Genomic DNA, 131,772 nt, shown 5'->3' with positions numbered 1-131,772 from the left:
TATAACTGTAAGAGGTTAGACAGATAAAAGAGGGATTAGTAAAACATAAGTGCTAAAATCATAAAAAAAAAAGTGCCTTCAAACAAGTGCTAGTAAAAATCATAATCTATATACACAAGTGCTAAAGATAAAAGTTAAGGGAAAATCACACACACACACACACACACACACACACACACACACGCAAATATATATATATATACAGGGTTAAAATAAAATCATGCATGGTGCCATGTTCTCTGTCTAAAACCTTACATTTGTAAAAATCCAATTTTAAAGAAAAAGGCTTGTTCTTGCTAAAATTGTTAATAATAATCCAATAATAATAATAGGGGTTAGGTTTGGGTAAGGGCTATGAAGGGGTGAGGGTCGGGGGTGAAGGATGAAGGAATGAGGGTCAAGGAATGAGGAAAGGAGGGGTGAGGTAAAAGGGGGAGAGAGCGGAAGAACGGATGGTAGACACTTAGATGGGTGAATTGGAATAACTGATCGGCATGGCTGGAGGTTCAGCGACAAGAGGAGACTAGTGAAGGAAGAGACTCAGGGTGTGGCAGCTGTCTCTTCGGATGTTCTCGGGTTACACTGGTTGAGCCCCAAAGGAACTGCCGAATGATGCTTGGGTGTTTCTGATGTCTCTCAGGTTGTTGCGGATATAAGTGAGGTATGTAGGTGAAGACTAGCAACCGAGAATTTTAATGATGTGATCGGGAATGCCCTGGCGGGAAGCGGTTGTAGCACTGATGCGGAACGAGTGGTCTTAGTACAGTTCGGGGCTCGATACCGGATGTAAATAAGATTTGGCAGAGGTGATGGTGGAACCAGAAGCATGTGGCTACGTGGCCTGTTTCTGAGATAAACAATGGATCTCGGGGTGAGGCTCAATTGGTTAGTCTTAAGCTAATGTAATCACGGATGAGTTCGTAAGGCCTTAGGATTGGATTTAGTCGGAAGAGGTGGATGGGCTGAGGCAGGCCAGACTGATTGGTTTTGCTGTGTTTTAGATGGAAGACGAGAGTCGGATGAAAAGATGGAAATCTCGGAGATGGCTACGTGCTGGGATGGTTGTTCATCTATAGTGGTGGCCGTGAATTCAGAACAACGGAGGAAGCCAAAGAAAGCTAGCAGGAACATGGATTCCAGTACTTTGTCTATGAAAGGAGACAGATAACCCGAGCAAAGGGCAGTTATGCATCGGGACAGAAGGTCTGAAGTGAGAGGCAAACGTTTAGGGTCAGAGCGTGGTTCGATCTTGCGGAGACCTTTGATGGACATACGGATGTGAGAGTGGGATAAAGCAGGGCAAGGCACTCCCGTTACTAACTTGAGGATGAAATTTATACCGCTGACATAGGCTTGTATGGTGGAAGATTTGATCTTTAGGATTGAGTGAGCAAATGTGATGAAGTTGGTGAAAGTGAGGATGTCGAGAGATGGGAAAGGAAGGCCAAAAGAGGCATGGAAAGCCTTAAAGCAATTCCATCTGGTCAGATAGGAGGAGATCGTCCGGGGGGAGACGCTATTGAGGATGGCGTCTTGTGAAGCAATCCGTAATCTTTCTAGCTTTGGTCTTAGTTGAAGGTGGTGGCTGAAAACGGGGGGACTGGAGTCGGAAAACGGTTGGAAGTAGGAGCCAATTGCCTGAATTTCTGGAAGGAGAAACGAGAAAGTGAGTCAGCGATTAAGTTTTTGTGGCCTGGGATGTGGGATGCTCGGATAATGAAGTGATATTCTTCTTCTGGTTCACAACGAAGGCGGATGTTTTTTCTCTCGCTCCCTCCCTGCCCTTATCTGCCCTGCTGCTGCTCTTTGTCTTGTGCTGTCTGTGTCTGATCTATTGGAGCCTCTCTCTGCATTCTGTCCGAAAACCTAAAATCATGGATTTGATTAGCTGGTCTCTCAATGCAATCGACCAAATTTTCTCGACAAAGAAACTGGGTCAAGGTGAGCCCTCCTGCCCTGACAGAACGTTTGCAGCCGGATACACGATGGACTCTTGGGACAGGTGGAGGATCATGTGCCTGTCGATCCTTTCCGTTGAGGATGTTGAAGATGTCTACACATTTGGATTTATGATAACAGGCTTTCTGCTGTCTGGAATTAGCTTCCTGATTTATTGCAAAGTTCGGAAGTTGATGGCAGGACACTTGGCTACCAAGAGGCTGCCCATCATGGTTGAAGGAATGTGCAGGGCTGTCAACACTCAGACTCAAGCAACAAGCGAGATCGGTCGCAAACTGGATGCCATTCTTGATCAAAATCGCAGACTGGATGCGAATTCTGAACTCCTTCACAGGGTGGATTCCAACTTGGAGAAGTTGTCAGCTTGGCTCGGATCAAATTGACCACCGAATTTGGATATATTTGAATTACAGCCACCGGGAGACTCAGAAAGACTCAAGGCAGACGAAAATTGTAGTGTTGGCCTAATCCAAACAAATTGTTATCTATTATCATTGGCTCCCCGAGATAACCGGCCTTCCCAAGGTCGGTATCTCTCCACTCTCCTGGATGTTATGCAGACAGGACGCTCTGGCCCTATCTCCTCCCCCAAACACCGTCTATTCCCGTGAACTTTGTTTCTGGATCAGAAACTCTCTGAGGTTGTCTCCATGGCTACGGCTGTGTCTTCGTCATCAGTCATTAGACGGAAGAGACAATGGGTTGGGACTGAGCGGAGATGATGTACATGGTACATCTTACAATGTCTTACTATGTTGCTTCCCCCCCACGGGAGTCTAGTTTGGGATTTGCTTTTTTTGCCTCTTCCTCCCTCTTGTTCTCCTTTTTTCTCATCTAAGTAAACGGGGCGCTGATTGCTTGATTGTGCAGACCCACAGTTCTCCTGTTCCTGTACTCCCCATGTTATGTGTCATCTTTTCATGTTTCTTGGACGGGATGTGACTGAAATGAAATTTCCCCTCCGGGGGACTAAAAAAGGCTTTCTGATTCTGATTCTGTTGAGCTGAGACTAAGGTGAGCCTTTGAACGAATTGCATGATGTCTAGAACACATGATCTTCCTTTGTTAATGATGTTGATGACGGCACTGTTGTCGGAGTGGATAACAATTATCTTTTTTGACCATTCTTGTCCCCAAAGAATGGCTGCTATCACGATGGGATACAATTCGCATATGGTGGAGGAAGGAGACAGTGACATGAATTCGCCAGGCCACATGGCTGAAAACCACTTTCCGTTGTAGTAGCCGCCAAAAGCAATGGAAGGGGCAGCGACTGTGAACAGGTGCATGTCTTCCTGTGCAGTGACGTGGTTTTTGTAAAAGAGGGAGATGCCTTTCCAGGACGAAAGGAACTGATGCCACAGTTTAAGCTCCTTCTTGTATGTTTTGTTGAGTGTGACGTAGTTATGGAGGGATGGGACGGAGGAGGCAATGGAGAGGAGGTGTGACACGAATGATCGGCCTTGGGGGATGATGCGAGTGGCGTAATGGAGGTGTCCTAGGAGTGACAAGAGTTGGTGTTTGGTGCTCCTGTGGGCCAGGAGGAAATTTGAAATGAGCGATGCGATTCTATGGGTTTTCTCGGAGGGCAGTGATGCTTGGCGTGAGACGGTGTTGAGGGTGATACCGAGAAAGTCTAGGGATGTGATGGGACCTTCTGTTTTGTCTGGGGAGATGGGGACTCCCAGCTCATGGAATGTAGTGATGAGAGTGGTGAGAGCCTTAGCTGTGGGCGAAGATGGTGATGAGATGGTAAGAAAGTCATCCAAGAGGTGGATGACTTATGGGACTTCGTGGTTGTTTGTAAGGATCCAGAAGAGTGATTCTGCAAGGGAATTGAATATTTTGGGGCTGCTTTTGCATCCGAAGGTGAGGCACATTGCGAAATAGTATGCACCCTTCCAGTGAACACCGAAAAGGTGCCAGAAGTAGAGGTGGATAGGAAGGACTTTGAAAGCGCTGGTGATGTCTGCTTTGGACAACCAGGCTCTTTGGCCTGTGAGACGGATGAGGGAGATGGCGTGTTCGATTGTAGAATATTGCATGGAGAAGTCTGGACTAGGGATTAGGCTGTTGATACTTGGGACGGATGAGCCATGGGGGGAGGATAGGTTGATAGTGAGTCTCTTTTTTTCCTGAATACGTCCTGGTAGTTATGCTGATCGGACTGATTCTGAATGTGGGGAAGGGTGGACTGGAAAAAGGGCCTATCATGAAGGTTTCTTTCACTTCTGAAACGAGGAGTTTATCTACTATGTCTGGCTCTGATCTGGCTGACTGCAAGTTGTTGCACATGTATGAAGAATCTGGCATGGGTGCACTGTGACTGGGCTGGGTGTCTTGAGGAGTAGACTTTGGGGCTTCCAAGGTTATTAACAAGAGATCAGCTTTTTTTCTTTTCTCCTCATGAATGTTGTTGAAAAGACGTTTGATGGTTTCAAGATCTTCTTGTCTGGCTCTGATCTGGCTGACTGCAAGTTGTTGCACATGTATGAAGAATCTGGCATGGGTGCACTGTGACTGGGCTGGGTGTCTTGAGGAGTAGACTTTGGGGCTTCCAAGGTTATTAACAAGAGATCCGCTTTTTTTCTTTTCTCCTCATGAATGTTGTTGAAAAGACGTTTGATGGTTTCAAGATCTTCTTGTCTGGCTCTGATCTGGCTGACTGCAAGTTGTTGCACATGTATGAAGAATCTGGCATGGGTGCACTGTGACTGGGCTGGGTGTCTTGAGGAGTAGACTTTGGGGCTTCCAAGGTTATTAACAAGAGATCCGCTTTTTTTCTTTTCTCCTCATGAATGTTGTTGAAAAGACGTTTGATGGTTTCAAGATCTTCTTAGCTAAGAACAAAATTTTTCAACTTACCTCCGGTGTCATTGGTCCACTGCTGAGAGTTTCACCAGTTGCTGCCTTCTTTTGTGTCCTCCTCAGGAGGTGGCATTTGGGGATTCCCGTCTCGTGAATGTTGCAGACAATTAACAATGCCCTCCCTTGTCATCATGTCTCTTTGGATTTTCCCACTGTGGACTTGGTTCAGTGTGAATCTGCAGAGGAATGGTTTGACTTGTATTTTGAGTGAACTTGAACTTTGCCAGACCAAGGGGATCTCAAGGAACCAAAGGCAAAGTCAGCTTGCTAGGGCAGGGACTGTTCCTCAGCAATTTGGTAAGTTTTGGAGGGATGTGTGCATTTACCATGAGAGGGGTAAAGAGGGTGAGACAGGTCTGCCCCGGTTGCATGGGTTCCTCCTCCACCCTGACTGCAGGAGCAGAACTCAGACTGAACGGTGGTGGGGAATTCCCGGTTGGCAGAGGATGGCCGCCCCTCTCCCGGCGATGTTCCTGCAGGCAGTGATCAAGCCTGATTGACAATGAAGTCAACGTATCCAATTCAGAAGGGTCATCTCTAGAAACCAACTCATCTTTAACTGCCTCATTCAAACCCTTAAGAAAAAAACCCTAAGGTCCTCCTCGTTCCATCTAGATTCTGCTGCTAGTGTACGAAACTCAACGGAATACTCAGCTACGGATTTAGACCAAACTTAAAAGCCCAGCTGAAGCATTCCTGAAATTATCCGGGTGATCAAACATGGACCTCAGTCTAGCAGTGAATGAATCAAAAGACATACTCTCTAACGCCTGATTGGAGCAAACGGCCTCTGCCACACGAGCGTCTTCCCCCTAAGTAGCCCCAGTAAAAGAAAAATCTTGAGGTCATTGAGAAAAAAATAAGCCACACTGCAACAAAAAAAACACGGCATTTTGGTAGCCAGAAAAAGGCTCGGGGATGGTGAACAAAGATTCATGGGGGAAAGGAGCGTCCACTTGGGCAGGGCTGACGCTACCAGTGGAGACACAGGAGAGGACACTGGAACAGAAAGAGGGGCTGGTGTAGAAAAACCTTCGAAACTAACGTAATTAGTTGTGACAACTGCCGGAGGATCTGCTGGTTGTCATCAAACAAAGACTTCAACAGCTGGTCATGTTGACCCAACAGAACACCCTGTCTCTGTAAGATGGCAAGAATGACAGAATCTGATTCTCCTGGCACAAAACTAAGGAGGCGGGCAGGCAGGAATATTAACATACAACAGTCAATAAGCAGCAGCTGCATGGCAGCGCAAACCTCACCAGGAACAATGACACAGAGATCATGAGCAGAATTCAGGATACCAAGATGATCTGACAACCAGAATCAAGAAACGTGCTTAAACAAGCTTAAAAACCCGTGGAGGAAAATTGCAGGATGCCGATCAGCAGCCCTACCTGCCGTTAAACACACCTGCCCACCCCATCTCCAAACCTGGACAAAATAAAAAGACAATGAGACACCCAAAACACAAAAGAAGAAAAAAACAACAACCTGAACCTCCATATGAACAGATACAGCACTGTTTATAATTTGTAACTCTAGCCGTGTTTTTTTTTTTTTTTGGATGTCTGGAAAGCTGACGGATGTCCATGGTTGTGTGCCTGTGCTGCAGTACTTTGATTTCCTTAGCCTGCAAGCACAGAAGCTAAGGAGAGGGCAAAAAGGGGAGAGGAGGGAGGGTGTGTGGCAGGCAGCACTTTAGAGGAGGGGGCATGGTGAGGTTGTGTCATATAATGCTAGTAAAGAACACAGTTGAATTTGACTCAAAGTTTTCAAAATGACAACTGAATAAACCATCAAAATTACTTACAGCTTTCTTCTTAATGCTGCCGTCAGTTCTTAGTACACTGTGCATAGCTGAAGATGCAACAATAAATTTTTTGGGGACCTGGGGGCAGCAGAACATTCTATGAGGAATTATTGTCAGCTACAGGTGTGGTTTGGGTGCGGCAGTGTCACTGTCTGTTCAAAAACAACAGCTCCTAAAGAGGTTAGCGTAAATGTTGCATCAGTTATATCAGAACTGGACAGTATTTTTTCATTGAAAGAAGAGTAAAGAATTGAACTAAAACCTTATCTTGATGGGAAGATGATTTTGCTCTTCTCCTGACTGACTTTGGCTCTCCTACCATGCCGTATAAGGCCAGTAAGTGTAAGACCAGTTTTGCCAGTGAAATGGAAAAAACACACCCACCGTAATAGAGTACTCAACTGCATGGATGATTTCTCAAAAACAAGAAAGTCAACTAATTCAAGATCTTCTATACTGGCTTGCTTTGCTGAAGAAGTGCTATATTTAACGCTGTTCAAGGATTTTTAAGGTGTCTGAGTCCATGATAGATAGATAGATAGATAGATAGATAGATAGATAGATAGATAGATAGATAGATAGATAGATAGATAGATAGATAGATAGATAGATAGATAGATAGATAGATAAAAATGTCCACATGTCCAGTGCAAATAGGATTAAAAGTTACGATGTCCAGTGCAAACAGAATGAAAAGTAAAGATGTCCAGTGCAAGCAGAATTAATAGTAAAAATGTCCAATGCAACAGAATGCAACTTTAAATGTCAAGTGTTTAAAAGAGTCTACATGAGATGTCCAGAGTTTAAATGTCCAGTGCAAACAGAATGCAAGTTAAGGTGCATGTTGAACAGAGTGTTGTACACATTCCATTCAGGACATTGAAGAATGTTGACATTAATGTTTAACGTTTCCTGCCCGAGTGTAGTTAAAGAGCCGCATGACATGGGGGAGGAACGACTTCCTCAGTCTGCCTGGAGATGACGCTGTGCAGCAAATGCAGTGGATTGTCCATGATTGACAGGAGCCTGCTCAGCGCCCGTCGCTCTGCCACAGATGTCAGGCTGTCCAGCTCTGTGCCCACAACAGAGCCCACCTTCCTCACCAGTTTGGCCAGACGTGTAACGTCCCTCTTTTTGATGCTGCCTCCCCAGCATACTGCTGCGTAGAAGAAGGCACTTGCTACCACAGTCTGGTAGAACATCTGCAGCATCTTTTTGCAGATGTTGAAGGACACCAGCCTTCTGAGGAAGTACAGTCAACTTTGTCCTCTCCTGCACAGAGCATCTGTGTTGGCAGTCCAGTCCATTTTGTCATCCAGCTGCACTCCCAGGTATTTGTAGGTCCGTACAAATTCTCCGGATGAGGCCGGGGCCTCCTAAAGTCCACCACTATCTGCCTGGTCTTGGTGGTGTTGAGGTGCAGGTGGTTGGTGTCGCACCATGTGACAAAGTCCTGGATCAGTGTCCTGTACTCCTCCTCCTGTCCGGTCCTGATACTGCCCACGATAGCAGTGTCATCTGCGAACTTTTGCACGTGGCAGGACTCTAAGTTGTATTGGAAGTCCGATATGTACAGGGTGAACAGGACTGGAAAGAGCACGGTCCCCTGCGGTGCTCCTGTGCTGCAAACCATGGTGTCAGACCTGCAGTCCCCCAGTCTCACATACTGAGGTCTGCCTGTCAGATAGTCTGTAATCCAGACCGCCAGGTGTGAGCCTACTCCCATCTCTGTCAGTTTATCTCTGAGGAGCAGAAGCTGGATTGTGCTGAAGGCGCTAGAGAAGTCCAAAAATGTAATCCTTACCGCACCGCTGCCCCTGTCCAGGTGGGAGAGGGATCGGTGTAGCAAGTAGACAATGGCATCCTCCACTCCCACCTCCTGGTAAGCAAACTGCAGAGGGTCAAGGGTGTGGCACACCTGTGGCCTCAGGTGGTGTAGCAGCAGAAGCTCCATGGTCTTCATGATGTGTAATGTCAGGGCGACTGGCCTGAAGTTATTCAGCTGCTCAGGTTTTGGTCTCTTTGAGACTGGGATGATGCAAGATATTTTCCACAGCTGAGGGACCCTCCCTTGCTCCAGATTCAGGTTGAAGATGCACTGTAGGGGGTCTCCCAGCTCCCACGTGCAGGCCTTCAGCAGTCGGGGGGATACTCCATCTGGACCTGCTACCTTGCTGGGTTAAAGCCTCCTCAGGTCTCTGCACACCTTGGCTGCTGTGATCTTGGGTGGGGGGATGGTCTCCTCTGTGCTGGTGTCTAGAGGGAGAGAGAGAACAGAGGGTGGGGAGGGGTGTGCAGTACTACTGTGAGGTGCGAATGAGTTGAGACGGTCAAACCTGCTGAGGGAGTTGTTCAGCTGGTTCCCTCTCCCCACATCTCCTTTGATGGTGGCACCCCGCTTCAAACTGCAGCTGGTGATGATTTTCATCCCATCCCACACCTCCCTCATGCTGTTGTTCTGCCCCTTCTGCTCCAGTTTCCTACCGTACTGTTCCTTCACCTCCCTGAGCTGGAATCTGAGTTCCCTGAGCTCCTGCTGATCACCGTCCTTGAAAGCCCTCTTCTTCTGGTTTAGAAGGCCCTTGATGTCACCGATGATCCAGGGCTTGTTGTTAGCATAGCAGCGTACAGTCCTTAAGGCAACAAAAACATCCATACAGAAGTTGATGTAGTCAGTCGTGCAGTTCACAGCTCCCTCAATGTCCTGCCCCTGCAGTACATCCCTGTCTGTAGTTGCAAAGCAATCTCTCAGAGCCTGCTCTGCCTCAGGAGACCACTTCCTGAATGAGCATGTGGTCGTGGCTAGCCTCCTCACTCTTGGTTTGTAGTGAAGCTGAAGCAGAATCAGGCTGTGGTCTGCTTTCCCCAGTGCAGGCAGCGGGGTGGCGCTGTATGCATCCTTTATGTTTGCATACAGTAGGTCAATAGTCCCATTTCCCCTGGTGTTACAGTCCACATACTGGAAGAAGGCAGGTAACATTGTGTCCAGAGTCACATTAAAGATTAATTAAAGATTAAAGTCCCCAGTGATCAACACAATGGCTTCAGGATGCTGTGTTTGTAGTTTGGCAACAGTGGAGTGGATGACGTCACACGCTACCTCCGCGTCAGCCCGTGGAGGAATGTAAACAATAACGATAATGACGTGTCCAAACTCTCTGGGCAAATAATAAGGACACAAACTTACAGCCATAAGTTCGATGTCCCGGCAGCAGATGGAGATTTTGGTGCTTACATGCCCAGGATTACATGTTGATGTATATGGCGAGTCCCCCTCCTTTTCTCTTCCCGCAGTCTTTTATGTCTCTGTCTGCCCTGACTCTGCTGAAGCCAGGTAGCTCCATGTTAGCATCCAGGATGTTTGCCGTGAGCCACGTTACAGAAAAGTACAACAAACTGCACTCCCTGTAGGTCTTGACATTTTTCACCAGCGCAGCCATGTTCATCAATTTTGTTCGATAGTGAGTTCACATTTCCCATGACAACTGAAGGTAAGGAAGACTTGTATCTCCACTTCTTGCTAGCTGCTTAGCCTTTAGCTTAGCGGCGGTTCTCCAACTGGCAATACGGCCTCCTCACCTGGTCAGGAAAATGGGGAACCACACCGGCAAAGAACTTTGTTTGCAGAGCAAGCAGTTTGTTCCTCAAATAAATGAGTTTAGGCTCGTTAAAATCCATATCCATAGGATAGAGGTTAATCATTGACAAAAAAGAGCACTGAAAGCTCTAAAAGTACAAAAAAGTACAAAATAGCACACGGAGCTGCTGGAAGGGCTGCCACTCACGATGGCGCCGGAAACGGAAAAAACCTGATGATGATGACAGATAGATTGTTCATCCATCCATCCATCCATCCAGCCATCCATCCATCCATCCATCCATCCATCCATCCATCCATCCATCCATCCATTTTCTGTACTGCCTATCCCTTTCGGGGTTGCGGGGGGGCTGGAGCCTGTCCCAGCTGTCAACAGGCGAGAGGCGGGGTACACCCTGGACCGGTTGCCAGTCGCAGGGCAACAGATTGTTCATCTGCCAGATATTTTTTTTAAGTGCCTGTCCTTTTACAAACAGTTTCAGAAACAGAGTCAGGTTAAGTGAATCAATTTCCTTTCAGTCAGTCCTAGATAGTGGTGAAAATAAAAACATTACTTGAAGTGAAGCCTCCACCAAGGCCTGTATCAAGGTGAGAGACAGCCATCTTTAATCTTATCTGGGTTTTTAAAAAGATTCATTTTAAGCTGGAGTAGACCACCATGGTAACCAGGTAATTAATTATGTCTATCTTTGCTGCTCAGCTATCCTGCTCCAGAGGACATGTTGGAAAGGTTTAGACTAGATATGTAATATCTCTGTGATTTGTGTTGATTAGAAAAAAAAAAGAACTTGCCATCTGTTTTTTTTTTTGTTTTTTTGTTTTTTTTTTATTGCATTTACACAAAGATACTATGGTTGGACACTAAACATTTTATATGGAGAAAGACAGAGCAAAGAATCCAAAAATACATCCTTCTTTGTGTTGACAAAAATGAGCAGGACAAAGATTTTATTTTCTGTGCATAATATTTTATGTACATAAAAAAAACTTGACTGACTCCAATACAAAATTTGGACACTTTTGTCACAAGCTGTCTGAATATGACACCCCAACTAAATCTGTTGAAAACAAGAAAGCAATGTGTTTTGTTTTTTTTGTTTGTTTTTTTTTGTCAAATTTTGCATGTGCACATTGTTTAATCATGTAATTAAATGTAGATGGTTGACAAATTAAAGGAAAAACCTAAATAAATGAGTGGAGAAATATATAACTAATGCAGTTACTTCCACACAGATGCACTGCACAGTACAATGAAGCAATTAAACATCCAATGATGCTCTGTGCCATGTATAAAAACTCTGAGCAGGCCCAGTTGATTCTGATTTTGTATTGAGATGGCAAGAGGAAGAGATCTAAGTGACTGAAAGAGATTTCATTGTTGGGGCATGGGTGGCAGGAGCTTCAAAGACTGCTTAACTGGCTAGTGTTTCAATAGTCATTGACAAAAGTGACATCTGCATTTAGATCTACGGGAAAGACAAAGCAAATAAGGTCGGAAATTGTGGTCGACAACAAATTTGACCATGATGCTCGAGCATTAGTGCAATATGCAAGAAAAAAAGGAGAGCAACTCCTCCTCAGTTGACTACGAATGTGAATGTAGGACATGATCAGACAGGAACAGTCAATGGACAATTACACCAAGAGGGATGTTATAGTACAGTTGCAGTGCATAAGTCCCTCATGACAAAGATGAATGCACAAGTGAGAGTTCAATGGTGCAGGAAACATAGGTACCGGCCATCAAAATTTTTATATATTATATTATCCATCCGTCCATTTTCTATACTAAACTATACCTATCCCTTTCGGGGTTTGCGGGAGGGCTGGAGCCTATCCCAGTTGACAATGGGCGAGTACACAGGTGGTGGGGTACACCCTGGACCGGTCGCCAGTCAATCACAGGGCAACACACAAGACAAACAACCATTCACACTCACACTCACACCTAGGGACAATTTTAGAGTCACCAGTTAACCTAACGAGCATGTTTTTGGTCTGTGGGAGGAAGCCGGAGTACCCGGTGAGAACCCATGCATGCACGGGAAGAACATGCGAACTCACACAAGAGGCCCCGCCCAGGGATCGAACCGGCGGCCTTCTTGCTGCGAGCACACCTGCTGCCCCACCGTGCTGCCCTTATATATTATATTATATTATATTATATTATATTATATTATATTATATTATATTATATTATATTATATTATATTATATTATCCTTTGAGGGCCATAGTCAGTCAGTTTTGAAAACTACGTCTCACAGTTGTCAGTTTTCACAAATATAGATGCAAAGTTCGGTGCACGTCTCTTCAGAATGCGAAAATCCACAGGACATACATACACCTTAACACTTGAGCAGAGGTTGTTGTATCTAGCTTTGAGCTTGCTGTTGTTTTGATTTGTTGTAGGTTGTTGGCTGGTTCCACATTAAACAATGTCGCAAATACGTTCAGTTCCTTTTGTTAACTTTTCATGTCCAGTCCTCTCATTAAATGTCTGAATAGTTTTGCACAATCACTAGCATATTCAAATGTCGTTGTAGTTTCACTTGCTCCAGCTTTAATTTTGTTTCAAATGATTTCACATTTGATAGCATGCAGGCAAAAGACACAGGCACTTGCTATCACTGAGTTCCACGACAAGTTTTCCCTGTATTTATTTTATTTTATTCCCCTGAATTCTTTACACTGACAGCAGCTTTGCAGCAATAATAAGGCAATCCTTCACAAACTCTCCTTCTGAATGAGCTTCTTAGTTATTGGCTATTATTAGCTATTAGTTATTAGCTCTATTAGCACATGATAACCACTGTGTGTCTGTCGCATTCAGAGACCCTGGGAAGTATGTATTAGTCAACCATCTTATGTTATTTTCTTTCATTTAAAAAAAAAGTGTTAAGGAGAAAAGGGACTGGTCTCTTTCACGATGACCATTCCTCCATCCATGGGGCATGAATGGTCAATGGTTTCATGAGCATGAAAATGATATGCCATATGCTATGGCCTTCACAGTCACTAGATCTCAACCCAACTCAACACCAATGAGACATTTTGGACTGACCAGTTCAACAGTGCTCTCCACCATGATCACTAAAACACCAAAGAAGGAAATATGTTTTGGAAGAATGGTGTTCCATCCCTCCAGTAGAGATCCAGAGATTTGTAGAATCAATGCCAAGGTGCATTGAAGCTGTTCTGGCAGCACCTCGTAGCCCAACTCTTTTCTTCGACACTTAATGTTTTTCCTTTAATTTGCCGCCTGTTATGTATGCATGTATGTTCAACAAAATATATTGAAAAAAAAGTCCAGCATGTACTGTATGTTCAACAAAATATATTGAGAAAAAAGTCTACAGAAGAGACAACTAGTAAAATTTTGTCATCATTCCCACAGGATCTAAACAGGGACAAAAGCACCTATATTTGTACAATTACCTGACGGGTATAGTTGAGAGAAGGGGGAAAACAGAATATTGGCTCAGAGATGTGATTTTGAATGAAAAAAAGTCCGATGTAGCCTTGTTATTGGAAAAAAAGACTGAGTAATTTCTCAGTGGAACACTTCAATCAGATAGATCTTATTACACATCGCTTTTTCTTCTGTTCTTCTAGTCCTTACACAGATTTTCTCTGCTTTGGCAGTAGGAGCAGTTTAACTAATTGGAAAGGAATTTTTCCTTTTTTATTAGTTTGTTCATCCTGTGACACTAGAATACAGATCATGTTACCATTACAAGCCATTTTAATCATGGCAATATAGTAGTCCAAACAATTTATATTGGCCTCATTTTAATATTTAAATTATATTTCTTTCTATAGATTCTTATTCAGTTTCAGTTGTCTGATTTTTTTCCTATATTTTTTACCTCGCTGAATAGTATTTTCTACCACAGCAACAGAACCAGAACTCATAATCAGCTTCATGATATAAGAGTTATCCAGAATTTCCAATGTTAGGCTCAGCAAAAGAAGGCAAACCACAGATTGCCAGTGTAAGTTGGAAATCACTTTGCAATAAAGATGGCAGTTTCACTGTTGATGTCTGGAACTGGACAGGACATTAATCAGTATTGATCAGTATGAAAAATGATGGAATATTAAGACTTTTTGAAAATAACCAGAAGTTTGTTTGAAATCCTTGCTCTGTGATAATTAACATGTTACCATACCTTAAAACAGCTAGTTAAAAATTCAGCTGTTGCTGTCCCACACTCGCTGCACTGCCTTCAGATGCTTAATAGCCTGCACAGATTAAATTAAAATATTAACAATGACATTAACAAGTTATAAAACATAATATGGTTCCCACATGCTCAAACTGGAAGGTCCCATGATTTCCCCCTTGTATTTTACTTATCCTGCAAAAACAATGAGCACTGTCTTAGATGTTAACTCTTGAACAGCAATGGTGGTGGAAGGTTTCTGATATGAAAGTAGTTCTGACAAATACTGACCCAGATATGTACAGTACAGGACAGATCAGTTGTGTGCAGCTCAGTATATATCTGAGTCCAGTTAAAATAGTCTTTGAGTATAGGGAATTTGAATGGCAATCCACCCACTAGCCCACTCACCACTTATATTTTGGCATCGGAGTACGTCCCTTGAAAAGTCTTAGTACTATTGATTTAATAAACCAGATTGTGAGCTTTGCCAGGTATGTCAACCTTGTTCAATAAAAGTAAATAGGTCCTGTAGAAAGTAAATTGTTCCACAGGAGAAGAGTATTTCTGTGAGACACAAATGTCTTCAGATAAATGTGACAGGCTTTGCCATAAACTGCTGAACTCGATGTGCTGTAGTTGATCCACTGCTGAGGGGCCCCCCCTTCAGCAGTGGATCTCATAGGCAATCTGAGAGTCCATGAACAGGCCTGTGTGATTAAGAAACATCCCTTCAGCTTCTGATGTGATCACCGGCTCAGCCTCCCCTCCCTCCCCAGCCATTCTCCTCATGGTCCGTATGTCGCCCTCTTGCTGTTGTTGCTGCTGTTTGTTGGGGGCTAGAGTAGGACTCATCTGGGTGGGCCCTGAGGACAGGGTGTGGCTGGAGGAGTCTGATGGAGCAGAGCAACCCAAGTTAGTGGTAGAGACAGCTGTGGGTGGAGCAGGAGGCAGCACAGGCTTGGCCCTGTTCAGGACATACATCTCATGGCCACGCTCATCACGGTACTCCTCCAGCTGGGCAAAGGTGGTGGGGCCATCAGAGTAGTCATTCACATACAAGATACTTTCCTCCTGCAGGTTAAAATTCACGGTCATCACTATTGGGGTCCACGAACATACAAAACAATTGAAAAATTTGAGGTTTTAATAACTGTAATGAATGGCTTTTTGTGGGTCCAAGTCCAATTCCAAAAAAGTTTGGATGCTGTGCAAAACATAAATAAAAACAGAATGCAATCATTTGCAAATGAACTGTTTACTGACAATGGTTTTATGAAGTGGTCCTGAGCCCAGGTAGTAATATCCTTGATACGATAATGTGTTTCACAAAGTGGTGAGCCTCGCCCCATCCTTGCTTGTAAATGACTGAGCCTTTCAAAAACACCCCTTTTATAACCAAACAAGATACTATGACCTGTTACCAATTAACGTCTTTACCTGTTTATCAAACTTTCCAAGTGTTTTGCTGCCCTTGTCCCCTTTTTTGAAACGTGTTGCGGGCATCAAATTCAGAATAAACTTATATATTATTATATCGTTACAAAAATCAATGAAATTGATGAGGTAAAACATTAAATATATTATATTACTGTTTACATTTTAGTGAATGTCAGTAAGTATTACCAAATTATCACTTTCTATTTTATTTATGTTTTACATATTGTCTCAACTTGTTCGGAATTGCAGTTGTACTGTGTGTTCAAAAAGTAACTTATTTCACTATGCATCCATCCATACACAATGTCAACATTCTTGTACACTACACAGTGTAGCAGAACTGGCCTCTAACTGACCTTCTCTTACCCTCTCTGACTTCCCATGAGAAATGCAGTTGTAAACCAGTCTAACTGATTGAATTATAGACCAACTGGTTTGCTTATAAGGAGATGTGATTTCGGAGAGAGACAGGATGTCCGGTTCAGTGGACTCCCCTCCACACTCGTTGAAGGGGAAGAGCGGAAAGGTCAACGCCTTTACCTCATGGGCTATCTCCTACCCAGGATGTCCCATGTCAATGCTAATTCTTCCCCGATAGCCCCTAAGGGCTCAAGACAATTAAACTGTCTGGAGGGACAAATGCCATGCCTCATAGGAATCCACAAACCGGATGGGGCTGATGGGTTGTAAATTGGACATTCCTGAGGCAACTTGTGCTGTATGTTGTGTGCTTTTCTTACTACACCAGGATAACCAAATCTCCATGTTAAACTTAACTTCTGATGTTTTCACCTTGCAGGACTCATTATACGCATAATGTTGATGTTTTCCAGTTCCTCTAACTTGAAGAATGACAAAATTGTGATTTGAACTGTTGTTTGTCTAAAATTTGTCTGAATTTCTACCATGGAACCATACTGCCATTTAGAGGTTCATAACAATACGCTTGACGTGATGCATTTATTAATAAGTAACCGTAATAGTGATAATCATCTTGGGCAAATATAGTCTGCCTCTCTTTACTTCTTTATTTTGTGTTAGTTATACCGTGAGTCATCATATATATTAGGATGAAATTGTTACCATGATTATCTTTAATGTTGTCATCCAATCATAGGAATTGCCTAATGCATGTTGTGAACAATGTTGAAATGTCATTGAAAATCGTCCATTCAAAATATATGTGATTGACCATAGTGAGAAGCAGATGAGCCCATGAGGCTGGTCACAAACCGTCTCACGTGTGTGACGGCCTGCCCATTAGACACGCCCTGGAGCGAGATTTAAATGTCTGCAGCCGCAGCATGAATTCAGTGCGCGTTACTCAGTCTTGTCTTAAGTTATGTTACATTATGTTTTAGTTTTGTCTGTTAGTTCTTAGTTGTCTTAGTCTTGTATAGTCGTTTTGCTCTTTAAGCTTTTCCCGTCTTTGAACTACTCAAAAGCCATACTGAGTAGCGTGATTTACTTTTCAGAAGACGTGTTTCTATAGTTTTGTCATAAACTTTCACTTTTCTAAGTCACACGTTTTTTGTTTTAGTATCTGTAAATTTTAATCAAATATAATAATTTTGTAGACCCTTTTCGACCGGCCAGCCTAAAATAATCCTTCATGGACTCAACCGAACCAAAGTCCTGCAGCCAGCTGTTGATCCTTGGTCTGGGTTAACAACCATCCCGAGCCGTCCCTTATCTGTACCGACACCGTAGAACCCAGTTCGAGAGACATCACCATCCAACATCAGCTCTTCACCTTGGTGTGCCTGGGCCTTCCACCGGACCACCGAGCAGATCGAGCCACAGACGAACACCTGGGCAATTTTGAGTTTGTTCGGAGTAGAATTTACCGGGACGTCTTCAACCAAGTAGGCATGCTAAGCGGGTTTGAATAAGAGTTGGTCTGTGAGGTTAAGATACTGCTAATTTATCCAAATTCTCTCAACTACTCGTTTAATCCCTTAACTCTACGTTCGCGTCCCCATTATTCCCTTTCAACTACTTCTCACTATTGCCAACTTGTTTTGCCATTGTGTTGCCATAAGTTTCTTTTGTGTTATGTCACATCACCTCATATCTTCTGTTGTACTATTCATGATATATCATTCATTATCCATAATTATGCTTAATAAATGAGATTTTGATTTAAGTCCTGGTTAAATGGTGTCCTTTTGAGCTGAATATATACGATCCCTGTATCCAGAGTTTACACTTCAGATTATCAGACTGGTTTACTGTGAGTTCATTTGTTAGTATTTTATGAGCGTTATAGCAGTTAATTTCTGCGGTCCTTCTTAGCTGAGGAAGGTGGTGCCCCGTCATTTTATCAATGAATGTAACATCAAATTAAGGTAGTTCCCCTACAACAGTTTACAGAAACAATATTACATGTATAAAGACACTACTGTATCAACTGTTCTTTATCTATTTTTATAACTACTTGTATATAATTTTTATGTTTATCTTTACTTGTACGTATGCTACCTTTTTTATCCTTGTTTTAGCTGTACATTGTTGGCGAACCTGCCCCAGTAAATACCATAGCCTTTTGTCCCTGACCACAAGTCTTGCTTTTCACTTCCTGGATTTTGGTTTGTCTGAGACTGTTTGGTGTTGGCCCCACCAAACTCGTAAAGAGATTCTGAGACTTTATATTCAGTACATCCTGCCTGTTTGTGATTCACTGCACATTAGTAGCTTCGAGATTAAAGTTGATTTAAATTATATCTATGTTGTGGTGGTTCTGCACTTGGGTCCTAACCCCCCCACGTCACACCCTTAGGCATATTATCTATGAGTTTGGCTCTGGTTTGCAAGGGCTCCTGGTTGTGCCTCACTCAAGGACTTGTGTTGACCAAGCATTTGCTGTCCTGGCTCCAGGTTATGGAGCAGCCTCCCTCATGGGGTTGGATCATCAACTCTGCTGAGTGCTTTACATCACAAGACCTGCTTATTCTCAAAGGGAGAATGCAACGCAAATGCTTCTGTGCCATGATATATTCTTGCTTGTCTTTTAATGTAATGTTTTTTTTCAAATGCATGTTGTTTGTATTCTCTTTAGGTTGTTAGTTTTCTTGAATAAAAAACGTTGTAACCCTGGTTTTGCCAGTTTTACCATTCCATACGGTGGACAGTGGAATTCAGCCAAACATCAGTTCCAACAGAAAGGTTTAATCCATATAATGTTATGTATATCAAATTCCGTATTCCAAAAACATTTACCCAAATATCTACCCTACACAGTTCTCAGTTATCAGGTTGGACATTATAAGATTTTTGTTTTAAAAATGTGCTATTTACTCTTGTACAGATACACACCTTCTCAGCCCCATCAGCTTCCTTGTCTCGTTGGTGATGGCGGCTGTAGATCATGGCAACCAGCAGGAGAGCAGTCAGAGCCAGCAGGGAGATACCCACAGCAATGGCAGTCTGAGTGGCAGCTCCCAGAGCGCCAAAAGCCATGCTGCCCACAGCATACAGGGGCTCCCGGCTCACATCTGAGCCCAAAGCAGGACCATGGCTCCTGAGCCGGGGCCAGGCAGGGGAGTATGGTGAGGACACCTGGGACCATGAGGCCCAGATAGAGGAGGAGGAGGAGGAGGCGGAGGAAGTTGATGAGTTGATGGCAAGCTGAAAGGTCACCCTGGCCACGCCCCCTGCGTTCCATGCTTCACATTCATAGAAACCTGCGTGAGCCACAGTCACATTACTGAGGAACAGCATTCCACTGCCAGTATCAGGGTCAAAGCGCTCGCCTTCAGTCTTCTGCAGACTGACTCTGCCTTCCTCTGAGGGCTCCTCTGGTCTGCCCAATGCAACTCCTCCAGCACCCAGCTCCTGAACCAGGCCTCTGGGGGAAAGCACCACTTTACCCTGGGATGCCTTCCTCCAGGTCACCTGCAAAGATAATCGTTAAGAGGATTATCATCATACAGATAATAAAGAAATCTGACTAATGTAAGAATTGCTTTCAACCTGAATTGAACAGTCCACCATGGTTTTACTGTTACATATCTACTCCTGTTTTGTTCATTAACATAAACAAAATTTAAATATTTTTTCAAAGCTTAATGCTAACTAAAAATAAAATCAGAATATCAAAGAGGAACAGAACCTATATATACAGACCGACTGCAGAATGGGCCCAGGCCCAGAGGTTTGGAAGGCTCTTAAAGGATATGTTCACAACGTTTCTAATCTGTTAAAACAATTCAGGTACCCATATACACATTGAAACTGTTTTTGCTTGCTGCAATCATTCAAAAAGGAGCATGCCTACCTGACTAACCAGTAATTTCCCCCAAAATCCACAAACCTCATACAGAACCCCACCTCAGGCCAGTAGTCTCAGGAAAAGGCTGACCCAGTATCAAAATATGTTGACTTGTTTCCCTCACATCTTTGAGAGACAAAAGATTATTTGACTTCTTGTACTTTGAATCAGAATATGATGTGGAGCACTTATATGGTTGTATTTCCCATGAAGATGTTTTGTACTTAGTGGGTTGTTTCTCTCTTGGATAGGTAACAAAGTCACATTCCCATTAGAATTGATACATCTTGTTCTGATTCGCAACTATACACATACAAAATGAATCCAACAGGCTGGGACCACAGTAAATTTCTTGGCAAATCAACTCCTTTCTTAAAAGAAAGAACATCCTGGATGAATTTTAAATAGGCTTTTGAACATACCACAACACTGAAAGTGCTCTCAATAAAATAATTGGCAACCTCAGACTAAATTAAAATAAAATGAAAATAAGTTGCCAATTCTTGCCCTCTTAAACCAAAGTGCTGCATCTGATGAAAGGGTCACTAGTGAACATGACACCTTAATCAATCATCTTGAAAAGTTGGTTGGTGTTTCTCACTGTGTGTTAAACTGGTTTAAAAACGTGCATCAAATGGAGAATGCTTTACGTGAGTCTTGGAGATTATGTATCAGAGAAACATTAGATTAGATTAGTTTAAATTGAACTTTATTGATCCCTCTGGGAGGACCCCTCAGGGAAATTGGAGTTCCAGCAGCTCAAAGCAATGCAGATAAAGGGTAATGAAATACAATAGAAATAGAGAAAAATATGACAAAACATTTATTTTGGGTTTGCACCCACTTGGTGACATCATTAGAGGGTACAGTGTATGTTTCAGACTGCTCAGGGACTGTGCAGATCAACTCTGTGGGGTCATTCTCCACATCAATATGAACCTCAGTCTTGAGAGAGTTCCAGCCCTATGTGGTTCTAGTCCGAAAGACTGCGCATCCCATAGAGCCCACCTGATGAAGATAATGGAGAGGATCATACTGAAACCATATACATCAACACAAGGTGGTGTAATCCTGGGTATGTAAGCACCAAAATCTTCCAAATCTCTAATGGCTGTAAGTTGCGTCCTTATTCTTTGCCCAGAGAGTTCGGACATGCCATTGTCGTTATTGTTTACATCCCTCCACGGGCTGACGTGGAGGTAGCGTGACGTCAACCACTCCACTGTTGCCAAACTACAAACACAGCATCCTGAAGCCATTGTGTTGATCACTGGGGACTTTAATCACATGACTCTGAACACAATGCTACCTGCTTTCTTCCAGTATGTGGACTGTAACACCAGGAGAAATGGGACTATTGACCTACTGCATGCAAACGTAAAGGATGCATACAGCGCCACCCCGCTGTCTGCACTGGGGAAAACAGACCACAACCTGATTCTGCTTCAGCCTCACTACAAACCAAGAGTGAGGAGGCTACCCACGACCACACGCTCATTCAAGAAGTGGTCTCCTGAGGCAGAGCAGGCTCTGAGAGATTGCTCTGCAACTACAGACAGGGATGTTTTGCAGGGGTCACGCGGCGAGGACATTGAGGGAGCTGTGAACTGCATGACTGACTACATCAACTTCTGTGTGGATGTTTTTGTTCCCTTAAGGACTGTATGCTGCTATGCTAACAACAAGCCCTGGATCACGGGTGACATCAAGGGCCTTCTAAACCAGAAGAAGAGGGCTTTCAAGGACGGTGATTAGTGTGTGCAGTCCAGCTCAGGGAGGTGAAGGAACAGTACGGTAGGAAGCTGGAGCAGAAGTTGCAGAACAACAGCATGAGGGAGGTGTGGGATGGGATGAAAATCATCACCCGCTGCAGCTCGAAGCGGGGTGCCACCATCAAAGGAGATGTCGAGAGAGGAAACCAGCTGAACAACTTCTTAAACAGGTTTGACCACCCCAACTCATTCGCACCTCACAGTAGTACTGCACACCCCTCCCCACCCTCTGTTCTCTCTCTCCCTCTAGACACCAGCACAGAGGAGACCATCCCCCCACCCAAGATCACAGCAGCCAAGGTGTGCAGAGACCTGAGGAGGCTTTAACCCAGCAAGGTAGCGGGTCCAGATGGAGTATCCCCCCGACTGCTGAAGGCCTGCACGTGGGAGCTGGGAGACCCCCTACAGTGCATCTTCACCCTGAATCTGGAGCAAGGGAGGGTCCCCCAGCTGTGGAAAACATCCTGCAACATCCCAGTCCCAAAGAGACCAAAACCTGAGCAGCTGAATAACTTCAGGCCAGTCGCCCTGACATTACACGTCATGAAGACCATGGAGCATCTGCTGCTACACCACCTGAGGCCACAGGTGTGCCACACCCTTGACCCTCTGCAGTTTGATTACCAGGAGGTGGGAGTGGAGGATGCCATTGTTTACTTGCTACACCGATCCCTCTCCCACCTGGACAGGGGCAGCGGTGCGGTAAGGGTTAGGGTTGATCAGAAAACGTGTGTGTGCTGCTCAACAGGCTGATCCAGCGCGCTACAGTCTTACCCTTTTGTGATTTGAAACAATTTTGAATACTCTGATTTAAATAAATAACTTCTTTTTCAACTACTTCCACCGGTTGTTTTTTGTTACTACCCCTAGCGAGCTGGGTCGTAACAAAAGTGGGGGCTCATCTGGGATATCTGTTAAAAGATTCCCGAAAGTAAGTTATTGTTTGGACCAGAGTGTTTAAAATTGTTTTGGGTTAGTAACTGTGTGTGTGGTAGTGAGAACATGTCGTTCGATTTGCAACAGTTTTTGGCCAGTCCCTCGTTGGACAAATTGGACAGCTGCCGCAAAGATGATCTGGCGCAGATTGTGAACTATTTCAGTCTCTCGGTCCAGAAACAAATTCTGAAAAGGGAGCTTAAAGCTCTTATTCTAGATAAGCTGGTAGAATTGGAGATCATCAGGGTGCCGGTGCAGTCAGGGCTAGCGGAAGATGCTCCTCCTGGTGCTCAAACAGACTCAGGGGCAGAGACCGGAGTGGCTGAGCGGCCGCAAACGCTGTTCACGCTGCCTCGGTACGAGCACCTGTCGATCAGTACTGGCTCCATAGGTGATGCCAAGCTGAAAGTACAGCTTGCGTGTCTCCAGATGGAAGCTCGGGAGAGGGCACAGAAGAGAGAGTTCCAGCTGGAGATTAAACGGCTGGAAATCAAGGCTGACAAAGCTGTGCGGCTACGCAAGCTGGACCTCGAGGCTCAGAGAGACGCCACTGCGCCGAGAGCATCCGCTGCTGCCTCAGGTATGTCTCCTTCTACCACTTCGCAAAAACCATTTGACATTAGCAAACACATTGCTGTAGTTCCTGTGTTTCGAGAGACTGACGTCGATTCATACTTTGCAGCCTTCGAACGCATCGCTACCGCACTGCAGTGGCCACCAGATGTGTGGTCTCTCCTGTTGCAGTGTTAAGTGCATGGGAAAGCTCAGGAAGCTGTAGTTGCGCTCCCAGTGGAGGACAGCCTCCACTAAAATTCTGTTAAAGCAGCAATCTTATGTGCTTATGAGCTGGTCCCTGAAGCATATCGGCAGAAATTTAGAAATCAATAAAAAGCTCCTCATCAGACCTACAGTGAGTTCGCTAGAGAAAAGGCTGGTTTGTTTGATAGGTGGAGCACTGCGTGCAAAGCCTCCGATTTTGGCTCACTGCGGGAGCTTGATTCTGCTTGAGCAATTTAAGAAATGTTTGCCTAAGCGCATGGTGGTATATTTGAATGAACAAAAAGTAGCCACACTCCCCTCCGCTGCTGTGCTTGCTGACGAATATGCGCTCACTCACAAGACTGTTTTCCAGTCAGTCTCTGTTGATAAGCCCCAGTATACTACAGCAGCACAGAGCAGCATTCCCAAACCACGTAGCCCAAGGAGGGAGGAAAGAGAGTCCTTTATTGTCACAAATCTGAGCATGTTATCGCAAACTGCTTAGCACTTAAGCGCAAGAAGCAGCAGTCTTGTCATGGTGGCGCATCTGCATCTTCGCATGGTGCACCGCAGCCGAAAGGCATTGGTTTAATCAGGGCAGAAGCCAGTGTTAATGCTGTCACTATTGACTGCGAGACGCCAGATGAATGTTTCAAACCATTCATTTCTGAAGGCATGGTATCACTAACAGGTGAGCCCAGCGATCAGCAGAGTGTGCAGATACTCAGAGACACGGGTGGATCACAATCAGTGATTCTTACAAATGTACTGCCATTCTCTGAACAGTCAGCATGCGGGTATGGTGCTGTGTTACGTGGCGTTGAAATGGAATACGTTCTAGATTGGTCACAGGTTTTTTCCCTGTCGCTGTTTGTCCTGCCCTGCTCATTGAGGTGATAGTTTTTCTTATGGGGAATGATATAGCTGGAGACAACTGGTTTCCTGCGCTAGAAGTGCTGGATTCGCCCGCGCTGAGCTTGGCCGAGAAACTTTGACACGCACTAATTTAATTACTTCATGTGTTGTTACTCGTGCACAAGCACTAAAAGACAATGTTTCCCTGTCTGACAATATTTTGATGACAGCCTTTCACTGTCATCGAAAGTCACTCTGCAGCTCCGAGCGACAGCGCTGCAGAGCTGGCGCGCTCAGACAGTCCCGACGCGCTCTTGCCCGATTGTCTAACCTTACCGTTGATCAGAAAACGTGTGTGTGCTGCTCAACAGGCTGATCCAGCGCTACAGAAATGTTTCTCAAACGTCCCGGGGGGGGGATCTTGTGTGTACTCCTGAGTGTCGGCATGCATTTGGAAGTGTGGAGTCTCCTCTCGGGTATGCGCCTGTGCTCGCTGCTCCTGATCTTTCTCGCCCTTTCGGGTTGGGGGGGTGGATGCCATTGCTAGGGGTGCAGGTGCTGTGTTTTTGCAAGATAATGCGGATGGGGTCGACCACCCGGTGGGTTGCTTTTCCAAGTGTTCGGTGGGCATCAAACTAGATGGCCCACCATGGAAAAAGAAGCCTTTGACTTGTTGTTAGCACTTCAGCACTGAAAGTGTACCCTGGGTCCAGCCTGTTGCCAGTTGTGGTCGTTGAATGACCACAACCTGCTCTTTTTCCTCGACCACATGTACAATCTGTACCAGCGCCGCATGCGGTGAGCTATGAATGTGCAAGGCTATAATCTGTTGATGTGATAATGTGTTAACTTATGGTTTGCCTGGACTCTAAGTGTATAGCGTGTAATTGGTTAAGCTCTAACAAAACCCCTGGTTTTGTGCTTTAAGGGGAGGGGTGTTACGACTGCCACCATTTTTGGGGGTATTTGTGTCTGTTTGTGTGTTTGTGTGTGTGTTCTCGTGCCCCCTGTGTATGGGAATAGAAACAGGACTTCTCCTCCAGAAGAGGACGGCGATTGGGGAGGAGCCAGCCAGTGTCCAATCCCCTGCTAACACCTATTCGCCTGCTGGCTTCAAGAGACATCTCAGCCTGGCAGTCTGCGGCTGGCATCTCATGACCAGTCCTCAGCACAGGAGAGATCCACTTAGAGTGTGACAGATTTGTCAAAAGTGTGTTGTTGTTATATTGTTGGCAACCAGACTCAAAAGAGCTAGGTTTAGAGGGGGGGACTGATTGACCAATTTATACATACACTTAGTTTTTGATTTGTTAGGTTCAGTAGACTTAGGGGTGCTTTCGTTTCGTTTCCATTTGAATAGTAGGCCTCATTGAGGAGGGTTTTGTTTTCCATTTTGTTTGGTGTGGGATTTAGGTAGCTCTCATTTTTAGAGAGTTCTCATTTGGTTAGTATTACTTCAGCTCTTCCTTTTGAAGAGTTCTCTTTTAGTTATAGTTTGTTAAGCTCTCATTTTAGGAGAGTTCTCTTTTGGTTTTGATTATTTCATTTGTTTGAAAAGCACCCACTCGCTCTTTTTGTTGTCTTGGCCTTTTGTAATTTGAAACGATTTTGAATACTTTGATTTAAATAAATAACTTTTTTAATCACTTCCACAGGTTGTTTTTTGTGACTTCGCTACCCCTTGTGAGCTGGGTCATAACACCATCAAAGGGGACTGTGTGGAGATTGTACGGACCTACAAATACCTGGGATTGCAGCTGGATGACAAAATGGACTGGTCTGCCAACACAGATGCTCTGTGCAGGTGAGGACAAAGTCAATTGTACTTCCTCAGAAGGCTGGCATCCTTCAACATCTCCAAAACATGCTGCAGATGTTCTACTAGACTGTGGTAGCAAGTGCCCTCTTCTACACAGCAGTGTGCTGGGGAGGCAGCATCAAAAAGAGGGACGCTACACGTCTGGCCAAATTGGTGAGGAAGGGGCTCTGTTGTGGGCACAGAGCTGGACAGCCTGACATCTGTGGCAGAGCGATGGGCGCTGAACAGGCTCCTGTCATTCATGGACAATCCACTGCATTTGTTGCACAGCGTCATCTCCAGGCAGAGGAGCAGCTTCAGTGACAGGTTGCTGTCACTGTCCTGGTCTACTGATAGACTGAGGAAGTCGTTCCTCCCCACGCCATGCGGCTCTTTAACTCCACTCAGGGGGGGAAACGTTAAACAGTAATGTCAACATTCCTCAATGTTCTCAAAGGAATCTGTACAACACTCTGTTCAACATGCACCTTAACTTGCATTCTGTCTGCACTGGACATTTAAACTCTGGACATCTCATGTACTCATTTAAACACCTGACATTGACATTTTTACATTTTTTACCTTTAACTTTTAATCCTTTGCTTACTGTGCCTCCTTTAGATCATTTATTGCATACCTTTTACTTAAAATTTGTGGAATATAGTATCTATCTATCTATCTATCTATCTATCTATCTATCTATCTATCTATCTATCTATCTATCTATCTATCTATCTATCAAGACTGAAAAGCGGGTCAGGAGAGCTGACTCCTGTCCTGGACTGCAATGTTCTATCATGTAATTTGAAGAGCAGTTATAATGCTGTGTGACTTATATGATCTCATAATATTACAGAACTTGTTTCAGCCTCGCCATCTATCAATGGAAATCAATGATTCCCTTTTACTCATTGTTAAAATTGGTTGGCATCAAAAACGCACATCGATGGTCATATGGGCAATTCTAATATGGAACATTGTCTGGATTTAACCTGGTTATTATTAACAAGTCCATAACATTACTGTAGGATTTGATGCAGTAGTGGAAGAAGATGACAGACTCAAAAATCCTCTCCTGGTACTTGTTTTACTGTTGTCACCAGTGCAACTGCAAGTGCCGTTGTGCAGGTGTGAATTGTAGAAAAAAAAAGAATGAAACAATTGCCAAAAATGGCAAAAGAAATGCAACAAAAATATATAATATATACATTAAAAAAAAACCTCTTCAAATTCAGCTCCTGATTATAGGACTCTAGCACCTGCTTCCCTACCAGGCCACAAGCTGCACACCCACCACGGACAGTCTCTACCTTGGGCTTTATAGTGGAAGCTCCTCCTGTGAGACAAACCACCATTAATTGAAATCAATGAACCACCACATGCAGTACTTAGATATATATTTCTGTGCATATCAACATATCGCTCAATCTATCCTGACACAGAAATATCATGATTGCATACTTATTTAAGGCCCCCACAAGAGCCTTTCTGCAATACCACTTGGAACACCCCTCTCTACTAGTTTACATATGGTACATTCTGGGTTCTCCGTGTATAAATGAACTTTGGACTGTTCCACTTCCAGTCTGACAGTCAGACCAGAAAGGTCCTGACAACAGATTAATGAAAACAGGCAAACACTTTGTAACCCAAGAATAGTCAACAGTCAGTAAGTGACCTTGGAGTTAAACTGTGTGTTTCTTGATGGTGCCTCTTACAGCTGCTTGTGAATACTGTTAATCTGCATAACACAACAAGCTGAAATGATTTAATTGTTAGCTATCGATAGCTTACCCTGCCAACGTGATTACTAATACTAATACTAATACTAGCTGTAAAGAGTGGCGGTGACACTGAAACTGGGGAAGTAGCACAACAAAGATATTAGTATAGCACAGCACAAGTGGCAACACTCCTATCAATCTGTGAGATAGAATTTAAAAAAAAAATTGCATGGCTGTGAGGAAAGAGCTGAGTACAACCCACTGGAGTTACTTGGGGCAACTCCATGATAGTTACCATGCTGATGAGTGGCTTCATTTACATGTTGGGTAAGTTCAAAGCTGTCTGGTAAGTTCACAAGCTCTATCGTTCTGGAGTCATTCATCAGTCCCCATTCAGGATTAATCTGCCATATCTGGTGATACCAAGTGCAATCAGCTCTGAGAATTCCTGCAAAAACACATATGAAATTCTTAGTTGCCAATACAATATAATGATGAACACTGATAACTCTGCTCTGAACTCAAGAATGAGATTTTCAAAAAATGTAAATCCATCCAGGTCAGTGTCATTACACACAAAATTGTGTAGAGAAGAAGGTGCCAAATCCTCTGTGTTTCCTGTTTTGTCTGACTGGTAAAAAGTATATTTTTTTGTGTTTTCCCTCATTCCAGTCTGACATTGTTTTCTTTCCTCCCTCTCTGTCAGCAGGCAGTGCGTGAGAGAGAGGCAGGGGCCGAACTCCTCAGGAGTGAGCCTCACCTGACACACCTGCTCCTCATCTGCTAATCAGCTGGCTTCTTAAACCCGCTCCAGATTGACTCCTGTGCCAGACTAGTCTTGCTGCAGAAAACGATCACTTGCTTCTCTCAGCGTGTTTCAGCGTTCCTATTGTTATCTGTGCTGTTCTCTAGTGAGTTTGCTCCTGGACACTTTGAGTTACATTTCCCTCTCGAGTGAGTTATTGCCCTTGTGGTGTTTTTGAGTTTTTTCTTTATTTTGCTACTTTCCCCCTCTGTGGTGATTTTTGGTTGGTTTTACTTTGAAGGAGTTTTCCCTGATAAGGTGATTTTCTGTTTAACTAATAAACGGTTTTCATATGACTCTGTAACTGGGCCCTGGCTCTTCCTGTCCTAATGTAACAGAATAGTCTCTATCAGTGTTGCTACATCAGCAGTGTTGTTTAACCAGGTCTTAACTAAAAACATAAAATACAAATTCTTCTCAGTTATCAGATCATTAACCCAAAAGGATTTGTTAGTCAATTATCTGACATTAAAAACAGTTCATTTCTGCTGTGGGGATTCTGTGACAGGAAAGGAGGCTGTGGATGAACACTGACAAATTTAAGATTACTGAGACAGGTACCAGGTACAGGTAATGGCCCGTGATTGCTATGATGTGTTTGACCATGTCATCAGCTGTTTAAAATCACTGCTATTTGTGACCAATACAGAGTAATAATATCACCTTTGTTGAGCATTTTTTACTATGTTTTACACCTACATGACAAGAGTGTTGTGTCCAATTGCCATGGCAGCCTGATGAGGGAATTACCCTCACCTGAGTGTGTGTGATGTCACCCTGATGGGGAGGGGGGTGTTGCCCAAGTGATCAAGGCCCAGCTGAGGACGCCGCGGATGCGCGCTTCAAGCTCCAGGAGAAGCTTTCTGCCCCCTTCCGTTTTCCCCAAAGTTTTTAACCTTTTTGTAGACAATAAAGAAATTGATTTTAAAGTTAAGAACTGCCTGTTATTCCCTGCACCTTACAAAGAGCAATCGTACAATCTTATTTTTCCTCAGTGGGTCCTGATTCCGACTGAGGAGAACAGCGTGAATACAGAGGAAGTGACGTTATTTAAAAATAAAAAATAAAGTTAATTAATAAAACAAAAGTTCCCCAAAATAAAGACATAAAAATGGGTGTATACATTGAAAAACGACACAATGTGAACCGAAATGGATTTCTTGTGAAATATGAATCTATGAAATATATACATCTGTTACATCCACAAAGAGACAGCACTGTTGAAATTTACAAATTACTTTCCAATTACACCAAACAAAGGACTTGTCTTTGTACTTGTCTGAATTCAACACCATTATTATTATGATTATTATGATTATTACAATCACATTATTTAACAGGGACTGGACGAAATTGTTTTCACCCTATATATGCTCCCTTTTGGCAATATTATCAGGAAACACTAAATTTTCATTGCCATACAGATTAGAGCCAGTTATATTTATCAGTGAAGCCAGATGAAACCAATCTGTTAACTGAAGCATATGTTAAGGACACAAAGACGTTATAGTAGTTAGTTAGTTAGTTATAGTTATAGTACTTGGCCCTTAACACCTACTCTGGATGAAATTGCCCTAGCCTCAAGTACCACTGTAAAGCAGATGTCTTTGATCAGGATATGTCCTTTATCAACCATCAACTACCTCACCAACAGACCACAATACATGAAGCTTTGCAACTGTCATCTCCATAAGTTCTACAATGACACAGCCATCATTGGACGTGTAACACAAGGGAATGACCTGGAATACAGGGAGGTCATCACCTGCTTTGTCAAATAGTGGGAACTGAACCACGTGTACATAAACGCCAGCAAAGGAGAGGGCACAGGAAGATGACACAGACTACACCTGTGAACATCCAAGGTTTGGGCATTGAGATCGTGGGCAAGTGCAAACACCTGGGTGTTCACCTCAACCACAAACTGGACTGGATCAACAATGCTGATATTCTCTGCATGAAGGGCCAAAGTCGACCTCATCTGCAAAGAAAGAGGTCCTTTGGAATGTGTAGGAGACATTTTAAGACACAGTGGTGGCAACTACAATGTCCTACACAGTGGTCTGCTGGGGCTGTGGAAGCTCTGAGAGGGACAGAAAAAGACTGAACAAACTGGTCAGGAACAGTATTTTTAAATACCAGTCTTGGCAATTGACTCCAAGGCACACTTGACCACATTGTGAGAACACTTTATGTCTTTCCCTATTTGTCTCAGAGACTATCCAGCATCATGAAGTGCTTTAATGCGGACTCTTTCATTTTCAGTGAGCTCTCGATGTTTTACGATTTTGAACAGGAATGAGGAATTTCCTCCTCCTTGAACCGACACCTTATCATGGTGCAGGAGTTTGAGCACCCGAATGATCCTAGAGGCTATGTTGTCCGGGGCTTAATGCCCCTGGTAGGGTCTCCCAAGGCAAACAGGTTCTAGGTGACGGGTCAGACTAAGAGCGGTTCAAAAGCCCCCTATGAAAAAAATAAATCAAGGCAGCGTACTTCGCCCGGATTGGCCTCACCGGGGCCCCACCCTGGAAACAGGCCTGAGGTTGGGGCTTGCAGGCGAGCGCCTGGTGGCCAGGTCTTTGCCCACGGGACCCGGCCAGGCACAGCCCGAAGGAGCGACGTGGGCCCGCCTTCCCGTAGGCCCACCACCCACAGGAAGGATCAGAAGGGGCCGGTGCTATGTGATATGGGTGGCAGTCGTGGGCGGGAGCCCCGACGACCCAAACCCTGGACAACGACTCTGGCTATGGGGACATGGAATGTCACCTCGCTGGGGCGGAAAAAGCCTGAGCTAGTGGGGGAGGTTGAGCGGTACCTGCTAGAGATAGTCGGGCTCACCTCCACGCACAGTCTGGGCTCTGGAACCCAACTCCTTGAGAGAGGCTGGACTCTCTTCTAATCTGGAGTTGCCCACGATGAGAGGCTGGTGTGGGCTTCTTTATAGCCCCCCAGCTCAGCCGCCATGTGTTGGAGTTCTCCCCGCTGAGCGAGAAGGTCGTTTCCCTGCACCTTCGGGTCAGGGATAGGTCTCCCACTGTTGTTTTGGCCTATGGGCCGAACGGTAGTGCAGAGTACCCGGGCTTCTTGGAGTCCCTGGGAGGGGTACTGGAAAGTGCTCCATTGTTCTGCTGGGGGACTTCAATGCTCACGTGGGTAGCGACAGTGATACCTGGAGGGGGGTGATTGGGAGGAACGGCCTCCCTGATCTGAACCCGAATGGTGTCCTGTTCTTGGATTTCTAGTTTGTCCATAACGAACACCATGGTCAATCATAAAGGTGTCCATCAGTGCACGTGGCACCAGGACACCCTAGGCCGGACGTCAATGACCGACTTTGTAGTCGTATCATCTGACCTTCGGCGGTATGTCTTGGACACTCGGGTAAAGAGAGGGGCTGAGCTGTCAACTGATCACCACTCCCACCTCTGGGAGAGCTTCGACCAGATTCCGAGGGAGGTCGGAGACATTGAGTCCGAATGGACCATGTTCTCCACTTCCATTGTTGACGCCTCTGTCCGTAGCTGTGGCCGTAAAACCAACGGTGCCTGTCGTGGCAGCAACCCCCGAACTCGGTGGTGAACACCAGAAGTAAGGGATGCCATCAAGCTGAAGAAGGAGTCCTATCGGGCCTGGTTGGCTCATGGGACTCCTGAGGCAGCTGATGGGTACCGGCAGGCCAAGTGTGCGGCAGCTCGTGTGGTTGCAGAGGCAAAAACTCGGGTCTGGGAGGAGTTTAGGGAGGCCATGGAGGAGGACTACTGGTCGGCCTCAAGGGAATTCTGGCAAACCGTTCGGCGTCTCAGGAAGGGGAAGGAGCTTTCTGCCAACACTGTTTCCAGTGGAGATGGGGAGCTGCTGACCTCAACTGGGGATATTGTCGGGCGGTGGAAGGAATATTTCGAGAATCTCCTCAATCCCACTGTCATGTCTACTGTAGAGGAAGCACAGACCGGGGACTTGGAGGTTGATTCATCCATCACCGGGACTGAAGTCACTGAGGTAGTTTGCAAGCTCCTCAGTGGTAAAGCACCGGGGGTGGATGAGATCCACCCTGAGTACCTCAAGTCTCTGGATGTTGTAGGACTGTCTTGGTTGACACACCTCTGCAACATCGCGTGGCAGTCGGGGACAGTGCCTCTGGACTGGCAGACTGGGGTGGTGGTCCCTCTTTTTAAAAAGGGGGACCGGAGGGTGTGTTCCAACTATTGGGGGATCACACTCCTCAGCCTTCCTCGAACAATGCGGTTTTCGTCCTGGCCTTGGAACACTGGACCAGCTCACACAGGGTGCTTGAGGGTTTATGGGAGTTTGCCCAACCAGTCCACATGTGCTTTGTGGACTTGGGGAAGGCATTTGACCGTGTCCCTCGCGTCATTCTGTAGGAGGTGCTCCGGGAGTATGGGATTGGAGGCCCTCTGTTGAGGGCTGTACAGTCCCTGTACAACCGGAGCAGGAGCTTGGTCCGCATTGCCGGCAGTAAGTCGGACCTGTCCCCGGTGCATGTTGGACTCCAGCAGGGCTGCCCTTTGCCACCGGTTCTGTTCATCATATTTATGGACAGAATTTCTAGGCGCAGCCAGGGGCCGGAGGGGGTTTGGTTTGGGAGCTGGCAGATTTCGTCTCTGCTTATTGCGGATGATGTTGTCTTGTTGGCTCCCTTGAGCCAGGACCTTCAGCATGCACTGCGGCGGTTCACAGCCGAGTGTGAAGCAGCTGGAATGAGAGTCAGCACCTATAAGTCCAAGGCCATGGTTCTCTACCTGAAAAAGGTGGCTTGCTCCCTTCAGGTTGGGGGACAGTTCCTGCATCAAGTGGAGGAGTTTAAGTATCTTGGGATCCTGTTCACGAGTGAGGGAAGGATGGAGCGTGAGATTGACAGGCGGATCGGTGCAGCAGCCGCAGTAACGCAATCGCTGTACCGGTCTGTCGTGGTGAAGAAGGAGCTGAGCCGAAAGGCGAAGGTCTCGATTTACCAGTCAATCTACGTTCCTACCCTCACCTATGAAGATCTTTGGGTCATGACCAAAAGATCTTCAACGAGGTCCCGGATACAAGCGGCTGAAATGAGTTTCCTTTGCACTCCCTTAGAGATAGGGTGAGGAGCTCTGTCACCCAGGAGGAGCTCAGAGTAGAGTTGCTGCTCCTCCACATCGAGAGGAGTCAGCTGAGGTGGCTTGGACATCTTTATCAGATGCCCCCTGGATGCCTCCCTAGGGAGGTGTTCCAGGCATGTCCCACCGGGAGGAGGCCCCGGGGAAGACCAAGGACACGCTGGAGTGACTATGTCGGTTGGCTGTCCTCGCGGTCCCCCCCGAAGAGCTGGGGGAAGTGTCTGGGGAGAGGGAAGTTTGGGCGTCCCTGCTCAGACTGCTCCCCCCACGAACCGGCCCCGGATGAAGCGGGTGAAAATGGATGGATGGATGGATGGATGAATGGATGGATGGATGGATGGATGGATGGATGAGGAATTTCAAACTGAATTCACCTTTTTATACCCAAATTTGAGCCGGCTCACTGGGCTTCTCTGAGAAGTCAGAAATGAATCAAGCATAACATTCAACCACTAAAACTAATTTTTCTGTTCAGGAATGCAATAACTATAATTTGACATATTAATCAAGAAATGTGCTTTACTATTTTTTCAGTTTTTTTTGTAAATCAGTAAATTTGAAAATTCATGGATAACAATTATAGTCTTTATATATATATATATAAGCATTAAAAATATCAATCAATATATTGATTATCAATATCAATAAATTATCATTAACCACTGTTAATTTAGGGCAACTGTGCCATAAACCTTACTTGGAGGTCTAATTAATTTGTTAAGCACTGTACATTACTTCAAATATCTTCTGCAATATTATATATTCTTGAACTGTGCTTCCATATTCTTCTTCTATTGTGATACATATTTTCGATTGTGCAGTAGTAGAAAACAATATATTTTACAATTGATATCTTCCATGTGCAATTCAAATATTCAAGGCAATATTATTTTCATGTTATTTTTGTAAATAATGTACATATATAGTTGATTTTTTAATTTTTTTATCGATTTTTATTGTCTATGTTTTCTACATCTCCTTTTTATTTTTGCTATTATTGCTGTCTGTAACATCTGTGTGGGATCAATAAACTTAAATCATACTTTTTTTCAGAAATCAGAAATTAGAAAAGCCTTTATTGCCAAGTACGGATTTACACATACGAAGAATTTGCTTTGGTGAAGTTGGTTTCATATACTATTCTAAAATTAGTCAAATTTCTACTATTATTACTTTATTATTATTGGTGTTATTATTACAATTACTGTACTTTGAAAGACAAAGGGACAGTCCAGCAACCATCCCCCACGACACCTCCCAACAGCTCCAGCTTCAGTCACTTCCACCAATGCCCACTCAAAAGACCATCAGCACCAGATCCCCCCAGGGCTGTGTTCTTTCTCCTCTGCTCTTCTCCCTGTACACGAACAGCTGCACCTCCAGTCACCAGTCCGTCAAGCTCCTGAAATTTGCGGACGACACCACCCTCATCTCTGATGGCGACGAGTCCGTCTACGGGTAGGAGGTTGACCATCTGGTGACCTGGTGTAAACAGAACAACCTAGAGCTCAACGCTCTAAAGACAGTGGAGATGGTTGTGGACTACAGGAAAAACGGTCTCACCTGCCCCCATCACCCTCTGTGGCTCCACTATTGACACTGTGGAGTCTTTCCACTTCCTGGGAACTATCATCTCCCAGGACCTCAAGTGGGAGCCGAACATCAGCTCTCTCATCAAGAAAGCACAGCAGAGGATGTACTTCCTACGGCAGCTGAAGAAATTAAATCTGCCAAACACAATGATGGTGCACTTCTACACAGCCATCATTGAGTCCATCCTCACCTCCTCCATCACCATCTGGTACACTGCTGCCACTGCCAAGGACAAGGGCAGACTACAGCATGTCATTCGGTCTGCAGAGAAGGTGATCGGCTGCAATCTCCCATCTCTCCAGGACCTGTATGCCTCCAGGACCCTGAGGTGTGCAGGAAAGATTGTGGCTGATCCCTCCCACCCCAGCCATAAACTCTTTGAGACACTCCCCTCTGGCAAGAGGCTACAGTCCATCAGGACCAAAACCTCATGCCACAAGAACAGTTTTTTCCCGTCTGCTGTCAACCTTGTTAACAAGGCCCGGAACCCCTCCCTGACACTCTTCACACTTCACCTCTGCCTCATCTGTCACACTGACATTGCCATAAGTCTCGCGTTACATTAACGCTCAGCTTGGACTTTCTGAAAAAACAGACTGTGTGACTGTTTCAGAAAAAAAAAGACTTGTGTATATATATTTATATTGCTATATTTTTTTTACTTCTTAAACGGTTTATTTTTTACTAGATGTGTCATGCACCAACTTCACCAAAGCAAATTCCTCGTATGTGTAAAACCGTACTTGGCAATAAAGGCTTTTCTGATTCTGATTCTGATTTATGGATGCCAACTTCTGTTGAACTTAACATAAGACAAAGAGAAAGAAACCTTCTCCTTACATGTCTGATCCATTTCATACTGCTCATAATGTTCAGCATCATTATTGCAGTGGCCTTACAATTTGTTACATTTGTGTTACAGTACACTGTTTGTTCCACTTTGGAGCATGTTAATGTTCGATGAGTGTGCAACTTGAACAGCAGGGCTGCCTAACAAAGCCATGTAACATTAGCTATACACTGCCTGGCCAAAAAAAGTCGCCACCTGGATTTAACAGATGAAGTGATGCACTCATCATGCCTAGTATCTACTGTACAAGCCTGTGTGGGCAGTGCTATGATCTGGGGTTGCTGCAGTTGGTCAGCTCTAGGTTCAACAACATTATGTGCCCAAAGAATGAGGTCAGCTGACTACCTGAATATACTAAATGACCAGGTTATTCCATCAATGGATTTTTTCTTCCCTGATGGCACAGGCATATTCCAAGATGACAATGCCAGGATTCAACAGGCTCAAATTGTGAAAGAGTGGTTCAGGGAGCATGAGACATCATTTTCACACGTGGATTGGCCACCACAGAGTCCCCCATTAAGAATCTTTGGAGTGTGCTGGAGAAGGCCTTGCACAGTGGTCTGACTCTCCCTCTTATCAATATAAGATCTTGGTGAAAAATTAATGCAATACTGGATGGAAATAAATCTTGTGACATTGCAGAAACGTATCAAAACAATGCCACAGTAAATGCGTGCCATGATCAAAGCTAGAGGTGGTCCAACGAAATATTAGAGTGACCTTTTTTTTTTTTGTCGGTCAGTGTCTAAGTAATGAACTTGGGGCACAAACTAAGGAAAATTAGGTTTTTCTGGTTTTTGTATGGATTTGGCTGTCTGAAATGTTATTTAGGTGCTGCTTAAAAAAAGACATGTATGCCTCACTGTTTGGCCAGGGTTTGACGTCTCCAAATGATTCCTCGTCACTGTATATTGCTGTGGAAGTTCACGCTCAGCCCCTGTGACTGTGAGGTGTTAAAATGCAAATGTAAATGCAAATGCAAACAGTTTAAAGAAGTGTACATGTATAAAATATGCAGGTACAAAAATAGAAAATCAAAATACCTAGCAAAATCACAGCATGTTTTTCTTTCTACACAACAAAAATTGTCAAGTGAACAAATTGTTTTTTCTTTTTAAATTTCTTTTATAGAAACAAAAAAAAAAACTGACTGACTGACTCCCTGATTAAAGGGATAGCTTTGTAAAAAAAAATTAATTTCAATCATGCTGTGCAGTCTTTAGATTAGTGTCAACTCTGCATCCTTTCAAAGTAAAAATACATTAAAAAAAAAAGTGTATAGTTTGTTTCCCGGGCCTGGCACAGAAGACCTCAAACACAGTGTCATGAATTTCAGCCAGCCAGTGGCGTGACTACAGTTACCTTTTCTCTAGTGTGGCTTAACTGCACAGTGGATGTGTTGACCCCACATCTTCCAACAATTCGTTCAACAGGGAGAAACGATACTGGATGCAAGATGTCTGTTCCCTGCAAACTCCAAACTTCTACTGGCTTGCCATAAAAATGGTAAAAACTGGATAACATGACCATACTGTGTATGTCAAGCTTGGTAGACCAACCACTTGTTTTAGCATTGTCTGCACAGAGGGAGGCAATGAGGCTTCTGCTGCTCCTCTGAAAAGCATCTCTATAGTATCATTAGCAGCTGGGTCCTCTCCAGTTCTACCATGCCATAGTTCTCTTACTCAGAGTAAATATGCTGTGCCTCTCTCATCTGTATTGGGTGGAATTTGACATAATTCTCTCAGATGACAGATGACTTGGTCTTTGCCTGTTGTGCTGAGTTGCTCGACTTCTTTCAACATACCTAGTGACGTGCATGAGGTGAACACATGTCTGAAATCACCTAGAGCTGGGACAACTCCAGCTTCTAAGAACGCCTCGATCCACTGAGCACCCCCTTTATTTATGTCTGGCAATTGAGATTTAATCAATGCAGCGTCCTGTAAGGAGAACGGAGTGTAGGTGGTAACGGTGCGTCCTTAGTCCTTAGTAGTTGCTGTAACCAGTGGGATCTGATAATGACGTCGACGGGTGTCTGAGCAAGTGTGAATGTTACCATGATCAAGGTTGCGAGCCGAGATATAAGGCAGGTTGTGATGACGTGACTGGTCAGTACGGTCTTTCCAATCATACTGTTCGTGTTGCTCAAAAGCAAGTTAGGCCGTGTACGGAGGGACCACCACATGCAGCCCCTAGGCTGTTCATGTAGGTGGGTTTGGATGGTTGAGCATACAATCGAGTTTGTGATGATGCTTCAAATGTGTTAGATGAACGCATGGAGGAGTAGGTTGCAAAGCGGGATTACTCTGTTCACATTCGATCAAACTCCTTTTAAAGTCCGTCTAATATTACTCATCTATCAGTGCAAACGCTGAATTTCATCTACAACATGGATAAGAAAAAAGCGAAAGAGAGCAAGAAGATGGGCCAAATGGCAATATTTGTATCATAGTACTCCCTGAAAACATCGAGGACCAGCATCCTACAACATTCATTGACACACTGCTGAGGGAAACATTTGGAACAGTGTAAACCTGGGCTGAATTTTATTTATTAGCTGCATTGCTTTTGACAAACATGGTCACATGTTATCATGTTATCATGTGTTATTGTTTCTTAGCAGTACTAATATTATATTAATACCTGTATTTACAGCTGCTGGACGCAAGGAGTGTCCTAGCCTCCCAGCAGGAAATTGATTTTTGGCAGGGGGTCACTGCTGACATGATGTCCGATGAGGAGGATGACACCACGGAAGAGGAAGCTTGCTTTTCATGCACCATGGACCAGCGGCACGGCCCAACCCAGAGACTCTACTTGGGAACCCCTCTGCAGATTTCCTTTCTTTTTCCAGGCACCAGGGACCAGCTGTGTGGCCCAGTCCCAAGTAGTCACTGGTTTTATTTGGTTGTTTGCTGTTCCTTGTTGATGTGTTGTATTATTTATTATTATTTAATTTAGTGCGCATGCGCCAACCACTCGTGCAGCCTGTAGCAGTCGCTCCTGTTTTCTTTTCTTAGTTTTACAATTCTTTTGCTGTTTTCTTTACTATTAATATCTTTAACTTAAGGACCGTCATTTTGAAGCTGTGCCCTCTCCAAACATGCTGGCTGAGAGAGTTCTGGTTTGTTTTTTCACGTTGAAATTACTACTCTCACTGGGACACAGCACCGATGTGCAGCGCATTGTTTACGCCAGAGATCAGCTGATCGCGCTGAGGCCGGCCGGCTTGTCGGCCAGAACAACAGAGATTCCCGCTGAAATCTGGAGAAAAACACACAGAGGATGCAGGGGAGGACAGAAACAGCGGAGGAAAAGAGCGGGGTCGAGACAACAGAGGCTTACGGAGAAGAGGAGTTATAAGCCGTGTCTCCCCTCTCTCATCTTGGGCAACGTGCGGCCGCTGGCGAACAAGGCGGATGAGCTAACAGCACTCGCCAGGAGTCAAAAGGAGTACTGGTAGTGCAGTCTGTGGGTTTTTCGGAAACATGGCTGCATCAGGACATACCCGACAACAACGTCTCCATCAGTGGCTTTCAGACTGTTCGGGCTGACCGGGACTGTGCGCAGAGTGGTAAGCGTAAAGGAGGGAGGCTTGCCGTTCTAGTCAACAACCGTTGGTGTAATCCTGGTCACATTACCATCAAGGAACGTATTTGTTGCCCGGATATTGAACTGCTGGCTGTTGGACTCAGGCCATATTATTTGCCCAGGGAGTTTTCACATGCCATCATCGTTGCTGTTTACATCCCCCCCTCTGCCAACCCGATAGTGGCATGTGACGTCATTCACTCCGCCGTGGCCCGTCTGCAAACCCAACACCCGAGTGCATTCATCGCTATCTCAGGTGCCTTCAACCACGTCACCATGGAAAGAACACTGCCCAATTTCACGCAGTATGTGAGCTGTCCCACAAGAGAGGAGAGAACCCTGGACTTGTTGTATGCTAACGTCAAGGATGCATACAGCTGCTCCCCCCTCCCCCCTCTGGGCAGGTCAGATCACAACCTTGTTTACCTCACTCCCTGTTATGTGCCCCTGGTGAAGAGTCAGCCTGCGATCACAAGGACAGTGAGGAGATGGTCAGAGGAGACAGACACTGCAGGGCTGTTTTGAGGTGACAGACTGGCAGGCACTCTGTGAGCCGCATGGGGAGGACATTGACAGGCTCACTGAGTGCATCACGGACTACATCACCTTCTGTGTGGACTCCACTGTCCCATCCAAGACTGTCCATTGTTATCCAAACAACAAGCCGTGGGTGACAAAGGACATCAAAGACATCCTCAATCAGAAGAAGAGGGCCTTCAGGGCGGGTAACAGGGAGGAGGTGAGAACGATACAGAAGGAACTAAAAGTGAGAATCAGGGAGGCTAAGGAGAAATACAGGAGGAAGCTGGAGTGGAAACTCCAGCAAAACAACTTGAGAGAGGTTTGGAGTGGCTTCAGGATGGGCAGCAGAGGAGGAGTTGAAGGCAGCATTGACAAGGCAAATGAACTGAATTTGTTTTTTAACAGATTCGATGCTTCAGGCCTGGCTCATGCTGCCTCTGGCTTCTCTGCTGTCTGTACTGGACGACCATCATCACCCACTCCCCTCTCCTCCCCTCCTTCTCCTTCTCCCCCTCCTCCTTCTCACACCCCCCGTCTTCCTGTGTGAGCCCTCTTCACACCTCCGCAGACTGCCAGACTATCCTCACTCACAGACCAGAGGATTACACCACACCACACCTCCCCTACCTGTCACCTCCACAGTGTGCTTCACTGCAAACCAGGTGAGAAGACAGCTGATGAGACTCCACACGAACAAAGCTCCAGGTCCTGATGGTGTCAGCCCCAGGGTGCTCAAAGCCTGTGCCCCCCAGCTGTGTGGAGTTGTTCAACACGTCTTCAGCATGAGCTTAAGTCTCCAGAGGGTCCCCATGCTGTGGAAAACGTTGTGCCTCGTTCCTGTGCCAAAGACATCACGGCCCAGGGACTCAAAGGATTACAGACCTGTGGCACTGACCTCCCACAGTTCGCCTACCAGCCCCAACTTGGAGTTGAGGATGCCATCATCTACCTGCTCAACCGTGTCTACGCCCACCTGGACAAGCCGGCAAGCACTGTGAGGATTATGTTTTTTGACTTCTCCAGTGCATTCAACACCATTCGTCCAGCTCTACTGGGTGACAAGCTGACAGTGATGCAGGTGGATGCCCCCCTAGTGTCCTGGATTGTGGACTACCTCACTGGCAGACCACAGTATGTGCGCCTGCAACACTGTGTGTCAGACAGAGTGGTCAGCAACACTGGGGCCCCGCAGGGGACTGTTCTCTCTCCCTTCCTCTTCACACTCTACACCACGGACTTCAGCTATTGCACAGAGACCTGCCATCTTCAGAAGTCTTCTGATGACTCTGCGATAGTTGGATGTATCAGCAAGGGCGATGAGGATGAGTACAGGGCTGCTGTGGACAACTTTGTCACATGGTGTGAGCAGAACCATCTGCAACTAAACGTGGCAAAGACTAAGGAACTGGTAGTGGACCTTAGGAGAACCAAGACACCGGTGACTCCTGTTTCCATCCAGGGGGTCGGTGTGGACATTGTGGAGGATTATAAGTACCTGGGGGTACACATGGACAATAAACTGGACTGGGCTAAGAACACTGACGCTCTCTACAGAAAGGGCAAGAGTCATCTCTATTTCCTGAGGCGACTGAGGTCCTTCAACATCTGCCGGACTATGCTCAGGATTTTTTATGAGTCTGTGGTGGCAAGTGCAATTCTCTATGCTGTTGCGTGCTGGGGCAGCAGGCTGAGGATGGCAGATGCCAACAGACTCAACAAACTGATCCGCAAGGCCAGTGACATTGTGGGGATGGAGTGTGACTCTCTGACGGTGGTGTCAGAGAGGAGGATGCTGGAGAAGCTAAGGACTATAATGGACAACGTCTCACAGCCACTTCATGATGTGCTGGTCAGTCACAGGAGTACGTTCAGTGGGAGACTCATACCACCAAAACTCAGGACTGAACGATACAGGAAATCATTCCTGCCTGTGGCCATCAACCTGTACAACTCCTCCTTCTGAATGGCCCTGGGACTTCACTGTCACTGTCTGTTCTGTTGTATATCTTAAATTTCAGTTTTTGCACATTTATTTCAGTTTTTGCACATTCAACATTCAGTACATAGTACATAGTAATTCTAATATATATTTTACATCTCAATTTTGCACATCCAATTGCATTGCGGTACATTTTATATTGTTGTACATTCATTGAGTGGATATTTCTGTATATTTGTATATTTCTTATTTACATATATTCTTAGTATTAATATTCTGTTTCTTTTATATTGCCTTTATATATATATTCCTTCTCGTCCTTCTTTCTAATTTTTATTCTAATCTATAATTCTTTTTTGCATGGAGCACTGCTAAAAACAATTTCCCCTCGGGGATAAATAAAGTAATTCTGATTCTGATTATTTGCCACAATTTCATTAAAGATTTTTCGACATGTTTCTGTCAACTCTGTGTTAGTATAGTTTTCAGAAGGTGGATCGTCAAATAAATGAATCATTAAGATAAAATATATAAATAAATATGTGTGTGTGTGTGTGTGTGTGTGTGTGTGTGTGTGTATATAAAATAATTATTATATAATTATTATATTACTATAATGATATAATATATATAATATAAATATGCGGGAAGATTGAATGAAATAAGTCAACCACCCACGAACAACACCACCCTGCCATGGACCGGCTCGATTACCACCGGAACTCCGGCACCAGCTCCGGCCGAGTCCTGCTGGCACTGACCAGGGAGCCAAGCCCATCAAGTCATCGGCACCTTCCACTTCCTGCCTTCGCCCCGTGGAGTCACTCTGCTTTACTGGGGAGGATGGGCCCTCTACGGGCTCCCTGAGCCCGTAGAGGAAGAGACTGACGTGGAACCCGATATGGAAGATGAAGAAGACCGATGTTTTTACTCCTGATCCCCTGTATACACATGCTACTGGCTAATGTTTAACACATTTCTACAGATAGTTATTGCATACACATAGAGGCTTGATACTTTTAGTTTTCTTAATTTTGATAATTGTTGAAGAATTGTGATCAATTGAGTGATGAAGTCAAAATCTCCTGAAAAAAAAATCCATTCCAGTATTATGATTAATACTCTTGATATGAAAGTAATGCATTTGAACTGTTGTATTATTTGAATTGCTTTATTGTTTGAATTGTTGTATTATCTCAATTGTTTTATTATTTCCACATTTCTGTCCATTGTTTTATTATTTCCACATGCCTGTGCAATGAAGAATTTTTGCTGCTGAATAATGCAATGAAGAACAGCTTACACATAGTTGCTCACATATAGGCTGCTGGACGCAATGAACATTTCCTTACACATAATAGCTTTACATTGGACTGTGTTTCCTTTCATTTTTTGTAATTTTAATTTTCCTAACTTCAATTTTTATCACGTTTAGCTGTATAACTTTCAAGAGTTTAAACCAAATTCTTTTCTTCTTTGATCATTAAGGTAACCAACTAAGAATATTTTTGTAGATCATTTCGATCAGCAATCAGAAGAGTTTCTTTTCTACTTTATTACTAGTCGCAACGTTTTGCCATACGACTATCAATCTTCTTGGACCAAAGCCCTCCAGCCAGCCTCACCCATCTACCTGGGTTACATAGCCACTAAAAGGCGCCACTCCTCTGCTGTTACCGACACTAGAAGGCCCAGGCCCCAAATCGTGTCTGTCCAACACCAGCTGTCCACAGCGGGTTGACTGGTTCTCCACATTAAATCGTAGCACAGATCGGAACAGACAGTCTGGGACCCTCTCTTGGCAGTTTGGGATAGCCCTTTGTCAGAGCACCGCTGGCACAGACGTAGGCATCTTCCATGCTGCTTTTGAATAAAGAATTGATATCGTAGACTATCACAACCTCAAGTCACTGATCCGAGAAATTAATACTACATTTGCATGCTCATTTTTCTTACATTAATTTCTCACTATCGTCAAATTCACTCTTTTTATTATTTTGCTATAGCTTCTTCATTTTTTTTCTTCGTTATTCTTCGTATCATTTATAATTCATATCTATTTTCATTTGTTGTGCTAATTAAGTAATACTTTTCATTTAAGTCAATTGTCAGATAGTGTCTGGATATATCACTGTATGGAGACCTCAAGCTTGTGAAGATTACATTGATTTACCATTACTTTATTAATCATTACTTTAATCAGCATTGTAAGACGAGAATACATAAAATCCCTCATTTTAATTGACATAATAAAATCAAGTCAAAAGGGGGAAATGTAACGATCCACGTCTTGGTAACTGGCCAATTACATTTGGTCGCTACGGGGCTGTCTAATAGATAAATGTGAACTTTTATCAGAAATCCGTGCTCATTCTGACGGAGAGATCCTGCGAGAACTCATTCTTCTGAGACCAGCGCTGCTATGCTTTACCTGTGACCTCAATAAATACTGTGAACTGAAGATTTCTCTGGACTGTTCTGGGGCTTCCAATAAAAGAATTAGGGCTAACAACATCCTAAAATACAGTGAGTGAGCAATATTCAGGTGATAACATCCTTACCTGTGGCCGAGGGTAACCAGATGCATGGCAGGACACCCTGAGGCTCTCTCCCAGACGTACAGCGAGCCTCTTAGGCTCTAGCTGCACTAGAGGAGGGATACACACCAGACTATTGTGAGGGATCTCCACAAGGCTTAGGTGGGAGAGGCGTGGTGGCTCGGTACAGACTAGCCGACGTTCTGCAGAACTGAGCAGCCGCTGGCCCTCCTCATCAATCCAGCTCCTCAGCCAGTGGAGAGCACAGTCACAGCGCCATGGGTTGTCTACAGCAGAGCAAGAGAGTATAGGAGGTTAAGCCGGAACCCTTTGATGCTGAACCAGTCATGGTCCTAGCCATTGGTGGAATAGGAAGAATACATTTCAGTGCACTGCAAGACAATGTTTTGTGATGTGTAAAAAAGGTATATACAGTTGAAACCAGAAGTTTACATACACTGTAAAAAAGATACATAACCCTTTTTTTCTCACGGTCTGAAATTAAATCAGACTAAACCTCTCCTGTTTTAGGTCATTTAGGATTACCAAAATTATTTCTATTTGCTAAATTTTACAATAATGGGAGAGAGAATAATAATAATAATAATAATAATAATAATAATAATAATACATTTTATTTATAGGCGCCTTTCTTGACACTCAAGGTCACCTTACACCATCAATCATAAAAACAGACACAATATTAAAAGAAACAATAAAGATAAAATGCAAAATACAATTTAAATTCAGCAATGCAGCTGTGATCAGAGGGAGTAAGCTAGTTTAAACAGATGAGTTTTGAGTTTGGATTTGAAATGTGGTAGTGAGTCTGTGTTATGGAGGTCAGGTGGGAGTGAGTTCCAGAGCTGGGGAGCAGAGTGGCTGAATGCTCTGCTCCCCATGGTAACTAGACGGGCAGGGGGGGACAGTGAGATGGATGGAGGAAGAGGATCTGAGAGTGCGGGCAGGTGTAGCAATATGGAGGAGGTCATAAAGATATGTGAGACTGTGGACAGCTTTGAAGATAAGAAGCAGTACTTTGTAGTTGATGCGATATGTGATCTGTTGTAAGGTGTGATGTGATGGATTGAAGGGGTGCGTGTGATGATACGGGCGGCTGAGTTTTGGACCAGTTGTAATTTATGGAGGGTTTTATGTGGAAGGCCAAAAAGAAGAGAATTACAATAATCTAAACGGGAGGTGACCAGACTGTGAACAAGAACAGCAGTGGAGTGACGAGTGAGAGAAGGACGGAGCCGGTTGATGTTGCGAAGATGGAAGTAGGCAGACCGAGTAATGTTATTGACATGGGAGGCGAAGGAGAGGGTGCTGTTGAGGATGACGCCCAGACTCTTGACCTGAGGGGAGGGAAAGATGGAGGAATTATCGATGGGAATAGAGAAATTATGGAGTTTGTTAATGTAGATTTTGTGCCTATTAAAAGAAGCTCTGTTTTACTGCAATTTAATTTAAGGAAGTTTGAGGTGAACCAGGATTTTATTTCAAGGATGCAGTTGGTGAGGGACAGAGGTGGGAGTGTGGAGTTGGGTTTGGTTGAAAGGTAGAGCTGGGTGTCATCCGCGTAGCAATGAAAGTGAATATGATGTTTGCGGAAAATGTGACCAAGGGGGAGAAGGTAAATAATGAACAGCAGGGGCCCCAGGACAGAGCCCTGGGGGACACCTGAGGTGACAGGAACTGGATGGGAGGTGAATGATTTTAATTGAATGAACTGAGTGCGGCCTGAAAGATATGAATGAAACCAGTTTAGAGGTGTATTTGTAATGCCAAGAGAGGAAAGTCTGTCCAGAAGGATGGTATGTGAAATTGTGAAAGGCCGCAGTCAGATCAAGCAGAAGGAGAATGGATAGTGAACCGGAGTCAGCAGCAAGGAGGAGGTCATTAGTGACTTTAAGGAGTGCTGTTTCAGTGCTATGGAGGGGATGGAAACCAGATTGGAATTGCTCATATAAATTATTGCAGGACAAGTGGGTATGGTGTTGAGCAGCAACTGTTTTTTCAAGAATTTTGGAAATGAATGGAAGATTTGAAATTGGATGAAAATTATTGAGGTTATTGGGATCTGAACCAGGTTTCTTGAGTATTGGGGTCACAGCAGCTGTTTTAAGGGCGGAAGGAACAACACCAGTGGTAAGGGAAGAGTGTATAAAGTCTGTGATAAGAGGGGACAGAGAGGGGAGCGTGGCTTTAACAAGAATAGTGGGAAGCGGGTCTAATTGGCAGGTTGAAGATTTGGATTTTTGAATGAATTTGGAGACTTCATTGACTGAGGGCAAGGTGAATACTGAGAGTGTATGGGTGGGGGCAATTGAAACAGAGGCAGATGAAGTTGAAACAGAGGTGGGTATAAGCTGTTGGTGAGTGTGTTAAATTTTCGAAGAAAAAAATGATACCAAAGTGTTACAGAAATCAGAGGAGTACAGGTGGGGAGGGACTGAATCTGGCGGTTTTGTAATATTTGTAAGTCGGGAGAAAAGGGCCTTAGAATTACCCTCATTTGAAGTGATTAAACCAGAAAAGTATATGGATTTAGCTGTAGAAATGCAGTCCTTGTAGTAGAGAATATGATTTGAATACATGTCTTTGTGCACAGTGAGACCAGTTTTCCTGTAGAGTCTTTCAAGTTGACGTCCTTTTGCTTTTAACCGTCTAAGAGTGGGAGTGAACCAAGGTGCAGTATGAGTGAATGTGACAGATCTGGTTTTGAGTGGAGCGAGATTGTTTAGAAGGTTATGAAGGCTGTTGTTATAGTGTGAGAGTAGTTCATCTGGTGTGGAAAACCTGTCAACACTGGGAAGGCTGTTGATACAAGAGGATAAATTGTCCAAGTCAATGTCCTTAATTTTACGAAAAGTTATATTGTGTGGGGGGTTAGCTTTGGAGAGTGAAAGATTAACACTGAATGATAAAAACATATGGTCTGAGACAGGGAGGGAATCTGCTTTGCAGTCAACACCTGAGCAGCAGACTAAGTCCAGGATATGTCCTTTAGGAAGTAGGAAAATTGATATATTGCTGCAGTCCAAAGCTGTCCAAGCAGGATGTAAAGTCTGTTGTGATTGGCATTGTCCATCCATCCATCCATTTTCTATGCCGCTTATCCCTTTCGGGGTCGCGGGGGGGCCGGAGCCTATCTCAGCTGTCAGCGGGCGGGAGGCGGAGTACACCCTGGGCCGGTCGCCAGCTGATCGCAGGGCACAAACACACACCATTCACACTCACACTCACACCTAGGGGCATTTTAGAGTCACCAATCAACCTAATGAGCATGTTTTTGGTCTACCCGGAGAGAACCCACGCATGCACGTAAAGAACGTGCAAACTTCACACAGAAAGGCCTGACCCGGGAATCGAACCTGCGACCTTCTTGCTGTGAGGCACGCGCACTACCTGCTGTGCCACCGTGCAGCCCGGCATTGTCCATATGAATGTTAAAATCCCCCAGAAGTATTATGTTTGGAGAGAGTGTGGAAAGATGCATAAGGAAGGCTGCAAAGTCAGTAATAAAATCGTTGTTGGGCTTCGGTGGAGGGTACAGAGTGGCAACAATAGTGGGAGTAGGTCCAGAGAGCTGGCATACAGTTGCCTCAAATGAGTGACAGACAGTTCAATTCAATTCAATTCAATTTTATTTGTATAGCACCAAATCACAACAGAAGTTGTCTCAGGACGCTTTCCATATAGAGCTGGTATAGACCAAGCTCTTTTGTCTACAAAGAAACCAACAATTCACAGGAACATTCACAGGCGCTATCTTCCACTTCTCGCGGTAAAATTGTGAAGATGGGTATCCTTCCACTAACTTCTCACAATTGTTTGCTGGAATCCTGGCCCATTCCTCCTGACAGAACTGGTGTAGCTGAGTCAGGTTTGTAGGCTACCTTGCTCGCACACGTCTTTTCAATTCTGCCCACAAATTTTCTATGGGATTGAGATCAGGGCTTTGTAATGGCCACTCCAAAACATTGACTTTGTTGTCCTTAAGCCACTTTGTGACTACTTTGGCAGTATGCTTAGGGTCATTGACCATTTGGAAGACCTATTTGCACCCCAAGCTTCAACTTCCCGGCTGATGACTTGAGATGATGCTTCAATATTTCCAAATAATGTTATTTCTTCATGATGCCATCTATTTTATGAAGCGCACCAGTTCCTCCTGCAGCAAAACAGCCCTACAACATGATGCTGCCACCCCAATACTTCACAGTTGGAATGCCTTTGGTACCTGCTGCTGACAGGCACGCTGGTCGACTGGTACCTGCTGCTGTTGATAGTGGATAACAGTGGACACACTCTTACCAGCTTCAGCCATCATCACAAGGTCTTTAGCTTTGGTTCTGGGGTTGATTCGCACATTTTGGATCAAAATACATTCATATCTAAGACACAGAACCCGTCTCCTTCCTGAGTGGTATGATGACTGGACATTCCTATGTCATCTATACTTGCAGATAATTGTTAGAACAGATGAACGTGGCACCTTCAAGTATCTGGATATTGCACCTAAGGATGAACCAGACTTGTGGAGCTTCACAATTCTTTTCCTGATATCTTGGCTGATTGTCCCTGCTGACCTCTGGAAAGAGGTTCTGCAGCATTCGGTGCAGGACTACCAAGTTCTGAAACAGCTTTTTCCCTCAGGCCATCAGACTGCTGAATTCTAAAGGAGCACCACTTTGCACCGCTGTTGTCACCTTAGGTCACTTACCGCATATCCCAATTGCTACTGTTCATTGTATACTCTATTTTACATACTGTTTATTTACACACTGTATATACCATAATTATTCTGCTGTTTATTTTAACATTCTTTGAGGAATTGTACATATTTTTTACAACATACTCTTCATTTATATATATATATATATACACACACATATCATACATATTTATACATACTTTTTAACTATTTTCAACCCTGTGTGTTAGGCTGACAAGCCACCAAATAGCTGAACCCAGAGATGCAGACCCAGAGACAGGACTTGTGTGAATAAACAAACAAATTTATTAACAAAACGAGAACTGAAAACACGCTCAACGAGCAGAGGGAAAACAAACAAAAGGCGCACTCGAAAACAGAGTGGATGAAACACAGGGAGCTCCGACAAAGCGAGTATGGCAAATGAGGCACGCGTGGAAGCGGCAGGAAACACTGAAAAGAAAAACACAGCACACTATAAGCGGCTGGAACATAGACAACAAAAAACACTTTCTCTGAAAAGAGAAGGAAACAAGAGACGTAGTACTTACAAACCGATTGACCAAACACAGTCATGGGAGGATGAGAGAGAATAATCTGGCGACTGGGAAAAGACTGGAGGAGACAGGTTTGATTTGAGAGACGTGGAAGGTGGGATGAATTTTCATGGAGTCCGGGAGTTTAAGCGTGACCGCCTGAGGGTTGATGATTCTGGTGATGGGAAAGGGTCCGATGTACCTGGGGGAGAGCTTGCGAGACTCAGTCTTCAGAGGGATATTTTTGGTAGATAACCAGACGGACTGACCTGTTTTATATTCTGGTGCAGGGGACCTATGCCGGTCCGCAGCCCATTGTTTCACCTCCTGGTTATGCTCAAGCACCCTGGTAGCAGCCTGCCAAAATCCCCTGATTCTATTCACATGCTCTGCCACAGAAGGAACCGAGATCTCTGCTTCCTGTGCAGGAAAAAGGGGGGGTTGATAGCCTAGGGAGGCTTCAAAAGGAGAGAGTCCGCTGGCTGACGAGGTGAGGGAGTTGTGAGAGTACTCGACCCAAGGGAGGAACCGACTCCAGTCTGCCGGATTGTCAGTGCATATGCACCTGAGTGCCGTCTCCAGGTCCTGGTTGGCCCTCTCTGTTTGCCCATTGGATTCGGGATGGAACCCGGAGGTGAGGCTGACCGTGGCGCCCAGGGCCTTGGCGAAAGCTTTCCAAACTTGTGAAGAGAACTGGGGCCCACGGTCTGAAACGATGTCAGCCGGGATACCATGCAGACGGAAGACATGAGAGACCAGGAGCTCAGCTGTTTCAGAGGCAGAGGGAAGCTTGGGGAGAGCGATGAAGTGAGTGGCTTTGGAAAAACGGTCCACAATGGTCAGTATGGTGGTGTTACCTTAAGAGGGGGGCAGTCCGATGACGAAGTCGACAGCAATGTGGGACCATGGCCTGTTGGGAACGGGGAGAGGAAGGAGCAGTCCAGCCGGAGCCTTGTGGGAGGCCTAACCCCGAGCACAGGTGGCGCAGGCTGCAACATATTCTTGTGTGTCAGCCTGCAGAGTAGGCCACCAGAAGTGTCGGTGTAGCAGGGAGATGGTGCGGTTAGCTCCAGGATGACAGGCCAGCCTATGTGCATGCGTCCACTGCAACACCTGAGAGCGAACAGTAGGAGGGACAAAGAGTTTATTGTGAGGACCGTTACCTGGGTCTGGATGCTGACGTTGGGCCTCCCTTACAACGCCTTCTATCTCCCAGGAGAGAGAGGCGATGATGCGGTCGTTAGGGAGGATGCTTTCTGGTTCAGTGGTGGCGTCAGCAGTGGAAAACTGTCTGGATAAGGCATCCGGCTTGGTGTTGCGGGACCCTGGTCTGTAGGTGAGCGAGAAGTTAAACCAGCCAAAGGAGAGCACCCAGCGGGCCTGTTGGGAGTTGAGACGTTTGGCAGCTTTAATGTAGGCCAGGTTTTTATGGTCGGTCCAGACCACGAACGGGTGCTCAGCTCCCTCCAGCCAATGCCTCCATTCTTCCAGGGCTAGTTTGACAGCTAGCAGTTCTCGATTGCCGACATCATAGTTCTCTTCAACAGGGGAGAGATGACAGGAGAAAAAGGCACACGGGTGTAGCCGGTTGTCTGACTTGGCATACTGAGAGAGAACAGCCCCTACCCCACTGTCCAAAGCATCAACCTCCATGGAGGCCATTCCGTCACTGCCCTGATCTTCTCTGGATCGGCCATCAGGTTGCCATCCTGAATAACGAAACCTAGGAAAGAGACAGTTGAGGCATGGAATTCACATTTCTCTGCCTTGACGAATAGCCTGTTTTCCAACAGTCTGGCGAGTACCTGCTGGACATGGCCTATGTGCTCTTCAACGGACTGAGAGAAGATCAGGATGTCGTCAAGATAAACGAACACAAATCTGTTAAGGAAATCACGTAGAACATCGTTTATCAGGGCCTGGAAGACTGCAGGGGCATTGGTGAGCTCGAAAGGCATGACGAGATATTCGAAGTGACCAAGGGGGGTGTTAAAGGCAGTCTTCCATTCGTCGCCCTCCCGCATGCGCACGAGGTGATAAGCGTTGCGCAAATCAAGTTTCGTGAAGATGGTGGCCTGCTGAAGGGAGTCAAAGGCGGAGTTAATCAGAGGAATGGAGTATTTATTACGTACCGTGATTTCGTTTAACCCCCAATAGTCAATACACGGTCGGAGAGACTTGTCTTTCTTCTCCACAAAGAAAAACCCCGCTCCAAGCGGAGAAGTGGAGGGCCTAATGATGCCAGTCGCCAATGACTCCTGGATGCAAGTTTCCATAGCTTCCCGTTCCTGCCGAGAAACATTGTACAGCCGCCCTGAGGGAAGAGAAGCGCCGGGAAGAAGGTCAATAGCACAGTCGTACGGGCGGTGAGGAGGCAGCGACAGCGCCCGTCCCTTACTGAAGACCTCCTGGAGGTGGTGATAGGCAGCAGGCACGAGGGAGAGATCCGGTGGATCCGGAGGGGCGGTAGAGATCCCCTTATCTCCACCTGTGGGAGGAATGGCTGAAAGGAGACATTTGGCATGACAAAACGAGCTCCAGCCCACAAATTTCCCAAGAGTCCAATCAATATGCGGGTTATGTTTCTGGAGCCAGGGATGACCAAGTACCAGGGGTGAGTGTGGAGAGTGGACAATTAACAGTGTCAGTTCCTCATGGTGATTACCAGACACAGTTAACCTGATAGGAGTGGTCCGGTGAGTTACCTTGGCCATGATTTTACCGTCAAGCACATACGCCTTGAGGGGCTCCTCCAGTTCCACGAGCTGGCAGCCGAGGTCGACAGCCATGCGCTCGTCCAGAAGATTTTCTTCGGCACCAGAGTCTACAAGAGCCAGCACAGAACACACCACTTCCCCCACACCCAGAGTAGCTTGGGCCTGGAACTTGCGAGTCTTGGGGGTAACAAAGTCATTAGAGACAGGGCTCATCAGTATCCCCCCGTGCTACTGACGAGTCTGGTCTTTTGGCCGTATGGGACAGGCAGGAAGAGTGTGACCAGTCCGTCCACAATACACACACTCACCCGCACGAATCCTCCGTTGGTGTTCGGAGGAGGAAAGGCGGGCCCGACCAAGTTGCATGGGCTCCTCTCTGTTTACAGGCCGAAGTGGAGTGGTGGCGGAGCGGTCTACTCCGAGCTCCGGAGAGATCGAGCTGCCATCGAGCTGGAGGAGGCGCAGAGACTCTGGAGGGAAGACGCCGAGACTGCTCCCTCCGCCGGTTGTCCAGCTGCACCGCCATGTCCACTAGGCCGTGAATGTCTGCGGGTTTCTCTCTAGTGGCGATCTCCTCCTGCAAAGACTCAGAGAGACTATGAAGAAACACTCCCTGGAGAGCGACGTCGTTCCACCCCGAGTCAGCAGCAATGGTGAGAAAATTGACTGCATAGTCGGCGGCGGCTAGCTTGCCCTGAGACAGACTGAGCAGACGGCTGGAGGCATTACCCGCATGGTCAGGGTGGTCGAAGACCAGTCTCAGTCTCCTCTCAAATTCAGAGAAAGAGAGTGAATTAATGTCTACTGATGAATTCAGTGCCTCCGCCCACATCAACGCTTTGCCCCATAATAACCCGAACGCGTATTGAACCTTGGAAGCGTAGGAAAGAAAAGCTCGAGGACGCTGACGAAACACGATGTTGCACTGGAGAATAAATCCCCGACACTTGTCCCGAGAGCCGTCAAACGGTTCGGGATTAGTGGAAGGCGAGTCAGCGAGAACTGGTTCGGAGGCGCTGGTCTGAGGCTGCGACGGGAGTGAAACAAAACTAGAGAGTTGAGCCATGTGGTGAGACAGGTCGGCGACCTGAGATGTCATGTGCTGAGTAGATTCACACAAGGCCTGAAGCAGCTGCTCATGCTAGCCGAGAAGCGTGCCCTGCATGGTAACTGCCTTCCGCACGGGATCTGCTGGGTCCATATTTGGCCGGATTATTCTGTTAGGCTGACAAGCCACCAAATAGCTGAACCCAGAGATGCAGACCCGGAGACAGGACTTGTGTGAATAAACAAACAAATTTATTAACAAAACGAGAACTGAAAACACGCTCAACGAGCGGAGGGAAAACAAACAAAAGGCGCACTCGAAAACAGAGTGGATGAAACACAGGGAGCTCCGACAAAGCGGGTATGGCAAACGAGGCACACGTGGAAGCGGCAGGAAACACTGAAAAGAAAAACACAGCACACTATAAGCGGCTGGAACGTAGACAACAAAAAACACTTTCTCTGAAAAGAGAAGGAAACAAGAGACGTAGTACTTACAAACCGATTGACCAAACACCGACATGGGAGGACGAGAGAGAATAATCTGGCGACTGGGAGAAGACTGCATGCTCCTTAAACACTCCAAGTAATGAGGACGTGTGCTCAGGTGAGCACCTGGAGGCGGAGCCGGCTGCAGGTACAGGGATGCCCAGCCGCGGGAACAGGGGTGACAGACAGACAAACACACAGGGAAAAGGAGAGGAGACACAAAAGGAGAGACAGGCAGGTAGATTCCTAACACTGTGCTCAGCCTGCTGCAATAGAAATTTCGTTCAGTGTATACCTGCTGTTTACTGAATGACAATAACGTTCGTCTATGTCTAGGATTTCTTTTGATTTCCCCTATAATGTCAGACAAGGAAGCAGTGTGTTGCAGATGTGAAGCAGATGTGGCCTTAAAACACATGCACAGGTGTGTTTCCAATTAACTCAAATGTTGCCAGTTAACCTATCAGAAGCTCTAAAAGCCATGTCATCATCATCTGGGCTTTCCCACATTGTTTAAAGACATAGTAATCTTTTTGTATGTAAACTTCTGACTTCGAAGAAAGTAATAAAAACTGACCTTAAAAAGGAGAGGTTTAGTCTGATTTAATTTCAGGCAGTGAAGAATAAAAGGTTTATATGTCTTTTTTACAGTGTATGTAAACTTTCGGTTTCAACTGTATAAGGTATATAAGGAATGAGCATGTACGTTTTTTGTTTTTGTTTTTTAGAAATGGTTTTGGACTGAAATTCAGAAGAAACTGCACTCTCTGGAGTATAAGTAACCACACTGTATAAGGAATAACTCCAGGAAGAATGTGAAATAAATTGATTCAATAATTTTTTAATTTGTTTTTTTAAATATGACAACCAGTGTTCAGTCAAGAGGGGTCTGGCAGCCTGGTTCAGTGTATATGAACCACATTTCTTTAATTAAACTCTCAGTGTATACAATGCAGTTTGCAGTTTTAAGGAAAGTAAAAAAGACAACCACAATGTGGTCTCCAACCACATTTTCCTCATGACCATTCATAATGTTTATACATTAACATGTATGTCAATAGTCCTGTCTAACCTGTGATGCGCAGCACCTGTAGGCTGACAAGAGGTCTCAGGGACGCAGGGCCAATGGTGTGAAGATTATTCCTGCTCAGGTCCAGCAAAGCCAGAGAAGTCAAACCAACTAGTGCCTGGTCTGCTAACATCTCTATACTGTTGTGCTGCAGATGGAGCTCCTGCAGACGCTGCAGAGACAAAGAGGGAATTATTATTATTACCTTTATTTAACCAGGAAGTCCCATTGAGATTCAAAATCTCTTTTACAAGAGAGACCTGTCCAAGGTAGCAGCCAGTCAGAACATATTAAAATGCAACAAATATGACATATTAAACAAACAAACAAACAAAATACAATATTCCACAATAAAACAAGTACAACTATTAAAATATAGCGGAGCAGACCTCTCAAGAAAAACAAGCACGTCTCCGTCACCACATTCTTTATGAATTGATAGGAGTGTTTCTAATCCAAGGTCCTTCTGCAGATTATTCCCAGCCCATGGGGCATAGTAGGAAAAGGCAGTATTCCCCAAATCAGTTAAAACCCGGGGTACATTGAAAAGTAACCACTTGGAGGAGCGTAGCTGGTAATTAACAGAGCTAATTAACAGAGAGAGGAAGGGTATATATAATGTATGGAGCATCATATAGGAATGAAGAAAAGTGCTGTGCTGAGCAGGAAACAGAATAAATCTTAGCTCTGTATTGTTTATTGTTAAAATCTGAAATCTAATGAACATAATACGTATGCTTTTAACATGCCTTACCTGTAAGCCACGGAAGGTGTAGTCCAGTAGGCGAGTGATGTCATTTCCTGCTAGGTAAAGAATGCGGAGATGTTCAAGCCCCTGAAACATATCAGCTGTCACCAGGTGAATCCTGTTCCCATTCAGAGCCAGTTCCAGCAACTGACCCTGGTTCTGGAAAGAGCCAGGTTCCACTGCAGAGATGGTGTTGTTCTGGAAAAGGAGTAACATGAGAAGGCCAAAAAAAAAAATTTGCCGTTTATTGCTCAGGATCTGCAGCTTCTTCCACCAATACTGCTTTTTACACTACATAAAAAACAGGGCCTTTACTGTCCGGGGCTGTTTCTTCTGTTTTGATTCTTTTCTGCTGGAATAGAAATCTGACTTGCTTCCATTTTGAATCTATTTTTGACCCACAGCAAAATATGGAGAGAATCAGAATCAGAATCAGATATACTTTATTGATCCCTGGGGGAAATTGTTTTTGTTACAGGTACTCCTTGAAAGAATAGAAGAAATAGAAGAGATGAAGAAGAGATAGAAGATATATAGAAGACAAAGAAGAGATAAACATGTAAAGAAAGAAGAGATAAACATGTAAGAAGAGATAAACATCTCTAATGTAGTGTATGAGGGACTCATCTGTCTGTTTGTCCGTCTAAACATGCTGTAGATACAGGTGATTTTGATTTCTAACTCTGGATGAGACTGGCAACAGAGAATGGATGGAAACTTCACCTTAAAATTTAAACTTTATACATGATGCAAGATCCAACAGGAAAGGTGCGGAAGTTGCTTACATCTATGCTGATCATTTAAGCTTTATTTTTTTTGTCATTGTCATCTCAGGGGACATCAACAAGTGGCAGAACACCAAGCTGCTCATTCACCTCAAAAACTTTAAAAATGCAGTGCTCTAGTAAAGAAATAGTAAATGGACTGTATTTGTATAGCGCTTTTCTAGTCTGAAGACCACTCAAAGGGCTTTTACAACTGAAGTCTGCATTCACCCATTCGCACACACATTCATATGGTAGCTAAGCCATCTGCTCATTATGAGCATTATACATTCACACATGATGGTACAGCATCAGGGGCGGTTTTGGGGTTCAGTATCTTGGCCAAGGATACTTCGGCATGTGGACTGCTGAGGCCAGGAATTGAACCACCGACCTTCTGATCAATGGACAACCACTCTACCTCCTGATAGGGCTGGGTGATAAAACGATATCAATATGTCTCGCGATAGACACATGATCAATATCATTAAAAAATGTGTTCGATACATTCGATAATTTTTTTTCTTTGTCGGAAGAAATCACAAGTTGCGATGCAAGGTTGGTTGCATGAACAAAGGCACCCGTTCTCAGGTAACCGAGCAACGTAAGGCGTAATCACTGATCAGTAGGAGTGACACACTAACATGCCAATCATGTAACAGTATCAAGTTCGGCTGCGCCATCTCGTTGTCTCGTGTTTGATTCTTCTCAAGGAGTGAGTGCTGCAGCGAGCGAAGAAAATGTCAATAAAACAGGGAAAGTCAGCTCGCCAGTATGGCAGTTTTGGGGATTTTATAAGTTGGACCATAGTCAGACCAATGTGGTCTGTAAACTATGCAAGATTGTCGTCACCACCAAGACCGGTAATACCACAAACTTGTTTAACCACCTTAGCCGCGCTCACCCTTTGGAGCACAGCTGTATGACACGCTTCCGCAGAGACCTGTGGAGAGGCCAGGTTATAAAAATCTCTTACACGTGCTTTTTTTTTTTTTTAACACACTTGCAATAAAAATATAATAGAATAGTTCATGTATGTTTAGAGTAAGAAGAGTGAGTAAAGTTATTATAGTTATGTCTGAGCTAGTTGTATAGTTCAGTCAATCTTACTGTACTGTCTATCATGTTTGTTTTTTTATATGGTACAGATGTCAAGTCAACCTCATTTTCTGCTATGTTTACAAAACACTGCACATATTTGAAAACATTTTATTCACCAGAAGGCGAATCAGCTTGTAAACTTTGTGGCACTAAACCTGCAGAAAAAAAGTTTGCAGGTTTCTCTCTGTTAACATTTTTACACTTTTATTTACATTTATTAGTTGAGTGTTTTCCATGGTTGTGTTGACATTTCCTTTCCTTTCTTCCTTGATAGCTGAGGTGATTATAATCAGAGGAAGGTTCAATTTAAAATAAAAATGTTTAAATTTAATGTATTTTTCTCCTGCTCCTTATTTTAAATAGGTTATTTAAATTATCAATAATTATTGATATCGACCTTTATAAAGCACTTATATCGTGATACAGTTTTCAGCCATATCACCCAGCCCTACCTCCTGAGCCACAGCCACACAGCCAAATCAACTTTTCTACACAATCCTACATTTCTCAGATAATAACTAAAACAATTCCAAACGTCTATTCTTCACTACTGACAAATTGATAAACCCAACAAGATCAATTCCTGCTGAGCTTCTCTCACTAGTCAAATGTCATGGAATTGTCACATTGTTCCAAGACAAAGTCTCTGAGATTCAAAACCACTATTTCATGTGCCAATTAATCTGGCCTGTCTCCGACCCTACATCATCATATTTCTGTGGGCACAATACAGAATTTTTCACCTACTATCTCTGATGATCTACAGTGGCAAGAAAAAGTATGTGAACCTGTTGTGTGCGTGAGCACACCGGACCAGAACAGGTGAAACTCAGAGTGACGGCTACAGAGATCACAGGAGAGCAGGCTGGGTTAGAACACAAAAGTTTTAATAACAAAAGGTGTCCACCAAAACGGGATCAACAAAAGGCGAGAGTAAAAACACTCTGAATGATAATAACTAAAGATGTCCTCCAAAACGGGAATAACAGAAAGCGAGAGTAGAAAACACTGTGAACAGTTCGAGCTCCAACTCCTCTCACAGACAGGCTGGGCTGGGCAGAGGGCTTACAGGCCAGTTAGATTCCTGGAGAAAGACAAACAATGCACAGGTAAGTGGCAGGCAAGGCAAGGCAAAAAGACCGATTCAGGCAAAAGAATGGACGGAGTACCACTCTGGGAAGCAGACAATCTGACGAATACTGGGAGGCTCAGCCGGGTTTAAATACAACTGCTGATTGTCGGTGAATGAGTTGATGGTTTGCAGGTGTGAGAGGAGGCGGAGCTGGAGGAGCTGATAGACAGGTGGATTTGCAGCACGGGCGGGGGGGGCGGGAACCGGCGGGAGGACAGAGCTGGCTGGAGGTGACTGGCTTGATCTGTGAGACGTGGAAAACAGGGTGCACTCGCAGGGAGGGAGGGAGGGTTAGTTTCATGGCCAATGGGTTGATGATGCTGTCAATTTCAAAAGGACCGAGGAACTTGGGAGACAGCTCCTTGCACATGGATTTAAGGGGAATATTAATGGAAAACAGCCAAACTTTCTGACCTGGTGAGTATGATGGGGAGACTCTCCTGCGGCAATCCGCGATGCGCTTATTGGTGTTGGCGGTCTGGGCGAGAGCTGCTCTCGTCAGTCGCCAGATGCGCTTGCAGCGACGCAGGTGCTGTTGGACCAAGGGCACAGAGATCTCTTCCACCTGAGCCAGGAAAAGAGGGGGACCTCGAAGGGGGAGAGTCCGGTGGCGGAGCTGACCAGCGAGTTATGAGCATACTCAATCCAAACGAGATCGGACTGCCCGTTGGATTGGGGACGAAAACCAGATGAGAGACTGACGGAGGCTCGTAGCGCCCTGCAGAATTCATTCCACACTGCGGAGATGAATTGAGGACCTCTGTCCGACACAATGTCAGAAGGGATGCCGTGCAGGCGTAAGACATGATTAGTTATCAACTCCACCGTTTCTCTGGTGGAGGGAAGTTTGGGCAGAGCAACAAAATGAACGGCTTTAGGAAAACTGTCAATGGTAAGGATGACTGTGTTACCGTCAGACAGGGGGAGACCAATGACAAAATCCAGAGCAATTTGTGACCACAGACGACCAGGAATGGGAAGCGGTTGTAGGAGGCCAGCAGGAGGCTGGTGGGAGCTTTTATTTTGAGTGCAGACAGGGCACGCCGATACATATTCTCGGACGTCACCATCTAACCCTGGCCACCAGAAACTTCTTTTGAGCAGATGTGTAGTACGAGCAATACCTGGGTGACCGGCGAAGCGGGACATGTGTCCCCACTCCAGAACCCGGGGTCGGACTGGCTCAGGGACAAACATCCTGTTAGGCGGTCCGCCGCCTGGATCAGAATGAGAGCGTTGGGCTTCCCGCATCGCCGACTCAATCTCCCAGGACAGGGCCCTTACTATGCACGAGGATGGAAGGATGGTGGCAGGAAAAGAACTGGACTCGGAACTGGTGTGTTGACGAGAGAGGGCATCGGGCTTTGTGTTGCGGGAGCCTGGTCTGTAAGACAACACAAAGTTAAGCTGACTGAAGAAAATTGACCACCGGGCTTGACGAGAGTTCAGCCATTTGGCGGACTGAATATAAGCCAGGTTTTTATGGTCAGACCAGACTGTGAAGGGCACCTCTGAGCCCTCCAGCCAGTGTCTCCACTCCTCAAGCGCCAACTTAACTGCTAAGAGCTCTCTGTCCCTGACATCATCATTTCTCTCAGCTGGGGAGAGCTTCTTAGAGAAGAAGGCGCAAGGATGGAGTTTCTAGTCTGGAGAGGACCTCTGGGATAGGACCGCCCCCCCCCCCGTGTCTGAGGCGTCCACTTCCACCACGAAGGGTTTGGCAGGATCCGGATGGATAAGGACAGGAGGTGAGGCGAAGAGGTCTTTGAGGCGCTGGAATGCAGACTGGGCTTCCGGAGACCAGATGAACTGCAGGGAAGGAGAGGTGAGTTTGGCGAGTGGAGCCACCACTTTGCTATAGTCTTTTATGAACCGTCTATAAGAGTTTGCAATGCCCAGGAAACGTTGTAATTGTTTGCAATCGGAGGGGACCGGCCACTCGACCACCGCCTTGGTCTTCTCCGGGTAGGTTCTGATTTGTCCCTTCTCGATAATGAAACCCAAGAAACACAACGAGGTGACATGGAATTCGCACTTCTCGGCTTTAACAAGGAGACGGTTTTCAAGAAGATGTTGGAGGACTGACCTGACATGCTTCTTGTGTTTCTCGAGGTTACGGGAAAAAATGAGGATGTCATCCAAGTAGACGAATGCGAAATGGTGGAGAAAGTAACGGAGGACGTCATTAACAAGCGCCTGGAACACAGCTGGCGCATTGGTGAGCCCGAACGGCATCACCAAATACTCATAGTGTCCCAGAGGGGTGTTAAAGGCTGTTTTCCACTCGTCACCCTCTCTGATACGCACCAGATGATACGCATTGCGTAGATCCAGTTTGGAAAAAATCTGGGCTTCCTGCAGAGGCTCAAAGGCAGAAGAGATTAATGGCAAGGGATATTTATTTTTGATTGTAATGTTATTCAGTCCCTGATAATCTATGCAGGGATGGAGGGATTTGTCTTTCTTGGAGACAAAAAAGAAACCAGCACCCACCGGAGAGGATGAGGGACGGATGATACCTGCCGTTAACGATTCTGTGATGTATGTCTGCATGGCTTCATGCTCAGGGCGTGAGAGATTCAAGATACCAGATACAAGTAGAGTCACAGGAATGGTCTGATGCGTAATCTCGGCCAAAAAGGTGCCATTAAGGGCTCTAGCAGTGAGTGGAGGAGAGAGTGGCTCGATGGGTATGTTGAGACTAGCTGCCAGCTCAGAATCAATGAAATTGTCTTCTGCCCCAGAGTCAACCAGGGCTTGGAGACTTTTAGATTCATTATTGTGGCGTAGCACAGCGGACAGAACCAGTCTTTTCTGGAGCTTAGAAGATGTGATATGACTCACCAAGCGCTCCTGTCTCACTGGTGAGTCCGGTCTTTTGGCCGAACCGGGCAGGTGGTAATGGAGTGTGTCAGCTGGCCGCAGTAGAGACAGACTCCAGATCTCTCCTCCTCCGTTAAACGGGTTCTTCCTAGTTGCATGGGTTCCAGAGGTGGAGACGGTGAGGCTTTAGCGACAGGCGAGAGTGAGCAGGTGGGGCGGCCAAGGATTATGATCCCTGTGGCAGGCTCTGATCTGATTGTCCAGTCTGCTGACAAAGAGACTAAAGAGCAATTTTGGACCTTAGTGAAATATTTAAGGCTTTGAGAAAAACCCTACGGAGGGCCCGTTCCTCCCACCGTGCGTCCTTTGCGGCAATCCAGAAATCCACAGAAAAGTCAGCGACGCTCCTGTTGCCCTGCTTAAGAGAGAGGAGCCTCTCCGCCCTTTCTTCCTCATGCCCAGGAGCATCAAACACAGAATTGACATGAGAAAGAAAATCATCACAGGTGAGTTGATCGATAGGATTGCTGGAGTGAAAAGCCTCAGCCCAATCTAACGCCCGTCCCCGCAGCCTGGTAAAAATATATCTGATTCAACTGACATCAGAGGAAAACATGTGTGGCCATTGTGCAAACAGCATTTTACACTGAAGTAAGAAACCTCTGGTCTTACTGATATCTCCGGTGAATGGCTCCGGGTCGGTAGCTTGGGAGTCGCGGCTCCCAGTGGGTTCCGGTGAGGCAGCAGCTGCTGCAGCAGATGAGGAAGTGACTGAGGGAACAATAGAGTCTATCACGGGTAAAAAACGAAGCAAACTGGTGTTCAGGGATTTTACCTGCTCGCTGAATGTGTTGTTTTGTTCAATGAGAGTGTTCAAGGCTTGGCCATATTGTCCCAAGAGATTTCTGTGAAACACCAGAGCACGTTGCATGGAGGCTTGGTCCATCTCTGAGCCGTCTGAGTTTTGCATGGTCGGATTGTACTGTTGTGTGCGTGAGCACACCAGACCAGAACAGGTGAAACTCAGAGTGACGGCTACAGAGATCACAGGAGAGCAGGCTGGGTTGGAACACAAAAGTTTTAATAACAAAAGGTGTCCACCAAAACGGGATCAACAAAAGGCGAGAGTAAAAACACTCTGAATGATAATAACTAAAGATGTCCTCCAAAACGGCAATAACAGAAAGCGAGAGTAGAAAACACTGTGAACAGTTCGAGCTCCAACTCCTCTCACAGACAGGCTGGGCTGGGCAGAGGGCTTACAGGCCAGTAAGATTCCTGGAGAAAGACAAACAATGCACCGGTAAGTGGCAGGCAAAGCAAGGCAAAAAGACTGATTCAGGCAAAAGAACGGACGGAGTACCACTCTGGGAAGCAGACAATCTGATGAATACTGGGAGGCTCAGCTGGGTTTAAATACAACTGCTGATTGTCAGTGAATGAGTTGATGGTTTGCAGGTGTGAGAGGAGGCAGAGCTGGAGGAGCTGACAGACAGGTGGATTCGCAGCACGGGCCTGGACTGACAAGGGGAGACAGACAAGACACAAAAGGGCAGGGAAAACACAGGGAAAAACACAAGGAACAGAACCTAACAGAACCTTTTGGAATTTCGTTGTTTTCTGAATAAATATGTCATAAAATGCGATCTGATCTTCATCTAAGTCAAGGGTTTTGACAAACATAATGTGTCTAAAATAATAACACAAAAAATCTGATCTTTCATGTCTTTATTGAACACATTCATTCAACATTCAAAATGGCAGTGGAAAAAGTAAGTTAAACCTTAGAATTAATAACATGCGTGACCCTCCTTTGGCAGCAATAACCTCAACCAGGCACTTCCTGTAGCTGTTGATCAGACCTGTACAATGTTGAGGAGGAATTTTAGCCCATTCTTCCTGGCAGAACTGCTTTAGCTCTGTCATATTCTTTGGACATCTCATGTGTATGGCTCTCTTCAAGTCAATCCATAGCATCTCTATTGGGTTGAGGTCTGGGCTCTGACTTGGCCACTCCAAAAGGCAGATTTTGTTTTTCTGAAGCCATTCCATTGTGGATTTGCTCCGGTGTTTTGGGTCGTTGTCCTGTTGCATCACCCACCCTCTACAGTTCCAATGATGCCTTCAAATCTTTGGCTGTCATTCGGGGTTGTTTCTGGACCTCATTGATGAGTTTTCGTTGTGCTCTTGGTGTCATTTTGACCGGGCGCTCACTTCTTGGTAGAGTAGCAACAGTCCCAAAGTGTCTCCATTTGTAGATTGTTTGCCTAACTGTAGACTGCTGAATTTCTAAAGTCTTTGAAATAACTTTGTAACCCTTGCCAGCTTTATGTAAATCATCAATTCTTGATCACAGATCCTCTGAAAGGCATGGCTCACATAAGTGTGTTCTTTTTGTGCAGAGCAAACTCCAAACATTTGAGGGGTTTTTAACAGTCAAAATTGCTGTTGTCCACATCCCCAAACGCATTCACTTAACGAGACTCCAGGTGTGCTAAAACCTGACTCCAATTAGCTTTTTTGAGGTCATTAACTCAAGGACTTTTTCCACAAGCACTATAAGGTTTTTTGGTTGTTCTCAATAAAGACATGACAGATAAAAAATAAAAATAAAAAAAATCTTGTTATTATTTTAGACACATTATATTTGACAATACCCTTAACTTCGATGAAGATCAGATCACATTTTATGACAAATTTATTCGAAAACAATGAAATTCCAAAAGGTTCACATACTTTTTCTTGCCACTGTAGAACAGTGGTTCTCAACTAGTCTGGCTTCAGGACCCACGATCACCCCTTAATGACAAGCCGGATCAACACTGATCTAGAAGATGTACTACAGCATGCAAGGCACTGGATGACCAAAACTTTCTGCAGTTATACAATAACAAGACTGCTATCCTTGTGGTAGAAGCTGGGGTCATAGGAGGGAGATTCAGTAAAAAAAAAAAAATTGCACTTTACAACCAACTAATATTTCCAAAGTTAAATCCATCTTGTCTCAGTCACATGCTGAAAAACGGTTCATACATGAATCTCCTCTAGGCTAAATTACACTAATGGCTTTTTTGTTGGACTTCCCAAAAGAGTATTAACTGGGGCAATAGAAATATCGAACATATTAGGCAGAACAAGCTTGGTTGTGAATGATAGGAGTTGGCAATTGATCAGTAAGTATTTTCTGTTGTTATTTCTGGCTTGCATTAGGATCTAGGCTGTTAATAGGCTTTGTTATTTTTGTTGTCAAGGAGCACTCGCTCCCACTGTCAGAATCTTGATAGTAGGGTCGGCTGACACGGGTCACGCCCTCTATCTGTCGCTTACCAGCGAAATCCCGAAGGGGTGGGATTTTCACTAAACTCATAAAAGAGAGACTGAGCATACCAATAAGCAGAACAAGCTAGGTTGTGGATTTGTGCAATTGAACAGTAAGTGAAATGAAAAAAATAAATAAATAGAATAATTTTTATTGTTATAATAATGGGCACTGTCGTATCAGCTGGCTGTGAGGGTCAGTGCTCAGATTCAACCCTTCACTGTTCAACTGATAAATGTAAAATGCTATTTTAAACATTGTCATTTAACAGCCCTTTTATGAGACTGCATCCACAGTTCTTTATTGGTCCCTAATCTCAGGGTGGTGCCCGATTATTATTAATTCTTACTTATACTTGTATTAATATTAATACAGTTGTTGATATCAATAACTATCCTTAACATCTGCTAATAACCAAACCTGCTCCTACCAGTTTCCACATACGCAATTAATAGGTATTTATGTGTGCTTATGTGTGAAGCACATTTGGCCTAGACTGTATGAAATGTGTGAAAAGTTTAATTTGATTTAACAAAGTAATTTTGTTGCCTAAATCTAACCTAACCTCTGCGTAATCCTAAAAAAACTGCAACTATTTTAACAAGGTCTGGATTGAGGAAGATTGGCCTTTGTCATTGTTGTTGGTACTCTCCCACAATGATTGGAGAGTCAATAATAATCAACCTATTCAGTCATTTACGTATGAGGATAGATTTTACACAGAAAAGTCTGTTTCCAGGTGTTGGGGAGTACTACTGTATGTGTGAAAAAAGTGCAAAGTTAGAAAGAAATTAGCTTACCAGACCACTGTTGCCCTCTCCTGATCTATGCTTCAAGTTAGCACCTTGAACCTACATTAGCTGCTCCAAGAATACTGACTAAATCTCTGACTGTACTGCAGTTGCATTGCGGGTAATGAAGATGTCAGGTTTTGACAGGAAAGAAATATAAGTCTCAGGTTCTGTTGCATCAGTTTTCACCCTTTTAAATTCATCATTAGTTCTCTTTTGAAGGTAGTATATCACACTCATATCAGTGTCAAACCACTGTGTAATCACCAAAAACAAATGAGATCATTATGAAAATGCACGGTACCCTCTATCTTTGATCAGCTGAATAATACACTGATGGTGTTCCTCAAACTTGGACCAGAAGAGTACAGCTGGTAGTGCATGCAAACTGGGCACACTGAAAAAAGAAATCTGAAATATCTGTTATTGTTTTTCTGTGTTGCAAGCATTTATTTGTTGGAGACTAGACAAGAAATGTAAAGATTTCATTGAATGGAAATTGCTCAATACAGTAAAATCTCAGCAATCAAAACAAATATCAAAACACAAAATATTTGTAAACTCCATGTGTTAACTGCTTGATGTTCTTCAGTTTGGTGCCAGGCAGTTGTAACGGGTATTACCAGGATCCAAAAGCAGCACAACCTGAACCCAGAAGTTCGTGAGTCTCTTGGTAGGGGCGGGCTTGGTGCTCCGTCCAGGGCAAACAATGGCTTTGTGAAATGTTTGGTATGGCAAACAATAAACAGTCTCACACAGTATCAGATTCAGGAAGGGCAAGACGACAGATGTAGTCAGGTTCACAAAGCAGAGGTAGTTACCAGCGGGTAGGATAGCCGAGGTCAAAGGCAGGCTGGGTCGATACCGATCCATCCAAGGATAATTGCTGAAGAGTCTTGTATGAAGGCGAAGAACAATCTGACAATAAGTGAGTCAGTGAGAGCCGCTTAAGTATTGCACTGATTAGTGATGAGTCCCAGATGTGCGTCAGGTGATTGAGGAGATGGGCGTGGTTGACTAGTGAAGAGTCCTGACTGAGCAGGTGAGCAGATGAGAGTGGCAGCTGGTAAGGAGACAATGGATGTGACAGGAGGTGTGTTTTATGGATTTTCACAGTGGTAACAAAGTATACCGGAAGATATCCCTTTGGAGAGTGGGCTGTGTTAAGTGGCATAATGTAAGACAAAGTTGTCTTCGTGTCTGGTAATCTATGTATTCAATTGGCAATATTTATCTATTTCATTTCACCTTAAGTAAGCATATGTTTTTGTTTGTTTGTTTGTTGCTTTTATATTTTTCTTTGTATTCTTTGAGTGGGGGTCATTGCTCAGATTTTTCTATTAGAACAATAGAAACATGTTTTTCTTTTATACTATATGGTATTTCTGTTAAAGTGAAATTTCTGTAAATGATGGCATTTTTTATTAATAGAGTGAAGATTATCCACACTTGTAAGCACAAAATATACACCACATATAATAACATGCTTATATGGTATAACTGGTGATGTAGCAGGTCCAAATTTTGCATTGATGTATCAGTAACAAATGAAGAAATCTGTGGTTCCAACTCAGAACCAGTTCATTATACCCAGCCCTGTAGGTTTTATGTATATATATGTGTGTGTGTTTATTACCTGCAGGTACAAATAGTGCAGATGCCCCAGCAGAGTGAGGTCCTGTCGATGGATCTGACCAATCACATTGTCCTGGAGAAAGATGGTCTGGATGGAAAGAAGACAAGATAAAGTGGGACAAAGAGAGTTTTGGTCCATATTGGTGTGTGAAAGGCCTCAAAGACATTGTTTTAACAATAGTCACTCACTCAATAACTGTGTCAACTTCAAGCATCTCAACAGCATTCACAAACATATGTGGGCCATAAGATAAGAACTGCTGCTGGCACTGTGGTAGAAACCATTGTGCAGTAAAGTGTGACCTCAAAATATGCTGCAAAAATATAATAATAATAATAATCAGCACTTCTTTGCTCCACATGAGTTCACCCCAAGGTTAGCAAAGTGGTGCTCAGCAAAAGAGGCCTAAATCTGGAGACATATGCTATATTGGACAACGATTCAGAGCACACCTTGCTTCTCTGCTGTGCCACATACTGTATGCACTGCAAAAACACATCTTGGAGCACACAGCCTGGTGATGCAGCCAGGGAGTCAGTCTTGAAGTACTTCTACATAGACTGTCTATAGGCCTAGGTCTCCAGAGGTACAGACAAACTGCCACCCTGTCCTATAAGTCCAGGGCTTTGGATAAGATAAGACCACAATTTGCTGTATTTTAAAAATGATGAAGTAATTAAAACAGTTGCATTACTTTCTAGATTTTAATATGGTAACTAGTAATCTGTAGCCTATATTTCAAAAGGGACTTTTCCAGCACTGCATTGCAGGCATATGTCTCTGCAGCATTCATCAGAACTGAGAGTCCAAGTGGTGAGATTGGAGTGGCATGGATGCACAGGAGTTCAGGTAGAACAGTTACTCAGCACTGGGCTTCCATCCAGCAGGTTTAGCTATGGACTAACACTACCAATGTACTCACCTGGATGAAGTCAGACTCATGCACCTTTAAGGTCTTTGTAGGCACCAGAGAGATTCAGGACCTGGACATTCTGGTGACACCTGGTGTTATGTGGAGTCCCTGTAGATGACATCAGGTGGGGGTAGCAACTCTCTGAGCTAACAATTGATAGCAGCTGGAGCCTCAGGCCACCCCTCCTGCGCAATAGGACCAATCAGTTGCCAGAGACCCCACCTTCAGACAACTTCAGTTCATCACAAGGACCTCAGAAAGCCAGACTTCTGTAGATTTACCTCTGCACCATCTGCACCACCTGCACCTCCTATACCTGATGCCACTCTGTTAAAATGATAACTGCTGCTGCACACTTCTCAAACAAAGCAGCCAAAGATGCAGTCACACGTATTAACCATAAGGCAAAAACCTCCCTCCTTTAGCAAGTGCAGTTAGACTGCTTCTCTACACCTTGTCCAGCTGAAGTCAGGGAAGCCAGTGATTAGGATCAGCTGCCTCCTAAGGTCCCAGAATTCAATGGAAATGATGAGTTCATCCAGCTGTGTGGCTGCCTACACCATAGCAGCTCTCCTGATCCAGAGGCTATCAACGTAGTCATGCTCAGGGGCGGCTGGCCCATAGTGGGCGATAATGCACTGCCCTCCTTAAGCCACACGAAAAAAAGAGAGAGAAAGGAGTTTATTTTGCCGGCCTAAGTCTTAATATTATTGTCCAATCAGCAGCCTGAACATCACTTTCCAACCAGAAGCCCCGCCCCCTCATGTGTTATTGTTTCTTAGCAGTACTAATATTATATTAACACCTGTATTTACAGCTGCTGGAAGCAAGAAGGAGTGTCCTAGCTCTCCAAACTCTGCCAGACTCTGCAAAATCGGCTGGAGAGAGACCCAAAGTATGTGGAGACACACCGCAAGAGGCTTCGCATCGAGTCCCCTTCAAAGCAACAGGCGCCAACTCAGTATGACCCAGAGGCAGCAAAGAAGCATTTCCATAGGCCTTAGACTCTTTTTCATGCACCATGGACCAGCGGCATGGCCCAACCCAGAGACTCTTGTCAGTGAACCCCTCTGCACATTTCCTTGCTTTTTTTCCCCAGTAGTCACTGATTTTACTTGGTTGATCCTTGTTAATGTGTGTGTCACGATTTCATTACAGACTTTTTTTCAAAATGTTTCTGTCAACTGTGTTCTTTGTGTTCTACTGTGTGGTAGTGTAGAAGGTGGATTGCCAAATAAATCAATGAATCATCAATCAAATAAAAAATATATATAATTTATATTTTATATATACATAAATATAACAATATAATAATTATTTTTGATTATTAATTTATTACATAGTATTTAATTTAATATGTATTTATTATTACTATTACCATTATTATTATTATTTGTGGCACACAGATGACCAATAGCAGCAGAGTTGTCATCCAATCACATGATCGCTCACTCATGTGATTGCAGTTGCTATCCAATCACATGATGGGTTCCTTTTAAAATGCCTGTGGAATCATCCAATGGTTGTTTGTGAAGTCAGCAGGCCAGCCTGAGTAGATCAACGTCGGTAGCATTCATGTGCTAATTAGAGCTATTCGCACCTTCGCAAAGGCACGATTAACCACGCCCCCCGCCGACAGATGGTTCGTTTCTGACGATATTTGGAGCCGGTGAAGTTTGCGGGGATTTACGGGTCGAAAATGTGGTTTTTCATGCAGTGACTGGTCATGCTAGACATCAAGCACCCAGTAACAAAACTGGTTAATAAAGAGTTTGTTGAGCAGCTACATCATCAAAGCCCTGAATCTCTTTTCTGAGATTCAGTGCAAATACATGTGGGTGAGAAGCTTTTTGTCACCATGAGTGGGGCTACCTCAGGTGTCAGAGATGGCACAACCCACAAGATGGTTACACCCATATAAGCCAGTCTTCTTCTTCATAGGTGTAGACTGCTTTGGGCCCTATTCTGTACAAATAGGGCACAGAAGCGAGAAATGCTAGGGATATTATTCAAGCTCAGTTCCCACTTTGGTGGCTGCTGGATGTGAAAAGTCCACTCAGTAAACCAAACATTACAGGTCCCCCTTAGAGCTGGTGACAAAGAAGGTGCTGAGGACACTCAGGGTGCGCACCCCGCGCAGTAGTATTTTCATGCTGTGCAGACAGGTGCACAGCGCACTTGGTATTTTGGTAAGCCGAAGCACACAGAGGTACGCCAGTATGGGTGTTGCAGCGCAGTAGGGGGAGGTGTCGGCATAATCAGCCGGCAGATTTGGATTTTTGGTCCATTTTGCTCCACGCCGGCAGCGTAAAAGTGCGCTGAAAGCTCGCCACTCAAGACCTGGGCGAATTCTAGCATCCCTACACTCTTTCAGGGGGACACCCCTCTGGATGGGTGGCTGCTAGGTGATAACGGCTATCCACTGAAAACGTGGTTGATGACACCATATATCACACCTTCAACAAGACAGCAGTGTGGTTTTAAGGGTGTTTTCAGCAGTGCTCGGTCAGTCATCGAACGCACATTTGGGGTTCTCAAGATACATTTTAGATGTCTGTACTGCACAGGTGGTTCATTAACATACAGCCTGCAGAGTGTGGGTGCATTCTTCGTGGCATGTTGCGTTTTACACAACATGGCTGTATGACGTGGATGCCACTATAAACTCACGGAGGACACATTAAGGGACTTAAGATGGAGAGAGGCCAAACTGCATGTGCCGTGTCAACTGGGCGAGCGCACAGGAGAGAAGGGAGCGCCTTACCGCCCAGCTTTGTCATTAAGTGAGTATTTGCGGTTACATCAGTTCAAAAAACATTTGACGATCAATAACTTTCCACACTAAACAGATTGAAATAAATTTCTAGAGGCCGTAGATACGGCCACTGCGAGCCTGGACCTCCCAGACCAGAATGGCAGTCTCCTCCTGAGAGAAGTTTGGGCATTGGACACTTTCCTGCACGGGCTTAGTCATCCTCGAAATTTGTCATACACCTTGCCAGTGGTGTTTTAAAGGTGAGGCGAGGAGCTGGTGTGATTGGTGAAGATTGGACTCGGCTGTGTCAAACCCACTCCACATCTTCTCCCCTCCCTCCTTCCGAGTTGCGCTGCTGGGTGGGACTAAGATGAGAAGGGGGAGGAGTTGCACTGGCAGTGCAGTGCACGAAAATACCAAAGTCTGCGCCACCATGCCCCATCGGCGAAGCGGACCTGACTTTACACTACACCGGCGGCGGAATCGAAAATAGAGCCCTCAAAGTCGAAGGGATTCTCAATTCCAAGCTCTATTTCAGACACTCTAGATTCTTACTATTTATGACATATATATGTCCCTAATATGTGTTTTTATTTAAAAGTTATTTTCAAGTGAAGGGAATATTTCAAAGCATTTCAAGACTTACTTTAAAGCAAACCCCTGGTTCATTCTTACTCAACTCGTCAATCTTCAGATCTTCATCCTTCATTTCTCACTTGCAGAGGTCAATTTTTGTTAAGATTTAGGGGGAATGGCTTTTCCCACCTGACAAAATACTGTTCTATAAAATGTCACAAACGATGCTTAAAAGACCAATTAACTGCTATTTTGTAACTGCCTTTGCCATTTTTTGTTTTCTATGTATCCATGTTGTATTTTTTCACTTTATCATTACTGTTGTTCTGCGCACACACACACACACACACACACACACACACACACACATTTTGATATTACGTTTCTTCTCATTGTTGCTGTTTCTTATTTTGTTATTATTATTAGTTTGTCATGGGCTCCACGGTGGCGTAGCAGGTGCCTCACAGCAAGAAGGTCGCCGGTTCGATTCCTGGGTCGGGCCTTTCTGTGTGAAGTTTGCATGTTCTGGGTACTCCAGCTTCCTCCCACAAACCAAAAACATGCTCATTAGGTTAAATGGTGACCCTAACATACAGGCTGTGCTGAAGCGTCATAAGTAAGCCCTTGTTGTGTGAAGACTCTTTTGGGTCCTGCGAGTCTACTTGCGCGAGTCCACTGAGCAGGGACACAGGTAACCATCACTACTCTTACACTACTCCTGCTGCCTTCCTCCGTACACACACCCACGTGCTACCACTATATCCCAGCCATCCAGGGCATGCGAAAAAAGCACATTTGCCATAAAAAGCGACGCAATCCTGAGAACCACTACTCACTCATAAAAACCTCAACTACTCCCTCTGCTTTTTCCTTTGGCCTATGGAATTGCCAGTCTGCTGGAAAGAAAACAGAATTTATCCAAGCACTAGTAAAGCTATATCAAATTCAGGTACTAGCCCAGACCGAAACCTGTATCTATCCAGAAAACACAGCCACACCAGCTGCACTTTCAGCGTCTCCGCTTTCTCCCACACACCTTGTTCTGATGGACGTGCGGGTGTCACAGGCGCACTAATTTCCAAATACTGGAAATTCACCAAGCTTACTCCTCTAAGACTCCTCCTTTGAATATCATGCAATAATGGTTACAGCTCCCACTAGGCTGTATATATTGGTCTCGCCCACCTGGGCTACTGGGGAACTTTATAGCTGAACTGGACATGCTACTCTCAGCCATTCCATGATGGCACCCCACTGATTGGCATGGGTGACACGAATATTCGTCTCAACAAACCCCATGCGGTTGACTTCCTTTCGCTGCTGTCATCATTTGACCTCAAACAGGTCTCCACCGCTCCCACACACAACAGGCAATACTCATGGCTAGCATAGCACGGCTAAGCTAACTGTCACCCTTCGTAGCACTGCCTCGCGTCCAATTACACCAGAAAGTTGCATTAGGGCACTTACTCTTGTTCTCCCCTGTCTAGAACCTTGCTTGTGATGTATGAAAATCTCATATGTACGTCACTTTGGATAAAAGTGTCTGCCAAATGACAAATTGTAATTGTGAAGACAGCTGCATTTTCTTTGTGTGATGAAAGTGTAGCAGAACTGACCTGTAACTGACCTTCTTTCCCCTTTTTGCATTTCTTCAGGAGAAATGGAGTTGTAAAAAACATCCCAACTTTTAAGAGCTATTGACCATTTGAACTGTTTACAGGGAAGTGTTAATTCGGAGAGAGACAAGATGTCTGGCTGTAGAACACCTTGTCACATTCCTTCAGGGGAGCAAGAGACACACACACTTCTACTTCTACTTGCATTTCTTCAGGAGAAATTGAGTTGTAAAACATCCCAACTTTTAAGAGCTATTAACCAGGTCTCAGAGGAACCTTCAAAATCAGATAATGCTGATAGGTTGTAAATTAGACAATTCCTGGAGCAAACTGTTTTGTATGTCTTCTTTGCCATCTCACAAGGATAATGAAATCTATATGTTTGATTCAAATTAGGATGTGCTTACAATACTAGAGTCATAATCTGTATGATATCAATGCTTTTCCCATGTTTCTGGCTCATAAAATGACAAAACTGTGATTTTAATTCTCCTAAAAAGTTTGTCTAAGTTTCTACCATGGCACCATACTGCCATCTAGAGGTTTGTAGCAGTTAGATTGAATATGCTTGATGTGAGACAGTTATTAGTAGTAACCATAACATTGGTAATCATTTCAGCAAATATAGTTTGCCTTTTTTTATTCCTTTGTCATATTGGGCTCTATTTTCGACTCCGCCGCCGGCGCAGTGGTATTTTCCAGCGACGCAGGCAGGCGCACGGCGCATTTGGAATTTTGGTAAACCGAGGCATACAGAGGTGCGCCAGGATGGGCGTTGCAGCGCAGTAGGGGGGAGGTGTCGGCATAATGAGCCGGTATTTTCGACCATTTCGGTCTGCGCCGGCGGCGTAAAAGTGCGCTGAAAGCTCGCCACCTCAGACCTGGTCAACTCTGTGCGCCGGCGGCGCAAGTGGATTTTCGTAAAGCGGCGGAGTCGTGCGCTCACGCTACCAACACCTCACAGTCAGGTTTCCACAGTGTCTGGCATTTCACTGCAATCAATTATAAGCAACAGCCGCAATTTAATGCAACTATCTGTGTCAGCACATACAGTCAGACCTAAATTTATATATTTTGTTCAGCATCTCATCTGACCACATCGAAAGCATGTTCGGCACGCGTAATGATCACTCAACCTGACTGAATGTACACAGGTGACACAGGGATGTCTGCTGATCTGTGACTCAAATTGCCTGGTGACAAACTTATATGCCACTTTCCCCGGGTCGGCACATGACTCGTTCATCCGGCAAATTCTAGCATCCCTACAGTCTTTCAGGGGGACACCCCTCTGGATGTGTGGCTGCTAGGTAATAACGGCTATCCTCTGAAAACGTGATGATGCCATATATCACACCGTCAACAAGACAGCAGCGTGGTTTTAACGGTGTTTTCAGCAGTGCTCGGTCAGTCATCGAACACACACTGCGATCAATAATTAGCAACAGCGACGATTCAATGCAACTGTCTGAGTCAGCACATACAGTCAGACCTATATTTTGATCAGTATCTCATCTGACTACACTGCAAGTGCGTTCGGCACGCGTAATGGTCACTAACCCTGACCGAATGTACACAGGTGAAACAGGGATATATACAAAATATACCACAAAGTATAGAACATCATATAAAACAATATATATATACTGAGAAAAAATAAACAGTATATACAAACGGGTGTGCAAAGTAATACCAACGGATGTCAGGAGACATGAGTGATGTCAGTCTCCTGGAAACTTGCCATGCGCCTTGCCAGCGGTGTTCTTAAAGGTGAGGCGAGGAGCTGCTGTGATTGGTGAAGATTTGACTCAGCTGTGCCAAACCCACTGCACGCCTTCTCCCCTCCCTCTTTCCGAGTTGCGCCGCTGGGTGGGACTGAAATGAGAAGGAGGTGGAGATGCGCCGGCGGTGCAGCTCACGAAAATACCAAAGTCTGTGCCGCCACGCCCCATCGGCGCAGCGGACCCGACTTTGCGCCGCGCCTGCGCCGCGCTGGTGGCGGAGTCGAAAATAGAGCCCATTAAGTTAGATATACCCTTAGTCATCATGTACATTAGGATGAGTATTAGAAAATGTTATCATGATTATTGTTGAATGTTGTCATTTATTCATAAGAATTGTCTTATGCATGTTGTGAACGATGTCGAAATGCCATTGAAGACTGATCATTTAAAATATATGTGATTGACCATAGTGAGAAGTAGATGAGCCCCTTGTACAAATCATTAGTTAATTCTCGCTCTATAAGGTGAAATCACATTGCTCGCCTGCAAGCCGTCCCACATGCACAACAGCCTATAGCGTGCAGAAGACGCTCAGTTCTTTTTTAGGTCTTTTCTCAGTAGTCTTCTGTCTCCTGTTAGTCTTTAGTCTTGTTAGTCGTCTTTTTCTTTGTCTTTCATCTTTGTGAAACTTTAGTTTTTGCTAGCCGTGTTAAGCCGCACAATTTTTCCAGTTAAAATTCTAGTCACGTAATAATAATTTTGGAGACATTTTCGACCAGCCATTGAGGAGACTCTCAATTTTATTATTCATATTAACCTAAAGTTTTTTTTTTTGCCATACGGCCGCCAACCCTCAGACCTCTAGCCAGCCTCAACCCACTTGTTTGGCTTAAATAACCATCAGAAGCCGTTCCTGTACTGATGTTCAGTGTAATAGCATAGGTGCCCACTAGGCAGCGCCTGTTAGTGATGTTGGAGAAGGTTGAGAAAAGAAGAAGAAGAGTTTTGCCAGAGTAAAGCATCTGAGTGAGAACTTACCTGAAGTCTCCAGAGTCTTTCATTTATAATATAAAACCTTCTACATGGTGTCAGAAAGCGGCGAACCTACTGTGAGTATAAAGTAGGTGCTAGGCAGTGTTAGTTGAGTGGAGTGAGTCTGAGATGGTCCGGGAGAAACAGGCATCGTTTACCTGGCCGACGCAGAGCTACGAGCTACACAGCGAACGGAGAGCAGCAGACCCGCACCGGAGCCCGGAGGGAGAGACGAGGAAATGACGGATCAAATATTCTCCATCGCACCTCCTGGTAACTTCAATTTTGAGGAGCCCAGCTCATGGCTGCAATGGACAAGACAGTTCGAGAGGTTCAGACGACTGGCATCAGGGCTAAATGGGAAAGAAGAAGATTACCAAGTCAACTCTCTCCTGTATGTAATGGGCGACAAGAACAATGATATTCTCAGTACACTGCCACTGACGGACCAACAGAAGGCTGTCTATGCAGAGGTGACAAAAGCCTTTGGTGAACATTATGTGCGTAAGCACAATGCCATATATGAACATGCCAAGTTGAATAGCAGGCAGCAACAACAAGGAGAGTCAGCAAAGAACTTTATCACGGATGTACATAAACTGGCAGAACACTGCAAATTTGGTGCATTAAAGGAGGAAATGATAAGAGACCAGATAGTGGTCGGGATAAGAGACTCCAGGCTGTCAGAGAGGCTTCAGTTAGACCCCGACCTGACACTGGCAAAAACAATAATGCAGGTCAGGCAGCAGGAAGAAGTTAGAAAACAACAGCAACTGCTACGAGGGGCACACACAGAAATTAAAGGTGCTAATGTGGATGCCATAAACACAAGTAGAGGGAGAATACAATATAGACAAGCTCCCCCATGCAGGCCAGAGCAGTCAATGTCAAAGCCAAACACAGTAAACAAGACACAACACTGAGAAATGTAAGAGGTGTGGTAAAACTCCACAACACCCATGGAAACAGCGCCCAGCCAAAGAGGCAGAGTGTTGTAAATGCAAAAAAAAAGGGACATTTTGCTGCAGTCTGCAGATCATCTCAAAGGGTGGAAGCAATAGTGGACAGTGGCAAAGACGATATAGCCTTCATGGGGTCAGTTAACACAGAAGAAACGGAGGAGGTATGGTTAAAGAAATCAGCCTGAATGGAGAGAAGATAACATTTAAACTGGACTCAGGAGCCTCAGTTACGGCCATTCAAGCTTCCGTGTACTCTAGAGTACGCGATGGCAGGTTGATGAAACCACCAAAAAAGATTAAAGGTCCAGATAACTGCAGGTTTTGGGCATCGTGAGAGCACACATCAAAACTGAAAAGAAGAAAACAAGGCAGAATGTGTATGTGGTGGCAAACCCAGTGATGCCACTAATGGGACTCCCTGCTCTAATAAAGCTGAACTTGATTCAACAGGTAGCTTCAGTCCAAGAGATGAAACCAGAGAAGAGCCATCAGTACAGAGCTATGTTCCCAAAAGTGTTTTCAGGGCTTGGAAAGCTACAAGGAAACTACAAGATAAAACTGAAAGAGGGAGCAGTTCCTTATGCACTCTCAGCTCCACGCAGAGTCCCATTACCTATGAAAGACCAGTTTAAAGAAGAGTTAGACAGGATGGAAGCAATGGGGGTCATAAGAAAAATTGAGGAGCCAACTGAATGGTGCGCAGGAATGGTTGTGGTCCCCAAACCAAATAAAAGACCCTGGATATGTGTGGATCTCACCTGACTTAATGACAGTGTCTGCAGGGAGAGACACATACTGCCAGCAGTTGATGAGACGCTGGCACAGCTGGAGGGAGCAAAAGTCTTCTCGAAGGTAGATGCAACGTCTGGGTTTTGGCAGGTTCCTCTGCACGAAGAATCACAGCCTTTAACAAATTTTATCACCCCCTTCGCAAGATACTGCTTTCAGAGCCTCCCTTTTGGCATCTCTTCTGTGCCTGAACATTTTCAGTTGAGAAACTCCCAAATCATCGCAGGGACAGAGGGCGCTCTGTATCATGCGGATGATATCCTAGTCTATGGGAAAGACAAGGCAGAGCTTGATGAAAGGCTGCAGGAAGTACTTAAAAAGTGTCAAAAAGCTGGCCTCACTCTCAATGAAAAACGTGAGTTTTCAGTTGAGAAAGTGAAATTCCTAGGACATAACATAAGTGCAACAGGAATCGAGGCTGATCCAGACAAAATCAGCGCCATTGAGAAAATGCCAGAACCTCGCAACGTGGAAGAAGTCCGCTGGTTCATCGGAATGGTAAATTATGTCGGCAAGTTTTCACCCAGCCTACCAGCCCTCATAAAACCCCTGCATGATCTGTTAAAAAGTGACAGCACATGGACATTGGACACACAACAGATAACAGCCTTCGAAAATGTTAAAAAAGAGCTAAGTTCACCCCCAGTCCTAGCACAATACAGTCCTAAGAAAGAAACGATGGTATCTGCAGATGCATCTTCATATGGACAGAGCCATTAATGGCCACGCCCCTACCTGCAGGACCATGGCAAAAAGTGGCAGCTGATATCTTTCAGTGGAAGAATGGCCATTACATCGTGGTGGTCGACTACTACTCCCAATATATCGAAATAGCAAAACTCCCAACTCTGACAACATCTACAACTATGGAGCGACTGAAAGTAATTTTTACCAGAAATCAGAAAAATGGCCCACAGTTTGCTTCAACAGACTTTGCCAATTTTGCCCAGGACTATGGTTTCAGTCACAAGACCAGCAGCCTTCGCTAGCCCCAGAGCAACGGGGAAGCGGAGAGAGCTGTCCGCACAGTTAAACAGCTGCTCAGCAAAAGCCCAGACCCTCAGAAAGCTCTCTCTCCACGGGCTGAACCCAGCGCAACTGCTCATGGGGAGGAGGATAAGATCAATAGTTCCAACCACTCCACAAGCATTGAAACCAGCCTGGCCAAACCTCAGTGCTTTCAAGGAAAAAGACAAGCAAATAAAAGAGAAACAGAGACGGTCTTTCAACTTGAGACATAAAACAAAGGTCTTACCAGTTTTGGTTCCAGGACAGAAAGTGTGGATTAGAACAGCGCAGACCACAGCTACTGTCCAGGGACCTGCTTCAACATTAAGGTCTTATAATGTGAACACAGACCAAGGGAGCTTAAGAAAAAACAGGGCTTACCTGACAGTGCTCCCTGAGAGAGGTCTGTCCTGCTCTGATGAGACAGAGACTGACCCAAGGCAGGAAGACTCAGGTGAAACAGTGACCAGGTCGGGAAGGGTTTTCCGTCCTCCAGATAGACTGGACTTGTGAATAAACATTCTAGTTGTCCAGGGAGTTTTCCCTGGCCTTTGAAAAAAAAATGTATGCGTCTAACAGTTTGTTGTCCCTAAAGCAGAGTGTGACACATTGTCTTCTAATGTTACTCAGTCTGAGTTGAAAATGCAGTTCAACCTTAAAAGTAAAGAAAAGTGGTTTGTCAGCTAAAAGAGGGGGATGTACTGATGTTCAGTGTAATAGGATAGGTGCCCACTAGGCAGCGACTGTTAGTGATGTTGGAGAAGGTTGAGAAAAGAAGAAGAGTTTTGTTATGAAGCCAGAGTAAAGCATCTGAGTGAAGTCTCCAGAGTCTTTCATTTATAATATAAAACCTTCTACAGTTCCTCGTCTGTAACTGACACCGAAGACCTTCCAGCTCCTGAAACTTCCCTGTCCAATATCAGCTTTCAACCACAGTCTGATTGGTTAGCCGTTGGATCGCAGCGTAGATCTGAGCCACGAACGACAGCATGGAGCCCCTTCGTGTCAGTTCGGAGCAGGCATCCACCGGAGCGTCACTGGCAAAGTAGGCATGCTTTTGCGGGTTTGAATAACGGGTTGGTGTTGTAAGCTATAATACTCTCAATTCTCCTTAGATTCTCTTTGTCATTCATTTAAGAAATTAACACTGCATTCGCGTCCCCATTTTCCCTCAAAACTACTTCTCACTATTGCCAAACTCATTCTGCCATTGTTTTGCCATAAGTTTCTCCATACAGTTGTTTGTGTCACGTCATATCACCCATATTATTTGTTGTATTATTCATTATTCATGTTCACCCCCATTATTGTGTTTAATAATAAAACTTTTCATTCAAGTCATGGTCAGACAGTGTCCTTTTGAGTTGGATATAGGCAATCCCTGTATTGAGAATTTACGCTTCAGATTATCAGACTGGTCTACCGTTAGTTCATTCGTTATTATTAAATCAGCATTACTAGAAATAATAAATAAAATCCTTCTGGAAGGTTGGTGCCCTGTATTTTGTCAACAAATGCAACATTAACTTAGAGGTTTAATGAACTGATTCCCCTACAAAAGTTTCAAAGAACTATGACTTATGGTGAAAGGTATGTCATTGGTTCAAGATTTATCGTTCAAGATTTATGTAACTTCTGTAGTAATGTCAGTGCATGTCCTCTTTCAGCACAATGATCTACCTGTGTGGATGGAGGAACGTGTTTGGGAATGCCCCTCAGGCCGGTGGAGCCACACTCCACAGTAAGGCTGTAGCAGCGACAGCTCACAGGACAGGAAGGAGATGCTCGACTGGTAGTGTGGAGGGACAGGAGGAGCACAGGGAGAAGCACCAGCAACACAGCCATCACACCAACAGAAAGGACTGAGGATGAAGAGACAGTGAACAAACAGGTCAATCATGAACAACACTGCTGCTTTAAGAACTGAGCTCAGCTTTTTGATTGCCATGCACATGTTGGAAAACAGCAAATTTGGGTTACCTTCAAAGGCTTGAGCCATAAAATTACATCTAAGTGCGGTACATTTTAATAAGAGAGGTGCTCAGTATCCCAAAGACCATGTTGTTGGGGGAACTCAATCCAAACACAGTATGGCTAGTGTTGCTGACTTATGCTTGCTGAAATTTAACATCAACATAGGTGTCTGTTTCTTTAGTTTCTCTGGTGATGGATAGAGAAGATAGATGGTTTGAAAGAGGAATGAAGGAGGTTGTAAAATTGAGACTACAACAACCTTACACATTCAGGACCACAAATGAAAGTGGTTTGAATGACCATGATAACAGCCCCACAGACGTTAAACACCTAGGATTTCCCACCTGTCAGTTACAACTGAAGAAGCCCATGGGATGACAGGCAAAATGTTTTCCAGTTTCTACAAGTCCAGCTGGCCATGATTCAAGCCTCCTTGGTTATCAAGGTGTGGAAAATACCTCCCTGACTGTGAAAGAATGAATCCTATCCAACCAGAAGTGTGTGTGTTGTATTGGCAGCTCCATGAGGGAGGTCTTAGAGGAATACACTAATTTTAAAAATCAGGACACTGACAAAGCAAGCACAAATTAAAGCTGTTTTTGGACATTTATCTCAGTCTGTGAATCACTGTCACCATGGGAACCATCCTTGCTGTGAGGCATTGACTTGCATGTAAGAATCCATCATCAAGGCCTTTTCATTGTCTCTTTTGGAGCTGGATGCCTGTACAGCATCACTCACTGAAAGGTTCTGTTGCTATTTGTCTGAGAAAGATTTTAGTAACACTTTAGATTACAGCTCACTACATACAGCATAACTTTCTCAAATTTACAGTGTAATTTCTGGTGTACTAATAAAGTACGTACTGATACATACATGTAGATACAAGGGAGCAAGATATGAAGTTGTGGAACAAGGGGATAACATTGTGGGAAACAAAAGGATTTATACTGTGGGCATTTTTAAGTACTGGGTACCTATTCTGCTATTACAGGGTACAGTATGAACTACTGAGCAACAACCTGTCATTTGGGAAGAGTTCACAAAGACTTTACACTGTGGCTATTTTTAACTACCGATTAACTATTCTAATTTGAGCATAAACATTATTGAGAGCCACAGACAGACTACAAGTGTGTGGCAGGTGACAGTGCCTTCCATAGAGCTGTTGTTAACTGTTAGAGATGAGATGTTTTGTATTGCTTTTGCCTGTGGTTTTGGCATTAGTCTGCTGTTTACTGCTAGAAGAGATGTACTGAGTTTAAGACCCATGTATAGCTTGTCATATTTTACGTCTGTTTTTTTTTTTTTCATATACTATACTATTTTGATATACTATCAAAAATGTATGCCATAGTTATTTAGGAACTATGCAGCTTTTCCTCATTTTGTTACAGTACCATCTGTAACCCTCCACAGTAGGTAGGCAGTGTATGCAAATTCTAATAGATCAGAGCTGATTTATGGAATGCGATGAAGAACTCAGTATTGCATCTTCAAACTTATAGCTCTGTTGCTCAGGATCATACAGTCTCCCATAATAACACAATAAGTTCCCATGAGTTAAAAAAAAGCTACAGTTTGAATTCATTTGAAGTTCCCACAATGTTACGCCCTTATTCCCTTATTTTACAACTTGTTACTTCTTACACTGACGGCATAATTTCAACAAAAAAATGACAATATGACAATGATATTCACAATATCTGACATAAGCTATAAAAGCTTGATGGTAAGTACGGCAGTGAGTCCCAAGCAGTTGCTAATCAGCTGTGTGATTTTTGACACAACAATAGTTTATTTGAGGATTTCCAGTCAGGATTTAGAGTGCATCATAGCACAGAGACAGCATGGGTTAAAGTTACAAATGACCTTCTAACTGCATCAGATAAAGGACTTGTCTCTGTACTAGTCTTATTAGATGTTAGTGCTGTACTCGACACCATTGACCATGGTATCCTATTGCAGAGACTGGAACACTTCATTTACATTAAGGGAACTGCCCTAAGCTGGTTTAAATCCTGCTTTTCAGATCGCTCTCAGTTTGTACACATTAATGATGACTCCTCTGTGCTCGCAAAGGTCAGCCACGGAGTCCCCCAGGGTTCTGTGCTTGGACCAATTCTATTCACCTTATATACGCTTCCTTTAGGGAACATTATCAGGAAGCACTCAATAAATTTTCATTGATATGCAGATGATACACAGCTATATTTATCAATGAAGCCAGAAGAAACCAATCAGTTAACTAGACTACAAGCGTGTCTTCAGGACAGGACTCGGACAAAACTGAAGTTATAGTAGTAGGCCCTAAACACCTTAGAAACTCACTTTCTGATGACATATCAGGTATGGATGGCATTGTGCTGGCCTCCAGCACCACTTTAAAGAATCTGGGAGTTGTCTTTGATCAGGACATGTCCTTTCACTCCCATGTAAAACAAATTTCAAGGACTGCCTTTTTTTCACCTACATAACCATTGCAAAAATCAGGCACATCCTGCTTGCACATAAATCCATCATAAATATGAAGACGATGTAGCCTACTCCTCAAAAACATGAGAAAAAATAGGCATGAAAATTAATTACTTATTTTACTACTTCATATGTACTTATTTTCTTATTTTGATGGTTTATCTGCATGTTAAATACACTCAGTGGCCACTATTAGGTACACCTGTACTGTCTAGTGCAATCCAAATATTGTGCCATCAAATGTGCTTTTGAGATCTTTACAATGTTAGGGTTTTTTCTTTTTCTTTTTCTTTTTTTTCTTTTTTACATCATAACAGATGTTAAATCAAGTGTATGTTTTAGCATTGCGGTTATAGTTAGTGGTGGAATTGTACTTGACAGCACGGTATTGAGTGGTGTTTCAACTATTCAACGGCCCTCATGCACATAAAAAGGTAAGACAAAAAAATGTAAACACCTCTCTGGAAAATGTAATCAGCCACTACCTTTAACTATGACCCCAATAATGAAAATATAATTGAATTCCTACCTCTCTGACAAAAACTGAATTATAAATTTTGTAAAGGTAGAACTTATGGCAGAGCTGTTGCATTGAATTGCAATACACTGTATCTAATAAAGGGGCCACTGAGTGTGTATGGTATAATTAGCTTCAGTATCTTGCAAAATTTGAAACAATTATTGAGATATTAACTCTGTGACGTTTTAAATCTCTGCTCATTTTTACCGTGATTTAAGCCTTTACGTGTAATAATAAGAAATTATGAAGTCATTTTATCTCGTGTTTTATAATGTTTATACTACTACAAAAACTAGTTGCAGCTCTACAAGTAGAAGTTCAAATTAATTCCAAATGACATACAGTACAATAAAGCCATGTGCCATTCGATCTCGGTTAAACATGCAGTTACTATAATGTACTGTACTGTCATAATGCATGTCATACTGAAAGCTGGAGCAGTTGAATATCCAGTGGTATTGTAGGCCATGCCACCTTAACAGAATGAGCCCACAACACACAATAACAGTAAACTATATCTGATCGCAGCACTGTACATGCCCATACATACTTACACGACCTCAGTGTAGAAAAAAACCTGCAGCAGAACAACGTTCCAGATGTTTCCGTACAAACAAATCAGGTGAAATAATTCCAACGACGTGTTCTTGTTGTTTCATACCACGCTAAGGAAGAATGGAGGAGACTCCGAGTGACGCCTGCCTGGCACGACGCCTCCTTACTCCGTCTTACTTATATGATCCTAATTATTCGAATTTATTTTCGGTGTTGAGGATGAAGCTCTAGGCATCCAAAAGCAAAACAGCAGGAAATTGATATTTCGGTTTGCAGAACACCGTGGGCCTGTCGCACCCTGCGAACAGAGAAATTTATGGAAACACAAGGACCAAGCAACGAGCACATGGAGCGTCAAACAACTACAGCTCGGATGGTAGATTCTGCAGCACGGTGTGTAAACCGGTGTGAGACGGATGAGTCTGTGAAATCCCTACATCCAGGTGTTCTCTCACTGCTGTCTCCCAGTGCGTCCCGTCAACCAGTTACCCTACACTGCTGCTCCTAAGGACCACAGTCAAATCAGCTGTGTTCCACTGGCATGAACAAGAAACACTTCCGCCCGAATTATTCAGAATAAGAGCTTATGACAAAAATCTAAATTTGGAATCACATTTATGTTTGCACGAAATGTGCTACAGTTGGGTGTCAACATACTGCCCTCACACAATCACGTAAATCAAAGCGAAAAAACGGCATAGTCAGACATATTGTAACTTTGACAAAACAATTTCAAGACAGAACATAACAGGGTTATTAATTGCAGGCCAAATGCATGTACTTATATTTTGTTCTAAACATGCCATGGTAACTACTAGCTTGTCATGTAATTGATGTGGTTACCTGTGCTCGATTTTTCGATCTTTACTGATCACCCTTTTTTATTTAAAAAAAAAAAAAAAAAACCTCTCGGTCGACTCTTTGCACATTAAATCGTAGCACTGTCTCCTAGCACCTATGTCCAGTTGGACCACAAAGTTGCGTTGGGGCACTTACTCTGGTTCTCTACCATGTAGAACCTTGCATGTGATGTATGAAAATCTCATATGTACGTAATAAAAGCATCTGCCAAATTACAAATTGTATTTGTAATTGTGCTGACCTGATGCTGAATCCAATCCCCAGGCCTCTGATGATGCAAGTCAAGCTAAAGCTATGTTGAGAATTATTTGGTGTCATCAGATGATGGTGTGAGCTGTCCAGTGTGAGGCTAATTCAACAGTGCATGCACTTACTATACATACTCATGAGAGGAGGTCTTATCAAGCAAAATTAGGGGAAGCTGTTAGTGTCTGTATGAAAAAAAAAGTGAAGTCATCATCTGGAGGCCATTTACGGAAATGAATAAATTCGAGCTGGACAGGTTCACTAAAGGAAGCTGTGTGTTATTTTTTGGTGACCCCCTTGTATGCTGGCTCTGAGATGGCACCTTGGCAGAGAGATAACTGCTGAGGTCAGTAAAGATCTTGCCAGCTGTCCTCCCTGAACTCCACTCAAACTTTAAAATGCTCATGACATGGGACTTTCACACATTAACTCAACTTTTCATATTCAAACTTTATACACAACTGCAGTGTCAAGTTTCCTTTCTCAGATTTTCACATTTTTGTGTGTGAGATAGAATGTTCAGAGTCTGTTGGGAACAGTGGAGATGAGCTGAAAAATGATCTAAAAATTGCTTCTTAAAATCTCACTTCCACAATTTTCACTCCACATACTGTATGTAATTTACACATTAAACCATAGGAAAATATGCTAGTCACAGACATGTAACTACAGAAGCAAACAGACTTGTACTTTTGGTCCCATGAGCCTGCAAATGGCAGGCCTGCATTGACTCCTATATTAACTGTGGGCACAAAATTCAGGAGTAAAGCAGAAACTGTTCCTGTTCTCACATTTTTGACACTACACACACAAATTTCACACAGTGTGCCCAGCAGGGCCTCCTATTTCTCACAATATCACCATTTAGGCCATAGGAGTTACTGACTTTGAGGTAGAAGCAGGAGTATAAGAGGTGCTCCTCAGCTAAAATCTCTATGAAATGAACTGATCTGAGCTTGGAGTCAAAAAGCAGTTACCATCACCATAGCAGCCTTTAATTACAGAGGGGGAAGCACAGCTGATAAAGATTTGCTAGTTAGTGCAGTTTCTCTCTCTCTCTCTCTCTCTCTCTCTCTCACACACACACACACACACACACACACGCACGCACACACACCCACCGAGAGAGAGGCCAGAACCATAACTAAGTCTGCATTTTGGGAACTCAGTGTTCAAGTGTTCTCATGAGCTCTTTAAGATAGATTGATGGTGCCTGACCATTTAGGTCTTTGTAAGTAAGGAGTAAGGGTTTTGAATTCTATTCTGGATTTTACAGGGAGCCTTGCAGAGTGGCAGAGTGCAGAAAAAATATGATCTCTTTTCCTTGTTTTTGTAAGAACACATGCCTGATCACTGATCCCTCTGGATCAGCTGGAGTATTTAGCAACGAATTTGGGCAGTCTGATTGTGAGGAATTGTAATACAGTTTTTCACGATTGTTAACACACAAAAATCTAAACTTTGGCACAATTTGCACAACCTTAACTTCACGCACCATTCGCTCGACCCGAATTGTCACTACTTCACACTCCCTTATGACTCCCCTAGACTCTGACTTTCCTTCTTTACACTCCGACGCCAATTGCACATCACCTTGTTGTCTAAACACTACACACAATGTGCAGTTAATGCACACACCTCTCATGTAAAAGCTCAAAGCTTCAACCTACAATACACTCTGCAGTCAATTGCACATTAACTTGTTGTCTAAACACTACACACAATGTGCAGTTGTTGCACACACCTCTCATGTAAAAGCTCAAAGCTTCAACCTACAATACACTCTGCAGTCAATTGCACATTAACTTGTTGTCAAAACACTTCACACAGTGTTCTGTTGTTACACAAACTTCTCATGTGACAACTCAGTGGTATCAACCTACAACACACAAGTGTTCAAAACTCAACAAATTCAGGTCTGGTGAGCAATTAGCAATCAGGACTGCAGCATATAAGTGCCTTGAGCCTCCTCCTCTGTGTTTGGTGAACAATGGAGAACCTTGAAGAGAGCAACCAGAGAAGGAGAAGTCTAAGAGTGAGAGGAGGAGGAGGAGAAGAAGGAGAAAGAGGGCAAGGAGGGGAGGAGAGAGGAGAAGGAGGGCATGGAGGAGGAGAGAGAGAAGGAGGACATGGAGGAGGACAGAGAAGAGGAGGAGGAAGACAGAGAGGAGCAGGAGGAGGACAGAGAGGAGCAGGAAGACAGAGAGGTGCAGGAGGAGGAGGACAGATTGGAGCATGAGGAGCAGGAGGACAGAGAGGAGCAGGAGGAGCAGGAGGACAGAGAGGAGCAGGAGGAAGAGGACAGATTGGAGCAGGAGGAGCAGGAGGACAGAGAAGAGCAGGAGGAGGAGGAGGACAGAGAGAAGGAGGAGTAAGAAGAAGGAGAACCATTATATCTAATGAGATTCGGGCCACTGTGATAGACCATGTGCTGAACCATGGTTTGAGCATGGGGGAGGCTGGCTTGAAGGTCCAGCCCAATCTCAGCTGACGCACAGTTGGTGCCATCATAAGAACATTCAGGATGGAGAACAGGTACTAGTTTATACTTTACTATAAATCTATTTGTCTTGTGTACTGTAAAATAATACAGCATTTGTGTACTATGTATTTGTGTACTGTATACATTGTGTACTGTATATACTGTGTACTGTAATACAATACTGCATTTCAATATAATACAGTGTGCTCACAGTAGTTATATTTTGCAGGACTGAAAGACAACCTCACAGTGGGGGAAAAAGACGTGTTTTCACACCAGAGCAGGAGACCCTAATTGTGAACATGGTTCGTGAAAACAATGCAATTACCCTAAGACAAATTAAACAGAAAATCCTAGCAGATAATGCAGCTTTTAATACGATCCAGAATGTCAGCCTGTCTACACTGGACCGTGTCCTCAAGAGGAATTCATTAGCTATGAAACAGGTCTACAGGGTCCCGTTCAAAAGAAACACAGACCATTTGAAGGAGCTATGGTGCGACTTTGTGCTTGTAAGTCCAATACATTACAGTAAGCACTGACATACAGGTAATGTAGCCTACCTGTGATGTACAGCAATATATTTTTTTTCCTTTTCTACAGTGTCTTTTGACCTCTCTGTCCATACAGAAACTTGCATTCTCTCTGTTTTTGTTTCAGCGAATCCAGGAGCTTGATACGGCAAATGAACTATATGAATATATTTTCATAGATGAGGCTGGGTTTAATCTGGTCAAGAGAAGGCGCAGGGGAAGAAATACCATACGGGCCATTGTTGGGGTCCCCGGCCAGCGTGGTGGGAACATAACCATGTGTGCAGCAATAAATCACCATGGTGTCCTGCACCGCCATGTACATCTTGGTGCCTATAACACAGACTTGCTGCTGGCCTTCCTTGATGACCTCCACGAACAACTTGTTCCACCAGATCACACTGATGATCCACAAAGAATTAATCATGTTGTCATCTGGGACAATGTGAGTTTCCACCGAGCTCTGCTTGTACATCAGTGGTTCCAGGCCCACCCACATTTTACGGTGTTATTCCTCCCGCCGTTCTCTCCATTCCTCAACCCCATAGAGGAGTTCTTCTCTGCTTGGAAGTGGAAGGTGTATGAGCGAAACCCCCAGACCCAGGTCCCACTCGTCCAGGCCATGGAGGAAGCCTGTGGTGATGTCAGCCTCGAGTCCATTCAGGGATTCATGCGCCACTCAAGGCGGTTCTTCCAGAGATGTCTAGATAGGGAGAACATCGCCTGTGATGTGGACGAGGCCCTCTGGCCTGACAGAAACCGAAGGCATGATGATGCTTGATCATGATGATTCCTCAAACATGTACAATAAAAAAACATTTTTGGCTGCATATTTGTGTGCTGTTTTAAGTTTGTTTTATGAAAAAAGTAGGCTACACTGAGTCATTTTTACAAAAGGAGAAATATCTTATTTTCCAGAGTCATTGTCATTCATATGGTGTGTTCCATTTTACAATAGTGTTTTCAATTTTGCACTACAATGCGCTGTAAATGCTTGGTAGTGTGCAGCAAAAGCTTAGTTGTGTGTGCTCAATGAATGGTATGTGTCATTGGAAAATATGACTGTGTGTAGCAAATGAAAACATGAGTTCCATTTTGTTAACACAATGTAGAGATTTGAGTGTCAGGTTTAGCATTTTGTGTGTGCAGTTTTCAGTTTTGTGTGTGCAGTAATGAGAAAGCTGTTATTGTATTGAGAAATGTGTGTTGACAATTGTGAAAAACTGTAATCCAACCTGGAAGTTACAATGCATGGGGTAGTATAGACTCTCATATGTAGCTGACTGGCGTCTCTGTGTAATCGCAAAGCACAAGAATTAGCGTCAGAACTCATTCCACCAGGTTCCCCCAAGACTCAAGGATGAAACAGATAATTTGTTTATGGTGCTTTAATTCAAGAGAACATCACCCTTAAAGATATGGTTGTGTGTGTGTGTGTGTGTGTGTGTGTGTGTGTGTGTGTGTGTGTGTGTGTGTGGTTCTGGAATAAACAAAAATAATAATGATCATTAATAACCAAATACAGCTCAGAATATACACACTAATAATAATTATCCTTAGCATCTCCATAACTTCCTCAAAACACATGAGAACTAAAAAAAATATACAGTCAACAGAGATATGTCTGTATCACATATGTGTAAGTGAGAAGAAAAAGGACGGTCAGTATAATAAATAGAAATATAAATGATGACCATTCGTATCATTACTGGCGATAACGAGCACCTTTAATCATTAGCAATACACACTCATTAGCACCAGATATAAACCTGAATCTAACAGGTAAAGAGTAACAGCACGACAATAACATGCATTTGGCAATCAGAACACAACTGAAACTCACTTTTCTCTGGACGCACATCTAATCACAACCGGAGGAAAAACCAATGTGAAGCAACAACTCGAACGTCCTCCACTCGGCCACACCCCTAGTTGTCAGGCTCTGTTCGTCACCTGCCCTGCCACACAGTCTTCGAACTAGGTTTTCTGCATCATTGTGAGACAGGATGTGGCTGATTTTTATGACCAAGTACTATAACTTCAGTTTTGACCGAATTAATATCAAAAAATGCAGGTCACCCAAGACATTGGGCTCTATTTTCGATTCCGCCGCCAGCGCGGCGCAGGGTGCGAACCCAGCGCAGTAGTATTTTCGTGCAGCACAGGCAGGCGCACAGCGCACTTGGTTTTTTGGTAAGCAGAGGCACACAGAGGTACGCCAGGATGTGCGTTGCGGCGCAGTAGGAGGAGGTGTCGGCATAATCAGCCGGCGGATTTGGATTTTCGGTCCATTTTGGTCCACGCCGGTGGCGTAAAAGTGCACTGAAAGCTCGCCACCCCAGACCTGGTCAACTCTATGTGCCACCGGCTCACCACTGGGCAAGTGGATTTTCGTAAAGCGGCGGAGTCGTGCGCCCACGTCACCAATACCTCACAGGAAGGTTTCCACAGTGTCTGGCATTTCACTGCGATCAATAATTAGCAACAGCCACGATTCAACGCAAGTATCTGAGTCAGCACATACAGTCAGACCTAAATTTATATATTTTGATCAGTACATCATGTGACCACATCGCAAGCGCGTGCGGCACGCGTAATGGTCACTCAACCTGACCGAATGTACACAGGTGAAACAGGGATGTCTGGAATCTGCTGTGATTCAAATTGCCTGGTGACAAACGTGTATGCCAATTTCCCCGAGTCGGCACATGACTCGTTCATCCTGGCGAATTCTTGCATCCCTACAGTCTTTCAGGGGGACACCCCTCTGGATGTGTGGCTGCTAGGTGATAACGGCTATCCACTGAAAACGTGATTGATGACGCCATATATCACACCGTCAACGGCAGCGTGGTTTTAATGGTGTTTTCAGCAGTGCTCGGTCAGTCATCGAACGCACATTTGGGGTTCTCAAAATGCATTTTAGATGTCTGGACCGGACAGGTGGTTCATTAACATGCAGCCCTCAGAGTGTGGGTGCATTCTTCGTGGCATGTTGCGTTTTACACAACATGGCTGTATGACATGGATGTCACTATGAACTCACGGAGGACACATTGAGGGACTTAAGATGGAGAGAGGCCGAACTGCATGTGCCGTGTCAACTGGGAGAGCAGCAGAGCGCACGGGAGAGGAGTGAACGCCTGGCCGCCCAGCTTTGTCATTAAGTGAGTATTTGCGGTTACACCAGTTCAAAAAAACATCTGATGATCAATAATTTCCCACACTAAACAGACAGACAGTATTGGAAAAAAAATTCGTGAGGCCGTAGATACGGCCACTGCGAGCCTGGTTCTCCTCCTGGGAGAAGTTTGGGCGTCAGTTTCCTGCGCGGGCTCAGTCATCCTCGAAACTTGCCATGCGCCTCGCCAGTGGCGTTTTTAAAGGTCAGGCTAGGGGCTGGTGTGATTGGTGAAGACTGGATTCGGCTGTGTCAAACCCACTTCCACGCCTTCTCCCCTCCCCCCTCCCGAGTTGCGCCGCTGGGTGGGACTGAGATGAGAAGGGGGAGGAGTTGCGCCGGCGGCGCGGTGCACAAAAATACCAAAGTCTGCGCCGCCACACCCCATCAGCGAAGCAGACCTGACTTTGCAGCGTGTCTGCGCCGCGCTGCGTCGCGCCAGCGGCAAAATCGAAAATAGAGCCAATAGAGTTTAGTTAACTGATTGGTCTGTTCTGGCTTCACTGATAAATATAGCTGGGTTTCATCTGCATGGTAATGAAACTTTATGGAGTGTTTCCTAATAATGTGTCCTAAAGAAAGCATATATCAGGTGAATAGAATTGGTCTAAACACTGAAACCTGCGGAACTCCGTGACTGGCTTTAGCAAGCACACAGGAATCATTATTAACTTGCACAAATTGAAATTGATCTGAAAAGTAGGATTTTAACCAGCTTTGTGCAGTTACTCCTTAATGCCAATGAAGTGCTCCAGTCTCTAATAGGATACCAATGGCGTTGAATGCAGCACTAAGATCTAGCAAGACTAGTAAATAGACAAGTCCTTTGTCTGATATTATTGTCATTTGTAACTTTAACCAGTGCTGCCACTGTGCACTCTTCTGACTTTTCTGACTGGAAATCCTCAAATAAACAATTGTTATGTAAAAAGTCACACAACTGATCAGCAACTGCTTTCTCAAGAATTTTAGAGAGAAAGGGAAGGTTAGATAATGGTCTATAGCTGGCTAAAACCCCTGGATCAAGAGTAGGCTTTTTAAGAGGAGTTTTTATTAGCTACTTTAAAGGACTGTGGTACGTATTGATAATTGATCAAGACAGATTGATCATATCTAATAAAGAATAGCCAATTAAGGGTAAAACTTCTTTGAGCAGAAAACGCAAGGAAATTAGAGCCTGCCTTACACAAACCCTGTGTCTTACGACAAAACAATGTCACTTCTGTTCTGTCAACATTCAACATCAAAAGTTACCTCACTGTAAACTGTTTATTTTCTTCAGGAGAAAGTAGCCCTTTTGAACATCACCAACCAGTCCCTTAAAACAAGAATATTTAATATCCTCAAACTGGTAATAAAATATTTTTTATTTCAGCTTTCCTGTAGGAGTTTGTTCCTGATCATCCACCATTGTTTCCTTGCACCTCATGTTTTAAGTTGTTTAATTATGCTCCAAAGAGTTGAGATTCCGTTTTCACACATCAAAATAATTTTGATCTCCATGTTGCAAGAGTAAATGCACACATACTCCATCACACTGAAAGTGTCTGAATGTGTCATGTGTTAGTTTACAGTATATGTTTTTTGTCATTACGTGTGACAGTTTGCAAAGTTGTGCTATGTAAATATGGTTAATCTAAGACATCTTCATGTTTCTGTTTGTTAAGCTTGATAGCTAAAGGCTTTGGATGGATCAAATCTAAGTTCTGTCAATTAGAAATGCATTCACAGATTCACAGGTTGATTGGAACAATTAACAGCAACCAGCAGAGTTGTGATTATTATTTATTTCATTATCATCTGGCCAATAATAATATAAAATACTACAAGAGATCTATGAAAGAGTCCATCCACGGTCTTGTATAATGAGAGCTGTGGGTAATGAGGCTGCCTGGCAGCAAACACGTCACCTCAACCAATGTTCATCATCACTGTTGTCACCATCAGATCCCTGTGTATGACATACACAGTATGTATGTGTCTGTCTTTGAGACAGTTGGCTGCATGGTTTCAGTCCTGTGACGCTGTCCTCAATCACATGGCGGTATTCCTAGACTCAGGAGTCCTGTGGTGGTTGAAACTGAATTGTATGCGAGGTATCACCACGCCAGCTGTTCCATTGGAGGATATGGGAACAAATAATTCACCAAAACAGGACCACAGATTCTGGACTGCATATTTACAAGAATCAGTCAATAACTGGATTTTACTAACTACAACTAGGATGACAATCTCTGTTTTGTGGTAGCAAATAGCCTTCTGGGATCTGAAGTGCAGTGGAAAAAAGTCCTAATCTATCTTGTCTTGGTTTTAGCACTGTAGTTGAAAGCAGGTTATGATGAACTTTGTGGGAAGACAATGGGGTACATTTGGCTGTAGTGGTCCACAAAGTGGACCTCCAGACCCTGGGTGATGTAGTCTGCCAGGTCAGAGAAGTCCTTCCTGTTCTCAGCTGGTAAGATGATGCAGGTCACACCAGCACGACGGGCCTGACAGGGACACGAAAATCCAGTTCAAATTCTTAAGTAAACATAAACATTAATTTGTAACTTTGACACTTATTTCAAAATGACATCTAGAAAAACAGGTATATTTTTGCCCTTACAAAAGTGGAGTCTAAGGATTGTAACTTTACCTTTTTTCAATTCATCCAACATGTAGGCCCACAGAAATATCTGAACTATGTGAAGTACTGGTGAGATTGTCTGAAAATTTGCTGCAGATATATGGTCCCCAAGATTCCTAATAGTTTTAGTGACCCCCTGACATTTCCTCTAGCACAGGCATATAAAAAATACCTCTGTGCAAACAAAATATTAATTTCTGACAATTGCTCCATCTGTCCAACACTTTGCTGTTGTGGGAGCCGCTAGCTGCTTTTTCAACTTTGTAGTCTTGCTAAGGTTGAAGGTACAATCCCAGCCCCCAATAGTGTTGGGCTGTACAGTGATTTTTACTTAGTGGCCACAGTTGGGACTGCAAGTCAAGTGATGTCCTCAAAGTCAGACTTTTGCTGGATGTATCCATGTTAAAAGGAAAAGCTGTAAAATCTTTCATCAAATTTCCCATGAAAGACTACTCTTTACATGGTCAAAAAATTCCACGGGTTAAACTTCACAGATTCCAGAACTGTCAGAATTATCCATTAAATTGTTAAATCTGAATATGGGTTCTCAGTAGGTCAGAGGTCACGCTACACTGGGAACATGGATAGTGTGTTTTAGGGCTTGTGTTCCTCTGTAGGTCAAGACATGAATGTGGAAGCAAGTGCTAAAATTGATTGCACTGATTACTTATCTCATATTTCCTTTCCATCACATGACTTTGTCAGAGCATGAGCAGAAAAGTCATTTCAAGTAACCTTAACAGAGCAGGGTTACTTCCTTCTGGATTGTCATTGGTGTTTCTAGGTCGCTGAGCTATTGACCGGCGTAACCACACAGTGAGTTTCACCGCTCCATCTCATGAATGAGCAGAGTGCTCACAGAGGACCTTGCTGAGCAGCCTGAAGTGTTATTTTACTGTTTTATTTGCATTTCATCCTTTTATGAGAGCTAAGAACAATAGCAAGCAGAAAAAAGGCTGTTGTTGGCTGAAAGTGTTTTCAACAGAGGAGTTTCTCCGTATGCTCGGACGAGATAACGGTACTCTGCCAGATAGTGGAGTGTGTTGACACATACAAATATCTTGGTACTGTCATCGACAACAAACTGAACTTTGAGGCAAACTGCGAAGCTGTGTGCAAAAAAGGACGTCCGTGTCTGTTTTGTTTGAGGAAACGGTCCACTTTTAACATTGACAGGACCATGCTGACCTCATTTTATCGTGCTTTTATTGAATCAGTTTTATCTTTCTGTCTTGTTTCATGGTTTGGAAACGTGTTCTTGAAAAACAAAAACTGTTTAAACCAAATTGAGAAATGGTCTAGCAAGCTGATTGGAGAGTCTCAGCTTCATCCAGAACCCCTGTATGCTAAACAGCTACAGAGGACAGCCAACTCTATTGTAACAGATGACTCCCACCCTCTTAATGGTGAGTTTCAGCTGCTCCCATCAGGTCGGAGGTTCATGGTACCTGCTTGTAAATCCAGACGCTACAAAAACAGCTTTGTACCAGCAGCCATCAGTGCTATCAATAAGTGAGAGAAACTGCAACATTATTTATGTATTTATTTATTTATTTTATCGTTTCTTATATCTTATTTTTATGGATGGCAAACCTTTATCTTCTGCTGATGTTTAGATGTTTTAGCCTAAGCACTGTCGTCAATTTGTCTTGTCTTGTGTTGTTCTGTGTGTTTACAATACGGGGTGACTCACTCACTGTAAACCAAATTTACCCAAGGGTACAATAAATATTCTGAATCTGAATCTGCCCAGATGCTGAATGAGCGCCTGGACATACCTGTGTTAAAACAAACAAATCTGTAAAACTGCTCAGGTTCATTTTTTTAGCATGTACTTTTGCACAGTCACCTTTTTCTCAAGTAAAAAATTCAATCAGATACATTGAACGGAGTGGACTTCATTTTTGTTATGACGATGCTTTACATCAGCTCTGCATGCTTATTGATAGGGTGCTCTACTAGCACTGCATAAGTATGGATGAACACTTTTTCACCTTTGGCTCTTGCCTGGATGAAGTTATCTCTCTCTGGCAGAACACTGCATTTTTCAATGGCTGCTTTTCTGACAGTAAAAAATATTTTGTGGTGTTGTTTGGGGCCACTTTTATTTTGCAATTCTTATTAACAATATACCTTATGTTACAAAATCCAACCTAGTTATGTATGCTGATCACTCAACTCTGTTGTGTGTCAACAACATTAGTGGAGCTGAGAGAGAATCTACATGGTGATTTCCATTACTAAATGGGCAAAAATGAACAAAGTTAGAACTGAACATTGCCAAAACTAAATATATTGTATTTTGTAGCAGGAATGTCTTTCTAACGCCACTTCACTTAACTTGTTTTTTTTCCTAATCCCCCCCCACCTCAGAGTCCAAATGGACCATGTTCTCCACTTCCATTGTTGATGCAGCCATCTGTAGCTGTGGCCGTAAAGTCGATGGTGCCTGTCGTGGCGGCAACCGCCAAACTCGGGGGTGGACACCGGAAGTAAGGGATGCCGTCAAGCTGAAGAAGGAGTCCTATCGGGCCTGGTTGGCTCATGAGACTCCTGAGGCAGCTGACGGGTACCGGCAGGCCAAGCGTGCGGCAGCTCGGGCGGTTGTAGAAGCAAAAACTCGGGTCTGGGAGGAGTTTGGGGAGGCCATGGAGGAGGACTACCGGTCGGCCTCGAGGAAATTTCCTCGACAGCTTTCTGTCAACACTATTTACAGTGGAGATGGGGAGCTGTTGACCTCGACTGGGGATATTGTCAGGCGGTGGAAGGAATACTTCAAGGATCTCCTCAATCCCACTGTCATGTCTTCTGTAGAGGAAGCACAGACTGGGGACTTGGAGGTCGATTCATCCATCACTGGGACTGAAGTCACTGAGGTCGTTTGCAATCTCCTCGGTGGTAAAGCACCGGGGGTGGATGAGATCCGCCCTGAGTAGCTCAAGTCTCTGGATGTTGTAGGACTGTCTTGGTTGACATGTCTCTGCAACATTGCGTGGCAGTCGGGGACAGTGCCTCTGGACTGGCAGACTGGGGTGGTGGTCACTCTTTTTAAAAAGGGGGAACGGAGGGTGTGTTCCAACTATTGGGGGATCACACTCCTCAGCCTTCCTGGGAAAGTCTATTCCAGGGTACTGGAGAGGAGGATCCGTCCGATAGGGTGCTTGAGGGTTTATGGGAGTTTGCCCAACCAGTCCACATGTGCTTTGTGGACTTGGGGAAGGCATTTGACCGTGTCCCTCGCGTCATTCTGTGGGAGGTGCTCCGGGAGTATGGGGTTAGAGGCCCTCTGTTGAGGGCTGTACAGTCCCTGTACAACCGGAGCAGGAGCTTGGTCCGCATTGCCGGCAGTAAGTCGGACCTGTTCCCGGTGCATGTTGGACTCCGGCAGGGCTGCCCTTTGTCACTGGTTCTGTTCATTATTTTTATGGACAGAATTTCTCGGCGCAGCCAGGGGCCGGAGGGGGTTTGGTTCGGGAGCCGGCAGATTTCGTCTCTGCTTTTCACGGATGATGTTGTCTTGTTGGCTCCCTCAAGCCAGGACCTTCAGCATGCACTGGGGCGGTTCGCAGCCGAGTGTGAAGCAGCTGGGATGAGAGTCAGCACCTCCAAGTCCGAGGCCATGGTTCTCGACTGGAAAAGGGTGGCTTGCTCCCTTCGGGTTGGGGGGGAGTTTCTGCCTCAAGTGGAGGAGTTTAAGTATCTTGGGATCCTGTTCACGAGTAAGGGAAGGATGGAGTGTGAGATTGACAGGCAGAACGGTGCAGCGGCTACAGTAATGCGGTCACTGTACCGGTCTGTCGTGGTGAAGAAGGAGCTGAGCTGAGAGGCGAAGCTCTCGATTTACCGGTCAATCTACGTTCCTACCCTCACCTATGGTCATGAACTTTGGGTCATGACCGAAAGAACAAGGTCTCGGATACAAGTGGCTGAAATGAGTTTCCTCCGCAGGGTGGCAGGGCGCTCCCTTAGAGATAGGGTGAGGAGCTCTGTCACCCGGGAGGAGCTCAGAGTAGAGTCGCTGCTCCTCCACATCGAGAGGAGTCAGCTGAGGTGGCTCGGGCGTCTTTATCGGATGCCCCCTGGACGCCTCCCTAAGGAGGTGTTCCAGGCATGTCCCACCGGGAGGAGGCCCGGGGAAGACCCAGGACATGCTGGCGTGACTATGTCACTCGGCTGGCCTGGGAACGCCTCGGGATCCCCCCGGAAGAGCTGGGGGAAGTGTCCGGGGAGAGGGAAGTTTGGGCGTCCCTGCTCAGACTGCTCCCCCCGCGACCCGGCCCTGGATGAAGTGGGAGAAAATGGATGGATGGATGGATGGATGGATGGATGGATGGATGGATGGATGGATGGCCTCTTCCTCTCTCTTGTTCTCCTCATCTAAGTAAACTGGACGCTGCTCGTGAGAGATTGTGCAGACCCACAGTTCTCCCGCTCCTGTACTCCCCATGTTATGTGTCATTGTCCTTTTTACTTTTCTTGGACGGGATGTAACTGAAATTTAATTTCCCCTCCAGGGGACTAATAAAGGCATTCTGATTCTGATTCTGATTTAACTGTGACGGCTTACTATCTTGGCCTGTCCATACTGATTACATTGATGATAAAGGACTATTTCAAGGAACACCTGGAGTACTGCCCAGTCACTTAGTAACGTGCTGCTTAAAATGATCTAAAAAAACAAAACTCACATTTTTCAGAACAGAGCAGCCAGATTATATCTACGTTGCTCTTTTGTGCTTATGTGTGTGAGATACATAAACAATCATTTTAGCTAACTGTGAAGGATAAATTAATATATAGTATTCTGTTGTTCATGCAAACTGTCATTTGAAAAACTACACTATACTGCCTTTTGTGAAATCTGTGTAAACTGGTTTATGCCATAATGCCTGCCTTGATTCTATTTGTGGATTCTGGTCCCACCATTAACACCAGCATCCTGGCTCTGATGCAGGACATGCTCTCCCAGCTGAGTGTGTCTGACTCCACCTGCAGGTGGATCACATATTGACAGGCAGCATGTGAAGCTGGAAAAATATTGTATGACTCTCAGACCATAACCACCCACAAGGCTGCATCCTATCATCTCTACTCTTATCCCTATACACCAACAGCTGCACATCCAGTCATCAGTCCATCAAGCTCCTGAAGTTTGTGGATGGCACCACCGCCACTGGGCTCATCTCTGGTCGGGATGAGTCCACCTATAAGTGAAGACTGACCAGCTGGTGACCTAATGCAGACAGACCATTACCCTTCAAGTGGGAGCTAAACATCAGCTGAACATCAGTTCCATGACCAAGAAGGCAAAACAGGGGATGTACTTCCAGCAGCAGCTGAAGAAAAACAACCAGCCCAAGATGATGGTGTACTTCTACACCACCATCATTGAATCCACTCTCATCCATCACCATCAGGTGCACCGCTGCCACTGCCAACGACAAGGACAGACTGTGGCGAGTCATTCACTCTGACATGTACTCTTTTAATGCTCCCCTCCAGGACTAAAACCTTACACAAGAACCGTTTCTTCCTGAACACACCTTGCTTCATCAACAAAGCTTGAGACCTACACAGGCAAACACAGACTCTCATCCTGCCACATGGACACTACATGTTACATTAACATAAAGTCTCAAAGTATTGCATTAATGCAGATATATTTATCTCTCTAGTTGCACGTATTCTTTATACTGTGAACTTTTGCACATTCCTTCCATTCATTTTAAACACTGTCGAGCTATTTCATATTTATGACTCTTGACTTCGTACTTTGTGTTTTATTTTTAATTTTCTCTTACTATGTTTATTTTTATGCATCCAAAATTCCAAGGCAGATTCCTTGTATGTGAGAGCTGAATTGGTAATAAACCTGATTTTGGAAGGAGGTCTTATTGTTGCATGTTTTGAATATGTTGGCAACCATTTATATCTGTGCGTGTGTGTCTTAAACTTACAGCTATAGTCTTCTCTTTGATTCCACCTACTGGCAGTATTTTGCCAGTCAGTGACACTTCACCAGTCATGGCAACATTCTGACGCACTGGCTGGTTGGTTGCCAGGGACAACAGTGCTGTAACAATGGTGCAGCCAGCGCTTGGTCCATCCTTGGGAGTTGCCCCCTAGAAAGAAATGACAGTTACAGACAAACAGACAGGAATGATCACTCCTGCCAGCCACGGTGTATTTTTGATACTATCACAGTGGACACTAAACAGGATATTTTGGAAATATACACTTAGTGTCTTTAAGCACTTCTGTTTCTAAAAATGCTATACAAATAAAATGCATTTTAATTTGCATACTTTTTAGGTAGGAGGTAGGTAGATAGAAGTTTAAGATTAAGCACAGTGATGTGTAAAACATTTATTTTCAGTACTCTATCACCATGATTACCTCAGGGACATGCAGGTGGAGGTGCGAGGTGACGAGGAAGTGATTTTCTGGTTCTTGGGTCATCAGAAATGCTCTAGCAAAGGTTGAAGCAATCTTTGCACTCTCCTTCATAACGTCCCCCAGGTGACCTGTAGGGGAGCACAAACATCTTTAATATGCTTTCAGTTCAGTATCTGGTGAAGATATCACAACAGCACTGGACACCTTTTGGTTAACCTCCACTCTGCAGAGTGACTCAGTTTGTGGCCGTCCTGACTGACCTGTAATCTCCAGTGACCCCTCTCCTTTAGGGTCTGCTCCTCTCAAAGGACGGCGCAGTGAAGTCTCAATGAACAGTGTCGACCCTCCTACACAGAGGACAAAATGCAGACAGACCATCAGTCAGACCATTTTCTGTTGATACAGTTTTGTGTGCGTGTGTGTGTGTGTGTGTGTGTGTGTGTGTGCACGCGTCTCTCACCAAGAGCAGTCCATGCCAGCCCCATGACCACTCCTGGTGGGGTGACATTGTACATTCGATCAACTGTGAAAACAGGTTTACCCACATAGTCCTGCAGGTTGTCAGGTGTAACAGTCACTGTGGTACGCTCACCACTGACAATACTGAATGCCACCTTACGGAAAACCTGACAGACAAAGATCGAAAAGTAATTACACACCAAAAAACAACACTGGGGGATGTGCTACTTTCTGACGTTTCTGTGTTGTTAGGATAAGAAACAATGTTTTTCTCACATTTGAACCACTGTCCATCTACTGCTTTCCAAATTAATGTCATGTCCACATGAATATGTTTTAAAATGGTATTTTAAAATGAAAACTAACACCATCAAGATGAGCATTTCCGCACCTTTCCAGAAATTATCTCCATCCATAATAACACACCTGAAAAGGCATATCACATGACCATTCATGTACACTGGGCATGTGCATGCTAGCGTAAACAGAGGGTTGCCTGCTAACTTTCTATTATACAATATTTTACAGGTACCTAAGCTGGTACTAAGGCGACAGATAAATAGCTTTTCCTGAAAACAGGACAAAAATGATGAGGCAGAGACACATGACTGCTTTTCATAGAGTCCTCATTATTCTACTCTTCACATTAATTCACTATTCCTCTCCAGTGAAACCCACGTAACTGTGTTGTATCTCTTGTATGGGTTGAGAAAACACTCTTCTTAAGCTAAATAATATTCAAGTAGCCACTTAAAGCAGATGGAAAATGCAGAGTAACAAAGAATGGCTGTTTTTCTAGGCTCATGGAAAGTTGATTTTTAGAGCTATGTGGTTCTCACAGGATAGCGATGCAACAAACATGACAGTCTTATGGAATATGATGCATTGGTGACTATTAAACTATCCATTGGCATATAAAGTGCTCAAAACTAGCTCAAGCTTAAGAATCCACAGCAGTAAAATGCAATATGCACATTACTGCAGCAGTAATATTCATCCAAAAACATCAGATAAACAAGCATGTTTAAAAAAAAATTGGGACACTGTAAAACAGAAAAAGAAATACAATATGATGATCTGCAAAACATTGAAACCCTATATTTACCTGAAAATAACACAAAGACAGATACTGAATGGTGAAACTGAGAAAAAAAAACAAAACTGTTTTTTGAAAGTTATATCCTCACCTGGAATTTGATGCCAGCAACACATTCCAAAAATTTGGGACAGTGGCAACATAAGACTGGAAAAGTTGTGAAATGCTATAAGAAAACTCCTGCTGGAAAATCTCACAATTAAGTAGGTGAACTGGCAACAGGTTACTAACATGACTGGGTATAAAAAAAGCATCCCAGAGAGTCATTTTGAGGTAAAGATTAAGCCGGGGTTCCGCACTCTGATGGTATGGGGGTGCTTTAGTGCACTCAGCATGGGCAACCTGCACATTTGTGAAGGCACCATTAATGCTGAACAATATATGTAGGTTTTGGAGTGAAATATGCTGCCAAGTAGACAACATATTTACAAGAAAGGCTTTGCTTATTACGGCAAGTCAATGCCAAACCACATTCTGCACATTTTACAACAGTATGGCTCTGTAGTAAAAGATTCTAGTTGCTGGACAAGCCTGCCCGCAGTACTGACTTGTTAATCATTGAAAATGTTTGGTGCATTCTGAAATGCAAAATACGACAAAGGAGACCCTGAACTGTTGAGTAGCTGAAATCATATATCAAGCAAGAATGGGAAAACATCCCACTTTCAACATTACAGCAACTGGTCTCCTCAGTTCCCAAACACTTAAAGAGTGTTGCTAAAAGAAGTGACACCATAATGGAGTTGTAAACAGGACCCTGTTCCACCTTTTTTGAAATGTGTTGCTGGGGTCAAATTCTAAATGAGGATATAATTTTCAAAAAATTAAACTTCTCAGTTGTAACATTTGATACATACAAATAAACTGCTGCTCATTTGTCCACGTCCCACTCATAAACTGGTACCATGGTAATGGGGAGAGCGTAGACTCTAACGTAGCACTACCCGAGTGATAGTAGCAGACATGGCGGCAATGAACAGACCTAGTTCTTCAGTAGATCAACCGTACATGTTCGAACCTGAATCAGATCTTGAAGAAGGAGGGGAGGCTCCTACAGAACCTCAGACTCAGAGAATTCAGAAGAACGCTTCTGAATGAGTCAAAAAATGTCTTACTAGAGGTAACTAGAAGCTAGCAGCCTTACATCATTCTCAATGGCAAAACACACACTACAACACGCAAGAGTTCATGCTAATCTACAAAAGAAACACACAGCTTAGTATTTGTATACTTACATGTCCCTCATCTGCAGGTATTCCATGCAAAGTTGGAAGTGACCCTGTAATGGTTGCCTAGGTCCACCTTGTGTAAGGTATCTTGGGATGGTTAAAAATGCAATTTGCAATTGCAATTTTTTTTTTTGATTGTCATCTCCCATTACCTTTTTCTATGTGAAAGTAGTGAATATTACCAGTGGCCATATTGCTGCAGCACAGATACAACGGATTTATGAAATGGACTTTTTGTAGTTATTTCTTTATTTTATTTTATGAGTGCTTCTGAGGTATTAAAAACAGGGAAATGACATTGGTTGGGAGAGATAGACAGCGAGGAAAGAGACGGGGCTACAACGGTGTTTGGAGGTCAGCAACATGGGAGGACAATCGGCCTAACTTTCCTTGGTTTAAGGACTCTAACTGAGGTATGGATTGTTTTTTGGGGGGGCGTGAATTGTGGCTCTACATCATCACAAATGGGATCTGGATTCCAATGGGGCATATCTGGTGAGATAGCATAGTGTTTTTACTGATCACAGCTATGGCACTCATCACTCACCTGCCTCTCTTAGCGGATTTATTTTGTTCCTTTCCTTGGACTTGGACTTCTGGGGGAAATCAGTCTTTCATGGGACTGATTTATTTATATTAATGTACTGAAGGAACCTTAAAGATCTCTGAACTGGGTGTATGTGTTTATGTTGTTTTTCAATTGTTTATAGGCGACCAAGACACGCTGTCTTTTCTAAGCCGTCCCGACGTGATTTAAGTTTGTTTTCATTAATAAATTCTTGGAATGAGAAGTTTCTGAAGCACTTTCATTAATTAATAATTTCAACGTTAATTTGGTTGTGGTTTGATTCATGTTTGTGCTTTGAATTTATGAGTATGACTTGTTTGATCAGTCTCTGGGGGTGGCCTAACTCACACACATCCAATCCACCCATGACCTATAGATTAGTGCGTAGTAGCTTTTCCCCTGAGGTTTTTTATGAATAAGGAGAATTGTTACAACCCCTCCTTTAGAAAAAGTCTCCCGGCTAATCCTGCCTTGTCCTGACCGAGGTTGGAGAAACAGTCAGTCTCGAAGTGGTTAGTACACACCAATAGGTTTTTGCCAACTGTAGCTGGGACGTTGCCTTCAAAACTGACTTCAATCCACGCTGCTCCTCTGACCTCTGTGGCTGGGAGCCGATGGAGTGATTTGTGCTCGTCTTTATATGTGCTCGTCTTTAACAACAGAACACTTCACGTGGCGCCTCGACATGATGATTCCTAAACCGTTGCTTTCGATAACAAAATGACGCATCCGGTGGTAGCGCTGTATCTGGTGGGTGAAGAGACACTGTACGTATGCTCTGATGGGAGGGGGGTGGTGGGTGGGAATATTCAAATGTGCTGGCCAATTAGCCGCACCGAATTTGACCTGCTCATCTGGAAACTGCAGGCAGGGTACTTTCAGAAATCCGTATCTCACTCAAAAAAACATGGACAGTCTTATTTCACAGTTTGTATGCATGTGGCAGCAAAAGAGACCCCAAATAATCCCAGAAAAAGTGAGTTTTTCATAATATGGGACCTTTAAACAAGGAATCTATATACTTCATCCACTTCTGCAAAATGGCTGTAAAGCACACTAACAGCAGGTTAACCAAAGCTATCAAAGTTTCAAATTAAGCAAATTTTTAAACATTGAAGCAAGCACGGATGCACAGACACACACACACACACACGTAAATAATGGATAGGCTATCATAGAAGTATAGTTCTAGTATATGGTTATTTTACTTCCTTTAGTAAAGACTTTGATACTTAACTGAATATCTACCTCTGTCTTTTTCTATCTTACACACAAATGCACACTCACTCAAACAGAGATGCATTTTATACAGAAACATTTTTTGAATAATTAGAAAAAAAAAGTGGTGTTATAGACATTAGCCACCAACAAAGATACTTCAATACTAGGCTATTTCTAGGCTACTATAGCCTAGGTCTTGCTCTCTGTCACACACTTCATATTTCCTTTAAAGATGAAATTTAAGTTTTACTACGTTATGGGTCAAGAAATTTTACCAACACACATCTCACTCATGTCTCCTCGGATTCGTCGTTGTCTGTCTCACATTACTAGCTCTGCTGGATGACAGGAAATCCCTGCCATAAGGTTTAAGGTTAGGATTAGCAGTATTTATTTTATGCAAGTGTTTTGCATTCTAAAATGAAATGTATTGGAGTGGATCTATCCTCCCACCTACTGCACCACCAGCAGTCTCTGCTGGTCCTATCAAAGGATGAAGAAGAAGTAGGTTTGTTTGACATACTTAAACTTGATCCAGACCAAAATCTTTGTTCTAAGTCAGTGTTTCCCACTGTTTCCCACCACTGTGCCGCAGCACATAAGTGTGCAATGAGAAATCATCAGGTGTGCCCTGGAAGATTATCCAATTTCTTCCTGTGTGTCTTTCAATTCAATTTTTGTAAGAATATCAGCTTTGTGTTCAACTAAACAGGCCCAGGTTTCACACTGAGTAAGTAAATTGAGCAAATTGAGACTAGATTTTCATTCTATTTCAATAAATACACTTTTTGTGACATTTTGTTTGGTGGTGTGCCTTGCGATTTTTCTAATGTAAAATATGTGCCGTGGCTCAAAAAGGTTGGGAAACACTGTTCTAAGTAACCTAATGCATGCAAGCTCTGGTTTAGCAAACACAGAAGAAAGAGGTTTACAGTATTTTACCTTTTCAACTTGTTTCTGCAGGTTCCTGACTCCAGATTCCCTGCAGTATTGTTTGATAAGAAGACTGAGTGCATCGGATGAGATTGAGGCCTTCTCCTCAGTCAGACCACACAGAGAGCGGAGCTGAGGGACCAGGTAACGCTGGAGAGAGGGAGAAATTGAACTTAAAATCATTATTTGCAGCACAGGGGCTCCACAGGGGATAGTGCTCGCTCCTTTCCTTTTCACCCTCTACACATCAGACTTTAGACACAGCACCAACAGTTGTAACATCCAGAAGTTCTTTGATGATACAGCCATCGTTGGACGCTTCATAACCAATTCAAACATAAACACCAGCAAAACAAAGGAGATGGTGACTGATTTCCGAAGGAAGGTACCACAGACTACACCTGTGAACATCCAGGGCTTGGACATTGAGATAGTGGGGGATTACAAATACCTGAGTGTTCACCTCAACAACAAACTGGACTGGACTAACAAAGTTAGGCCAAAGTTGTCTCTATGTGCCAATTCAATCCGATTCGATTCGATTTGATTCGATTCGATTCAGTTCAATTCAATTCAATTCAATTCAATTCAATTCAATTCAATTTGTATAGCGCCAAATCACAATAAAAGTTGTCTCAGGACACTTTCCATATAGAGCTGGTACAGACCAAGCTCTTTTATCTACAGAGACCCAACAATTCCCTCATGAGCGAGCACTTGAAGACAGCGGTGAGGGAAAACTTCCTTTTAACAGGCAGAAACCTCAGGCAGAACCAGGCTCTGGGTGGGCGGTCATCTGCATCGACCGGTTGGGTTAGAGAGGGAGAGCAAGAGAGGGAGAGGGAGACAGGCAGAGAGAAACAGACAGACATGCAGTCACAGTAACAGTGACAGTGGATGTAATGTGCTAAGTGCTAATGTGCTAATAAGAATGAGGTCCTTTGGAGTATGTAAGACACTGTTAAAACCATTTTATGACTCTGTGGTGGCATCTGCAGTCTTCTATGCAGTGGTCTGCTGGAGTTGTGGAAGTTCAGAGGGGAACAGAAAAAAAAAGACTGAACTGGTCAGGAATGCTGGTTCTGTCCTGGACTGCCCTCTGGACACCATCAAGGAGGTGAGTGAGAGGAGGATTTTAACCAGGCTGATCAATCATCGACAATCCATCCCACCCTCTACTATGAGTGGGTGGGGTTCCTAAGCAGCACCTTCAGCAGCAGACTGCTGTATCCACTCCGTAAGAAGGAAGGCTACCGCAGGTACTTCATTCCAACTGCGATCAGACTGTACAACTCTAGTATTGTCTTACTGCTCTACACTGTTTTGCACTGTGTTTCTCTGTTTTTCATCAACCGGCCATTACATCACATGTAACATGGAGTGCAATATTAAAAGATTTCTTCAATATTACATTTGTGTCTTCTTGTATAAAGTTTATGCATACACATAGTTTTCTTCTATATACTGCAACATACACTGAACAAAAATATAAATGCAACACTTTTGTTTTTGCTCCCATTTTTCATGAGCTGAACTCAAAGATCTAAAACATTTTCTATATACACAAAAGATCCATTTCTCTCAAATATTCACAAATCTGTCTAAATCTGTGTTAGTGCGTACTTCTCCTTTGCTGAGATAATCGCACAGGTGTGCCTTAGGCTGGCCACAATAAAAGGCCGCTCTGACATCTGTAGTTTTGCTTTATTGGGGGGAGTCTGTGACATCTGTGGCATTGTGCTGTGTGATTAAACTGAACATTTTAGAGTGGCCTTTAATTGTGGCCAGCCTAAGGCACACCTGTGCAATATTCATGCTGTCTAATCAGCATCTTGATATGCCACACCTGTGAGGTGAGAGTGCTCACTAACACAGATTTAGACAGATTTGTGAACAATATTTGAGAGAAATGGATCTTTTGTGTATATAGAAAATGTTTTAGATTTTTGAGTTCAGCTCATGAAAAATGGGAGCAAAAACAAAAGTGTTGCATTTATATTTTTGTTCAGTGTATTTTTCTAACAAATGTGCAATGCTGAAAAACACTGTACTTGAACCATGTGCAAGTCTAAACCCATGTGCAAATCTCAATTCCCTGGACAATTGTTACTTTTTTTCCATTAGCAAAAATATTTTATATACTGCTACATACTTTTTATCCAATGTGCAAAAATAAAAAACACTGTACTTTCTTGCATAGAATATATATACACACACACACACACACACACACACACACACACACACACATATTTTATATCTATATCTATCTATCTATCTATCTATCTATCTATCTATCTATCTATCTATCTATCTATCTATCTATCTATCTATCTAGATAGATAGATATAGAGATATAGATATATATATATATAGATAGATATAGAGATATAGATATAGATATATATATATATATAGAGAGAGAGAGAGAGAGAGAGAGAGAAAGAGATTTGTTTTATTTTATTTTTTTTCTGTTTTGTGTTTCATTCCTTTCTATGTCTTTTTATACTTCTGATAGTACTGCTGCTGCCTGTAACACCCAAGTTTCCCCTATGGGAAATTAATAAAGTGTTATTTTATCTTATGATGCATTACTAAGGCATATTGAATTTTTATTTATTACTTGATTCCTTAAAAGTGAGAAAACAATCTGCTTTTATTAAACGTATACAAAAAAAAATCATTTTAAAATACTTTATAAAGCACACTTTTTTTTTTTTTTTTACATAATTGTAGAAGTGCAGAGGTAGAAATTGGTGTTACCTCAGCAATAGCCAGTTTCTCCTGGGCAACATATCCAGACACATTGATCATCTCCATCCTATCTCTGAGAGGCTCTGGGATGGTGTCAATCACATTGGCCGTGCAGATAAACAAAACCTTTTGGGACAGAGAGTGATGGGTAGGTCATTTTTTCCCTGAGACTGTGAAATTGTACAGAGCAAAGAGCAGACACTCTCACCTTTGACAGATCTACAGCAACATCAAGGTAGTGATCGAGGAAGTTGGCATTCTGTTCAGGATCCAAAAGCTCCAGCAATGCAGAGGATGGATCGCCCTGGTAACCACGACCAATTTTATCCACCTGGTAATGGCAGGTCAGATAAAGACTCATTGTTCTCTTACAGCTGTGCTTAGAAACTTACAAGCTTACAAATCCTTGAATGTTTGGCCTGAATATAGACACACATTGACACCCTGCAGGATTTAATGGCTGTAAAAGCTAAGTTACCACATCTGTGACCTGTCTAATTGTAATTGGTGTCTTTGTATAGATAGGCAATAAGTTTCTTAGTTCTTGAGAGACCCCTGCACATTTGATCCAGGACTGTGCTGACTTTGTGGGATACTGTGAATAAATCTTCAAGACAAGGTAGTTTTTGCAGTTCTGCAGAGATCTGAAAATGCCAATCAGTAGTGTTCAGACAAAAACGTGGAAAATTATGTGTTCTGTCGATACCAAAATACAGTCAGGTCGACAAAAAAGGTTTCAGCCAGAACTATCAGGAAGATTGGTTGGGATGCAAAGAAAAACAAGCAATTTCTGTGAAAAAGTGAGGTGGTTGTATTAAGATGCACAATAAAGCCGGTCCCTGAAAAAAATGGGTAGCACAGTCAAGTTACCAGAAAAAAGACGCTCCTGCGCAAATGCCACAAAACAGCCCACTTAGAACATACCAAACAGCACCTAGACAAACTTAAAACTTCTGGAACAAAGTCATTTGAAATGATAAGACCAAAATTGAACTCTATGGTCACAGCCATAAATGCTAAGTTTGGAGAGTGCCTGTGATGAAATGTGCATTCAGTGGATACAGCTAAAAAAAAACAATAACAGTTAAAAACAATAAAAAAATAAAAATGTAGGTTATGAAGTGGCCACCACAGTCTCCTGACCGTAACATCATTGAGCCACTTTGGAAAGATCTCGAATGTGCAGTTCACGCAAGACAACTCAAGAAACAACAGGACCTGGAGACTTTTTGCCACAAAGAATGGACAGCCTTACCACCTGAGAAAATAGGAGCCATGCCATCATTGATGTTAAAGAGGGAAATACATTCACTCATGTTTTTTTTAATATTTCAAGCAAGATTACCTTTTTATTTCCATCCTTTACGGTTTCAAAATAAGAAACATGGAAAAGGGCCCGATGCAAAACTTTGGCCACCCTGCATGGTCAGTAAAGGCTTTTTTTTTTTGGCCATTCTTCATTTCAAAGGCTAGTTCTGTAAGATTCTTCGGCTATGTTGAATGCACTGATCTTTTGAGGTCTATTCACAGACTTTCAACGATGTTTCAGGCAGGGGACTGTGAGGGCCACTGCTAAACCTTCAGCCTGTGCCTCTTCTATGGATTTTGAGGTGTGTTTAGGATCATTATTCTGTCGTACAAGACATCCTCTTTACCTCTCTTAGCTTTTTTATAGACTTTTTTTTTTATAGATGGTGAGATGCTTGGTTGCAGAATGTGCTGGTATTTCATTGAATCCATTCTTCCTGCTACCAGTGAAATATACCCTGTGGCACTGGCTGCAACACAAGGCCAAAGCATGATTGATCCAACCGGCTGAACAGCTGGAGACGTGTTCTCCAAAAAGTTCGACTTTAAATTCATCAGTGCTTTGTTTCCAAAATGCAACAGGCCTGTTCCTTTGCAAACCTCTGAAGGTGAATTTTGTGATTAGGACACAGGGACTTTTTTTTTCCTGATGACTCTTCCATGAAGGTCATATTTGTGAATGAACCACTTATCCAGAGTCTGCTTAATCTATCTGAGGCTCTTTTGCAGTCAAAGCACAGGTTTTGATTTGCCTTTCTAGCAAGCCCATTCGCAATTCTCTCAGAAAGTTTTCTTTATCTTCCACACTTCTGTTTGATCTCTGTTTGATCATTACTTTTAACTAACATTTCTTAATTACATTACAAACATTGCTATCCTTTTTTAGCCTTCTCTTGCTTTGTGGGCATCAATTATTTTAATTTTCCAGTACTTGGCAGGTGCTTCAACGAGCCCATGGCTGCCGATTGTGGGGACAAAGTTTGAGGAGCTTTGACACTGGCAGCACTTGGTCTTTCCCAAAAATGATTGTACTATCAAGCTCAAGGTCACAGAACTTGGTAAAAATGATCTTAGAGCTCAAATCTCTTGGGGTGCCCAAACTTTTATATGGTGCTCATTTCCTTTTTTTGCTCATTTCCTTTTCTCTAAAATTGTACATAACAAAAATAATGCATGTATCTTGCTTAAAATATTGAAGAGATTGTTTCATCTTTAACTTAATGACTTTTGGAGATCAGTCCATCTTCTATTTACTTAACTATTCACAGTGACAGAAATTTTGAACAAACTTTTGCATGCCACTGTATATAGGCCACAGAAGAGTTTGAAATGTATTTTACAATCTCAAAAAACAACCACAAGTAGTGCAGTTCATCACTTAAATAGGTATGGGACTGGCAAAGGATATTAATATTGAGTACAGGGCACCATACAAACCTTAATGGTTTTTAAAGAAGAGAATTACAGACCAATTTCCAAGCTAAGCTTTTTCATCAGTGTCACTGCCAGCTGGTGACGCTGTTTGCGGGTCATAAAATCTTTGACAAATTTCAATCTGACTTTTGTCACAGGAATAGGACTAAGACTGCTCAACTCAGAGGAACAAATGACATCCTTATGCATGCAGGTGGCATGGTTGTGGTGGCACGGTGACACAGTGGTAACACTGTCGCCTTACAGCTAGAAGGTCCCGGGTTCGATTCCCACTTGGGGCGCTGTGGGCGATGAGGGTGTGTCCTCCGCCATGCCTTTGGTGCCTGCTGCCCTTTATCTCGAGAAAAGGGACCTTTCTGTGTGGAGTTTGCATGTTCTCACCGTGTTCACCTGGGGTATCCTCCTTAAAAAAAAGAAACCCCCTCTGCAAACATTCATGAAGATCACCACCTGACCAAATGGTGACAAAAAAGGAACTGGGTCCCTGGGCACCGCTGTTGGCTAGCAGCCCACCGCTCCTGGTCTGCTGCGGAGGAAGGACTTACCAGGATGGGTTAAACACTGAAAAAGAATTTCACCTAAGCATGGCATGTGTGCATGTTGTGTAGACAAATAAAGGATGTCTTTCTTTCTCTTTCTTGCAGACATAGGTGAATACTTCTCAACTTATTAACTTGTATCTCGTTGCACTAGATATCACTACTGCCTTTGATAAGTTGCATAACTGTGTTGGCATTTTTGGTACAACTTTAAAATGCTGACACAAATCTAATTCTCTACCAAACTCAATAACCTGGATCAACTGCCCTCCCTCCATGGTGCTTAACCAACACCAAATACTGGATGTCTTCCAATTTCCTCTACCTAGACCCAGAAAAAAATGAAATAGAGATACAAGTTAATAAGTTGAGACGTATTCACCTATGTCTGCATGCAAAAGAATGTCATTTGTTAAAATTCTTTTAAATGATTTTAATAACTTTTCCATTGCAGTACCCCTATTGCCCAGTAGGTGGTATGTGGAGTATGAGAATAATCAAATAGGTGATGTACTAATCACACTCAGGTGTATTGGTAGCTGGTACAGGCAAACAGTTTTTTTTTGTTTTTTGGGGGGGGGGGGGCTTTTTAGCCTTTATGATAGAGACAGCTGAAGGTTCGATAGGAAAGGGGGCAGAGAGAGAGAGAGAGGGAAGACACACAGCAAATGAGCCACAGGTAGGAGTCCAACCTGCGGCCACTGCAGAAGACTGACAGCCTCAATACATGGGGTGCACACCCTACCAGTTGAGCTATAAGGGCAACAGTTTTTTGACCGTTGTCTGTTTAAGCAGCATCATCGTAATAATGTTTTCATGCGAGTTATTACCAATATAAGTGCACGATTGCCATCTGCGAACGAGTCTTTGATGTGTAAATAAATATACTTTAAGTATGGCTATACGCACGTTTGGACTGTGAATTGTTCACTTTCTATGCTACAAAAGGAGATGCGTCAATCAAGGCAAATATGGGTATATAAGCCCCTAAGTAGCCTGTAGGTTTCTTGTTTTGTCAGTCAAGTCACGACAATAACTTTAGTTAAGACTGATAGCCAGAAAGAATCGGAAGGTGTGGCCCAGGAGGTAGAGCAGTCAGAAAGTCAGTCAGAGGGTTGGTGCTTCAATCCCTTGTCTACATGTCGAAGTATCATTGCGCAAGATACTGAGCCCCAAATTCTTCCCAATAGTGGTAACATTGGTCTGTGGGTTTGCCTGTGAATGGTTATTGCTCCCGAAGAGCAGGCAATACCTTGCATGGTAGCCCATGCCACCAGTGTGTGTATGGGTAAATGCTGGCTTGTGTGGTTGATAAGCAATACATAAATGCAGTCTATATGCCATACAGTAAATACCATATCAGAAAACCTCCTCCAGACACAACTACAGGAACCACACCACCACACTGACCTCATCTATTAGCACCAGAGGGTTCTCGGTCTTGGTTTTCTTCAGGCATTGGATAATCTTCCCTGGCATCGCTCCAACATATGTCCTCCTGAACACACACAAACACATTTTAGAAAATCAAAAAACTGATACTGGAATAATAAACAAGTCAATCTAACAGTATACCCTTTGTTCTTTATTCTCTCTACAAATTTTTGGATTTGTAAGATTAATATTATCAGTTATTGTATCAGTAACATCCACTACAAACAAAAAATGATCAGTTATTGTTATCAGCCCTGAAATTCCTTATCAGTGCATGTCTAGTCTTCACCCACCACACTGTCAGCACAGTTAAAGTATACACATCCCGACCTGTGTCCCTTAATCTCAGCCACATCAGTCATGCCTCCCACGCTGAACCTGAAGTACTGTCTGTTGAGGGCTCTAGCTATGGAGCGGGCGATAGAGGTCTTTCCTACACCAGGAGGACCATAGAAACAAAGGATCTTCCCTTGGGTGGAGCCCCGCAGCTGGCTCACTGCTATGAATTCCTGCATAAAAACACAGAGGAAGTCAGGTTCATGTCTACTAGAAAAAGCTCCACAGGTTTTGATGCATGGATAGAGGTAACTGAACAGTTGCCATCCAAGGAAAAAAGTCATTTTTAATTTCTTATGATTTAAATGGTGTGTATGTGCATTTGCTGACCAATATGCGTTTCTTAACATCATCCATTCCGTAATGGTCTTCTTCCAGAACCTCTTTGGCTCTCTCCAATGATAAGTTCTCTTCACTGTTGGTACCCCAGGGCATGCTCGTCAGCCAGTCCAGGTAGTTCCGGGTTACACTGAAACACAGTTATTGCAGTTGTTGTACAGAACTACCAGTGCATATTGATTTTTGCAGTCTAGCAAACCTGCTGAGAGCATTTACTTCTTCATAAAACATTTTCAAAATCATTTTTTGGAATAGTTTGACCAGAGTTAATAGTTTACCAGAGTAAAGAGGATACAAAGTACCACTGATACTAGCCAACTGAAACAAGACTCAAAATCATCTCATTGCAGCAGCAGTTGTAGATCTGCAGATTTAACAGATGATATGCACCATCCACAGAAATCACTAGCTGCTGCACTGACATCCATGCGACCTGCAGGCAGTGAGTATTATGATTTTACTATAGTTCATCCAAGAGGAAATCTCACAAACTGTCAAAAATGGTAAGGGTTAATTTCTGTATGGCACAAATGTCCTCAAGAAATTCTGTTAAATTTTGACTTTTTCTTGCATGAGTGGAAATAAATAAGCATGAATATAGCACTAGAACTGAAAAGGAATAATTTTGCATGGATCGTGAGTAAGTTAACTAACAATACAGGTGTACGATACCAACTTGAACTCTGAGGAGTGGTTGTCCAGCAGTCCCAGTTTGTTGAGTTCTTCATTGATGACATCCATTATGTGATGAGGGACAGTCCTCTCTTTCAGTCTCTCTCTGAACTTCTCCTCAATAGCTTCTTTGTCCTCTTTTTCCAGACCCAGCTCCTGAAAATGGAGAGCAAACACAAATTACTTTAATGGGTCCAAGTTCACAGACCAGCTTCCCAGACCTGCTGCAGCAGCTACTGACTAGTCTAGACTAGAAATCACACCACATCTCCTGTAAAGATACTGTCACTATACTGTATGCTGTGATATGCAATATTTTACAACAGTAATAAAAGAATAGTAATACACATTCTTCGGCTGGATACACAGGTGCCATCTTATGCAATCCAGTACAACAGCCTTTCAAAAAATACTGGAATACTGTATGTGGTGGCCAGATGTCAGCTGTGGTGTACTGACACACTTTATTACTTTAGGAGTTGCACATACAAGAAAAGCACATTTTAAGTCCAAAGCCTTAACAGATTGTCACATCTGTTGCAGAGCCCCATAGAGTTTGAGAGACAGAGGAGTGGTGCTGACGAACACAATAACAGACAAACAGACTACACAGTCTACAAGGACGACACACTGCCTGCTGTACCTTCTTAATGATCTTGAGCTGCTCCTGCAGCAGGTACTTCCTGTGAGTCTGTTTGATCTTCTCTTCCACCTATGAGCAGAGACAGATAAATGACTGAGAGTGACGAGCATAGTGACTGGTTAAAGTCTATATGTTTGTTGAACTCTGACCTCTCGACCCAGCCGCTGCTGCAGTTTGCTCAGCTCATACTCTTTCTTAAGCAGAGACAGAGCCTTGTAGAGACGCTTCGGGATCTGCAGACAGCAACAGTTTTATCTTTGTCTCAGTGCCTCTAGTCTGTGCAATGACAATAAAGCTGAATCTAATCTACTAATTAAAAACTAACTGAAAGTTAACCAGAAGTCCATTGGCCAAAATAACCAGTTTGTCCACATTGTTGAATCTATTGTAACCAAACATACTGTTTGAAAGCATTTATAATAATGCTCATCTTTATGTCACTTGTCTATATCGTTTGTTTGTTTTTTAATCATGGAGCGGGCTTACTGTTGTGTGTTCTGATTGGTGGGGTTTAAAAAAAACAACAAAAAAAAACACAACCACTGTGATTCTGTAGTATTTCCTGTGCAGATGGGACAGTATTTCCTTTCCCATCTGCTCCAAGGGGCAAGTAATAATCCCATTCTCACCACACACAAGAGAATGAGAACAGGACGGGACATATGAAAACAAACTAGGGCAAGTTGTACAAACTTGATACATATGCTTTGTCTGAACAGTTTTCAAACAGTATGGTTCGATTTAAAGACTAAGCTGTTGTCATGTAGCTGCTGGTGGCCTCCTTTGAGTGTACTGGCATATTGTATCTGTGTGAGGTATGCTGGCTGCTCAGCAGCACTCCTAATTTTGTTGTATTCTGCACAATGACTGTACAACCTTCTTTTTCAAATTTCTAATTATTTGCACTTAAAATAAGTAATTCAGTATGCAGTAGGCTTGTATTTGAGTTGCAATTTAATGTATTCATTACAAGTGTATTACATGTTAATACCAAAAGTATTAAAAAGTGCAGAAGTTTTAAGGACTCTTCAATCTTTTTACACCAGAGTATAGAGTATGCTAAAAAGTGCAGTAATTCTGAGTGGGATTTCTACAATGCGTAACTACTATGCTTTTCATACACTTTAACAAAGCTTTCTTTAAAAAGTCTGGCAGGAAAATGTAACATTCTAAACATAAATGTATACTTTACAGCTTAAGTAGTAGTTAATAATAATTTTGATCCTTCTTTGCTGATAAAATAAAAGTAAGTACATTGTGATAAACAATTCAAAAGTAAACTACATACTTTCACATAAAGTTTATATGGATATGAAAATTTGAGACATTTGAGAGTCCAGGTAGCCAGCAGCAGTAGAGTGCAGAGTTGATGGTAGCTTGGAGTCCAGTGATGGCTCAGACAGATGAGATGAGGCCAGGGTGTTGCTGAGAAGATGGGTAGAAGAAAGTGATGGAAGGGTCAATGGTATCTTCGACAAAATCTATAATTCACATCGTTCCCGTAATAACATAAAAGAAACTGAGAGTGACATCCTGTCTTAAGAAGCATTTAACCTTTAAATTACTGTCACTCAGATAATGATCATCTTGCATTGATCAGGCCAACTGTCCTGCTTTTGATTCTGTCACTATGAAGCAGAATGTTTACTGATCACATGACAGTGGTAAATATAGGCTACTGAATAGACAGGTAATTTCAGTTGTAGTGTGAATTGCCAATTATTGTGAAATCCATACATACATGTCCTATATCATATCAAGTGGTGGATTGTAACTAAGTGCATTTACTCAAGTACTATGCTTAAATACAAATTCAATTTTGTACTTGAGTATTTAAATGTTATGCTGTTTCATAGTGGGCATCTCTGACATCAACTCAGAGGCAAATATTGTATATTTTACTCCACTACTTTTGTCTGACAGCCTTAGTTACCAGTTACTTTCAGAGAACAATTTTCCATACCTTTCCTGTCCAGTGATTACAATACACCTGAATTTTAATGTTTCTGACAAACTGAAGGATTAAGTTTTCTTTTAAGGGTTAAGGAAAATTCCACTTTGCTGCATTTGCTGGAAAATGCATTGTCACAAAGCTGAAAACCCGGCTTGTTTTTCTGAGCTCATGGCTTTTTAAAGATGTGTGGTTCTCACAGGACAGCAACACTACAACCATATGATGATCTTATAGAATATCATGCATTACTGTGGATTAGCCAACAATTAGCTAACTAATAAAGTAGTTATAAAGTAGATAAAATTAGCTCAAACTTAAGCATCTACAGCAGTAAAATGCAACATACACATTAATGCAGCTGTAATATTAATCCAAAATAGATATAATAGTGAAACACTCACAGGGACCATTATACTGTACGTTGACTACTTTTGATAATTTAAGTACATTTTGCTGATAATACTTACATACTTTTACTTGTCGTGGTGCATTTTCTTCACAATGTTGCATTATGACTTTTACTTAAGTAAGGATCTGAATACTTCTTTCCCCACTGATCATATCCAAGCCTTACACTTAATTTTCTAGCCTTACTCAACACTGAAACAGCATCCACATATGGTGGTAATGTTCACATGACTTAAACATTGGCCACGCAAGGTTACAGTTGCCAGCATTTTCAGTACAGGTATTATTTGGCCTCACATAAAAAATCTCTCAGTATCTGAACAAAACAATCTAATGTGAGCTAGTTCCTAACACTGCAGAACTAACACAGCTAACACTAGGTTAGCAAACTGTAGGTAATACCAGTAAGTAAGCAAGCACAGCACACTCACCTGGAGATGACATGATGAACGCAATCCTGAATCACAACAGCTGAGTTGAATTAAGATTCTGCACTTTGTCTTTCACATCCTGGTTGAAGCCTTCTCCTTGTTGTCTACGGGCATGTGGATGCAGATACTTGGCAGACTCTTCCCTTAGCCTTCTTCCAGTATAGGCTGTATTTCCGTCAGCTCAGGAGGGAATGTGTGAACCTGCTGGTGTAGCAACTAACTGCACCTTATATTTGTAGATGGTTTTCTACAGATCTGCTGCAGTACCAACTGGATAAAATTACGCAAACAAAGGAGGGAAGTCATAAATGTCATGTGGCTTGCAAACTGACAGGAAGTGGGCTATAAATATGGATTCCCAAATGCGTGTGTGTGTGTGTGTGTGTGTGTGTGTGTGTGTATCTCACTTTACATGTATTTTCTAAACAATTTACATTTGTAAAATCTATATCATTTTTATGTGAAATAAAAATACAAATATAGACTTACAGAGTAAGTGCATATTTGTTAACCCCTCTGTATTGTTGTGGATATGACTTTGTAGAACACAAATTAAAAAATAGAGGTTTATGGAGATCATGGTAAACATTGTGGATTGTCTCTCTGTGGGTTACAACTAAAACCCAGTAAAAACTTCATTGTTGGTTTGGCAAATGCACCTCTGATCAACTTCCCTAGCTCAGTTAAAGACCACCACATAGCCACTGAGCCCCACAAAGTAGATAAAGAGAGTCCCAAACAGGCCTTTAAGCATGCAGACCGCTCACACTGATCTCCTCCAGCACATCCTGTAGTTCATGTGACTCTGCTCCTGTGAGAGCTGCTCCCATGTCGCTGAGGTAGATGGGATTATCAACCACTCTCTGACCAGCCTGCATCATCTGGAGGACTGATTCTCTGACACACACGCATACCCAAACATGCACAAGAAGCGGTGCAAGCATATACACGCAAGCGCGTGCGCACGCACACACACACACACACACACACACACACACACACACACACACACACACACACACACACACACACACACACACACACACACACACACACACACACACACACACACACACACACACACACACTTGAAAACACTTGTGTTTCAGCATCATGACGTGAATTTCTTTCTGAGCCTGATGATCTCAGACTATTTTTTAAATGCTTATTTAGCTGCTGCCTTAATGAATATATTTTAACTTTCAACAGATTGTGTGCGAGAACAAAGAAACTGAATTTTGCAGTGCAATGTCATATGAGTAAATCAGAACGAAAAACACAGACTTTGGGTGAGATCCTGGATTGGGAGCTGTGTAGGACTGTAGGCAAAGCTGTTTATTTCGCCTTACGTCTCCCTCAAGTGACACACTGGTGACATCATTGGTCACAGACGTCAGTCACAACTTTAAAACATGTTTAAAAATTCTTTATGAATACAACTGGCAGCAACTGGATCAGAAGTCTTAAGATAAAAATCTGATCTCACACTACAGGAATTCATCTAGACTGTCAACACCAACTGACACAGACTGGAACAGACCGGGTCAAGCTTGGCCTGATCGGTCATAGTGCCCAAAGCATATTCATAATCTGCTCAACGGTCAGATTTTTAGTACCACCAACTGGAGGTCAACCAAAGGGGAAGGGGAAATCTTTTGTAATTAATTTCAGATGCAGAATATGCTTTCAATAGTTTGTCAACAAATGTTCAATGCTGTATTTCATTCTCAAATTATGATGTAACATGGTACGTGTGTGGTCACTGTGCACCATGTTCCATCCAACATCATATCATGATATGACCAAAACCAGGAGACTCACAACTGGGATACTTCACATGAATTTACTCAACTTTGGTCATACAGTGGTTGATCAGTTAAAGAAAATTTAAAATGAACATTAAGAATGAAGATTTAAAGATTTCTCAAAGAGGAACAAAATACTACAAAACACTACATGAAATAATATAGGAAGCCATCAATAGAAACCTGTGATGCAGAATTACATTTGTTTAACACAGAATTAGTAGTTGTCAAACATATCCAAATTGCTTTAATAAACCTTAATGTGGGACTATTCGCTAAGTGTGAACTGCAAGCTGTGTAATATAAATAAAAAACAAAACAAATGTGGTATGGACAGATGGAGACAGATAAGTGACTCACTAAGTAAGTGTCAGAACTGACCTGTAGAGGGGGTTGAGTGCGATGATGTCCCTGATGGTCTTCACTATCTCTGCTGTCAATGCCTACAGAACATGCAACACGCAAGGAAACACATCAACTGGTGTTTCCTTTTTAGTAAGAACTTCTGTGTTATTATATCCACCACAGAGTCAGAAAAAAATAAAAATTCCATAATGGAAGTCACTTGAAATTACAATCTTGCCACCCCCCTACTATGCTATATATTATAATGTGTGTTTTGTACCTTGACCTCCTCAGTGACCGTGAACTGTTCATGTTGAACATTATCCACTTCCACCATCAGAATGTTGGAGCATGGCAGAGGCTGAAGCTCTGGACTCAGGTTTGCTTCTGAAATCTGGCCAACAACAGTTAAAATGACTACCATCAATATGAAAATCAATACTAATCACAAATACTTTAATTTTTTGCACAAAAATGTTTCTAAGGTTACACAAATGAAATAGATCATTGTATAAGGAAGATGGCAGACCAAATTGCATTTATAAACATAACTAGACCCACAGGAGGGTATTAATAGGGTCCAAGCCTTTTGCACAAGCCATACTTGGTGATCTGTGGAGGCAATCACAGTCAGACGTGCAGGCATACAGAAGTGATGAAAGTCGCACATTGGGAGCAGCACAGAGACTGGAATGACCTAATATCATTTTATTTACCCAGAAGATACTGCTTTACAACTTTTCCATTTTGTGTCAATTTTGATGATAAAGAGACTGACTGATTTTGGGTTGAATATCCATCTTTTGAAAATCTTTTCAAGATTTCAAAGCCACTGCCATAAAGTCACAAAATGATATTGACATTTATCTATTGGAAATTAAAAATATATTGAGGATCCATTAACAAGAACGAGAATTTTCTATGAAGGTCGGTTAGATAACAGTAAAGGTCTAGATGAACACATAACAGACCTAAAACAGGATCACAGGATACTGGATGTTGACATCATCTGTATTACAGAAACATGGTTGCCACCAAATAATACTGCAATGCCAGAATAGATATTACACCATGAAGTAAGGTCATATAGCAACATGGCAATTTTCTCTTTCTGATTTTCTGCCACAGAAAAGTTTTTGACAGAGAAAAATAATTAAAAGAAATTATACTGACTAAATACAGGAAATTGGGAATTTGAGTTTGGAATCTGCAATGACGTGGGATGTGAAGTGTTACCGGGCATGTGTAGTTTCACAACTACAAGGGCTGTATGAATAATCTTGGTCTCAAAAGAAAGCTAAGACCTGTGAGATTACTACAGAAGTCGGAATCAAAATATGTGTTACTGTGTCAGAGTAAAGTCATCTTGAACACAGTAGAAATTTTTAATTTTTATCTCCGGCTAAAAACAAAACATTATTTTAAGTGAAAACCATCTTTAAATCATGCGATAAAGGCCAAATTCTTCTACGAATTAGTAAAGTAATATTTGATGAGTAACTGTGCAAAAGTAGATGCCAAAATAATGAACCTGAGCAGTTTTACAGAGGTTTTCACACAGGTGCTCAGCTGAGCGGAGTACCATTATCTCTCTGAAGGCTCTCTACCAATCTTCTCCAATGCAGCAGTTTTCTTCTTTCTGATGTGTTTACCCTCATTAAAGGATGAAATGCAAATAAAACAGTAAAATAACACCTCTGCCTGCTCAGCAGGGTCGTCTGTGAGCCTCTGTGAGCCTCTGTGAGCCTCTGGCTACTCACGTGTAAATGACACGAGTGAAGTGAAACTAACTGCGCACTTAGAGCAGTCAGAAATCCTGAAAAAAATCATGACCACACAGTGAAAGCTGGCTGTTTCCAACCATGATAAATGGAGGTCCAGAAGATGGTGTTGATAAGTTGTATGATCTCCTTAAGTTTTTGTCTGAGTGATGCTTGAGGGCTACTGACAGCATGTGTAGAAGGCTACAGGTGAGGCAAGTGAGAATCACATTACAGACCCTGTCCTCCAGCTGCTCTGTCAGAGAACCTGGTTGGCGGCTACGTTTGGCTTTGCGTCTCGGTGGAGGTTCGGGTTGGGACTCCGCCTCAGACTCTGAACACACAGGGGACGTTGCTGCCTCCTCAAGCTCCACCTCCAGCTGTCTTGTGATCTGGATCCTAACACAAGACAGTATACATACATATGTAGCAGAGGTCAAAACAAGATACAGACAACAGTGTGCAATGGAGAGCAGAGTCTATAGATGTTCCTTTCAACCAATCACTACACCCTTTACCCAAAAATTCTCATCCATCAGCACCAATCGTGTCTCTAACCTGCGGTGTCCCATGACAATCATCCTCAGCTTGTCTCCCAGGTCCTGCATCTCATGAATCTGAACAAAGGTCCCTGTTGAGTAGATGGCATCCAGAGACTCCACCACATCTGACTCATTACTGCAAGAGACAGAAACACTCATTTAAACCAAAATATCGACATGGACAGGATGCAGTGTGTCAAGTTCTTAGGGCATTTCGCCTTTTACTACAGACAGTCAGTGATTAGTATTGACACACTGCCCCACAAGGTTGATCACATCAGATACAAATGATGACATTTTCCAAAATTTAGGAAATATTTAAAAATAATTTGAATACCAAATATCACAAAATAAGTCCATGTCCTCTCTCATTCAGCCCCACTAATTTCAGTGACAAATACTTTGCATTTCTGAAGCCCCTTCAAAATAAAAGCATCCCATTGCACATGGATGAAAAGCTTTTATTGTGAAGCAGCAACAACAAAAAATGTTCAGTTTGCACTACATTAAAGGACAGCAGGTATCTGGTTTACATAGAGTTTAACAATCAGGTAAAAACCAGTAAGGTTAGTCAAGAGCATGCACCTTATTGTCAGTCATTCTCGCAGAGCAATGAGATATCATGGTAAATACACACATTTATGTAGCGCTTTTAAGTCAGACTTACTTATCATCTTTCTTCAAGAAGACTCCTGCATACGGCTGAGCTAGACGAACCTTCCTCCTCAACAGCTCCATCAATGCTTTGTTCTTTACCTAACAGGAAGACAAACAAAATAGTGGTCAACCAATATGGGTTTTTCAATGGCTGACGCAAATATTTATAGAGCAGGACGGCCAATGGCAATACAAAAAAAATAACAATTTGATAATAATATCAAATGGGAAACAATTAAACTTAGAACTTAGATACTAGAAACTAGAAACTTAGATAAACAACTACAAAATAAATAAAACAATGTTAGTGCATACAGTAGCACCCAGGGCAACTCTTTGTTTTGGCCCCAGTAAACATTTATTTAAACAACACTAATGTACTATTCACTTGACCACAGAAAAATATTTTAAATTAAGAAGTGTGTTTCTCATGTGTTTACAGACGTTATTTGTTAAATCAGGCTTGTGAGGACAGGCATTGTCCAATGCTGATCTCAAAATGGTGTGCAAAAAAGTACATCTCACACACACACACACGCACAGAACTTGAAAACATGTTCCTCAGACCTTTGGTTTTTGCCTGCAATATCACATTTACCCCTCTATGTAATGTTGTGTAATCATTCTCTGCATGGGTTGTCTAAACGAAGGAGAGGTCATTCTGGAAATGGGAAAGGACCACCATGAATCACTGTGATATCATCAGAGTTATTTTCTGAGACTTGACCAAGCCAAAGATACTAAAGAATATTAAGATTGTCCATTACAGGCCTTCCTTCCTTCGTGTTCTGACTAAAAGTCTGTCGACAGAGCTTTGCAGTGGTGATGCAGTGTGGAGACCAGCTTCAAAATGCCTCTAAAGGGACAGTGCAACACACAATGACGAGATTCCCACAAATTTTTCTTTCATTTCTTCCGTCCATGAGGCAGACTTAATCTGAGTAGCAATACCAAGTATATTATATATACTAGTATATATATAACACTATGACAGAAAAAACACCCTGCATCCAAACAGTGTTGTTGCTGTATGATTGCATCATCCTGGTGTCACTGAACTTTACATCATCTCACCTCTATGATTTTGATGAAGCGGGGAAACACTGGGTTCCTGCTTACAGCGATCAACGGCACATTGGGGAACACCTCTGGGACCATCATGGGGGTAAGAGCCGTCATCTGAGGTCCGTTGTAAGGTACTCCCCCATCTCCACTAGACTCTTCACCACCAGAGCCTGCACTTTCCCCGCCGTCCTCACCGGAAAAGCCCGTGCCGCTTGCTCGGTTCCCGAACATCCTGTCCAGACTCATGTGGGGTCGAGAGGTCGGTGTGAGGAGATCGGTTTGGCCGTGGAGAGCGGCCCCCACCCGCATCCACCGGTGTAATCTGGTGGTCAGCCTGCAGCCAGTTGCCGCCGTTGAGCATGATTTATGTGAGGTCCCGGTGCTGGTGTAGAGCCGTGGGGGCTGGAGGCGACTCGGGGCTGATGTGCCAGTCAGGTGGGACCGGCGATACGCCCCAGTCCAGTTTGTTTTCACAATAAAGGCCGAATTTCTGTGCAGCTGTCTCGCAGCCTCGAACATTTTCACACTGGAAGCCATGTTGATCTGGAGCATTCCACAGCATGTGACCGACCGACTTCCGTCAATGTTTGATGACGTATGTTGCTCCCATAACTTTTTTTTTCTTTATTTAAACAAATGGAAACAAACCGAACAAGTGCATACAATGTCTCGTAGAGGATGCACATTAAATCATTACATCACGTTGCATTAAGTGCATAGCATAGTAAGAATCATGAAAAACAACTTACATAGAAGGAATTGAACGAGAAAAGGAGAGAGAGAAGAAGGAGAAAGAATATGGAAAAGGGGGGTGTTAGGGTTATGTGTAAAAGTCCAGCCATATCAATGAAAAAAAGGAGCACTGGCCTTATAGTTCACAATCTTGGATCAGATTTAAAATAGCAGAAACTTGGAAAAGTCAGCAATCTTTCTAGCAATTCTATTGGAATTTGATTTTTTGAGTGACAGGTAGTACAACTTAAAGTCATTTAAAAACCAGTTGAAGGAGGGCTTCGCGTTTCTCCACTTACTGCAGTGAAGATGATATTTATCCAAAAGTAATACAATATTAACCATATTGGAGACAGATGTAAGAATCCCATAACTTTAAAGCTACAGTTTCAATCTGTTTTTTATATTGCCAGAATAAAAGGGCAGACTTTTATTTTGTCCAAGAAACCCATGCTGTACAAACATATGTTATATTGGAGGAGTCAGTGGGGTAAGGATATATGGTTTTCTTATGGTAGCAATAGATCAGCAGGGGTAGCTATTTTGCTCGGAAAATTCAAAGGCCACGTAATTAATCATTTTGCAGATACAAATGGGAGATGGATAATTCTCTTAACAGAACTGGACCACTTTCAATTCATTCTTGTAAATACCTATGCTTTCAATAATAAGCAATTGAATATAATGTTATTCTCAACACTGGAAAATAAGATTGCTCAACTGTTATCAACTTTCCCCTCAGCTAAAGTTTTATGGGGTGGGGACTTTAACACAGTGATGGATGAAAGCATGGATAGATGGCCTCCCAGAGAGAAACAAATAAATGAACTGGAAAATGTTTGTGACAGGATAAGCTTGATTGACATCTGGAGACACAGCATACACTTGGAGCAATAAAGATGGGTCTCTTCAATCACAAATAGATTTTTGGTTAATCCATCCATTTTCTATGCCACTTATCCCTTTCGGGGTCGCGGAGGGGCCAGAGCCTATCTCGACTGTCAACGGGCGGGAGGCGGGGTACACCCTGGACCGGTCGCCAGCCGATCGCAGGGCACAAGCACACAACCATTCACACTCACACTCACACTCACACTCACACTCACACCTAGAGTCACCAATCAACCTAATGAGCATGTTTTTGGTCATTAGGCACGGGAAGAAGATGCAAACTTCACACAGAAAGGCCCGAAAGGGAATCCAACCGGCGACCACCTTGCTGTGAGGAATGTGCACTACCTGCTGCGCCACCGTGCAGCTTTTTGGTTAATCTCATCAGATATTGAAAACAAAGTGGATTCGGTTACAATAGAAACAACAGTTTTTACAGGCCACAAAAGTGTAACAATTAGAATTCATATGGGAACAAGGAGTCATAACTCCAATGGTGAATACTGGAAACTAAACTAAACCCTGATACATGACAAGGAATTTTTTTTAAAAAAAGCCCAAGAAGTCATAGACAAGTATTGGAAACAAGCAAAGATTCTATAAAATTTTGGACAATGCTGGGAGCTAATGAAGTTTGAAATCAGGAACCTGGCTATATTAGTAAGTAAAAAACGCTCTAAAATGAATAAAGAAAAGGAATTTCAAATTGTTGGGGAAATTATGTGTTAATCAGGTAGAATAAATCTGTCAGAAGAAGAGGTAATAGAACTGACAACTGCACAAGCAGAACTCGATAAAGCATACGAAGATAAGGCCAGAGGTGCTTTTGTCAGATCCCGAAGAAAATGGCTAGGACAAGGTGAGAAATGCACAAAATACTTCTTTAATTTAGATAAGAGAAACTTTGAACAATCTTCACTGAGTAAACTTAGAATCATTGATCTCATATGTGATGATGAAAAGCAAATCTGTATAAGGCAGATCAACTGAATGAAGATGAAATGGATATTAAGATTAAGATTAGTACTTTATTAATCACAGCACACACATGCTACAGGGAGGAGGAGACTGTACACACACCATGCTTTATGTGAAATTATTTTTTCCGCGTTTGACCCATCCTCGGTCCGTCGTTCCTCCGCGGCAGACCAGGAGTGGTGTGCTGCCAGCCGATGCCGGTGCCTGCGCCCGGGACCCATCCTTTTTCGTCACCGTTGGTCAGGCGGTGATCTTCTTGCTTGTTTTTAGTGGGGGTTAGTGGGGGTTATTTAAGGAGGAAGGCCCCCTTTTTCCTCAAGCAGCAGGCACTGAAGACATGGTGGAGGACACGCCACCAGCCCCCACAGCGGGATTCGAACCGGGGACCTTCTAGCTGTGAGGCGACAGTGTTACCATTTGTGCCACCGTGCTACCCAATATGTTTCTGAAAGGAAACCAGAGAAACAAGGTCTTATCAAATTAATTCCAAAACCACAAAAAGATAAACTTAATATTGAGAACTGGAGACCAATCAGTCTACTAAACAACGATGGCAAAATTTTTGCTTTGATATTCGCCAAAAGATTAAAGTGGGAATTAAATGAAATAATCGATGAAGAACAGTCTTGCCAGGAAGAAACATAACCAATAACATACGACTAATTCTGGATATGATTGATTATAATGATTATATATTGGATGATAGCCTTATCTTGTTTATCGACTTTTACAAAGCCTTTGACACCATTAGTCAACAGTTTATTACCAAGGTTATTCAATTTTTGGGATTTGGAGAAGGATTTTTGAAAGTAGTTAGAACCTTATATAAAGGATACAATGGCTCAGTGAAACTAGCAAAAGGAACAAGCCCCAGATTTGATATTAGACGGGGAATTAGACAGGCTGTCCACTGAGTCCTCTTTTATTTTTGCTAGTTGCACAGGTTATGGCAGTGCATATCAAAAAAATCTCTATTTCTAGGAGTAAGAGCTCTGGACAGAGAATTCAAACTATCCCAACTGGCTGATGATACAGCAACACTTCTAAAAAACAAATATGAGGTGAATACAGCCATTAGATGCATTGGAGAATTCTCAGCTGTATCGGTCTGAGAATGAACTTCAATAAATCTGTGCTGTTTCCAACTAAAAATGCGATCTAGTACAACATTCCTGTGAAAAACTCAGTTACTTATCTCGGTGTTGTGATTGATAAAAATGCAAACATCTGCTGCGATCTGAACTATAATCCAATAATTCAACAAGTAAGCAAAAGGTTTATTATGTGGCTGATGAGGGACCTCTCACTGAATGGGAGAGTGCTTCTCTCTAAGGCTGAAGGTATATCAAGGTCTGTTTATGTATCCTTATCATTAGCAATGCCTTCTGCAATTTGCAAAAGCTTAGATAAAATTCTGCTTAACTTTATTTGGAGGAATAAATGTCACTACATAAAGAAAGGGATTATGTGTAACCCCAAGAGTAGAGGTGGTATGGAGGTATTGAGTTTTGAAATGTTGAATAATACTTTTAAAGTGAAATGGTTATCAAATGTGATCAAAGAGAATGACAACATCTGGAACACATTTCCTAAGCATGTCTTTAATGGTGTTGGTGGAAAAAAAATTTCTACTGAAATGTAATTCTAAAATTGAAAAATTACCTATCAAACTATCTAAATTCCACAAACAAGCCCTACTCGCATGGAAACTGATTTACAAGCATAACTTTTCACCAACCAACCAACCAACATCTGGAACAATAAGAATATTCTGTATAAAAATAAGTCACTGTTTTATCAAAAATGGTTTGACCATGGTATCGTTCTAGTAAGTCAGCTCCTTAATACAGAAGGACAACTGCTGCGTTACGATGAATTTCTGTCTAAGTTTCAGTTACCAGTTTCACCAAAAGAATATGCCATAGTTTTTGATACTGTACCAAGGGGCATACTGCACCTCCTCAGAGGCTCAGGAGTCTCTAACGAGGACTCACACAGCAGTGCCATTTTCATCGATGGATTAGATATCACAAAGAAATGTTGCTCCAATAAATATAATAGAAACTGCTTGCAAATTACAACTCTGCCACTTGGACAATTCTATTGGAACTCTCAATATGGTGACAGCAACTGGAGCAAAGCGTGGTTGGTTGGTGAAAGGTTCTGTATTGGAAACAAAGTAAAGGAAGTATCTTTTAAGATAATGCACAACATCTATCCAGCAAAAAAGACTCTGGAAAGATTTAAAATTGATATGGACTCTGTGTTTTCTGTGGAAGGGAAAATGAAACAATACAGCACCTGTTCTATAAATGTATGTACTCTAAAATATTCTGGATGGACATTCAACATTTCATAAGAAGAACAACTGGACAAACAATCATTCTACAGGAAATGGACATTTTTATTTTCTTTGAAAACAATAAAATGGACAAAAACACAGCATTTTTCATACAACTGATACTTCTCATGGCCAAATTCTATATCAACAAAAAAAAAAAAAAAAGGGCAGAATCCAAACCCAGTCTGGAACAATTCACCCAAGAAATCCACCAATATGCAACAAATGATAATAATAAATAATAATAAATTTTATTTAAAGGCACCTTTCTTGACACTCAAGGTCACCGTACAAGACATTTAGAAACTTTAGAAACATCGATGACAAAAAAATGAAGCAATAAAACAATAAAAGGCAGCAAACAGGGTATTAAGTGCAATAGGCAGTCTTGAACAGATGGGTTTTGAGCTGTGATTTGAAGTGGGTAAAAGAGTCAATGTTCCTGAGTTGGGGTGGTAGTGAGTTCCAGAGACGGGGAGAAGAGCGGCTGAATGCTCTGCTCCCCATGGTGGTGAGACGAGCGGAGGGGACAGACAGTTGGATGGAGGAGGAGGATCTTAGGGTTCGAGATGGAGTGGGGATGTGGAGGAGATCAGACAGATAAGGGGGGGCGAGGTTGTGGATGGCCTTAAATGTAAACAGGAGGACTTTGAATTGTATGCGGTACTGAACCAGGAGCCAGTGGAGCTGTTGGAGGACAGGAGTGATGTGATGGATGGAGGGAGTTCGGGTAATGATGCGGGCAGCTGAATTTTGGACCAGTTGAAGTTTATGGAGAGATTTGTGAGGGAGGCCGAAGAGGAGAGAATTGCAATAGTCCAGGCGGGAAGTGACGAGGCTGTGGACAAGGATGGCGGCAGTATGAGGGGTAAGGGAGGGGCGGAGGCGATTAATGTTTCGTAGATGGAAATAGGCAGACTGGGTAATGTTATTGATGTGGGATTGGAAGGATAGTGTGCTGTCCAGGATAACGCCCAGGCTCTTAACTTGGGGGGAGGGTGAAAGAGTGGAGTTGTCAATGGTGATAGAAAAGCTGTTGGTTTTGGATAAGGTGGATTTGCTGCCAATGAGGAGAACCTCGGTTTTATTGCTGTTTAGTTTAAGGAAGTTTTGGGTGAACCAGGATTTTATTTCAGAGATGCAGTCAGTAAGGGAGGTGGGCGGAAGAGAGGACGAGGGTGTGGTTGTGAGGTAGAGCTGGGTGTCATCAGCATAGCAATGAAAATGAATGTTGAATTTACGGAAGATATTGCCGAGCGGAAGGAGGTAGATGATGAAGAGTAAGGGCCCCAGGACAGAGCCCTGGGGCACGCCAGACGTAACAGGGGAGGGGATGGATTTCAGAGACTTGAGTTGAATGAACTGAGTGCGGCCAGAGAGGTATGATGTAAACCAGTCCAGTGCAGTGTGAGTGATGCCGATGGAAGATAGCCTGTAGAGGAGAGTGGTTTGACAGATGGTATCGAAGGCTGCACTTAGGTCCAGGAGAATGAGGATGGTGAGGAGTCCAGAATCAGCTGCAATGAGGAGGTCATTGGTGATTTTGATGAGTGCTGTTTCGGTGCTATGTAGTGGGCGGAATCCGGACTGGAACTGTTCATACAGGTTGTTATGGGATAGGTGAGAATTGAGTTGAGAAGCAACAGTTTTTTCAAGGATTTTGGAGATGAAGGGAAGATTGGATATAGGACGAAGGTTATTGAAGTTGGAGGGGTCGGCACCGGGTTTTTTCAAAATTGGAGTGATGGCAGCAGTTTTGAAGGATGTAGGGACAGTTCCAGAGGTGAGAGAGGAGTGAATGATGGCGGAGATGAGGGGGACCAGGGAGGGGGAGCAGGCTTTGACAGGTTGGGTGGGGATGGGGT

The 131,772-nt window shown here is 43.4% G+C and overlaps 2 protein-coding genes and 1 pseudogene across 3 annotated transcripts; all 3 read right to left on the bottom strand.

Annotated features, from left to right (window-relative positions):
• Nucleotides 1–1,568: 1,568 nt before the first annotated feature.
• On the bottom strand, nt 1,569–7,851 carry LOC139330753 (uncharacterized; annotated as a pseudogene).
• A 5,247-nt stretch (nt 7,852–13,098) lies between these two features.
• On the bottom strand, nt 13,099–85,238 carry LOC139330261 (leucine-rich repeat-containing protein 24-like). 2 transcript variants are annotated; one of them, XM_070961083.1, is made up of 8 exons: nt 84,708–85,238; nt 80,865–81,046; nt 67,807–67,893; nt 56,247–56,438; nt 55,496–55,664; nt 44,939–45,201; nt 19,159–19,737; nt 13,099–15,477 (listed from the first exon to the last, which is right to left on the bottom strand). In XM_070961083.1, the coding sequence occupies exons 2-8, from the start codon at nt 81,027–81,029 to the stop codon at nt 15,070–15,072; spliced, it is 1,863 nt and encodes a 620-aa protein (XP_070817184.1). In that variant the 5' UTR covers nt 81,030–81,046; nt 84,708–85,238; the 3' UTR covers nt 13,099–15,069. The 2 variants fall into 2 exon arrangements, with proteins under 2 accessions (XP_070817184.1, XP_070817185.1); XM_070961084.1 differs by lacking the exons at nt 80,865–81,046; nt 84,708–85,238 and adding an exon at nt 68,729–69,278 and having other exon boundaries at nt 13,495–15,477.
• Nucleotides 85,239–90,210: 4,972 nt separating this feature from the next.
• Nucleotides 90,211–125,514, bottom strand: lonp1 (lon peptidase 1, mitochondrial). The gene is made up of 21 exons (XM_070961313.1): nt 124,975–125,514; nt 123,911–123,999; nt 123,260–123,379; nt 122,941–123,100; nt 121,222–121,335; nt 120,978–121,039; nt 119,559–119,688; nt 116,148–116,231; nt 115,999–116,067; nt 115,360–115,511; nt 114,675–114,813; nt 114,339–114,517; nt 113,985–114,072; nt 109,502–109,624; nt 109,303–109,419; nt 106,549–106,689; nt 101,494–101,659; nt 101,294–101,380; nt 101,034–101,161; nt 100,595–100,759; nt 90,211–94,500 (listed from the first exon to the last, which is right to left on the bottom strand). The coding sequence occupies exons 1-21, from the start codon at nt 125,500–125,502 to the stop codon at nt 94,345–94,347; spliced, it is 2,997 nt and encodes a 998-aa protein (XP_070817414.1). The 5' UTR covers nt 125,503–125,514; the 3' UTR covers nt 90,211–94,344.
• Between the last annotated feature and the right edge of the window lie 6,258 nt (nt 125,515–131,772).

This window comes from Chaetodon trifascialis, chromosome 4 (genome assembly GCF_039877785.1).
Source record: "Chaetodon trifascialis isolate fChaTrf1 chromosome 4, fChaTrf1.hap1, whole genome shotgun sequence".
Lineage (NCBI taxonomy): Eukaryota > Metazoa > Chordata > Actinopteri > Chaetodontiformes > Chaetodontidae > Chaetodon > Chaetodon trifascialis.
The sequence above is the reverse complement of the archived record's forward strand: the minus strand, read 5'-3'. Positions and strand labels throughout refer to the sequence as shown.

What these genes read in the sequence shown, in the direction of transcription:
- LOC139330261 (XM_070961083.1), bottom strand. Translation starts at nt 81,029, where the DNA reads ATGGCTGTGTTGCTGGTGCTTCTCCCTGTGCTCCTCCTGTCCCTCCAC. An exon ending in ACACCTTCCGTGGCTTACAG is followed by an intron (nt 55,665 to 56,246) that starts GTAAGGCATGTT and finishes TTGTCTCTGCAG; the next exon opens with CGTCTGCAGGAGCTCCATCT. An exon ending in ACAGGTGCTGCGCATCACAG is followed by an intron (nt 45,202 to 55,495) that starts GTTAGACAGGAC and finishes GCTCTGCTGTAG; the next exon opens with ACAACCCATGGCGCTGTGAC.
- lonp1 (XM_070961313.1), bottom strand. Translation starts at nt 125,502, where the DNA reads ATGGCTTCCAGTGTGAAAATGTTCGAGGCTGCGAGACAGCTGCACAGA. An exon ending in AACCACTCCTCAGAGTTCAA is followed by an intron (nt 114,814 to 115,359) that starts GTTGGTATCGTA and finishes ACTGTGTTTCAG; the next exon opens with TGTAACCCGGAACTACCTGG. An exon ending in GGGGTCACTGGAGATTACAG is followed by an intron (nt 101,162 to 101,293) that starts GTCAGTCAGGAC and finishes GCTCCCCTACAG; the next exon opens with GTCACCTGGGGGACGTTATG.